Source organism: Crinia signifera, chromosome 3, assembly GCF_055691185.1.
Source record: "Crinia signifera chromosome 3, ASM5569118v1, whole genome shotgun sequence".
NCBI classification, from domain to species: domain Eukaryota; kingdom Metazoa; phylum Chordata; class Amphibia; order Anura; family Myobatrachidae; genus Crinia; species Crinia signifera.
Window position 1 is genome coordinate 168123606 of NC_139219.1, and position 144179 is coordinate 168267784.

General features: G+C 42.7%; 1 protein-coding gene across 1 annotated transcript; it reads left to right on the forward strand.

Annotated features, from left to right (window-relative positions):
- The first annotated feature begins 20906 nt into the window (after positions 1 to 20906).
- WASF1 (WASP family member 1) lies at positions 20907 to 104355 on the forward strand. The gene is made up of 9 exons (XM_083176908.1): positions 20907 to 21834; positions 50771 to 50931; positions 52331 to 52465; positions 91779 to 91932; positions 94723 to 94840; positions 98590 to 98759; positions 100320 to 100496; positions 100942 to 101567; positions 103347 to 104355. Exons 2-9 carry the CDS (start codon positions 50799 to 50801, stop codon positions 103499 to 103501), a joined length of 1668 nt encoding a protein of 555 aa, XP_083033034.1. The 5' UTR covers positions 20907 to 21834; positions 50771 to 50798; the 3' UTR covers positions 103502 to 104355.
- Positions 104356 to 144179: the final 39824 nt, after the last annotated feature.

Consider the following 144179-nt stretch of genomic DNA (forward strand, 5'->3'; position numbering starts at 1 on the left):
AGGAAATTTGACTAGCCATTTTGCAAATCCCTGTTTGTCTTTAGAATAGTCTAAGATTGGTCTGAAATGTTGGTAAAAGCATGATATGGCTTTCTTTTCCGTTGCAGGTCGTAAGAGCAGGGTGTCTAATACATTGGACCAGTCTTTTTCTGAGAAGCATCGCGTCACAGAATTGACATAATGTTTTGCCTGGAGGAGGGCCATGGGGTGTGCCGACATAAAGTTATATTTATCCAATAACTCTGAATTAGTCAGAGGTCTGCGCAAGGTTCTGTCCACCATCGCCCCAACGGTGTTTACTCCGGCTGCCCTCCATACAGTAAATGGATAAGAGGCGTGGCCTTCCTGAAACTCTGGGTTGTTTAGGAACGGTAAGTGTATAGTTTTGTGTGAGTTAAGGTCCGCCTGGTGCCTCACCCAATGCCAGGTTTTTTTGGTGCTCCACAGCAGTGGGTTTTCTTTTATGTGTTGGGGGATCTCTTGGTCATGTAAGTGGAGTAGTGTAAGGAGACAGCCTCCATCCCATAGCTCTCTCTCGAGGGTCGTACATGCGTACAAATCCCGCCCTGCTATCCAATCTGATAAGTACCGAAACATTGCGGCCTTGCCATATTGGCGTATATCTGGTAAGCCTACCCCTCCGTTCCACTTCGGTTGCTGCAGCCTTATCCGGCTTAACTTGGGTCTCCCTCCCCCCAAATGAATTGTCGTGCGGCTTTGTAAAATCTTTGGATGTCTTTGGGAGTTATTAATAGGGGAAGTGCCTGTATCAGGTACATTAGCCTAGGAAATGTTATCATTTTGATAAGGCTTATACGACCTAGGAATGAGATGGGCAGGTGTTTCCACCCAAGAAGTTCTGCTTCAGTTTGTTGGAATATTGGGTTATAATTCAACTTATAAAGATTAGACATATGTCTGGGTATTACAGTTCCCAAGTACGTGAAGGAAGAAGTTGCCCATTTAAAGGGGGTATTCGCTGTGAAGTCTCTTGGTAGCGGTTGAGGAGCTAATGACAAAGCTACTGATTTCTGCTCGTTTATAGCGAACCCCGAGATATCCCTAAAGGTGTGGAATAGCCCCAGTATGTGGTGCAGGGAGTCCACTGGATTTGAGATGTAAAGTAGAACGTCGTCTGCAAAAGCAGTCAGTTTTATCTTTTTTGCGCCTATTGAGATTCCCTGAAAGGATTGGTCAGCCTCCAACTGTTGTAAAAGAGAGTCAATTGCTAGGTTAAAAAGTAAAGGCGACAGGGGGCAGCCCTGACGTGTTCCTCTGTGAAGTTCAATGGGAGCGGTAAAGAGCCCATTAACTAAAAGTCGTGTTGTTGGCGAGGTGTATAGGTATTTAATAAAGTTAATGAAGGTTGTGTTGAAGCCCCTCCCCTCCAATGTTTTGAAGAGATAAGGCCACAACACTGAGTCAAAAGCCTTTACTGTGTCCAAACTCAATAGAATATTTGTGTGAGATGTAGTTTGAGATGACGCTGCTACCGCTGCTAAAGCAGTTCTAATACCCCGCACGGAGTGTCTGTTACGCAAAAATCCTAGTTGGTTGGTAGAGAGAAGATTAGGGAGGATAAGCTGCAGTCTATCCGCGATTATTTTCGCCATCAGCTTTATGTCTGTATTAATAAGGCTTATGGGTCTGTATGACTCTATCAACTGTGTGTCTTTCTGTGGTTTCGGTATCAAAATGGTGGTGGTGTTGGTCAGATGGGGGAAGGGAGTGCCATTTGTAAGGAGCTCATTGTAGAGGTCAAGCAGTGCGGGTGCTACTTGATGTTTTAACAGTTTATAATATTCGTTAGTGAGGCCATCCGGGCCCGGCGATTTGCCTAATTTTGTGGAAGAGATTGCCCCTAAGACCTCATCTAGGGTAATGGGTGCAGTCAGTGTATCACTTTGTGTTTGTGACAATTGGGGGAGATTAAGTTTGTTGAGGAAGGTGTCTACCTCTGTCAGATCAAGCGAATGGTCCGCATACAGGGTTCTAAAGTAGTGTTCGAATTCCTGTACAATACCTACAGGGTTGGTAGTTAGGGCATTCGTGCGGGGATGACGAATCGCTGTTATATATGTCGATTTAAATTTGGGCCTGGACATGTTTGCTAGTAGCTTTCCTGTTTTATTTCCCCATCTGAAGAACCTTTGTTTTGTATAAAGTGTGTCTTTTTTTGCTTGTTCTAAGAGGTGTGTGTCCAGAAGTTGTTTAGCCTCAATATATTTATCATGTGCAGTCGGGGTGGGGCAGTCTATGTACGCCTGTAATGCTATGGTTAAGGAGTGTGATAACTCTTTATAGGTTTCGGTGGCTAATTTTTTTTGGCGAGATGTGTATTCAATTATTTGGCCGCGTAGGACTGTTTTAGAAGCGCCCCAAAATATTGTGGGTGTGTCCCAGGCCTCTAAGTTGTCGTCTTGGTAGTTCATCCACCCATTTAGCAGGAAGCTTTTAAATTTGTCCGAGTTGTAGAGGTATGAGGGGAAACGCCACTGTCTTGTTCCCTGAAATACCCGGGATAGAGCTAGGGATAGTGTAACAGGGGCGTGGTCTGAGACCAGAATTGAGTGTATATCAGCATTTTTAACTCGAGGCACCAGGCGGTCCGCCACATAGATGTTATCTATTCGCGACCACGATTTGTGGGGGGCCGAAAAAAAAGAGTATGCTTTGCCCGTTGCGTTGAGGAGTCTCCAAATATCTGTAATCTGTAGGGTCGACTTGAGAGACTGATAGTGAGTCCACGTAGAGTGGTGAAATTGTTGTGGGGGTTGCCTGTCTAGCTGTGGGTTTTCCACCGAGTTAAAATCCCCTCCCAGTATTATAGGGAAATTCGTCCGTTGACTCAGTATCCCTGTAAGTCTGCTAATAAATTCCTGCGGGTTGTCATTGGGGGCATATATATTAACTAGGGTAAACTTCTCACCCCACAGGTCGACATCTAGGATGAGGTAACGACCTTCCGGGTCAGCGATGGTCGACAGAATAGCGTATTGTACTGTTTTATGGAATATGATGGCCACACCCCTAGTCTTCCTCCTATAATTAGCAGTTATGCAACTCCCAATCCACGGGGCCCTCAAAGTCGTCCCCTCGCCCTCCTGCCAGTGCGTCTCCTGTAGATACGCAATGTCAGGTTTAAAACGTTTCATATGGGTGGTGACCCTTTTCCTCTTAATCGTTGAGTTGAGCCCACTTACATTCCAAGACAATATTTTTAAGGCCCGGCCCTGCAAGTCTCCAGCGTTCGTGGGGGTTGAGGTCGTTAGATTATCCAATGCCTGTCTGGTTCTGCGGTATTAAAGGGGTGCAATAACTAATTCTTGCACCGCCCTCCGTCCCAGCGAGCGGGGGCAATGCTTTTTTGTCTAGTCGGGACCCCCCCAGGGGAGCGAAGGGGGAGGGGGGGAGAGAGAGAGAGACCAAAGCCAAAACACAGCATGCAATTACACTAAGTATTCCGTGATGCTTCCACCATTTTTTCTCCATTTTCCTTAACCATACATTTGTTGTGGTATACATCCTTACGTAGTGATGCATATCCACAGAGTGAATCTCAGAACAAACAATGAAATTTGAACAGTAAATAGTTAAATTTAAACTTCAACAGAAACCTGATGGGGATTTCCCCATCCCAGAGAGGAGTTAGGTGATCTCCACTAGCAACATTATACAACATACGATAAAGTCTAGTCTAAAGATCTAGCGAAAATTTTGCACTTAGGGCAAGAGGTGTATCTAAACCTGCGAAATGGGACAAATGGTTATTCATATTGTAAGGTTGTCAGGGTTGCCTTTATCTGTTAGGTGACCTATCAGCCTCGACTCGTATTCCAAAGTGACCTCTCGCCATCTGTGGGTCTATGAAGTAGCGCGTTTCACCGTCTACCTCTACCCGGAGTCTTGCTGGGTAAAGAAGCGCGAATTTGATATTATGGTTATGTAGCCAGCTACAAACCTCTGAAAATTCTCGCCTCTTTTGGGTCACAGATGCCGAGAAGTCCTGAAAGATCAACACTTTAAAACCATCAACTTCCAGGCCATGCGTTTTCCTGTAGGCTACTAGGATTTTCTCTTTCATCCTATAATCCAAAAACTTGGCTATGACTGGCCGCGATCTAGCATTTTGTGCCCCTCTCTCTGGTCCCATCCTGTGGGCACGTTCCACGTGTGGTATCAGGGTGGGGTCTACAATTTGGAGCTTTTGTGGGATTGTTACCGAGATCAGTTGCACCAGGTCATGGCCCATGACACGCTCCGGTACACCTATAAACCTCAGATTGCAACGTCTGTTGCGATTTTCCAGGTCGTCAATTTTGGTAAGTAACGACTGGATGGTGTCAGTATTGGAGGTCATGTTATTTTGTAGGTCACGGGCCTGATCCTCGATGTCACTCACTCTGGTCTCTAGTGTGCCTATCCTTGAAGTGTTAGTATCTATTTTGGACAGCGCAGCATCAAGTGAGGACTGCAGGACGTCCAATTTTTTTTCTAGTTGTGGCATTAGAATTTTAGAAATCTCATGTGCCATTTCCATGGCTGAGTGGGTGGATTGCGTGCTGGTAAATGTTGCCATTGATGTTTCACCGTCTTCCCCCGTGTGGTCACTGTGTGAGGGGGATGGCAGTGTATTTTTGCCTGTGGCAGTGTTACTGGTTTTTTTCCCCATTTTCTGGGATTGAGGAGTGCTACCAGATCTAGTTGAAGCGGCCCTGTTAACAAATCTGTCCATGACCCAGGGGGCCGGACAGAGGGGAAAGAATTCCACCTGTTGGTGACTAGGATCTTCAGGCAGGTGTACAATTATTAGATAAGGCAGGCTATAGAAGTGTGCTTAATATTAAAGTTGTTAACCTCTGGGATGTGGGGTTCCCATCCTAAGTTATCTAGCAATCACATTTCGCTGGACAGGAGTTAAGTCTCCTTGTTCTGGTAACTTGAAACTGCTCGGTTAATGATATGCGTTCCTGACAGTTTGCCTGTACCTACCCCCCCGGTATTGTCTAGAAATAGCTGGATTAAGAACTACAAACGAAGCAATTATTACTGTATACAAGCAAATAGCAATATAACCGTTCTCTAAGGTTTGTTACATGGTACCGTATATGATTACCCTATCTTTTGAGAAAACCAAGTGGTTTAGTTACAGTTTGGTCTCACCAAGATACCGTCTAGTGTATGGGTACGCTTTTGATTGTAGGTCAGAAAGATCAGCAGGATGGGATCAGTTGGGTGAACAGTTGCAGTAACCAGGTATTGGTGTCTCTGAATGTCCGTGCAGTGTTTACATAGCGAGGTAGTTAACCATACTTTACAGAAAGACACAATTATTCAGGAATCAGTTCTGGGGTCAAAGTTCGTCGTAAAACGGTGATGTCTGGTTCCTTAAGCAAGTAGCTCCAATTAGTTACTTGAGCTTGGTACTTCTTTGTCTCTATCTTGGGTGTTGGGGACAAGATTTCCTGAGATTTATAAACGGGGCAGAGTGCTGGACTCTATGTCTCTTTGGCGGCAGCACCACCTTTCAGCAAGCCTTTGTCCTGTCAGCCAATGAGGGCTATGCCACACTATACGGGGGGCTGGAGGGCCCAAGGTGAGGTCTTATAAGTGGAGCTCAACTCCGGGCTGTAAGTTTTCAGTTTATGCACTGGCTGGGAGCTCTTAAGGGGGGGCCCCACTCAGATGTTCATTACCAGGGATTGCGATTTTGTCGTGTTAGGTGGGCTCAGTTGGCTCTATGTAGACAGGGAAATTGTGTCCAGGTGACCCTATCGGCTCTGGGATTAATGAACCCAAGGTCCAGTGGCCTGTAGGGCAAGCCGCAGCGCGTTAAAAGCCGTCCCGATGTAGCTGACAGGCAGGACGCTCCGTGGGCTCCCTATTGCCCGCGTCCCCCTATAGGGTAGGGCGGAGGGAGTATTCACTTCTATGCTGGGCTTATGGTGAGGCCTTGGTGGATAGGGTGCTGTGTGATTGCTCTCCCAAATTTTAAGTGTCACTTGCTCGATCAGTGTGGATGGTACAGTAGTGGGTGCAGGTCCGTGGCATATAGGGAGGGGGGGGGGTCTGGGCTATTTTCCTGGGCTAGGTTAGGGCACAGGTTTTACCGTATCGCTGGTGCCCAGGTCCCGTTGTCGTCTCTCCTCCCAGCCGGGTGGTGTGGTTCCGCGTCTGGGTGACGGGGTAGGACGGTGTTTCCCTCCCAGTGAGTGAGCCTTGTACGTCTTCCCCTCTGCGGCGTCACGCGGCCCTCTGCCGTATCGGCCTGTCTCTCTGCCGCGTCGCGAGGTCTGCGGCAGCTCCAGTCGTATCCCGGCAGGTGATTCGGGTGTCCGCGCCCACGTCTCGAACTCCTTCCCTGCTCAGGTTTCCTCTCCTCCTCGGCCGAGGTGCAGGGGCGTTTAAGCGACAGCAGGATTTCAGGTGCGGCTCGGCGGCCCCCCCACTGTCAGGGTAGTTTTCGCGCCCAGCGTCCGCGGTCACACAGGCCTCAGTTCATCGGGGCCAGACTCCGGCGGCAAAAGAATTTTCTGCCTCTCCGACGACGTCAATCAGCTCGGTGCAGCTTCTAGCCCTGATGGGAATAGTTTTGGGCTGTTATCTCAAGCTTAGAAAGGCCGATGAAGCTAGATAATTTCAGCCGTCGTGGAGGAGCTTGGTAAGATGCGGCCGCTCTCGGCGCCCCGCCCACCGGAAGTCCAGGTAAGTATTCTTACCCTGCAGCTTGCCCCTAGCCCTGCTGTCCACTAGTTTCTAACCCTAATCCCCGCCTCCTAACCCTAATACCACCCCCCCCCCTTTCAAAATCATTCTACGAGATACCAGAGCACCAGCATTCTCATTGATGTTAGGATCCTTGAACCAGTCTCCTGGGTAAGTCAGGATGCTGGTGTTGTATAGTAAACATAGGGCGGTATTCAATGAGAATACCTGCGAGGTGCAGCAAATCCTTTTTTGGATTCGCTGCACATTCGCCACGTTCCGGAGCCGGCGGGCTCCGGTATTCAACGAGTCAGGGGCAAAGAGCCCCTGACTGGCGAATATGAGCTCCTGCGGCGATTGCCGCAGGGAGCCTCAGGATGGTGCCAGGCAGAGAGATGGTAGTCTCTCTGCCTAGCCCAGACCTTTGTGGGGGGTTAGGTGTGCTCCCCGGGTGCCAGGCAGCACAGGCTGCCCCCCCGGGGATGCCAGCAGGCGAGCGTATATTCACTACACAGGATCGTAATGATCGTGCAGTGAATATATGAATATGTAATGAGCGGCTCCGCTCTGGCGCCACCTGCTGGATGCTGTGTAAAAAAAAAATAATAAAAAAAAATATTCTTTTTAAAATTAAATATATATTCATGTGCTTACAGCACATGAATAAAAATAGCATGCCCCTCCTCAGAATAAAATTCCTGATTTTTTTACACCAAATGTAAAAAACAAAACACTTTATTTTAAAAGTTCACATTCCACTTCACCATAAAAAGATAGCGATTGCTACTCGGTGAATCATGGCGAAAAAAACCTTCAAATGTATTCGCCATGTGGTCATTGAATAGGGTGATTCACCGTTTTTGACAGAAATTCGCCAAACAGCACAAATTCGCCATAAAAACCTGGCGAATCAGGCTCATTGAATACCGCCCATAGTGTTGAATTTATCCCTCAGTGCTGGTGGCCAGAGTGCACAACACTTGAATGTCCACCCATAGAAGTGGGATGTAGCATTGGTCTTTTATTATATAGGATGATAATAATGAAGCAATTCCCAAAAGTCCTTCTATTGAACAGGCATGAACCAGCTACCCCGTGAGACTAGTGCTTTCATCTATCTATTGGCAAACTGCAGTGTTCCCCATAGACACATGCTAAGGAATGCCACTGGTTGGGTGCAACACATCTTTCCCTGTACATATCAGCTATCAAGTGCCACAATTTGGATACAGAATAAAGACTACATTACCATGGTGCATCAGGGAGGTCTCAGGAGAGGGAACATGTGCAGTCCATGAGCTGGAAGCTTAAGTACCTATTGGGGGGAATCTTGTGTGCATGTCCAATCAGGTAGCTTGGAAGAGGAAGTCTAAGACCATGATAGCATGCGTAAACTAAAAAAGAACAAATGGGTAACTGGAGGGGGAAGAGGCATGAAAGGAGCCCATTGTCAGTAATGGTGAGGGTGCCTGAGACAAGAGGGAAGTTAGATTGGAACAAAGTAGTAAATTCTCTTTACAAAAAGTGAGTGTAGGTAACTCATGTATATGTTGGATAGAATGCACCAACAGAATTGGTTGATGGATTTTGTTGTATATTTCACTGAATAGGGTCACACTGAGGATGTCCACTCACATCTAATAGCATTGGATAATCTTACCTGAAAGTGTCCTTTGTTACCTACAGACAACTTAAAAAGACCACCAGTATTTTCAATTTTCTAGGCAGAGTCTCCAGGCAGGGTTTGCTTCCCCTATTTAAATCATTTTTAATAAGTCCATATTTAGTTACCGATAAATTTTTTTGGTTTTTACCATTACTCAAAAAATTATTCTATCCATATAATCCAATAATTACCATTCTTTTACTAATGTGTACTCATTTATATATTGCTTTTGATGTTCTGCCCCGGTATGCACAGTTTTCTTAATGAAACTAAGGCACACAGGGGGCCAGATTCTCTAAGCTTCAAAAGTGATAAAATGGAGAGTGATAAACAGCCAGGCAATCAGCTCCTACCTGCCATGTCACAGACTGTGTTTGAAAATGTCAGGCAGTAGCTGATTGCCTCGCTGTTTATCGCTCTCTTTTTTATCACTTTTGAAGCTTAGAGAATCTGGCCCGGGGCCTGATTCATGTTTGCAATCAGGATCCGGTTAGCTTACTGGTGCCCAGAATGCCAGCAGTCAGAATACCAATGCTGACATTGCCCACGATTGTCAGAATCGCGATAATAAGTATGCTGGGGAGAGTTAGGCTGTGTGTTTGTGTGTGTTTGTGTGATGGGGGTCAAAAGAGGTTTGGTTTACACACTATGGGGGTACAAATAGTTTGTGGGGGGACAGTTAGGACAAGACACTAATGGTGTGTACACACGGTAGATGTGCCTTAAGATCCTATCCACGATCTGATCAGATAGGATCGTGGATAGGATCTTAAGGCACATCCGATTTGCATCCTATCTTGACTATATAGTGCAGATCTGCACTATATAGACAAGGCAGCCAAGACTTTCTGGCTTCCGATACGTGAACGCGCATCGGTATCGGATCGGGATCGCAAGTGTTAAAACCCTTGCGATCTGCATCCGATTCAGATCCGATGGTGATCCGATGTTGACTATATCGTCAACATCGGAAAGGAAATCGGACCATGTGTACACAGCATAAGGGTGAGGGTTAGCATTCGTACCTAAAAGGTGTAGGAATCCTGACCATTGGGATGTCTCTTTTGATGTCCGGCATCCTAAGAGCCGTGATCCTGATATCCTATCCCAAATAAAGCACACAACTGTGTGGCACTACAGGTGGTGAAGGTGTAACGAGCAGAGAGATTTAGATTTGGGTGGATACATTTTTTTGTGCAGGGTAAATACTGCCTGCTTTTGTTTTTAGCCCACCAATGTGTTATGGTGGCTACCAGGTGGTACGAGGTGGTTCTTTTGCTCTTGCCCAGCAGTCCTTAAAGCCTCCTGCATGCTAAATCTTCAACTTTAATAGCCACAGTGGATTAGGTCCACCAGGTACTGGGGTACCGCCAGGACTTTCTAAGGGACAAGGCTGCTACAGGAGGCTGGGCAAGGCAAGTATGGAATTGGAGTCAGGCTGGGACACAAAGGAAGGACCAGACAGACAAACAATGAACAAGAATACACTAATACCCCTTTCACATTAACAAATATTTCCCGGGTTATTGCACATGAATGCACAACAACCCGGGAAACTGTTCAATTTGAAAGGGTTCTGGAAGAATGTTCCGGGTCCAAGAGCGACACAGACTGGTCAAACAGAAACAGGTTCCGGACTGAGGAGCAGTTCCGGTTTACATACAGGACACGGGTATAATCCCAGGATACAAACAGAAGCTCCTACGGTGCAACTATCAGCTGTGAAAAACGGGACCAAACACAACACAGGCACATGAAGGGTTAAGTAAACTCTGGGAAACAGAATCCAGGTAGGTGAACACAGGTCTGGACAGGATCAGGGTATACAGGCAAGTACTGAGTCAGGATATAGGATAACACATGCTTGGTCAATTTGCACCCAGACAGGATCAAGGTTTGCCAGCATTGAGTCTACGGCAGGTTGAGTAAAAAAGGAAACAATATCCGATCAGGAGAGTCAAGAATGGGCAAGCCTCCTGATACATGAACTCACTACAGCTGTGCAGCCAAAGACAAAGTAATGGCCTATTTATGTGACAGGTGAGACTGCACACATACATAAGGCAGGCTGCAGTTCCATAGAGGAGGCTCATTACACAATGTTAGACAGTTCTTTTTTTACAAATTTAGATTTCAGTTGCAACTCACCCCACTTAAATCTTAATCACTCTGCACAAGTTAAATCTGCCCCACCTACACTGCAATATGATTTTATGCAATTGTTTGCTTATTTCTCAAAATAATTTGTTTTCTTAGAATGAATTGGGGCCTTCTACAGTATGTACAAAAAGTAACTTGCAGGGACATCAATAGTGATTTCGCTGTCCCTTTGTGTTGCATCCCCAGCGCATTGGGGGAGTTTCAATACCTCTTTTATACCCCTTTCAATATAAACAGACAGAAAAGTCTGAAAATTCCAGCAAATAAACGGCATTTCAAATGCCGTGTCATTTTGCCAGGAGCAGCCTGACCCCCCCTCACACAGAAGAACAAATTACCGGGTTAAATTTCTACCGGGTAATTTGCTGAATAACATGGGTATTTCTTCTGTTTGAAAGGGTCAACCCGGGTCATAAATCCTGTGTCGGAGACACAGGATTTACGACACGGGTGTGCCCTTTCACACAGAAAAAGGACCGTGTTATTCACAAAATTAACGGGTGGAACTGCGTCACCCGGCAATTTTGTTTTCGGTCTGAAAGGGGTATGATACTGCTTTTACACTGCCCAAAATATCCTGGATTATTGCATAAGAATGTGCAGCAAACCGGGATATTAGCCCTTATTCAGATAGTAGTACAAATTTGTTCTCAAAATGGGCAAAACCATGTGCACTGCAGGTGGGGCAGATGTAACATGTGCAGAGAGAGTTAGATTTGGATGAGTTATTTTGTATATGTGAAGGGTAAATACTGGCTGCATTATTTTTACACTGCAATTTAGATTTTAGTTTCAACACATGCCACCCAAATGTAACTCTGCAGTGCACATGGTTTTGCCCATTTTGAGAACAAATTTGTACTGCGATCAGATCTGAATAAGGGCCTTTATGCAGTGAAAGCACACCCAGTTGAAATATGCCAAGTCGAGCGAGCATATATTGTATATGTTGAAAAATAATTGAGGAGATATAATAGGTCACTGTGTGACTGTGATTGAATTTAGTCAGGCAGACTTTGGTAAACAAGAGGGGGAGGGGATATGTGGTGTGTGGGGAGACCTCACACACTCACAATTTTCTGGCGCTTATATTTGGAATATATATAATTAACAATTTATAATAAATATATCCACTGCTGTGCAGGTGTATCAGTGAGTCAGCTGGACTCACAGAAATAGAAGGATTCAAAAGTTTTTTTTGAGACACCATGTGCTGCTAAATCAAAAGAAATACCACCGGACAGAATGAGCACTGAACGCACGTAATGGTATAAACTTTTGGTACTTATGTATTATCTGGGCTGCCGATTTTTTGATTGTATGCCTTAACTTAAGGCATACAATCAGATGCGATGCGATATCGCATCGCATCGCATGCAACCAAATCGCATGCGATGACCCGATTTTTCCATAGGATTCAATGTTAAAATGGACTGAGTCCATTTTAACATGGAATTCAATGGGAAAAAGGGGTCCTTTTCATACCCCTACTATCCAAGTGGGCATGGAGTTGGATATAAACCTGTGGAGAGCGTAGCGAGCCACCGAGCCCGAAGCGTGGCTCGGTGGCTCACTTGGATAGTAGGGGTATGAAAAGGACCCCTTTTCCCATTGAATTCCATGTTAAAATGGACTCAGTCCATTTTAACATTGAATCCTATGGAAAAATTGGGTCCATCGCATCGCATGCGATATAGTCGTATGCGATGCGATGCGATGGACCCGATTTCAAAATCGGCAGCCCAGATACTACATAAGTACCAAACTTTTTATATATAAAAAAGAATAATTAATACATGGTTAATCAACCAACAACATGATTTGCACATAAATTAATACACTAAAAAATATGAAAATAAAAAGTAATAGATATATATATTTGCAGTAAAAATCACGTTTGCAGTATGGTCTTCGTATGTCCAGTCAATTAAATTAGTATGGGGTTAATTGGGATTAGTTGTAATAATTCATTGAAAATAGCAGTAAGTTGTTAGAATCAAGCAGATTTGAAAAACACTATGGTTAATGTGCAGAGCCAATTAGTGTGTATAACTGACACGCATGAAGGGATTCAGTATTGAATCCCGGCGGTCGGGATCCCGGCGTTCAGAATCCCGACGCCGGAATCCCGACAGCCGAAATGCCGACAAGGGGGGGACGTGGATCGCCCCCCCTTGCGGGCTCGCTGCGCTCGCCACGCAGCGGGCCGGTGCCTCGCTACACTAATTTATTCTCCCTCCAGGGGTGTCGTGGACACCCCAGGTGGGAGAAAGTGTCGGCATTTCGGCGGTCGGGATTCCGGCATCGGGATTCTGAACGCCGGGATCCCGACCGCCGGGATTGTAACTGCATCCCGCATGAAGCAGTTGTTAGGCACTGTAGCACAGATAACGGAAAAGTTTTTTAGTTTTGTATCTCACCCTCCTTGATAGATGGTACTTTGTATGGGGGGGCGGGGGAGCGAGTCCAATTTTTGGCTCAACCCCTTTCAGAGGCCGGTAGATGTGGAGCCTTGTGTGTAGTTTAGGCTGCTAGATGATTAGCCCACGGAGGTGAGAAACGGTGGGAGATACTGCTCGACCGCTGGTTGGAGTTCTGTGGCTGCTGCCTTGTAGAAGCGGCTCGTGTGACAAGGATCGCGGTAGACCAGCTGAGAGACTGGGACGTGGAAACAGAGCTACTGCGGGCGTGATGCGGAAGTGACGTTGACGCGTTTCGTCTCTATGGTAACCGGAGACTTTTTCAAGATGGATGGTAACTTCCTGCTAGCAGCGTTTATTTAAGGGCTGCAATGCTCATGGTAATTAACCTATTAATTTGTTCAATCTAGTAAGAAATCACTTGTGAACTTATAAGGTGCGTCCAGTAGTATGACCTACATATATATACAATCAATAATCTATAACAAATATGTTACAGCACACTTCATTAGTAATGGGTTGTGCACTATTAAAGAGAAGTAAGGCGTAAAAGAGGGATATTCAGTTTAATAAGTGCATACATCACTTAAGGTAATACACCTTTATCCCAATCACATATATATGGGTTTATTTTAGGGATTAAGAGACTTTCAAAGAGATAAATTTGTAGCAAGGGATAGAGTTGAGAAAGATAAAGTACAATTTTGTAAGAGTTGGAAAATATATATTCAGAGTAATTTTCATCCAAATGGATACAGATATAAATACAGATAAAGATATAATAGAAATAATAAAAATAAAGGTACATAGTAAAAAACTAAATATGGGATATACAAAAATAATATAAATAATATAAAATATATATATATATATATATATATATATATATATAAAAGAAAATTCCATATATATATATATAGAAATATAATATTTATTGTAAATGACCATAAGTATATAAATCATTACATTTAGTGTAAACTGAAATGGAATAAAGTACAGTATAATAAATAAATACATATACAAAAATAAAAACTGTGTGGAAATAGATATACCAAATTATTCAGTAAATCTATATTTATTGTATACTGAAATATATCTTCATTGGAACCGACGGTTTCTCATTTTCTTTTTAAGTATTTATCCATATATATAAAAATATGAAAATATATATGTAAAATGATGTTATATATATTATAATGCAGCACAAAAACTCTTTCTTATCTGAACTAATGGCAAACAAAGGGCACACTAGATTACTACCAGTGCTATATTAGGATATCGTATAGACTGTGTTGTATTCAAATGAAGGCTGTAGGGGGTGGGGGAAGCAACAACTGCAAACTCGCAATGTCGCGGGGAGGGGGGGAACCTTCTCCACCACGCACGAGTAGATGTCAGTTTCCTCAGCTCGTGCAGGATGAAGATACATTTAAAATGAGGTTCAACCGAAGGAAATAAGTTATAAAAGTTTGGAAGAAATATGTACCAGTTAAGATAAGGGTCAGGATATGGAGTCTATAGTATTCTTGTACCCTGAAGAACCCCGGATCTAAGATGTAAAAGTATATTTAGTTGATTTAGTCCATACAGGTTAGGTCAAGGGCTTCATTTAGACTTTGTGGGTTGAGAGTGTCTAGCTTGAAAATCCATGAGATTTCAGCCAAGCATAATTTTCTAAAATGGTCACCTCCTCTCTTGGTATTGGACATGTGTTCAATTGCTGTGACAGTGAGTCCATTGGGATCACTGTCATGGCATTGAAGAAAATGAAGAGGAATACTGTGATTAGTGACGTTTCTAAGGATGCTTGTTCAATGTTCTCTAAATCTCATTTTAATGCTGCGTATAGTTCTCCCCACATATTGTAATTTGCAGGGACACTCAAGCAAGTAAACACAATATATTGTGTCGCAGTTCGTAAATTGAGAGGAAAAGTTTTTTTATTTTGAAATGATGTGATGGTGTTAACCCTATTGACCATATGTTTACATGTTAAACAAATATTTTTATTACATCTAAAGTTCCCCAGTGGTTTATTTGAAAGCCAGGAGGGTTTGGATACTGATGGTAATGAAGGTAATAAACTGGGTGCTATCTGATCCCTTATGTTTCTATTTCTTCTAAAAATTATTTTAGTTTTTTCCAAAATGCCTTTTAGAATCTTATCATAATTGAGGATCTCAAAATTTTTAAGTATTATCTTTTTTATATTATGAGACTCTTTATTGAATTTGGAAATGAACGAAAGTGATTCATAGTTGTTTTTTGAGGTCTCGATAGACTGGTTTTTAGATTTTAATAGACTATTTATCTGTACTCCCTCTACAGAATCCAGAGCTTCAGTTAGAAGTTTGTCTGGGTATCCTTGTATTTTAAAGTCATCCAGCATGAGTTTGGATTGGGACTGAAAGTCACTGTCTCTTGTACAATTGCGGCGGAGTCTTAGTAGTTGGTTTTTGCGAATATTATGGATCCATGGTTTGTGGTGACTGCTATTAAAGTGGAGATAGTTATTAGTGCCCACTGGTTTAATGTAATTGGTGGAAATAAGGAAACCATTTTGAACTGAAAACGCAATATCCAGGAAATTAACGGAAGTGAACCTAAATGTGTGGATGAAGGTGAGGTTATAAGTATAAGATTAAGACATTTAACAAAATCAAGTGATGTTTCGTGACCGCCTCTCCAAATGATGAAGAGGTCGTCAATGAAAAAGCCATAGAGGACCAGATTCTCTCTATATGGGCCACCCCATATAAGTTGTTCTTCGAGGCGGCCCATATAGAGGTTGGCATAGCTAGGTGCAAATCTGGTCCCCATGGCCGTTCCTAGTTGTTGAAGATAGTGAGTGTCTTCAAAAATAAAGTGATTGTGAGTGAGAATAAACAAAATGGAATCAAGAATAAATTCCGTTCTGGGTAAGGAAACAGTCTCATCCAGATCTAGATAATGGTTAATAGCTTTAATTCCTTTGTTGTGCGGAATATTAGTATAGAGTGCCTGGACGTCTAGCGTGAGAAACGCCCACCCTTCTGTCCAGGACAACTCGTGGGTCACATTAAAAATGTGTGTTGTGTCTTTAATGTGAGAGGGAAGTGCCGTGACAAATTTCTGAAGATGAGAATCAACAAAATGTGATAAATTAGAAGTGAGGGATCCCATAGCCGAAATTATTGGTCTACCAGGAGGTGCTGTGAGTTGCTTTGTGGATTTTGGGTAAAAAGTAAAAGGTGATGGGGTGATAGGGAATTAAAAAGTGAGATTCTTCCCTGGATATTGCATTTTGTGTTACAGCGCTGTTTCGTAAATACCTAAATTGAGACTGGTAGAGGGAGGTGGGGTTGGAAGGCAGTGGTAAATAGTAGCGGGTATCATTAAGTTGTCTGAGGGCTTCAAGAAGATATGCCTCTCTGTCCATTACTACCACCCCACCTCCCTTGTCGGCCTGTTTCACCACCAATAGATCTTTTTATGGACTAAAGAGCTTGGCGTTCACGCCACTTTGGAGCAAACTACCACTAACTGTCACTGGAAGAATCAATCTGGTAAAAATGGTCTTCCAACCGAAACTTCTCTACATTCTTCAGCAAGCTCCAATATATATTCCCCAGAAACACTTTAAAAAAATCGAAAGTCTACTCTCCTCCTTAATATGGGCAGGAAAACGCCCTAGGGTTAGCATTCAAACCCTCACTAGACCCAAAAACCTAGGTGGCCTGGCCTTACCTGATTTCAGGTACTATTACTATGCAGCTCAGCTGTGCTTTACATGGGAATGGTTGAATGTAAAAGATACTAATACTCTACACATACAATTGTTTGCTCAGCATTCCTCAGCAGGCTCTCCCCTACAAACTCTGTTAGGCGGTTCCACAAAAAATATTAGAATCCCCTTGATCAGGCAAGCAATTATTATATGGCGACTGGTTCATGGAATTATGGGGGGCCAAGGATGGGACCCAGAGATATCCCTACTTAATACCCGCGCCCTGCCCGAATTGGCTTCTCTAGAGGTGGACAGCACATGGAATAGGTGGAGTGTATCCAGTCTAGGCGACCTGTACCAAAATAACACCTTTAAAACTTTCCAGGAATTACAGGTGGATTTCCCCATTCCCAACTCGCAATTCTATAGATACCTCCAAATACGACATGCTCTCAACAAACAAGTGGGACCCGCATCATGTTCCCTTATTAATAACTCCCCTCTTAAAACATTGATCATGGGGATCTCGGGAGGGCACCTGGTGTCTACCCTATACTCGGCTATACAACAAAAATCGCACTCAGACCTTCTCCCCATCATTAGGTCAAAATGGGAAGCTGACCTGGGAACCATGACAGATGAAATATGGTCAAGCGCATTGGAGGCCCACAAACTGTCCACATCTAGTATCAGATTCCAACAGATACAGTATTATATCTTACACCGGGTATACATGACCCCGACATTACTGCATCGTATAGGGGGAACCACTTCCTCGGTATGCCCCAGGTGCAATGCAGCAGAGGGTACCTTTTTCCACTTATTATGGTCATGTCCTAGCATAACTACATACTGGAAAGCTGTCACTGACTTTCTGAGGGATGCGGGCATCCCCGGGAATGCGATCACCCCTGGCTCTTGTCTGCTCTCAGCTTTTGAGGAAGAGGTCCTCACTGCTACGGATAGGAGGTTTATGATCAACATATGTGCTCTAGCCAAGGTGATCATAGCTAGACTGTGGATGAGGAGTGAGCCCCCGAGTATAACAGCTTGGACCTCCCTGGTAAATGAAACAGTGAGTCATGAAAAATTTGTTTACCTGTCCAGAAATAGTGAGAAAAAGTTTCACTCCATATGGCATAAATGGTTGGATTCTACTTATGCAACAAGAAATACCCCCTAATACCAGCGCCCTGGGGTTAATACTCTAATACTCTAATAAGCAGCAAATCTTCTAATGTGAGTTGAGACCAACAATAATACTTTGTAGTTAATTAATATGTGAATGTACCCTGTCTAATGATTATTGATGCCTTGTACCTATACAACTACAAATGCTCCATATCGCAATATGGCACGATGGCCTGCCACGGGTAGAGCCCAACACATTCCTTGCACCTTTCTCTTGAAATACTTCCTATAGATTCCTGCACGCGATGCGCCCAAACCACACCTGAAGCTAATCCACTCACTAGGGATGTTGATCGTTCTTTAACACCATGAACCGTATATTGACTGAATACCAATATATATACTGTACCACTGTATGTATAAATAACCATCACCCATTATATTTCTGTATAATGTAACCCTCAAATGGATGAGGGATTTCGCAACTGTGTACTAAGTCTTGCTTGTATGTGTACGTTTGTTCTTGTTTTTTTTTTTTTGTACTAATGCATATAAAAAAAAAAAACAATAAAAATGTATTGAATTAAAAAAAAAAAGAGCTTGGCGTTCAGCCTTGCTCTGATTTTCCCCGCAAATTGTTTGTGGCTTCTTCTTAGTGGACCGTCGGTTCTAATGAAGATATATTCCAGTATACATTACATATAGATTTACTGAATAATTTGGACTATCTATTTCCACACATTTTTTATTTTTGTATATGTATTTATTTTATTATACTGTACTTGATTCCATTTCAGTTTACACTAAATTTAATTTGATTTATATACTTATGGTCATTTACACTAAATATAATATATATTGAAGTAATTTGTGTGCACTATATAAGAAACTGTTAATAAATAAATAAATAATATTAGGGCATGCACAGTATTAGGGTATGTACAGTATTCAGGTGTGTATTAGGCCATTTAAAGTATTGTAGCATGTACAGTATAAAGGTCACGTATAGTATTATGGCATGTACAGCAGAGGTGGGATTCAACCAGTTTGCACTGGTTCTGAAAAACTGATACCTAATATACTATCAGAGCACCACGATGTCCACTCCTTGTAATTTAGATAGATGCGGCCGCTCACTGTAAAGCTGTGACAGCCGGACCGAGATATGCGTGCAGCCCTATTTTGAATGCTACTGCTGGACAGCGAGCCAATAGGAGCACGCAGTCTGGCAGCAAATAAGGAGCAGCAGTGGTGGCTCCTTATTGGCTGCTGGGCCGCGAGCTCCTACTGGCTCGCGGTCCAGCGGGACAGTTCAAAATAGTCATGGACCTGCTTTCAGTATACAACCGGGTAACACGCAGCTCCCTGCCCAGTTGTCACAGCTTTACATTGTGTGCGGCTGGCAGCGGTGTTACTTATACAATGCGGCAGCATTTCACTCCCCCTTGGCAACAAGCAATTCACTCCCCCTTGGCAACCAGCATGTATTTCCCCTTGGCAACGAGCACAAAGCCCCCCTGGCCAAGGCCGGCAACAGAAATCTTGGGGCCCCATAAATTGATATTTCTGGGGCCCCCTCCAGTCAGCCGCCAGGCACTCGATTGCAGTGGGTGGCTGACACATAACACCCACCCCCCTAACAAGAATACTTGCGCTGCAGACTCGGGAGGGGAAGCTTCCTGGGGATGCCTGTTTAAACACGCAGCTCCCGGCCGCCGCGTGCTTACACACACTGACATGAGCCCGTGCTGCTGCGGCGCTCATGTCAGTGTGTGTAAGCAGCGGCTGGAAGCTGCATGTTCTGACAGGCATCCCCATGAAGCTTCCCCTCCCGAGACTGCAGCGCCGCAGTCGCATATATTCTTGTTAGGGGTGGTTATGTGTCAGCCGCCCACAGCAATCGGAAACCGGGCGGCTGTCTGCACGGATGTGTGGCTGATTCTTGCCCCCCCACCAATGAGCATGTAGATAAGTGGCACTTATGTTTCAAATATGCAATGGGCATCATGGTGTGCAGCATAATGTGTAACGGGCATCACGGTGTGTAGCACAATGTGTAATGAACTTTACGGTGTGTGGCCTTATGCGTAATTGGCATTATGGCGTGCGGCTTTATGTGCAATGGGCATTAGGACATAGAACCTGTTAATTTATTTGAATCCCACCACTGATGTACAGTATCATGGCTTGTATTATGTTATGCACAGTATTAGGGCATATATTAGGGTGTGTAATAAATAGAGACAGGATTATTTGCATTTGCATATTTTGCCCATTCTCACTGGTTATTGCATATTTTACCTAAAATCTAGTATTGGTGCATATTTTAGACCCCGTCCTCTTCCCACCTGTGATTTACAGCACTGCTTTGCCCTGTTGCTGCTGGCCAGGTAGTGGTAGAGTGTGCAGGCTGGGGCAATATGTGTCCAGTGTGGGGAACCTTGGATGTACAATATGTCTGACACTGCTCTAGGCTGCCAATCCATGTTGATAAAAGTCAGTCGGGGCAGATGCCATTACGAAGCTCCTGAACCTTTGCCTGCCCCTGGCCTGGGACTCTACACCAAGAGACAGACTTCTGCATCAGAGGAGGTGGGCGGAAGAGTTGTGACATCACGCGGTGCGGAGGAAATGCCTTGTCACAGTGAGTATGCGGCGAGGAATCCTTCCACTGCGCCGCCTTCCACACGCTATGCTGACATTTGATCCATCGGCGCTGGAGATGAGAGTCTGTGAAGTTGATGCAAGAAGAGCTTTGGACGCTGCAGCAGCCAGTAAGAAAAAAAATCCTGTGTATAGCGCTAGACATCTGCAGATGCTGTGGGCCTATTTTTGAGAATTATTTGCAACTAATTGTATGCTGATTTTTAAATAAATAAGTGAAAAACTACTTATTTTATTATTTAATGTAGCATATTTTAACACTTTTTATGCATATTAAGTATTTTTCATGCATATTTGCATGCATAGTTGAAGATTTTTATGTTGCATATAATACTGTCTCTAGTAATAAGGCATGTACAGTATTTGACCATGTACAGTATTAGGCATGTACTGTGTCATGTATTAGGGCATGTACTGCTGACTGAGTCTGCTCAGTGACGTCCTGATAGTCATGAGACTCTTCTCTGCAGAACTGTACCAGCACCCCAGAAGAACGCAATTAACTAATTATGCCTTCCTTCTTTATAAGCCGCGCTGTCTGACAGCCGAATGAATGACACCTACCTACCACTATCGTTATATAATTAATTCCATCGTCAGTAATCATCAATAGCCATACGCTGCTAGAGAAGAGACCCCCAGAGCATTTGCTGCTGCCATCCATGCAGTAGTGACGCAGCCAGCAGCCTCCACGCCCGCACTGCTCTGCACACCGAACATATCGCGATTTCTGGCGACCTGTGTAGGTCGATAGGTGCGGGCCGGCGGTGACGCTCCCAGCACGTTTATTCCAATTTTCAACCTGTGCCCTGCACACAGACACACACAGCAGCAGCAGCAGCAGCAGGAGAGGAGAGGAGAGAGAGGATGTAACGAAGTTAACTGCGGATTGATGGACTGCACCACCCTGAGGCAGGAGGGGGGGGACATCTCACCGCACAGAACCCTCCGCCTCGCTCTGCCTCCATTCCCACAGCGGCAGTACAGCGCGCCGCCATCTCCCCGGCACTGTAGCCCGTGCTTGCACCGCACCGGGGCATGTGAGCGGCACAGGAGCCGGGCCGCTGCCATTCCCGTGTCCTGCCTCCCTCTTTTCCGCTGCCGACCGGTCCCCGCCCTCTCTTTCCCATAACAAGCCGCTGTCCCTACTGCAGCCGGGCAGGCGAGCACCTCCGCTGTCCCCCACCGTTGTTTGTTGTCCTTGTGCTGTAGGCTGCGAGCCGTGACACCGGGGACGGCAGAGATGGGGGGCAGCTGCTGACCGCACACACATCACCCCACCCCCTGGAGGAGCCCCGGAGCCCGGCATGAAGATGAGCGACGGGCACTGAGCACCGTACAGCAACCCGCAGAGACTGCTTCATTCATCCTGCTGCCTATAGGTACAGTGTGTGCACAGATATTACATGCATGGCACTCATGTACATACATACCAGTGCTCGGACAGTGGCCTCACCGTCACCACATTGTGCAGGCTTATGTGTGTCATTAAATGCCCCTATTTCCCATACATATGTTATCACCAGAAGCCCCTTTCTAGTAAGGATCTGGGAACTGCAATGGAATTCTTAAAATAGAGCAATACAAATGTTAGTAGGCCTTATTCCATATTTGTTATAATACATTTATGAACATGTCTCCCTGGTAATACCATGCCATATGTATGACCCTATATATCTATATCTGATTCATGCAGGAGTCATGCATTCCTATATCATGTTGCCAATCCATTAATGGCAGCTCTCCTATGACTGTCTACTTTATCCAGTATGTGCTGCTAGCTGTGGTGGTGTTAGATATAGAAATGCAGCAACATTGTCATTAAAGGAATGTCTTTTAGTAGGATTTTTGGCGTTGAGGCTTTAGAAGACCTTACATCATTTATTGGTATTTTCAATCATTTGTAATTTGTTCACCTATGTATTCCTGTACCATATGATGAATGCATAAGGCTAGACAACAGGTAATCTTAATCCTGTGTCCCATGGATTTCTTAACCACTTTAATTTGCCAGGGATGGACCTTTACAAAAAAATCACTATTTTATGAATAAACATGTGCTGTTTTTTTTTTTTGTATGTAAAAATTCAACAGATACAGTATAGATGCATTACATGTCATGATTATTATTTATACCATTGTTAACACTATGATTAAAATGGTCGATTCATAGTTGTAGATAGTGTGGCCCTTAGGTGCCATATGGAATGGTGTTTCATTCACAGCAATAATGTGGAGTATGTTTCTGTTTCCTGCCAATGCTGGAAATCACTGTTATTCCAGTGCCACTTAAGGGCCTCGCTGGACCAATATAGTAACAGTCACAAACCTATATCATCACACTAGGATTCGAGGATTTTCAAAACCATTCTGCACTTTTCCTAAAGGATGTATATGCATGATTGACATTTCTGACCACAAATATTTCTGAATTATCTCTTTTTTTTTTTTTTTTTACATTATTTGATTAAAATAAGCTTTTCAGAAAAGTCATCAGAAGCTGTGAAAAATTGATAATGAAGTAGTCATTTGGTTGTTTCCAGAATTTTACAGTAAGGAACAATTAGCATTGTACATACAACTGTATAAACATCTACAGCAAACCAGCATTTCCCTGTGTTCATGCAAGGTGTGTGCCCAGCATATAAATATCGCTGTGTCATAGACTTGCACTGGTATCTGATTAAAGCAATCCGATCGTTCTCTCACCCACCCCCCACCTGCCCATTCTTCCTGGAAGGAGGAGGGGGGTAGCTCTCACTGGTATCCTGTCTCCGTGTTGGTGGATTCCACAGGGTTTTACGAAGGATGCCAATGAGAAGATAGAAGACCTCAGTTACAATACTTGCAGAAGAGTCCTACATATTTAAAATGGTCCAAAAAGCCTTGATCAATATTAATGAATGCAATGAGTATATAATTTAGTAACAATAAATAACAGTACATCATTACATTGCTTATTTGGTTCTGGAATGGAAAATAGTATAAAAAAGGGCTAATTCTTTTGCGTAAATTTCATTTATGCACTATTCTGGTATATATGTTCTGTTTTTATTATATACCCTTGATTCCTCTACTCAAAATGCATATTTAAATGTTACTGTTAGGTGATTGCATTCATTAGAATGAGTTTATTGGGAGGAGCAATCTTGGGAGAGCAATCAGTAATATGAATGCTGATGTTTCCTCAGGACCATTGTGGCTGCCTCTAGTGCTGGGTACAGACCAGAACATTTTGGCCTCAATTCCCCCAATTCCGATGTAATCTCGATCGATTCTATGTAAATTGGGCATGCTTTAGGTTCGATTTCTGATGCGCGTCCCCGCTGGTTGTTTGGTCATTTTGGAGATCCTACCTGCTGCAGTCAGGATTTGTAAGAGATCTATTCAACAGTTGTTTCTACAGAAGGTCGAAACAACCTTAGCTTGTTTCGACCTTCTGTCAATACCATCCTATGGTATGCCAACCATTTCAAGGTATCGACCTAGACATTGTTGACCACATACCACCATGACAGCCCCCAAAAAAGTAAAAACATCCGATACATATATGCTATGGCATATGCCACTCATTCATCACAGATCATTATTATTATTAGCATACTACTGTGACTATCAGCGATATATAGAGCATTAACCTATTGCAGTTCCATAACTGTAGAGCATCTAGAAAGCAAATAAATCCACAGAATAAACATTGCACAGTGTGTGTGTGTGTGTGTGTGTGTGTGTGTATATATATATATATATATATATATATATATATATATATATATATATATATATATATATATATATATATATATATATATATATGTATATGTATATGTGTGTGTGTGTGTGTGTGTGTGTGTATATATATATATATATATATCACAATGGGGGTGACGGCGGCACTCTGAAAAAACAACAGGACTGCAGCAATGTATACCCACGTTTCAAGGCTATAAGCCCTTTTTTATCAAGGTGCTGGATAGTTCTCTATCCAGCACCTTGATAAAAAGGCTTATAGCCTTGAAACGTCAGTATACACCGCTGCAGTCCTGTTGTTTTTTTAAGAGTGCCGCCATCACCCCCATCGCTACACATAGGGTGGTCGACATCGGCCACTTCTCAGGAAGGCACCTGAAATAGATTGTCTCTGGACATACTGCACCACTCCTGGAGTGCCACCCTACGTACCTCTCTCTCTAAGCAAGCACAGAATTGGAGCATTTCCGTATTAAAATGAAAAATTAGGGAACCTTAAGGTGCATATGCTGTACAAACATTGCACTGTTCTTATGCTAGGTACACACCAGAAAAATGTGTAAGGTGCCACAAAGTGTCCGCAGCGCCGTGCATAGCAACCAAAAACAAATTACAAGGAAACGTACAGGGTGTGTTGTACTGCGACGGCTCAGCTGTCCAATCGCGACTGACATGGCAGCCTGCGGCTCAGTGACTGGCTGAGCAAGCAGGCTGCAGGGAGAAGGAGGGTGGACCCTTAGACATGCTGCAGACCAACATGAAAATTAATTCCCATATCTGCTTTAGCAAGTGTATATCACGCTACAGTAGAGGCGCAGCATTTTGGGCATTGGTTTCCAACACTCACAAGGGGCACCGGGCAGGGTAGGCTTACCTTCTTACCGACACATAGAGTTACGGTGCCCACACACTAGAACGATTTTTTTGCAAATCGGCCGATATATCGTCTGATGTTTACCGATTATCGGTCAGATGCGGACTCCCGTGGATCTTTTTGCTAAATCTTCTGATCTTACATGCTGCATGAAAGATCAGAAGATCCATAGGAACGCACATGGTATCTTAAGAAAAATCTTTGGTAAAGTTGTGCGCTTGCCTGAAATCTTTTCTCCAGGATGGACAAAAGTTTTCAAGGCTAATTTATATTTACAGTATGTGCACATCTTAAGATCACAGATCTTTCTAGTGTGGGCACCTTTTTTAAGGTCTATACACACTGGGTGACTATGCCCAGTGTGTATGGACAGTGATGATCGCATTCATTGCTGGGTGGAAAGCCACTCGGTGCATACACACTGAGCGTCTTTCTCCCGGCCTGGCGCCGACCGAGGGGGGGAGGACGGCGTTGCATAGCAGAGCACTATGCAAAGCCGTCCTTGGGGGAGTAGATTTTATAGTTATGCCACTGGATTTGTAGTTTCAAAACAGCAGGAGGGCCATAGTTTGGCCATGTCTGTCTTATACCATAATGCTGCTTTCACACCTCAAAAACGGAATTGACCCAGTAATTTTAAACGTTTTTAAAAATGGGTCAGACAGCCTTAACCCCTTTCACACTGCATATCTTAAACGGTATATTAAACGGGTAGTTTAAGTGCGGTCTGATAGGACAAAACGGCATTGAAATGTTAATACCCCTATTACATTACACAGGGACACTAAAACCGGTAGGACCCTACTTTTTAACCGTTTTCTTGAACCGGTAAATTCAAAACGGACCTTTCACACCACACATATTACCATTTTGAAACTGTAAAAAAACAGCATTTTACAAGTGTAGTCTGATAGGGATATTACTATCATGGTTTTGGTATATTGTACTTTTGTTTGCTAGCAGGTAGTGAGTGCTATTAATGTGAGCTCACGTGTCATGTCATTTAGATCTAAAATGTAGAAGCTCGGAATTTGTCATGGCATATAAAAATGTACCAGATTTCAATGTGTTGAGGTTTTCCTAAAATATTTCTTATTTATGTATAGTACTGATACTTTGCCATTTGCCCACAGGATTTAGGATTTTTTTATCTTTGAATTCTTCTTTATGTTCCATGCAGTACCTTTTTGTGCCGACAAATGGCAAGTGAATTCTTCTATGGTTATAAAACTTTTATTAAATGAATGAACTTCCTCACTAGCCATAATTCTGACACAAATCTATATAAATATTGTAAAATGTGGTCTCAGCTGCTGAATCTGTTACTCTATGTTCTGTGTAGTACCTGGCCCTGAATGCACCTGTGCCTGCTGTGAGCACCTGTGCCTTTTGTGTGACAACATGTTATTTTATTTACACAAGGAAAATGTAAGCAAAAAAATCTCAATGTTTGCATTTATATACAAAATAATGGAAACACCTGTGGCTTAAATAGAAACGTCTTATTAATATGGTGTTTGGTTGCCATTATTACAACCTATATAATAGACTGAAATAAACCCTTATCTTTATGTATGGGGATGTTGTTCCATTTTTTTTAACATAGCCGCTTCAGGCACTTAGGCCGATATCCTATTACGCCCGATTGTGGTTAATAGGCTCACCTGGGTCTACCTAATTAACTCCGATAATCTGGCACATTCTGCGGTTTATCTGGGATTTTTTTCACTGCCTCAGGCAGGGGAAGCAAAATCCCTGAAAGCAGCCCTGTTTTCAGTTAAAACGGGGGTACAGCATAGGTTTCATCAAACATTGTGTTTTTGCATAGCCCGCTAAATTACATTGGTGAAACATCAGCAAAAATAGCCAAAACAGAAGTTTTCTGCTGCTGATGTATTAACAGGGGTAATATGATACCCCCCCCCCCCCCCTATGAAGGCATCTACAACTTCCAATTCATTAGCAAAGGATTGTAGTGATCCCACTGGGATCAGGGCAGGGCGCATGGGTACAGGGCAGTGTAAGTGCTGAATGGTGTTGCTAATGTGGGCGTGCCTAATGTGAATAGATGCAGTGTGCATGAGCACTGCATCTACACGGCGGAGGTGATAGCAGGGGCAGGCTGTTTTTAGCAGGGTGCTGCTAAAGATACAGGGTGCACTTTAAATAAAAATTTTTTTTGCACTGTGCGGCACCCTGGTTAAAACAGCCTAGCGTGAACAGATTGGAGCATTTTGACAATTTTGTGATGATTGCCCTAAACTATTGCTGATTGTATGGGCTTCCCCCCAATAAATAATTGGTGATCACAATTGCAGATTGACCAACATGTCGATCAATCTGCAATGGATTAGACTGGAAATTAGTAATATATGGTGGCGATCATGTGACCATTTTGTCAATTCTACAACTCTGAATGATCAAAATTAATCTGAAAATCACTAGTAAGTGAGCAGTTGATCCTTATTTTGATGTACTTAAACCCTCCCTGAGTAGGGGATGCATCTAGTCACATATGATGTTAATTACTTGTTTTAACCCCTTCACGGATAATCCTGAGAATTTTCTAGGCTATGCCTTAATGCCCAGACTGGCAAGCTTGTAAAATTCTCGGGATTGCCAGTGTTTAGCACTGGACAGCACTGCTGAACTCAGCTGGCTTCAGCGCTGCCCATCTCCCTCTCCTCCGCCTCACCCCACTTCCCCGGATGTTGTATTGCAACCTGCGGCATCGGCTTAAGGGAGCGCTACCCAGAAAAAATTCACCCAGTGGGAAGTGCTCCCTAAACAAAAACCCCACCACTGAAGGGGTTAGTAGGGTTTTAATGGGAGATAAGGAATACCAGGATATTGTTGATAAGACCATCACATCTTCATGTTCATCTGTTAGAAGTAGGCTCTCCAAAATCTGTACCACTTGGCATTATGTGCTGTAATGAGTGGACAGCTCTATCAAAGATTTTGTCTTTCGCACTTCTCATTAAACTGATATGCTGGGAATTTTTTTTGCCAGTGCCCAAAGCAGTTGAATTTCTGCCTCATAAATTCTGGAGGCCTCTAACCCCTAGGTGGGCTCACCCTAAATTATCCAAACCTTGCCTTTCAATCCCAGATCCTGCTCTGCCCTGCACAGAGATGCCTCCATGATGATGTGAATCAAAAGTGTAACTTTTGTGATACTAGCTGAGGTACCGTTTCGTTGTGCAATTAGCATTACTTGAACTTTCTCCTCGTCTTGTTTTAAGCTTCACAGATCTTCAAACAGACCCAGTAAGCCTAGTGTCATGTTTGTTAATGAGGTTTTTGCCTGTAAACATAATCCCCAGCCTTTCTCTGAGCAGCAATCTTTTTGTATCAATGTTTTTTTGGAAGGAGAGTGCCTTTTGCCTTTTTTTCTGTATCCTTTTGTAAAAATTTTTGGGGTATGTTTTTACGAGTCTCAGCTGCTTGTAATGCTGCCTTTCTTTTAGCATCAGAGGACACTCTGCCCGGAGATTGATTTTGTTTAGGAGGCATTGTAGCTCCTCTGTACTTACAACCCTCCCATATTTGCTTCCCGAACCAATTGCCACCCTCTCTGAAGTTTTCTTCTGAAAGTCCCAGATCAGGCTCCCCTGGTTAATTTTGTCCATGGCTTCCACCAACAGGAAGTCACACCAGGAACCCACGCACTCAGTTAGGCATCCCAGACCATTTGTCATCCATCTGTGATATTTTCATTGAAATCCATCAAGTGGAAGGCCCAGAACATAGTAAAAGGTCTGCCCGCAGTACACCAACTTGACATGGGGCAGAGGTCCTGGCCATTCCAATAGGGATCCATTACATTACCCCCTCTGTGTTATGCAATTTTGCCATATCTCGCTTCCCTGACACAGTTTTTGTAGTGGTTGGACCCCCAAGGGGTAAGGATTGAGAGGTAATGTTGTCCTGAAGTAGTACTGCAGCTTAGAAAGTCCTGCATTTTGTCAAGGGCACTCAGACTGCTAGGCACTGTGGGCCTGATTTAGAGTTGATCACAGAGAGTTCGCAGATTATCGATTGACTGCACATGCGTATCGTATACGTAATGCATGCACGAGCCTAAATAGTGTAAAATCATAAATGCAATGTGTCCATAGATTTGACTTAAAGGAAGCAGGCGTTTGGCAGGGGAAACCTGCAGTTTTCTGGGAGTGTCAGAACTGTAGCAGACACACCCATGGTTTTAATGGAGGGTGTGACATCAGCGATGGCCATCGATCAGCCTATCTAAATTTAATTTGGTGGTCTGTGAATTGCATATGGATTTGGGAGTCCATAGTGAATTATTTGCAATTCTCTACGGGCTATCTTTTTTTTTTTTTCTTTCTGAGTGACGGCTATCTTCTCGCATTTGGAACTTTGAAGATCAGTGATCACTTCTGAATCAGGCCCTGTATACATTATGAGTGCATTTTTAAAGGGGAATAATCTGCTGATCTGCCTCTTGCAGAAATGGGAAATTAGAGAAATGGAAAATTTGTTTGAGTATATTCGTTTTGTTCAGTTTTTATATGTTATGGCTTTGACACAAATTTGTAGATACAATCACTATTCTAGACTCACATTTCAAGGTCTGCAGGTCGGCCTATTACTAATTTCTAAAAACAATACTGTTTCAGAATTTATTTTATTTTTATGACTACACTTTGCTGATCGATTGTAATGGTTTATTTTTAACCTAAACCCAGTAGAGATAACTATATAAACATTTACACAATACATTTCTTTCACCTTGATTGAACCATTTATTTGAACAGTTAACTGTGTAAATAAATTGAATTGTAAATGTGATGGGACAAATTAAATTCAAACTGCAATTCCAAGTAAACTTTTTTTAAACGGAATGTATTTAGGATTTCTTTATTTTTATGTGTTTTTAAGGGTGGCTTCCTGTAACTCCGTTTTCTTTTCCAAAGTTTCAGTGTAGGAGTATTATGGAGATGTTATCTGCTTGAACCTAAAATTGTTTATAGGTGTTAAGTACACAGCAGGGGGAGGAGCTCCAAGCGTATTAAGTTCTATGTTGGCATCCATAACTACTTTCACAGCCGTAGATCTCCTCCGTCAGCTCAATTACATGCTATTGGATGTGGACAATGCAGGTGCAGTGCTCATCTATAATGTAGTGTTGGTACGACAACACAGAATTATTGTAACAAACAATGGGGCAGATGTATTAAGCCTGGTGAAGAGATAAACTGGAGATAAAGTGGAGAAAAAGTGGAAGGAGATAACGCACCAGCCAATCAACTTCCAACTGTCATATTTCAAATACAGCTGATTGGCTGGTGCATTATCTCCTTCCACTTTTTCTCCACTTTATCTCCAGTTTATCTCTTCGCCAGGCTTAATACATCTGCCCCATTGTTGCTTGTCCATAAAATGAAAATACGATCTTACATATGCAGTATGTTGGCAGAAAACCCCCAAAACTTAGGTACAGTATAAATATATGTCTTTCTTGCACGCATCCCAAACCATAAGCAGCAGTCTGAGCCAGGTGTGAAGCAGCCGACAGATTGGGGCAGGGTGTGGGCGTGTCAGACTGAGATGAGACATGATATGCCAAGTGGTTTACTAGTTCAAAATAAGTATACCAAGACTCACTATTCCTGTACTGTGGTCTGCTCCTATCAGACATGTGGTTGTCTCCAAAATAGAGACTGGGTTGTGAGTATGCTGTAATAAAGAGTTAAGAAAATTAAAATACAGCTTTTTGTAAAATGAGTTTTCAACTTCAGTTGATGACCAATGCGGAAATATAGTTTTTTTTTTTTTTTTGCTCACTGGTGTTACAGACCACTTTTTAGGACCATTTTTCAAACAACCTGGTGGTAATTCTGATGAGCTGAATATAAATGTATACATATAAGCACAAAAAAAACTATTGCACATCACTTCCTCATGAAGACCTATTATAGCAATATAGAGTAATTTATTAGATATGTGATTATAAACCTCAACGCTCACATTTTTACCAACAGCTTTTGAGTATACTATCTGGTGGGATACTGACCCAGCAAAAAGTACATAATTGGTGCATAATTAAAAAATATATCCATTAAACATGACCTATTGTGGATACTTGAGGACTGGCTTAAAGTACCCTTGATATGAAATAATTAGAGCTTGTACATTTCGCTTAGGGGGGGAATTTATTAAAGATTGAGATAAAGTACTAACTAGGCAGTCAGTTTCTGCCATACAATTTTTTTTAAAGGTTGTGTTTTTTTAAAAATGACAGTAGCTGATCCACTGGCCCGGACACACTGGGCGGCATAGGAGCTGTATGCAGCTGAAATTACAAAATGGAGCTGCTTTCTGGGAGGTCAGAGAAATATTTGTGACCTTTTGTAATGCAGTTGTATGGTCAACTGTCATTAAGTTGGCAGGCCAAAGGTCGACATTGAAAAGGTCAACATTTTTTTTTCACTTAAGGATTTGTTCATCCTTTTACTATCCCAGTGGACATGGATAGGGAATATAATATAATAGTGTGCCAGAAGAATGGCAAGTTAGCCATGCGAGGGGACACAGTACACTTATACGGTGTCCATGTCGACATTTGTTGACACACACCAAAAATTAATGTTGACCTTTTTGCTTGTGTCAACCTTTAGCTGGTCGACAAATAGTGGTCGTTCTAATGACTGTCAACACTTTTACTGTTGACATGACGACCGATACACAACATATTTGGCCCTAATAATCAAGTCATTCTTGTTCATGGAAGCTATGAGACAGGATAAAACAATAGAAGAAAAAAAATACAAAGCGATCATGTATTTACCCTGGATGGTTTACTTTTATCACCCCCCCCCCCCCCCCCCCCATATCAAAACTCTAGAAAATGAAACTTATACCCCTTTCTTACCAGCCCAAATTCCCAGGTCAGCTCCGGGAACAACCCGGGACTAGCGCTGGTGTGAAAGACTCCCGGGCCAAAATCCCAGGACCGATGTTCTGGGATTTCAACCCTTCTACTGAGCAAGTTGTTTGCTGCCAGGACCCTCCGAGATAAAGGCAAGTGTAAAATGTACTTACCCAGCTTGCTGGCCGTGGTGCTGGAAGAGAGCGCCGCACGCTCTCCGCCGCTGGGGAAGCCTCCGGTCTCCTCCCAGGAGATGTACATGATGGACTCCATCCGCTTGAATGGCGGCGGGTGACCCATGGCCAATGTCGAAGTAGAAGTGTCCACCCATCATTCAGGAGGCTGGGCCAGGGCTGACACTGCCGGTGCAGGTGACTCTCTGAGCGGGGCAGCAGCTCCTGTGTGCCGGTGGCGGCATGCACTATTTTCCTGTGTCCAGGTGTGACAATCACCACCCCCCCCCCACCCCCCCGCATTTCACTCGTGGCTCTGAGCACTCAGCCGATACCAGGCCTGTTACGCCACCATTCTCATCCCGCCTCCCGCCGCCCTCACTAACTCTCCTTCCTTACGCCTGAAAAAGCAGGGACTAGACAGGTGTAAATTGGGCCTACCCGGGAATGTCCCTGCATGATCCCTGTACTGTATTTCCGGGTAAGTCCCTGCTTTTTCTTGTGTAAAAGGGGTTTAATAACCAAATTGAAATGGGTTCCTGTAACTGGGTTAACCTATTTCTGCATTTAAATAAACTTAGGTGTGTATTGAAGAAACTATAGATCATATGGATATCTTGTTTTTTTTCCCTCGAAATATTATGCTAATCATGTGTTCTTTCAACAAGCACTGATTAGTTCTTAAATAAATCTGTTTGTACTGGCAGACATAGCTTCCATGGTGCACCCCAGTACCAGAGTATGCCTAGTGGGGTACATGTTAAAGACTCGCTAGTTTTTGTGGTGATATTACCAGGTGACTGAAAGGTGCTGACCACAGTGGGTGCCCATTACATGATGGTAATTATCTCTTGGCATCTCTGCACAATACTCTAAATAAATCACGATGATAACTGAAAATTTATTCTAATTTCAAAAAGTATTTGTATCCAGTTATTTTGTGGAAGAAATCCACATTTATTATCTTCTGAGCAGTAGTATTGAAAGTGAATTCAAAGGTAGTATCTACAAGGTCATAAACTCATTTATCAGGATTGTAAGTTGTTGAAGGGTAAAGGTGGGTATACATTATATAGTATGCGTTAACTCTATGCATGGTAACCATTTAGTATCTATGTCATCGTGCATATTGTGCAGTGTGCATCTAAAGCGTATATGGTCCGTTTCACGGTGCCACATAACGTATAGCGTGTACGGGGCATAAGGGCTTGAGATGCTTTTTTAAGTCTCTGTGCAAGTGATAAATGTACTTTCCGCAATGTACTGTTATACAGTGTTGTTGTGCTATTTATAATCAAGATGAGTGGCAAGTTTTATATGAAGACTGAAAGTCTGTCATAGGATATAGGTGTGTCTGATTGTGTGTTGGTAGCCTTTGGTATTCACTTCTAGGAGTGGTCATATGAACACTTTATTTTAGTATTGTGTGTCTCACACATGACTTGCTTGTGAAAACTTGCCTTAATAATAGTTTTTTCTTGTTGTTCAGAGGATCAGAATAATACGAATGTTTTCAAATTATACAGCCCATTTTCTGCATTTCAGATGCAGAGCTTTGCAAGTTTATAATGTGCTGTACAGAGGTTCCCAGACTCTACCATTACAGTTCAGGTTTTTCGGTTATCCATGTTTGAGCGCAGATGGTTTTAATCAAATTTATTATAACCATGTGATTCCTATCCATAAACCGTTCACATCATATAGTGTGGGGCTGCCCTATCTGTTCTGCCCTGCGCATGTGCATATTCTAATATGCGCATGAGTGGGGCTTCTGTGCCGGTGCCTTTGCTGACCTGCACAGTTGGTGTGGCACTCGCACAGGGGTGGCACCGGCGGGTCATGGGAAAGCTCCTGCTGTGAGACGTGCGAGAGGATTTGTTTTCAAAGACCAGAATGAGGACTTCATCGAGTTGTAATCCTTATGTACATGCAGCTCAATTTGTAGTTGAATCATTAATATACATTTGGAAAAATACTACTATATTATCAAAAATGGAGGAATAAACCAACATTAGGAATACCTTCATTTTTCTCCATATTATCCAGCCTAAAATGCAGTTTGAGAAATGAGTGTTGTGTATAATACTGTACTGTAATATGTAAGTAAGTTTTATTTATATAGCGCACTTTCTCCAACAGGACTCAAGGCGCTTTACAGACATTAAAAATAACAATGCACATACTGTAATACAAAGGGTTATCAGTAGGAGGATTAAATAACAATGGCAGTACAGATATACATCACACATATACATCACATGTACAGATATGCACTAGATGCATTCTAATAAGGGACACGGACATGGCGAACATATTTACCGAGCCGTGCAGTGCCCAGGCAGCCATTCAGCGGCGCCACATGTTATTGCACAGCCAGCTAGGTAGCCAGTAACAGTACTGATATATATACTAGATGTACTCTAATGTGCTGTCTGCCTTTTCTCACTGTCCATGATCTGTATGTATATTGTAGCGGAAATCTTAATTCCCTGAATCTTGTTTCTGAGCCTCCTGGCATAGATGTCTGACTCAGCTGTCGGAGGCCTTTAGGCTTTTCTTGTGGTGGAAAAAAGTTGAATCTCTTGGTGAAAGGCGTTTTGTAAGATTTGCAATACTAGTGTGTTTCTTCCACTGTGAGTTCCCTGCAGCAGTAGTTTACTCATCGCATGTTTGCAGTGGATTTTAGCTGAGCTCACACCGCAGGGGTGTGGTATATTAGGGTGACAATGTGTAAGTCTACCCCAAAAGGGTTGTGAATTTTTTTTTTTGTGTTCACACCTGTTAACCCAGGGCTCGACTAAACCCAGGGCACCAGGTCGCCATGGCGACCAGATTTTCCTGCCTGGGGACTAGATTCTGTGAGAGATGTGGCCTGCCACCTGGCGCCTGCTGAGGAAATAGGAGGCAGTGTGTCCCAGCTCCTGCCTAAGCCACAAAGCTGCAGATATCAGTGTGTTTCACACCTCCTCTCAGCATATAGAGGCCCCCTGCGTCTCCGTCCTCAGCAGAGTGGATGTCAATGTGGCTCCTTCCACTCTCCTGCATACTCTTCTGGCCGGCTAATTTCAATCCACTCCCCTGCCGCGGATATCAGCATGACCCCCCCCCCCCTACAGAATATCTCGGAGATCCGGACCCCCTCTGCGCCTACCCCCGTTCTGCTCTGTCCTCAGTAGCCGGAAGCAGCAGCGTGGCTCCAGCCCAGCCTTCCTCCGGCAGCTGTGTTCCTGGTAAATGTAAGTCACAGTAACTGTCTGCGGTGGCCGGCTATTTGAAACCCGCTCCCCTGCCCTATAGCTCTGCGATATCAGTAGCAGGAAGCAGCAGCGCGGCTCCAGCCTCCCTCCTGCTGTTTTCTTGCCCATTGTCCCCGGCAGTTGGTGAGAGGCACCTGCTAAATGTAAGTGCGGCGGCAAGCTATTTTAGATTCACCCTGCCTTATAGCTCTATACCCCCTGCCCTTGTCTACCCCCCTCAGTGCAGCAGTTTGCTAGGGAACCCTGCACCTCATGTATCATGGTAACCCCATAGCAACAAACATTTACTCCTGGAAGAGCATGTTAACCCCTGGCAGACCATGGTAACCCCATATTGGCAGAACAAATTAACCCCATATTGGCAATGAGCATGTTAACCCCTGGCATCAAGCATGAAACGCATAGCAGCGATCATGTAGGTAAGTGGCATAATATGTAATTATGGCATGATGTTTGGTATAATGTGTAATGAACATTACGGCGTGTGGTATATGTAATGGGCATTACGGTATGTGTACATTTATTGGTTTGTCTGGCTCCTAAATTTTAAAGAAATTTGCAGAGCCCTGTGTTAACCTTTTCTTATTGTGACCATAGCGAAATTGACCTTTTTGCCAATGTCGACCTATTCTAGTGTATTCAATGCTGCGGCGAGGGGGGGTTTGTACGGCCAGGATGGCTTATTTTCAGTGAGGAACAGCCATCTTCGCTGTCCAACCCCCCTCACTGTATTCAATGTTTGACCGGAATCCTCACTGCCATCCCCTTAAACTGCGAGGTTCGCCGCAAATACAGGGAGTCCACTGCATTTTGTGGTGAGCCCCGCCGTGTTAATGGCCACACTTCAGAGCATTGACTATCAGCCATCCGGATACCGCAGCACAGTTGTGGTTCTACTGTATCTTCCATATTTAGTTTGTTTCTGATATTCTCTGCAATGCTCCTAAATTGTGTTCATTGGTACGTATTATTGACATATGCTTTGCAATATATAATATTCTTTGTAACATATAAAACCTATGTTAAACTTCTTTGGTATGTGAAATGCAAAGCGCATTGCCGACAAATGCAGTGTGCCTTTCTGGGAGGGAATATCGCATCCACCATGCAGAAATACATTTTTCCTTTTAATATGGTGGTAATGAACCTTCTGTAAAGCACCACAGTATTAAATAAAAAAATTCTATCTTAAATCTTCTTGCGACAAATAGAATATAACACATTTTAAAGCCCAAAGAAACTGAAGTGCACCTTTTGGTTAAATATGTCATTCTCCTTTTATGCAAGATTTAACTCTGATATAGTTAAAGCTATTTTAAACTAATGTGCTTTGTTTTACCTCTGAAGATATAGCTTAAATAAACAAAGCATCTGTGTTGCAGACCTGTGATTTCTTTGTACAAGGTAGCCATAGTCATTTATTTGTAAAGCAATTGTTAATTTGCATAGTAAGTTTAGGCATTAAACATATTGGCACACAGCAAGCAGTCAGAGCTAGCACAAGTTACATTACTTTTACTTAAAGCAAAACCTGCTACAAAAATGAATATCAATGTTCTGTACCTTTTGCCATAATGAAAATGAATGTCTAATGCTATGTGGATACATAGTGAAATGAGCAGCAATGTGTGTTGTCCCTCCCTCATTAAATGTTTTTAATGATCACATATCTAAAGCTGGATACACACTTAAAGATTTATCTGTCTGGTGGGGACAAAAACCTGGTAATATATGCATACCTCCCAAAATCACCCATTCCAGGAGGGACACATTGCTCTGCTCCTGGACTTCCCAGTTAATGTAGGACTGCCATCACCACAGGTGATGACCATCATAAATGAATACCCCTTTCACACAGAAAATGATTTTCATGAAATGCACGTGTCCTTTTTCTGTGGTAAATTGTTTCATGCGCCAGCAGCCATTAGATGGCGCCTGACGATTGTTGCACCATATGGGCACAAACAGCTGCCAGCCCTGGCAGTTCAGCTATGTAGCGCCTCGTGCTGGCGAGCTGAATATCCGTGGCACTTTTTCATCTCGCTCAACACTTTGGTCAGTGATGGCATTGGATTACAGGAGAGAGTGATTGAGGAAAGCAGTGGGTGAATAGTGCAGGTGTTGGAGAAGGCAGTGGATAATGCGGGGGAGGGAGTGGTGGAGAGGCAATGGGTGACAAAGAGAAGCAGTGTAATGTCCAATGCCAGGGATGGACATGGGCTGTCTCACGTCTAAGAGAGCGTATGCGAATATATGGAGCTATAGCAGCTGAGCATCACCTTGTACTCTGTCGCCATAGTATTTCTTTTTCATATTATACACATGCTGCTGATGCGCATGGAAACAGCTACAATTCTGTTCCTCCTCCTTCTTGGCACCATGAACGGTCAACAGATCATGATGTCAGATCTCAGACAGCTAATGGCTGCTGGCGCATGAAACAATTTTACACAGAAAAAGGACCTGTGCATTTCCTGAAAATCTTTTTCTGTGTGAAAGGGATATCAAAGGCAGCCAGTAAGGGACAGAAAGGGAATAGTAGGAGCTCTCCCTCCAGCTGGGCCTGGGCTGCAGACAGCAATGATTAACTTTTCCTGAGTTGGGGGGACTGGCTCTGGGTGGTGCAGCAGCAAGCGGTGGCATATGAGTCTCACTGGCTGCACCTCTGCAAGTGTGGCATGTAATATACGCAAGCCTAATATTTCTTCATTGTCAGGATTGATTAATTAATATTAAACAATATTATAAATAAGGCTAAATCCAGCAGTGGGAACATTTCTTGAAAGGTGGTGTTCTGAGGTGGGGCAACTTTCCAGAAAGACACTGACTGTGGGAAACTTCTTGAAATCTAAACAGAGGCACGGTACAGGGATTTTCCAGTGACTGGCATCCTGGTTGCCATCATATTAGCCAGGGTGGGCTGGTTTAAACTAATTTTTATTTTTTTTTAAATGTGACTACAGGCCTCTTTAAGGGAGATGATTTAGATCAGGCTTGTCCAACCTGCGGCCCTCCAGATGTGCTAAAACTACACATCCCAGCATGCTTTGCCACAATTTGGCTATTAGGGAATGCTAGAATAATGGCAATGCATGCTGGGATGTGTAGTTTTAGTACATCTGGAGGGCCGCAGGTTGGACATGATTTAGATGATGAGGTGCTAAGTCTGCCTATAGCATCAAGCTTCTCACCCAACATTTGTTAACTTCTGACTGATTCATCTTCAGCTAGTGTAGAGAGAATTTTTACTACTTTTGGTGTATTTAATTTGAATCTTCTAAACAGGCGGGGAACTGAAAAGGCATCTAAGCTAGTGTTTTTATACTAAATATGGTACTTGTGTATTATCATGGCGCCCATCGCATCGCATACCATAAGGCATACGATGGTATGCGATGCGATACAATGTTAGCAGATGTTCTACAATTTCAAATTGTATACCATCGAATTGTATGGCATATACAATGATATAAGATAAATAATTGTATAAGCACCGTAATAGGTGCTTACAATGTTAAATGTGCCCCCACGCCACCTGTGCTATCAACGCCAACCCGAAGCATGGCGAGCGGCGGCGGTACGCGTCCTCCGACCTTTTCATAATCCCACTATCCACGTCGGCGTGGAGCTGACTTTATATAGTGTGGCGAGCGGACGCGGAATACATGTGAAGTAATGCGCGGCCCCTCGCGGGGCTTGCTGCGATCCCCACGATTCGGGCTTGGTGGCTCGCTGCGCTCGCCACACTATATAAAATCAACTCCACGCCGACGTGGATATTGGGGGTATGAAAAGGTCGGAGGACGCATACCGCCGCCCCTCGCGGGCTCGCAGCGCTCGCCACGCTTCGGGTTGGCGTTGATAGTGGCAGTGGCGTGGGGGTGCATTTTTAACATTGTAAGCACCTATTAATTAATTAATAGGTGCTTATACAATTAAAGATTGTATATACAATTTAAAATCGCATCTCATTGCATTGTATGCCATATACAATGGTATACAATTTTAAATGGAATACAATGCCATAGGACTGAATATCGTGGGCGCCGTGATAATACACAAGTACCCTAAATATTTAATGCCAGTGACATATCCAGTACTAATCCATAACTTTTTTTGGTACTTATGTAGTATCTGGGCTGCCGATTTCTAAATCGGGTACATCGCATCGCATCGCATGCGACCATCGGATGCGATGACCCGATTTTTCCATAGGAATCAATGTTAAAATGGACTGAGTCCATTTTAACATGGAATTCAATGGGAAAAAGGGGTCCTTTTCATACCCCTACTATCCAAGTGGGCATGGAGTTGGATATAAACCTGTGGCGAGCGTAGCGAGGCGAGCGGCCACAGAATACCGTCCCCTCGCGGGGCTCGCTTCGCTCGCCACGCTTCAGGCTCGGTGGCTCGCTACGCTCGCCACAGGTTTATATCCAACTCCATGCCCACTTGGATAGTAGGGGTATGAAAAGGACCCCTTTTTCCCATTGAATTCCATGTTAAAATGGACTCAGTCCATTTTAACATTGATTTCTATGGAAAAATCGGGTCGTCGCATGCGATGCGATATCGCATCGCATCTGATTGTATGCCTTAACTTAAGGCATACAATCAAAAAATCGGCAGCCCAGATACTACATAAGTACCCTTTTTTTTGGGGGGGGGGGCTTTTATGCATTTCTCTGAAAATGTATTTAGAATTTTTTTATTATTTTTAGTCTTATATTGATTTTATTGAAACATCTTAACTATCCCGCAGACAAAAAGCTGAAGCTCTTCAGTGGGATTCAGTATGAAATCCCGGCGGTCGGGATCCCGGCGTTCAAAATCCCGACCGCCGAAATCCCGACAAGGGGGGGACGTAGATCGCCCCCCCTTGCGGGCTCGCTGCGCTCGCCACGCAGCGGGCCCGGTGCCTTGCTACGCTCGGCACGCTAATTTATTCTCCCTCCAGGGGTGTCGTGGACACCCCTGGAGGGAGAAAGTGTCGGGATTTCGGCGGTCGGGATTCCAGCGTCTGGATTCTGAACGCCGGGATCCCGACCGCCGGGATTTTAACTGCATCCCCTTCAGTGTTTTTAATACCTGCCACCAAGTAAATCTGTCATTGTTATCTACAACTTGGTGTTTTCACTGACCTTCTCAGGCATTATACGTGTGTGTGTGTGTGTGTATGTATGTATGTATATATGTATGTGTGTGTGTGTGTTTTCCGTTCACCACCAGGAGAAAAGCACATTGTATGCAAATTGATATTTGCATAGCCTTGTAATATTTTCCTATTCATGTCTGTACAGCTGGCAGCTCTCTACCTGTGCTGTCTGCATCAAAAACATTGTCTCAGAGCTGCTTTGTGGTTGTTTGATGTTTAAAAAAAGCTGTGTTTTATTTAGATTGCAAACTGCAATATATAATGCCAAGCTTTTCATACAAAAATGGCAGACTGGATGCTAATGAGTCTTCCTTGCAAATAGCAGAAAGCAATCTAGTGTACCTTGTAACAGAGTAATCTCTGTGGGTTAGGATGAACCCAAAGTCCCTTTTATAAACTGAATTCCAGACTGTTACTACTGTACCTGAGCCTTGAAAGATCAGCATTGAACACATACTTTGTTCCTTGCTCCTTCCTTTATTCATTAATTTTTAGTACGATGAAACCCATTCTTTTTCAAGCCGTAAACCTTTATCATTTTTCTTGCAATAAAGTGTTGTGCATGCTTATTTGATTGTGTTTTATTATATATGTATTTTATATTGGTTTATGATCGCTTGAAGACATTATTTTAGAAGTAATTGCTGCTTTAAAGATAAAGTTTATGTGTGTTAGGAAGTTTAAATCTATTTTTTATTTATGGGTTTAATAATTTTATCTCTGTGTTCCTTTTATGGTCAGTAGCCTCCCCATCAGATATTAAGGGATATATTTAATAAAGTGTAGGTTTTTAGAAGTGAAGATGTTGTCCATAGCAACCAGCCTCTACCTATTATCTACTAGAACAGGCATTCCCATCTCCAGTCCTCAAGTCACACAAACAATGCAGGTTTTCGTGATAACCACGCTTTTCAGCACAAATGGTTAAATTAAAATTACTGCGTTATTAGGTCACCTGTGCTCAAGCATGGGTATTACTGCTACCTGGACTGTTGGTGTGCCTTGAGGACTGAGGTTGGGAAAGCCTGTTCTAGAAGGTGGTAAATAAATCACTGCCTGTTGTAGACGGTTATAATTAAATTAGAAGTAGATTATTATTGGTTGTAATAGGCAACATTTCCACTTCTAAAAACCTGCACTTTAATTAATATTTCTTTATTAACAGTTATTTATATAGCGCACACATATTCCGCAGCGCTTTACAGAGAATATTTGAACAGTCACATCAGTTCCTGCCCCAGGGGAGCTTACATTCTATATTCCCTACCACATGTACATGCACACACAGACATTCTAGGGTTCTTTTGTTGGGAGCCAATTAGCCTACCAGTAATTTTTTGGGATGTGGGAGGAAACCCACGCAAGTACAGGGACAATCTACAAACTCCGCACAGTTAGAGCCATGTTGGAAATCGAACCCATGACCTCAGTGCTGTGAGGCAGTAATGCTAACCATTATACCATCCGTACTGCGCAGTGTATGTATGTATGTATGTGTATGTATATATCTATGTGTTTGTGTGTGTGTGTGTATATATCTATATCTCTATCTATTTATTTTAGGTTACTTTATGTGCACCTCAAATCCCATTAGCTGCCAATAGATTCAGCCAGAGCTGTCCTATTAGCCTCAATACTGGTGTCTTGAGGCTAATATTATTAAGATAGGATATATGACCTAATGACAATTTGATTGGGGTTTCGAAAAAAAAAAAGTGTTTCTACAGTTCTGGGCCCCACACTATAAAAAGGACATCATAGAATTAGAAAAAGTCCAAAGGCGAGCAACAAAGCTTATTAGGGGAATGGAGAATTTAAGCTACGGGGAGAGATTAAGCAATTTGGGACTATTTACATTAGAAAAGAGACGTTTAAGGGGGGACATGCTCAACATGTACAAGTATATCAAGGGCCAATATAAGTAACTGTCACGCACCCTCTTTTCTACTAGAAAGGAATCTAGGACGCGAGGGCATGAGTATAGATTAGAACAAAAAAGATTTCATTCAGCTAGTAGAAAGAATTTCTTTACGGTCAGAACAGTCAAACTCTCTGGAACTCTCTTCCCAGAGAGGTGGTAACAGCTGGCTCATTAAATGCGTTAAAGGCAAAGTTGGACAAACATTTACTGGAGAAAAACATCCATGGGTACAAATAAGAAATATAATTTGTCTGTAAAATACCAGAACCTACCAAATCAGCAATGGATATCTATACCAGGTTGAACTAGATGGACGCAAGTCTTTTTTCAGCCTTACCTACTATGTAACTATGTAACTATGTGTCTATTTACAAAGCAAATGGGCAGTGAATAGATTTTTTGGGAATTGGGTGTCATGTAAAATCCACAAAGAATATATATTTCTTTCTTTCTTTCTCTCGCTCCTTTCTTTCTCTCGCTCCTTTCTTTCTTTCTCTCGCTCCTTTCTTTCTTTCTTTCTCTCGCTCCTTTCTTTCTTTCTCTCGCTCCTTTCTTTCTTTCTTTCTCTCGCTCCTTTCTTTTTTTCTTTCTCTTGCTCTTTCTTTCTTTCTCTCGCTCCTTTCTTATTTTCTTTCTCTTGCTCTTTCTTTCTCTTGCTCTTTCTTTCTTTCTCTTGCTCTTTCTTTCTCTTGCTCTTTCTTTCTTTCTCTTGCTCGCTCTTTCTCTTGCTCTTTCTTTCTTTCTCTTGCTCTTGCTCGCTCTTTCTCTTGCTCTTTCGCTCTCTCTTGCTCTTTCGCTCTTTCTCTTGCTCTTTCGCTCTTTCTCTTTCTTTCGCTCTCTCTTGCTCTTTCGCTCTTTCTTTTGCTCTTTCGCTCTTTCTCTTTCTTTCTTGCTCTTTCTTGCTCTTTCTTTCTTGCTCTTTCTTTCTTGCTCTTTCTTTCTTGCTCTTTCTTTCTTGCTCTTTCTTTCTTGCGCTTTCTTTCTTGCTCTTTCTTTCTTGCTCTTTCTTTCTTGCTCTTTCTTTCTTTCTTTCTTGCTCTTTCTTTCTTTCTTGCTTTCTTTCTTTCTTGCTTTCTTTCTTTCTTGCGCTTTCTTTCTTTCTTGCGCTTTCTTTCTTTCTTGCGCTTTCTTTCTTTCTTGCGCTTTCTTTCTTTCTTGCTCTTTCTTTCTTTCTTGCTCTTTCTTTCTTTCTTGCTCTTTCTTTCTTTCTTGCTCTTTCTTTCTTGCTCTTTCTTTCTTGCGCTTTCTTTCTTGCTTTCTTTCTTTCTTGCTTTCTTTCTTTCTTGCGCTTTCTTTCTTTCTTGCGCTTTCTTTCTTTCTTTCTTGCTCTTTCTTTCTTTCTTTCTTGCTCTTTCTTGCTCTTTCTTTCTTTTTCTTTCTTTCTTGCTCTTTCTTTCTTTTTCTTTCTTTCTTGCTCTTTCTTTCTTTTTCTTTCTTTCTTGCTCTTTCTGGTACTTATGTAGTATCTGGGCTGCCGATTTTTTGATTGTATGCCTTAAGTTAAGGCATACAATCAGATGCGATGCGATGCGGCATCGCATCGCATGCGACCATCGGATGCGATGACCCGATTTTTCCATAGGAATCAATGTTAAAATGGACTGAGTCCATTTTAACATGGAATTCAATGGGAAAAAGGGGTCCTTTTCATACCCCTACTATCCAAGTGGGCATGGAGTTGGATATAAACCTGTGGCGAGCGCAGCGAGCCACCGAGCCCGAAGCGTGGCGAGCGAAGCGAGCCCCGCGAGGGGACGGTATTCTGTGTCCCCTCGCGGGGCTCGCTACGCTCGCCACGCTTCGGGCTCGGTGGCTCGCTACGCTCGCCACAGGTTTATATCCAACTCCATGCCCACTTGGATAGTAGGGGTATGAAAAGGACCCCTTTTTCCCATTGAATTCCATGTTAAAATGGACTCAGTCCATTTTAACATTGATTCCTATGGAAAAATCGGGTCATCGCATCGCATCGCATCCGATGGTCGCATGCGATGCGATGCGATGTACCCGATTTAGAAATCGGCAGCCCAGATACTACATAAGTACCCTCTTTCTTTCTTTTTCTTTCTTTCTTGCTCTTTCTTTCTTTTTCTTTCTTTTTCTTTCTTTCTTGCTCTTTCTTTCTTGCTCTTTCTTTCTAGCTCTTTCTTGCTCTTTCTAGCTCTTTCTAGCTCTTTCTAGCTCTTTCTAGCTCTTTCTAGCTCTTTCTAGCTCTTTCTTTCTTTCTCTTGCTCGCTCTTTCTTTCTTTCTCTTGCTCGCTCTTTCTTTCTTGCTCTTTCGCTCTCTCTTGCTCGCTCTTTCTTTCTTTCTCTTGCTCGCTCTTTCTTTCTTTCTCTTGCTCGCTCTTTCTTTCTTTCTCTTGCTCGCTCTTTCTTTCTTTCTCTTGCTCGCTCTTTCTTTCTTTCTTTCTCTTGCTCGCTCTTTCTTTCTTTCTCTTGCTCGCTCTCTCTTGCTCTTTCGCTCTCTCTTGCTCTTTCGCTCTCTCTTGCTCTTTCGCTCTCTCTTGCTCTTTCGCTCTCTCTTGCTCTTTCGCTCTCTCTTGCTCTTTCGCTCTCTCTTGCTCTTTCTCGCTCTCTCTTGCTCTTTCTCGCTCTCTCTTGCTCTTTCTCGCTCTCTTGCTCTTTCTTTCTTTCTTTCTCTCTCTTGCTCTCTTTCTTTCTCTCTTGCTCTTTCTCTTGCTCTTTCACTCTCTCTTGCTCTTTCGCTCTCTCTTGCTCTTTCTTGCTCTCTTTCTTTCTCTCTCTTGCTCTCTTTCGCTCTCTCTTGCTCTTTCGCTCTCTCTTGCTCTCTCTTGCTCTCTTTCTTTCTCTCTCTTGCTCTCTTTCTTTCTCTCTCTTGCTCTCTTTCTTTCTCTCTTGCTCTTTCTTTCTTTCCTTCTCTTGCTCTTTCTTTCTCTTGCTCTTTCTTTCTCTTTCTTTCTTTCTTTCTCTCGCTCTTTCTTTCGTTCTCTCGCTCTTTCTTTCGTTCTCTCGCTCTTTCTTTCTCCCCCCCCCCTCTTTCTTTCTCCCCCCCCCACATACCCTTTGCATTTTCTTTTACCCCCCCCCCTCCTCCACACACATGCTCGTAATACCTCAGCATATGCCCTATTTGAAACTGACACACATGATCCTGTTATGCCAGACACTTTTCCTTTTTATGCCCATTTTTTTCCTATGCTACATTTATGACATTAGACTCATGATGTTCAGTTTCATTCCACATTGCTTCACATGCTCCCTTTAAGTCTTCAGGCTACTCCCCCATATGCCTGGTTTTTGCCCGTTTAGTAAGAATGAACCCATTAGCAGAGTCCCCTTTTTTGACTGCACTCATGGGACTTTATTGGTAGAGTGATGCAAGATAAACTACAAAGCCCAGACACACAGGACTGGAGGTTTTTCTACAGCTGTAATGCTTATAGTCATCCAAATAAGCAAATAGAGGGAGTACTGTTGTAAAACAATGAATTTTACTACAAATAATTATACAATATAATACAGTAAGGATCCAGAAAGATCCAATAAAATATGAACAATTCTATTGATTTAAATTGTTCTAGTAGAAATGTAATTAGTATGCACCTATAAAGTAAGTACTTTTTTAAAACTGGAACAAAACCACTCCAATCATTTAGCAGAGCAGTCAGTGTGTGTATAGAAGCTCTTTTAAGCAGATCAGGGCACGAGCATCCAAAAGGCACTGAAAGTTAGCAGACAGCAAAAAGCAGCGATCACTTTAGCACAATCAGGGAGCCAAATTGCATAGTGTCCAGGAAGCAACCTGCTCACAAGGACAACAAGCACAACATTAGTGTAGCCACACACTAAATGAATCATCCAACATGCCTCCATTTGTGGGAAGGCTGCCAATGCTTGCCCTCTCCACTGTCAACTATGCTGTAGCTCAGTGGACACTGCATGCAACCACACAGAACCTGTTCTGCACTTATACATTATAGGTTCTACCAAGGCTGAAAATAGAGGGGTGCATGCTCCAGGTCCTGCATGTGGTACCCATATGTGCATGCAGAAGGAGGGGGAAGATGACTACTAACGAGTTGAGTCAAATTACAGCCTTGCCCTGGGTGATGAAAATCCTAGCTTCAGGCTTGGTTACGCACATGTAACCCATCATCAGAGATGCATGAAAACCATTGGGTTAACATGCATCTTTGAAACTGCCCAGCTCACAGTGTTGTCAGATTTAGTGCTTGTCTTTTCCATATAAGTCTCACCTTATGTAGATGCAGGTATATTCATTTACTTTTTTTTTCCAGCGACGCTTGGCTGCATTAAAAAAAAAAAAAAAATCACCACATTACATTCTATATAACTCCATTATGGGGGAATTGCAGTTTGAGTGTGTGTGCATCAGGTGGAATTATTGATTGGTGTCTATTGTTTCTGCATGAGGAAGCGAGCAGAATTGTGCAAAATATGCTTTTGGATGTCCAAACTGCAATTTAGATAACCAAACGCAGTGCATTTAGCAAGACAGTCACAGCTTTATACAAAACTGTTAAATATCTTTCAGACCCCATTACCTATTGGTGCACAATAAATACTTGAATTCCCTTCCTATTGTCTCAACCTCACCCTAGGCCAGGGGTGTCCAAACTTTTTGAGACGATGGCCAGATTTGGTGAAGTGTAAATGTGTGGGGGCCGACCATTCAGCCTGACATTCTTTGAATCATTAATCACTTCAGAATGGTCCCCCACTCTGCCCCCATTCACTGTATATCCCCCAGCCTGTCCCTTCACTGTATATCCCCCAGCCTGTCCCTTCACTGTATATCCCCCAGCCTGTCCCTTCACTGTATATCCCCCAGCCTGTCCCTTCACTGTATATCCCCCAGCCTGTCCCTTCACTGTATTTCCCCCAGCCTGCCCCTCCTTCACTGTATGTCCCCTATTCACTGTATGTTCCCCACTCTGCACCTATTCAATCTGTCCCCCAGCCTGCCCTTCTCCGCCATTCATTGTATGTCCCCAAGCCTGACCCTCTTTCACTGTATGACCCCCATTCACTATGTACCCCACTCTGCCCCCATTCATTGTATATCCCCCAGCCTGCCCCTGCTCCCCCTTCTCTGAATGGCCATTACTGCCTCCATTCACTGTGTGTTCCCCAGCCTGACCCTCCTTCACTGTATGTCCCCCACTCTGCCCCCTCCCTTCTCTGTATGTTTCCCAGCCCCTTGTGTGAGTCAAGAGGAAGGAGAGGCAAAGCAGGCACTGCAAGGACAGGAGATGCTTCTGCTGCCGCCCTCCTCTGCTCTGCATGTTACGGGAGCAAGCTTCCCCCTTGCTGCCGCCCTCCACAAACACTGCTGTCACTGTGATTGTGGACTAGGGTGATATACAATTGCAGTGGCAGGGATAGGACACCAAACACATCTGACTGTGGCGGCCGGCACCTCCTCACTGCAGCAGACAGCAAGGTAAAGGCGCTTTCCGGGGCCCCACCTTTAGTGTCTGGTGCTGTGCTTCCCACATCTGATTCTCTGCCCGCTTCCAACTGGAGGCTGCGGGCAGCTTGAAATGACAGAACGGGCCACAATTGGCCCCCGGGCCTGACTTTGGACATGCCTGCCCTAGGCCAACTATCTAGTGTTGCTTAATAGAAGTGTCGGCCTTGTGTAAGATAAGATGGTAAGACTACTTTCCTATGGTCTATTATGTTACATATCATTTAATTGATTTTGATTTCATCTCACTTTCATAATATAAAGATGATGACCTGATTTTAATAAATTGGACCAATATCAGAATGTTTCTCATCCCACAATGAGCCAAAATTAGCGTTGGTGCTTTTCACTGAAATGCATGTGAAATTACACAATCTGTCAACGTTGTGTCACCTGCCTGCCACACTCCCATACTGCATTGTGATCTGGCTAATTGCCGCAAACATTCAAATATGTGTGATTGCAAATACTGTATGTCAGATTGCAAAAATGATACTCATGCTGCGCTTGGTAAAATGTGTCAGGATCAGACTGTGTGGCTGACTAATTGAAATTGAATGCATTTTAAATGTAGCTTTTTATTCTTGCATCTATGCTATTCTTGTCTGTAATATTCTTATTTTACAGTATTATTAAGGATTCCAATGTTAGGATTTTAGCCTCACATGTTTGCACACTAAAGCTTTGTCTTATTGTAAGTGTTCCTGACATGATGTATTATTTAATTAGCATCAAGTTTCCACTGGACAGAAAAGCAGGCAGAGTAAACCTCATGTGAAAGAAAGAATTGCCTTGTACTTTCCCACTGCTCCAGTGTACAAGAGAAAAGTACTGGCAAATTGTGCTCCTGCCATTCAGCTAATGCTACAGGATTGACTTTTGAACTGAATGTGTTTAAATAAAAAGCAAGTTTATTCCCTTCAAAGCAATATACTCTCTTTTGCCAAGTAGATGTACTTCTAGTGACATACATGCTTAGTAACAATGAAAATATATACCCATCTATCAAGTTTGTGCTTAATACATTTTTAAACTTTGTTGTCCCATATAAAGGTAACAAAACCCCTGGGTAACAGCTGACAATTTTTTCTCAAAAAAAGAAACAATTACTGACCTCAGAATTGTTAATCTGGTACATTTTTGGGATTGTTTCCCAATAGGTATTATTTGTTATACCTAGTGCAATGTAGTATTCTATTGCACAAAAGGACACTGGGGCAGATGTATTAAGCCTTTTAAAGTGGAAGGTGAAAACGCACAAGCCAATCAGCTTTTTTTGTGACAGGGGCTAATTGGCTGGTGCATTATCACCTTCCACTTTATCACCGCTTTACCAAGCTTAATACATCTGCCCCATTGAAAATATAATTTTTTAGGGACCTCTCACAGCACTGGACCCTTGGATTCAGAGCAAATCAGATGTTCACATGTAATGCTTTCTAGTGCCCAAAAAGCAGAACAGTCCACTCTTCTTAAAAAGATCCACATACATTTTATTAAAAAAAACATGAAAAACTTTGACATACAATCAGGATAAAAAATTGTTCCTCGTCACAAACAAATGTCACTGCACCATAGAAAAGCAGAAAAAAGGCTTTAGATGTAACAAACCAGCGCCCAAGGTTTTTGCTCTGTCCATTTGTTTACAACATCTGCCCCATTGTTCATTAAAAAAATAACATACAAATCATTTTTTAAATAATTAGTGAGTTATGCTGGGTACACACACACACACACACACACACACACACACACACACACACACACACACACTGCTTCAGATGTGCAGCACAACTGATGGCCAATAGGGCAGGGTGTATGGATGGTCCACTATTTCTGCCTATTAAGGTTCTTAAAATGTAATTGGTTGGAACCTATCAGAGCAACAATTGATTTTCTGTGTACTTTGTGCACCCCACCCCAAAACCAATTGATTTGCCAATCTATAAAAATCAATAGCATTTTTTACTTTTATTTCCTCAATATCATTTCTGTCTAGTTAATTTTCGCAATGGACAGTGCTACAAGCTTTGGTATATCACACAAAGGGCGAGATGTACTAAGCCTTGAAAAGTGATAAGTGAGTGATAATCTACCAACCAATGTGCTCCTGACTCATATTTTTAAAATCCAGCCTGTAGCCTGACAGGTGCTGATTGGCTGGTGGCTTATTATACCCCTTTTCCACTAGCCTAAATATCCTGGGTTTTTGCACGGCAGCGCGCAAAACCCGGGATTTTAGGCAGGTGTAAACGCTCTCTGTAGAAATAACCCAGGTCGTGAGACCCGGCATTTCTACCCAGGTAGCGACCAGGGTTGAACACTGGTTCAACCTGGGTCACTGTGTAGTGTAAACTGGTAACCAGGGTCGATGCGACCCGGGTCCCGTTCACTACAGTGCCGGCGCTGGGACGCCTCCCCAACCCCACATCCCGGTGACGTCACCCGCCCGGCATTATGCCAGGTGGGGACTCTAGTGTGAATGGGTTTGCAAATGCCGGGTCGCATCCAGGTTGTAGCCGAATACAAAATCCCAGGTGTGACTCGGCTTGCAGATGGAAAAGGGGTATTAGTCTCCATTTTTTCACTTTCCAAGTTTAGTACATCTGACTCTGTGACTAATGTGCAGTTATTGATTATGCATCCTTCTCTTCCATTGAAGAATATAGCATGATACTACACATACCTATAGTTTGTTTAATCCTATTAAAGTCATAAAAAACAACTAGTTTTAGATATTTATCATGTTAATTTTATACACGTATGCAACATTTTACAATTGTATTTTTTTATCTTGTACTTTTTGAACTGAACTGAGTCTGTATAAATCTATTTTCCTAGGTGAGAAAGCATTGTACTTTGTTCAAGGATGCCACTTGTTAAACGGAACATCGATCCAAGGCACCTGTGCCACACTGCACTGCCAAGGGGGATCAAGAATGAACTAGAATGTGTGACAAATATTTCTTTAGCAAATATTATTAGACAACTGAGTAGCCTGAGTAAGTATATTTTCTTTTTTGAGCCATGCCAGTTTTGTTCTGTAGATGTCGTCCATTCCTTAACTGTGTGCCTTAGCATGTATTTGTAACACTGCCTATATATATATATATATATATATATATATATATATATATATATATATATATATACACACACACACACACATTAGCAGGGACATAAATATACGTGCATTCTTTCTACACACTGACGCATAAGAGAGAGACACCCACACACACAACATAAAATGAACAGTATGCTGCAAAGTATATCCTATGGGCTACTGAAGCAGCAGAAAGCCTGTCTATAAGCCATCGCTATCTGAAACGCTTCCAGAAACCCAGGATTTAGATTGTAAATGAAGTTCTAATTTTGATAATACTTGTAACGCTTTTGTAAGCACGAATAATCATTCCACATTCAAAGTCTGGCAAATCACATTGTTTCATTATTAATTATTACTTTTCTTTATAATTGTCCATTTATTTCATGCATACTGTATACCTTCGCCTTTCCAATCTTGTAAAGATTTAAACATATTATGGCAAGTAGACTGAAGTGTATCCTAGAGTTGGAAAGAGAAAGCAAGATTTTCTGGTAGTTGCAAATCAAATCTGTCTGGGCACACTCCAGTCCTTCCTGTATTTGTAGTGTATGCGAAGGGTGCTAGTAGCTGTTTATTAAACATATCCTTTGTGCTTTTTAAGTTCAAGCTGAGGAAGGAGTTGGAGTAGAGGAGCTTATATACTGCTAAAGAGTAAGCTTATTAAGTTCTAGCACCTTATTCCCTCACTAACCCCATAGTAAGTAGTGTCCCCCCAGATGAAGTCATAGAAAGAGATTTAAGTTCCACAAAATCTATTATTTTTTTGCATCTCTTAACCCTTTTGAGGGGCCAACATCTGTGAGAAGTGCAAAATATCTGCAAAAAAATGGCAGCATTCCTTAACTTGTTATATAAATTCAAATAAACATTATATGACGGAAACATTACAGGTCATTATGATGAATACATATCTTTGCTTGCCAATTTTCACACTTTGAAATTCACTTAGTACTCAACGGGTTAATGGAAGTTGCGGGAGACGTCAGATTTGTCGGAGGGAAAAATATAATTGCACAAATATGTACAAAGTCTTTATTGCAAGAATATATAGTTTTTTTTTTTCTTTTGGTCTGTCCAGTTTATTACCATTGAAAATAAATAATATCAGAGACCAGACGCCCGACCACTGTGTTACAGGTAGCATGGTTACTGAATTCTGTATATTGTACAACAACCCCTGGAGACATTCTTTACAATAAAGCAGAAATCCTATATATTGCCAGTGTAATTTTTCCTTTCTAATAGTGGAGAACTTTTTGTTACTGTAATGTAATCGGTGTTTTTCTGTGTTTAAGGTAAATATGCAGAAGATATATTTGGGGAGCTCTTTAATGAAGCGCACAGTTTCTCCTTCAGAGTGAACTCCTTACAAGAACGTGTAGATCGGTTATCTGTCAGTGTAACACAGCTTGACCCTAAAGAGGAAGAACGTAAGTCTTATAACGAAGTCATGTTTTGTTTTTATTCTTGCCCTGACAAATACAAATCCTGGCATCTTTTTGCCACAGAGAATATTAACACATTTTGAGCCCACACTGGAAAGCAGAGAGAATTCTCTTGACAAGCCAACACAACTGTACAGCTCGTTGCCATTGTCTAATGTTAGCACATGAAATAGGTCATCTGGAGTTCCACATTCCGCAGCAGTTAATTAAACAATGGAGAAAAGTATTAAAGTGGCATTCCGTGCCTACTGGGTAAAAATTACTGTCCTGAATATATAAATGCTTTTTGTTTTGTGGTTTTCCAATCCCCCGAAGCACTTGCTAAAATCAGTAACACTGTAATATTCCCTCTGTCAAATGTTTTATATTGCTCTTGGTATTTTCATTATAATTAAGAAAAAAGCATGCATTGTAACTGACATTTTGTGGAAAAGTCAACACAAAAGGATTTACTAATTTTGAAAAACCAATTTAACTAAATTACTTAAAGAGCATGTTAGCTGGATTCTTTCAGTTTGCTGTATTTAGCAGGGTCCTGGCACTTGCGTATAGTCGCAATGCCTTAAAAACACCTTTTTAGGGTTTATTTACTCTCTCCTTAGCTGAATAAATGTGACAGGCAGCTCTGATTGAGCCTTACAGCTCCTGTGTTTCTCCTCTGCAATGATAGAGCGAATCTGAGGTCCCATCTAATAACTCTGGCACTGGTATTGTGTATCTCTTTTTTTGTCTTTAGCTGTAGCATACAAGTTAAATATGCATCAGCATAGATGTGCCATCCATTTATTAATCAGTTAAAACTATAAAAAATGTAACAAATCATTTGTGTTCGCCAGGTAAGTTAGTTTCCGTTATTTATCATTTTTAATGGTTATTCTTATGGTGCTAGACAGACGAATTTTCATGAAAGCGACTTGGCTATTTATTTACAGTTTTTTTTTTTTTTTTTTTTTATGTAGTGCAGCATATTCCGTTGCACTTTACAATTGGAAACAGTGATAAAACAAACTGGTTAGTAACCAACTGACATAAAAGTAGGAGGGCCGGCTCGCAAGCTGGCTATGTACAGAACACAAGTATTACATTCTTATTAGTGCGACCAGCTTAGCAATGGCAGTCTTTTCCCATACAGTAATTTATAGTTTCCTTTTTTTTTTGTTTTTTTTTAAACATTACATTTTTATTGACATTTTATAAAAACAAATATAAACTGGGGTAGAAAGTAATATAGACAAGGGAGGCGACAGACATATTTAAGGTATATGATAATACACATACATAATTGGAATATAGTAATAAACAACCATATGGACTATCTCAACCCTCAAGAATCAGACTTCGTGTACAACCCAGGAGATCTGATGACAGATAGGTCTACAGGGGTATTATAAATACAGGGTTGACCTGATTTCTGCCTGTACAAGGTCCACCTATACCAGGAAGCAGAAGAAGAATATTTACTATCTGCCTTCTCGAAAATCAAATGTTTATGAACCTTATTTTCAATTGTCAATATATTAGGAACTGCTGCAGACTTCCACAGTTGAGTAATACAAGCTTTACCAGCTGTTAGAATATTGCCCAGAAGGTATTTGTCACCACATGACATCTCTCCAGGGAAGTAGTGGAAAAGAGCTAAAAGGGGGCTATCGCTATATCTAATCTCCGTATGTTATATATTATATATGTGTGTGTATCAAATGGCACTCCCAATCCACTTTGCAGCTACTGCTGGGGTGTCTCTCCCAAGCTCCAGGTCCACATATCCTTGTCCAGGGCCATCAATATACTGAAAAGAAAGGAGCACTGGTACTTATGTAGTATCTGGGCGCCTGATTTTCTGATTGTATGCCTTACCTTAAGGCATACAATCAGATGCGATTCGATACGATTTTACATAGGATTCAATGTTAACAAGGTCCTGTTCATTTCCCCACTATTCAAGTGGGCATAGAGTTGATTTTATAAAGCATGGCGAGCCACCAAGCCCGAAGCGTGGCGAGCGGACGCGGAAAACATTTTAAGTAATCCGCGTCCCCATGCGGGGCTCGCTGCGCTCGCCACGCTTTATAAAATCAACTCTGTGCCCATAGTGGGGAAATGAACAGGACTATGTTAACATTGAATCCTATGGAAAATTGCATCAGATCGGATGCGATATCGGATGCGATTTTTCCGACCCGATTGTAAAATTGGGCGCCCAGATACTACATAAGTAGTGGAGCACTCACCAGGCTTTTCTTGACAAGCATGTAAAACGTTTTTATAATCTTACGTCATCATTTCAGTAGTACATTGTGTGGACATTTCGGGCATCTATGTGCCCTTCTTCAAGACGCCACCAGAGGCACAGGAAGAGACAGCTATATATAGAAAGACAGAAAGAAAGGTTCAGAGGGCACTATGAAGTAGTTAATGGATAAACAACTGTAGTAAAGTATTTAATAAAAAAATTGTGTATACAACGTTCAATACAATCAAAGGTACAGTAATGATCATCAAGTTGGTGTAGGCAGCCTGTTTTATCAATAGCATGACTTCATCAGGGTCAGAAATAAATCAGTTTGAATGAGAGATAACACTGAAAACTATAATGCATAACTAAATATTACAATCTTAAGAACATATGTATAAAGAATAATTCCTAACAAATTATTTTACGGGGAGCAAATCATGAAGAGAAGAAGGTGACGGAGGGAGGAGAAAGGGAAAAACACGCAGTTTATACAGATGAGAAGAGATGGAAATTGACTCATCAATTGATTTGACATACCCAATTTGCTGTCCGAGATGTAGATTATCAAAAAAGATAAGATGGTCCAATGAGAACAATCTTCTTATATAAAGGAAGCCTAAAAACGGGTTTTATACAGTTCTTTAGCAGTCATTTACCATAGATATTAGGTTTTATGCCATTTCAAATTTTTACATACTGCCAAATACTGGTTTCTCAAAGGCTCACAAATTAGCTCAGGTCATTCTGTGACTAAAATCTCTGTCAATTATCTATGGAAATTTACTGACTATATTAATCCAGTGTAAAGTCAATTTCTGTATACATGTACATATAAATGTATAAAAAATCCATCCAAAGGTAGACTATAGTTTCAAGTATGATCAAACAAGTGGTTTGATATTAAAGCCCAGTTAGACTAGTAAAAAAAAATAGTTAAATAGGAGAAAAGTACTTACATAGGCTCAGAGGAGAGTGTCTGCACTGCTGGATTCCAAAAACTGGAGTGAGTGCATGAGAACCTGAGGGCTTAATATAGTGCTGTGAACATTACATCACTTCCTTTTAGTGAAATCAATCACATTGTGAAATGAGAGTTTAAAAGTGTGTTTAAACTCCATGTGAAAAGTGCTGGATGTGTAAATCTTTACAATGGGGTGAAGAGTCAATAAAATTCGGGAAGGGTAAGAAATTTACATGTGGAACGCATGGAGGTTATGCCATGCGTTCCAAAGAAGGCCGCTTTTCCATCTGGTGGAACGCATATTGCATTTCATTAAACTGGGCGGCTAAGCATATCAAATCGCCTTCATTGTATAGGGCTTGGTGGAAATCTCATCATGGGTGGATGTGGCGTCCTGGAAATAGGCGCATAAACCGACTGTTACTAACAGGTGGAACGCATCTTGCGTTCCATTTATGGCGGATATGACGTGACGGCTCACTAATCTAGGTGGAGGAACTTCTAGCTAATAGTGGAATGCACATTGCGTTCCAACTGGCCTAATCTGATCCGGACTTGACAGCTAACGCTATTCCTAGTGGAGGAGCTTGAGCTGACCTAGGTGAACTTAAAAGGGTGGAACACATCCTGCGTTCCAACTGTCCTAATGGAAGTGCTAATGAGCAAAAGTGATTTACTATATAAAGTGCATCTAGTGTTACAATCAAATATTAAGAATGGTGTTGCCTAATAATAATAAAAATTAATTGAACATTAATATGTTCAAATAATTGAACATTAATATGTTCAAAAAAAGAGGAGGTTCATTAGGGTATTAAAGTATGCAAATGACTAAAAAAAAAAACACATTTAACAATCACATTTACAATAAAAAGTCATGACTTTTATGTATACCACACTTCGCATATTCAGGTTTCTCAATAAACTCTTTGTCCATTTTGAAGTTGCAATGATGTAGTAATTTTTTTTTTTTTGACAACCTGCCACATGGCATTGATTTTAGTATTCAATGGTTCCCAACCTGGGCTACGTGTACCTTTTGGGGCTATGCTGCAGACCAGTTGTGGGTAATATTGGCAATGGTGGAAGAAGTCTCTTTGCCACGAACCACGCTGCAGCACTTCTGGTTACATCATCTGCGTCTCCTCGTGCTTTTGCCTATACAGCAATCCACTGGTTGCTACTTCTACTGCCCACAGCGCTCATCACCTCATCACTTTTTCCACATTTTCTTATGATACAGCCTTAATCCAAAATGGAATATAATAAGTTTTCCCCTCAAAATTCTACACCCTATACCCATAAAGACAACGCAACACGTTTTTTGGGAGATTTTTTTGCAAATGTATTAAAAACTAAAGAAACACAATCAGATTTACATAAGTATTCACATCCTTTGCTCAATACTTTGATGCATCTTTGGCAGCAATTACAGCCACAAATCTTTTGAATATCGTGCCACAAGCTATACTCTGGCTGGGCCACTCAAGGACATTCACAGAGTTGTCCTGAAGCCACTCCTTTGATATCTTGGTTGTGTGCTGCTGAAATAGTCTGAGGTCAAGTGCATTCTGGAGGAGGTTTTCATCGAGGATGTCTCTGTACATTGCTGCATTCATCTTTCCCTCTATCCATCCTGACTAGTCTTCCAGTTCCTGCTAATGAAAAACATCCCCACAGCATGATGCTGCCATACCATGCTTCACTGTAGGGACGGTATTTTCCTGGTGATGAGCGGTGCCTGGTTTCCTCCAAACATGACACCTGGCATTCACACCAAAGAGTTTGATCTTTGTATACTCAGAACAGATAATTTAGTTTCTCATGGTCTGAGAGTGCTTCAGGTGCATTTGGCAAACTCCAGGCATGCTGCCATGTGCATTTAAGTAAGGAGTGGCTTCAGTCTGGCCACTATACCATGCAGGCCTGATTTGTTGAAGTTCTGCAGAGTTGGTTGTCCTTTTGGATGATTCTCCTTTTGCCACAGGAGCTCCCTGCTATAGCTCTGACAGAGTGACCATCGGTTTCTTGGTCACCTCCCTGACCTAGAGCCCTTCTCCCCCAATCACTCAGTTTAGATGGCCGGCCAGCTCTAGGAAGACTCCTGGTGGTTTCGAACTTCTTCCATTTATGGATTATGGAGGACATTGTGTTCATTGGGACCTTCAAAGCAGCAGATATTTTTCTGTTCCCTTCCTCAGTTTTGTGCCTCGAGACAATCCTGTCTCTGAGGTCTACAAACCATTCGTTTTGACTTCATGCTTGGTTTGTGCTCTGACATGCACTTTCAAGTGTGGGACCTTTTATATAGGCAAGTGTTTGCCTTTCCAAATCATGTCTAATAAACTGAGTTTTCCACAGGTGGACTCCAATTAAGCTGTAATTCATTATATGAGCAAACTCCTCATATTTTACTCTTAGCCACTACCATTTGATTAAAATATTTACATTTCCTTTTTAAATATAAATTTCTAATATCCCCCATTTGGGTACAGAGCTGATCTTTATACTGAAACATGATCTTGGATTACTATGGGTCATACGGTCGACACATGAAACAGGTCGACCTGTATTAGTTCGACATGGTTATTAGATCGACACAAGCATTAGGTCAACATGAGGTTTTTATGTTGTTTTTTGGTGTCTACGTCAACTTCAGTATAGTATAAGTGTATTGAGTCTCCTCGCATAGCTCTCTACATTCGCAATACTTTGGGCACACTAGTACCCAAGTGAGAATATAGTAAAGCATAAAAACCATCTTTAACCCCTTCCTGACAGAGCCAGTTTTTGCGTTCCTGACAGAGCCCTTTTTTTCAAATCTGACATGTCTCACTTAAGTGGGGATAACTTTTTTTTGCTTTTACTTATCCCAGTGATTTTGAGATTGTTTTTTCGTGACACATTGTACTTCAAGTTAGTGGTAAATTTTCGTCGATACGGTCTGTGTTTTTTTGTGAAAAATACCAAAATATCGTGAAAAAATGGAAAATTTAGCGATTTGCAAAATGTTAAATTTTCTGCTTGTGAGACAAATAATCTTACCACTCAAAATAGTGAATAACTAACATAGACCATATGTCTACTTTATGTTGACATCATTATTTCAACTTCCTTTTAATTTTTTTGGACACTAGGAGGCTTACAATATGAATAGCAAATTCTCAATTTTTCAAGAAAATTTCAAACACTGATTTTTTTAGGGACCAGTTCAGTTCTGATGTGACTTTGAGGGACTTGTATGTGAGACACCCCCATAAATGATGCCATTTCAAAAACTGCACCCCTCACAGTATTCAAAACAGCATTTTGGAAGTTTGTTAACCCTTTAGGTGTTTCACAGGAATTAAAACAAAGTGTAGGTGAAATTTCAAAATTTCTTTTTTTTTGCAGATTTGCAATTTTAATACATTTTTCTAAGGAACACAGTACATTTTACTAGAGAAATGTGACTAAAAATTGATTCCCCCAATTCTTTTGTTTTCATAAATATCCTATATGTGGCCCTAGTGTGCACGGTGACCAAACCACAGGCTTCATAATAGAAGGAGCACCTACTTGATTTTGGAGCCTCCTTTTTATGAGATTATTTTTTAGGCACCATGTAGGTTTCTAGGCACCATAACATGCTAAAAGTTAGGAACCCCCCCACAAGTGACCCCATTTTGCAAACTACACCCCTCAGGGAATTCATCTAGGGGTATAGTGTACATTTCAAACCCGCAGGGGTTTCACCAATTGTGGTACAACTGGGCAGTGAAAATGAAAAATTATTTTTTTTACACAAAAATGCAGTTCTGGCTCCAAATTTGTCATTTTCAGAAGGTATGAAGGAGACAAAGCACCCCAAAATCTGTGCCCCAATTTCTCCCGAGTACGGCAATGCCTCACATGTGACCAAAAAATACCAGTTGGGTGCATGGCAGGACTCAAAAGGGAAGGAGTGATTTTTGGATTTTGCAGCTCAGATTCTGGTGGAATTTTGGTGGGTGCTATGTCGCATTAGCAAGACCCCCCAAGCACCAATACAGTGGAACCCCCCCACAAGTCACCCCATTTTGAAAACTACACCCCTCAGGGAATTCATCTAGGGGTATAGTGTACATTTCAAACCCCCAGGGGTTTCACCAATTTTGATACAAGTGGGCAGTGAAAATGAAAAATTACATTTTTTTACACAAAAATGCAGTTCTGGCTCAAAATTTTTCATTTTCAGAAGGTATGAAGGAGAAAAAGCACCCCAAAATCTGTGCCCCAATTTCTCCCGAGTACGGCAATGCCTCACATGTGACCAAAAAATACCAGTTGGGTGCATGGCAGGACTCAGAAGGGAAGGAGTGATTTTTGGATTTTGCAGCACAGATTCTGGTGGAATGAATGGTGGGTGCTATGTTGCACCAATACAGTGGAACCCCCCCACAAGTCACCCCATTTTGCAAACTACACCCCTCAGGGAATTCATCTAGGGGTATAGTGTACATTTCAAACCCCCAGGGGTTTCACCAATTTTGATACAAGTGGGCAGTGAAAATGAAAAATTACATTTTTTTACACAAAAATGCAGTTCTGGCTCACAATTTTTCATTTTCAGAAGGTATGAAGGAGAAAAAGCACCCCAAAATATGTGCCCCAATTTCTTCCGAGTACGGCAATGCCTCACATGTGACCAAAAAATACCAGTTGGGTGCATGGCAGGACTCAGAACGGAAGGAGTGATTTTTGGATTTTGCGGCTCAGATTCTGGTGGAATTTTGGTGGGTGCTATGTCGCATTAGCAAGACCCCCCAAGCACCAATACAGTGGAACCCCCCCACAAGTCACCCCATTTTGCAAACTACACCCCTCAGGGAATTCATCTAGGGGTATAGTGTACATTTAAAACCCCCAGGGGTTTCACCAATTTTGATACAAGTGGGCAGTGAAAAAGAAAAATTACATTTTTTACACAAAAATGCAGTTCTGGCTCAAAATTTTTCATTTTCAGAAGGTATGAAGGAGAAAAAGCACCCCAAAATCTGTGCCCCAATTTCTCCCGAGTACGGCAATGCCTCACATGTGACCAAAAAATACCAGTTGGGTGCATGGCAGGACTCAGAAGGGAAGGAGTGATTTTTGGATTTTGCAGCTCAGATTCTGGTGGAATTTTGGTGGGTGCTATGTCGCATTAGCAAGACCCCCCAAGCACCAATACAGTGGAACCCCCCCACAAGTCACCCCATTTTGCAAACTACACCCCTCAGGGAATTCATCTAGGGGTATAGTGTACATTTCAAACCCCCAGGGGTTTCACCAATTTTGATACAAGTGGGCAGTGAAAATGAAAAATTACATTTTTTTACACAAAAATGCAGTTCTGGCTCACAATTTTTCATTTTCAGAAGGTATGAAGGAGAAAAAGCACCCCAAAATATGTGCCCCAATTTCTTCCGAGTACGGCAATGCCTCACATGTGACCAAAAAATACCAGTTGGGTGCATGGCAGGACTCAGAACGGAAGGAGTGATTTTTGGATTTTGCGGCTCAGATTCTGGTGGAATTTTGGTGGGTGCTATGTCGCATTAGCAAGACCCCCCAAGCACCAATACAGTGGAACCCCCCCACAAGTCACCCCATTTTGCAAACTACACCCCTCAGGGAATTCATCTAGGGGTATAGTGTACATTTAAAACCCCCAGGGGTTTCACCAATTTTGATACAAGTGGGCAGTGAACATGAAAAATTACATTTTTTACACAAAAATGCAGTTCTGGCTCAAAATTTTTCATTTTCAGAAGATATGAAGGAGAAAAAGCACCCCAAAATCTGTGCCCCAATTTCTCCCGAGTACGGCAATGCCTCACATGTGACCAAAAAATACCAGTTGGGTGCATGGCAGGACTCAAAAGGGAAGGAGTGATTTTTGGATTTTGCAGCTCAGATTCTGGTGGAATTTTGGTGGGTGCTATGTCGCATTAGCAAGACCCCCCAAGCACCAATACAGTAGAACCCCCCCACAAGTGACCCCATTTTGCAAACTACACCCCTCAGGGAATTCATCTAGGGGTATAGTGTACATTTCAAACCCCCAGGGGTTTCACCAATTTTGATACAAGTGGGCAGTGAAAAAGAAAAATTACATTTTTTACACAAAAATGCAGTTCTGGCTCAAAATTTTTCATTTTCAGAAGGTATGAAGGAGAAAAAGCACCCCAAAATCTGTGCCCCAATTTCTCCCGAGTACGGCAATGCCTCACATGTGACCAAAAAATACCAGTTGGGTGCATGGCAGGACTCAGAAGGGAAGGAGTGATTTTTGGATTTTGCAGCACAGATTCTGGTGGAATGAATGGTGGGTGCTATGTTGCACCAATACAGTGGAACCCCCCCACAAGTCACCCCATTTTGCAAACTACACCCCTCAGGGAATTCATCTAGGGGTATAGTGTACATTTCAAACCCCCAGGGGTTTCACCAATTTTGATACAAGTGGGCAGTGAAAATGAAAAATTACATTTTTTTACACAAAAATGCAGTTCTGGCTCAAAATATTTCATTTTCAGAAGGTATGAAGGAGAAAAAGCACCCCAAAATCTGTGCCCCAATTTCTCCCGAGTACGGCAATGCCTCATGTGTGACCAAAAAGTGGCAGGACTCAGAAGGGAAGGAGTGATATTTGGAGTTTGCAGCACAAATTCTGGTGGAATGATGGTGGGTGCTATGTCGCATTAGCAAGACCCCCCAAGCACCAATACAGTGGACCCCCCCCACAAGTGACCCCATTTTGCAAACTACACCCCTCAGGGAATTCATCTAGGGGTATAGTGTACATTTCAAACCCCCAGGGGTTTCACCAATTTTGATAAAACTGGGCAGTGAACATGAAAAATTACATTTTTTTACACAAAAATGCAGTTCTGGCTCAAAATTTTTCATTTTCACAAGGAATGAAGGAGAAAAAGCACCCCAAAATCTGTGCCCCAATATCTCCCGAGTACGGCAATGCCTCACATGTGACCAAAAAATACCAGTTGGGTGCATGGCAGGACTCAGAAGGGAAGGAGTGATTTTTGGATTTTGCGGCTCAGATTCTGGTGGAATGAATGGTGGGTGCTATGTGGCATTAGCAAGACCCCCGAAGCACGGTGAAATGATGAACCTAATATTCCATAGATGTGTGGTATATTTTAAAACACTCCTTTATACATAGGCCGGGTTTGTCGGGGCAAGTGTCACACTGGAAAATAGTTTGCTTTCTTATTCCCTTTTTATAGCAAACTTTGCACCTTTTTTGTGTCCTGCCCTTTTTTCCAGTGGAGGGGATTTCATCAGGAAAATGCTGCCCTGGTACAATACGGGGGCCAGTACTAGAAGTACTGGGGCCCTCTGCCTGCTGGTTCCCAAATATTAGGCCCTTTATGACTTCCTCTTGAAAGTGCATAAATGTCCCCCTCTGGCCGGTAGAACGGAATAGCACGTAAGCGTTATACAGTGCCATCTGGATGATATACACGGCCACCTTCTTGTACCAGATTTTTGTTTTCCGCAGGGCACTGTACGGCTTCAGTACCTGATCAGAAAGATCCACTCCGCCCATGTACCTATTGTAATCCAGGATACAATTAGGTTTGGAGGTGTGGGTACTGGTACCTCGTACAGGGACGGAGGTGGTACTGTCTCCGTGAATTGTTGTCAGTATAAGGACATCCCTCTTGTCCTTATATTTGACCAACAACATATTTTCGGTGCATATTCCCCTGCTTTCACCCCTTCTCATTATTTGGGCAATGTGCGTTTTTGGGAGGCCTCTTTGGTTCTTGCGCACAGTACCGCAAGCTGCTGTACCTCTTGAACCAAGGGCCTTAAACAGGGGGATGCTAGTGTAAAAGTTATCCACATAGAGGTGATAACCTTTATCCAGGAAGGGGTGCACTAAATCCCAGACAATTTTCCCACTAACACCTACGAGGGAGGGGGGGCATTCTGGCGGTTGAATTCTTGAATCCTTCCCTTCATAAACCCTAAACCTGTGGGTGTACCCTGAGGTGCTTTCACACAGCTTATACATTTTTATGCCATACCTTGCCCTCTTACTGGGAAGGTACTGGCGGAATTTAACCCTTCCTTTAAAATGTATAAGGGACTCGTCGATACAAATAAATTTTTCAGGGATGTACACCTCTTCAAATTTGGCACTGAAATGATCAATGACCGGCCTGACTTTGAATAGCCGGTCAAAGGTGGGATCATCTCTGGGTGGGCACTGTGCATTATCGGTGTAATGTATAAATTTAAGAATTGTCTCAAATCGAGTCCGGGGCATGGCCATACGGTAAAATGGAGTACTGTACAGAACATCTGTACTCCAATATTGCCTAATTTCTGGCTTTTTTACTATGCCCATATGAAACACCAGACCCCAAAACGTCATCATCTCTACTGCATCTACAGGGGTCCACCTAGCAAATGATGACGTGGGGTTTTGAGCAATAAACTGCTGGGCATATAAATTAGTTTGGTCCACCATTAAATTTATAAAATCATCAGAGAAAAATAATTTGAAAAAGTCAATTTCTCTGAGACCTGTGGAATCAAATTGGATTCCTGGCATGGCCAAAAACTCAGGAACCTGGGGCTCAAAATTGTCTGGTGGTGGGGTCCATACTAGATCAATTATTGGGGGGGGAATCTCAGCTGATCTACGGGGGCGTCTTTGAGGGGGTCCCTCATCAGCAGAGGAGGAAGAGGAGCTTAAGGCAAATCCTTCAAATTCCCCGCTTGCATCACTGCCTGTGTCAGAGTCAGAAGCAAGCATGGCATATGCCTCCTCCACTGAATACATTCTCCTGGATGATTGGGAGGACATTTGGGAGGACATTTGGGAGGACATTTGGGATGCCATTTTTATTTTTGTGTTACCGGTAGTGAAATGTTTCAACACGTGTATAGTGTAGGGGGGGGCACAAACTTTATTTCAATCCGGGGGGTATGTAGTGTGTAGTGTGTATGTGGTGCAGAAAAAAAAAAAAATGCTTTATACCAATAAAAAAAAAAAAAATGAAGGGGTTAAAAAAAAAAAAAAAATGAAGGGGTTAAAAAAAAAAAAAAAGGAAGGGGTTAAAAAAAAAAAAGGTCCTGCGCCAAAAATTGAGCACAGATGTTGGTCAGTAACGTCTGTCACTGAACAGCGCTCAAAGGCAACAGGAATTTGATCAAAAAAAAAAAAAAATAGATCAACCCTGTGCCGAAAAAGATGATCAGTGATGTACGTCACTGATCAGCGCACAGCGGCCACAGGACACCCACAAAATCACAGTGTGTGTAAAAAAAAAAATTAAAAAAATACCCCACAGCACACACACAAAAAAAAAAGGTGATCAGTGATGCGACACTGATTACCAGTGAGGTGCAGCAGGTGCACAACCTTTGGTGCAACTGACAGGTATATATAAAAAAAAAAAAACCTCTGTACCCCCAAAAAAGTTGCTGATCACCTCAGATATAGTGATCAGCACAAAAGGCGGGGACAGCAGACACAAAATTTAGCACTCTCTATCACTATCTCTCTCTATCTCTCTATCTCTCACTATCTAACACTATCTAACACTCTATGACACTGCAGCAGCAGCACTCACAGGTATATCTATATATAAAAAAAAACCTGCGCCCCCAAAAAGTTACTGATCAGTTAATTTATACTGATCAGCACAAAAGGAGGGGGCAGCAGTCAGTTATATAAAAAATATATAGCACAATCTGTCACTATCTCTCTCTATCTCTCTCTCTCTCTCTATCTCTCTATAACTATCACACTGCAGCAGCACAAAATATAGCACTCTGTCAGTAGGCCTCTCTCTCTATCTCTCTCTCTCTATCTCTCTCTCTCTATCTATAACTATATCACACTGCAGCAGCACAAAATATAGCACTCTCTGACACTATCTCTCTCTCTATCTCTCTCTATCTCTCTCTATCTCTCTCTATCTCTCTCTATCTCTCTCTATCTCTCTCTTTCTATCTCTCTCTATCTCTCTCTATCTATCTCTATCTATCTCTCTATCTATCTAGCTAATACTAATACAGTGCAGCAGCAGCACAATATCACAGTATGGCACAATTATTGCACAGGATCCAGGAAGCAATCAGCAGCGATCAGGTAAGTATTGCAGCAAGTATTTCTGGTCAGTATGGCGGCAGGGGGGTACGGTGACCGCACTGCACGCTTTCCAGACCGGAATGGCGTCTGCAGTGCAGTCACCGTTAGTTTAAATCTCCCTCCTTGGCTGTGATTGGTCCGTCGGTCCGACGGACCAATCACGGCCTTTGGGGGCGGGCGGGGTGAGGTGGGGTGACACCAGTGTCACCCTTACACCCCGCGGTGATTGGTGCTGTACTTTACAGCACCAATCACCTCTGATCCCGTGTCACCGGCGAACGTTATTCGCCGGTGACACAGGAAAACGCTGTGAATGGCTGTTCACACTGAACAGCCAATCACAGCGATCGCCGACGGGGGGGCGGCATCGCAGCCCCCCCGGGGCATGCACGGACATGTCTGCTGTCAGGGACAGCAGACATGTTGAAACTGTCACCGCGTCTATAGACGCGGTGACAGTTTAAATCCATGACGTACATTTACGCCATGTGTCGGGAAGTGCTTCCCGACCATGACGTAAATGTACGTCAAATGTCGGGAAGGGGTTAAAAAACAAAAAAAACTGAAAATCTCCTCTTTGTGATGTTTTATTTCAACATAACGCTTGTTGATCTTGTTGATCTATTCACTATGTCTGCACATTTTGTATGTTGAACTAATGACTGTCAACCTAATGCTTGTAGACCTAGAGACCTCATCCCAAGCACTATTGATTTAAATTCAGATGGTATTGTAGGCTGTGTGGCTAAGAAATTGTTTTAAGGAATAACCTCTATAGGGAACCTGTTGCCCTCCTAGGTTACACCATTACTTTCCATTCTTCTCAGCAATCAAATTTACTTTTTAAAAAGTATAGTTTTCATTCTAGCTCACCAGCCCTTCTAATTCTGCAGCCTCCTCTTCTTTCTGTCCTCTCAATTATTTTTCACCCCTCTCCTCTCTGTGTGTGTGTGTGTATATATATGTGTGTGTGTGTGTGTGTGTGTGTGTGTGTGTGTGTGTGTGTATATATGTATATATATATATGTATATATATATATATATATGTATATATGTATATATGTATATATATATATATATATATATATATATATATATATATATATATATATATATATATGTGTGTGTGTGTATATACTTCTTTTCCCCAGTCTGCAAAGAGAAGCATCAGGCAATATAGGGGAATAAGAACCTCTTCCTAGAGGGGACAGCCTATATTGCCTGATGCTTCTCTTTGACTTCACATTAAGCTCCTTGAAAAAGGTCCTTTTTATACGGACCGAAACGTCGGGGCATGTGAATGGATTAGAACAGTGGTTCCCAAACTGTGTGCCGTGGCTCCCTGGGGTGCCTCAGGCACTTGCAGGGGTGCCATGGATTGGTGGTCCAGGACCAATTCAAATTATTTATGATCACTTATTTATGGATAAAACCAGTGCTGGTGACTGCCAATCATAAAATATGTGTACAATCAAAAGCAAATCCTGCCCTTACCACATAACTGAACCTAAGAAGCACATATAAACACAATCTACTTAATTAAAAAAAAAAATTTTGGGATCTAGGGGTGCCGTGGACAAATTCTGATACTGTAGGGTGCCGTGATTCAAAAAAGATTGGGAACCCCTGGATTATAATAAATAAATTTATTACCTGCTGACTTGACTTGAACCTTTTGGATTATTACAACTTTTGATTGACAACCCACATCATAAGCAGTGTTGTGTTGTGGAGAGTGCCCCACATCCCCAATCTGCGGACTGGGGAAAAGAAGTATACTGTGGGTACACATTCCCTTTGTAGGGCACCCCACCGTTGTGACATTATTGTGCGAGTGCGGTCTCTTCCCCATATATATATATATATATATATATTATATATATATATATATATATATATATATATATATATATATAATCGATGAAACACACACTGCGCACAATAAAGTGGATAGAAGAGCTATATATAATAAACATACATACATACAAATGGGGGTTATCGGAGTGCGCTTAAGTGAGTACCACTTTTGAAATAAGGAGACTCCTATTAAGATAAGTGATCCTTTATTCATAAAAAAAATTGGGTTTTTAGGAGTCTCCTTATTTCAAAAGCGGATTAAAGAACTGCTCTGTAGAAATTCTGATAAGAATACCAGCTGATTGGACTAATTGTGAATTGGCTAAGTGGTACTCACTTGAGCGCACTCCGATAACCCCCATTTGTATCTTTGTAAACCCCTGGCTCTCGCTAACCGGAGAGCCTTATCGGAGGAGCTGCTGTCTTTCTAGTATTAGCGCACTACGGAGGTTAACCCACTTTTATATATTGCTTTTTCTTGGACCGACTTGTATTTATGTACCAAGAGGCCACCGGGACAGCTGTTTACCCACTGGGAGAGGGCCGGGCTGAACACCACAAATATATATATATTCATATTCTATATATGAATTTTATCCATACGGTATGTATTTATTTACCCTAGGGTTGACCTAACTCCTGTAATTCGTCAACTTCTCCAAACTACTAACACTAATTATTTACTAACTATTGGTGTTTCCTTCTTTCTGGACCTCTTAGGTTCTTATTGACCTATTGCACTTAAGTAAGGTGGTCCTTTTTTATCTTAGGTCTTCCACTTCAGTTCACTGACAATGGTGTGTTAATTCAGCTACAATATTCTTCTTTCCTCTTTTTTGCATTATTTCTGGTGCACCGCAATATTAAGTCATTCCTGTGTATTATGATCTTTAGGGTGATTCCCTTATTCCGCTGGGACTATCATTCTTAAGTGGACATATAATAGGGTGGTTCCACTTATAAACGTGAACCATATCAATACGGTATGTACTTTCAAGAACTTAATACCTTCCATAACACTCATTTTGGTGATTTGGGAATACATTCTAAAATATCATTGTCATTTATGACCTTTAGGCCCTTTTTTACTCGTCCGGAGTGAGTTTGTCCTCACCACCATTTAGTGGTAGGTGTGAAGTTGTAGAATTGCTTGCTCTCCTTCTCTTGAATTTCCCTTTGTTGGTAAATCTGGTGGAATATGTTCACATTTTTTACTGTATGTATATATTGTTTCAGAACTCGAATTTATACTTTTACTTGGCATAAGGAATGCCCCATTGTTGTAAAACCTGATATCTGAAACTTATACTTCGGTATGTATTTTATCATGTATTATTTACACCCAGGTGAAAACATTTTTTATGTGAATGTTTCTAGTTCCCCCTCCTCTCTTTTTTATTTCTGTACCACTTTTTAGCGTGGCCCCTGATGAAGTTGTGTTGACGAAATGCGTTGGGCTTCTTTTAATAAAGAGAATACCATTTGAACGTAGAGTACGTCTTATTATCGAACATCTCTAACCGACTACGTCAAATCAATGATTGTGGGATCATGTTGTATATTGATTAATGCTAGGTGGTACAGTTGGTAGAGCACTCTGATCTTCCCTTTTCCCCCCTATCTATCTATCTATCTATCTATCTATCTATCTATCTATCTATCTATCTATCTATCTCTAAGTTACCATGCTGTTCTATGCGCTGTATCTCCATCCTCATTAATGTCCCCTGCAACAATCACAGATGAAGGAGTTTAAAGACATAAGAATATTTGTACCCAATCAAAGCAGAAGTTGGGTACACACTAGACAATATGCAGCATGAACGATATCTGCTTATTATTTCCCTTGATAGTCCCAGGCAAACCCTATAGGGTCTAATTCTAGCTTGATCGCAAAGCAATTATTTTTATACTTTAGTTGCATGGCAGGTTCCGTCAAATGTAACATGCAAAGAGTTAGGTTTGAGTGAGTTATTTTGTTTCTGTGCAGGGCTGCTTTATGTTTACACTGCAATATTAATTTCAGTTTCAAAACACCCCATCCCAATTCGAACGCAATCTGCACCTTACATCTGACCCATCTGCAGTGCAGCATGGTTTTGGTTATGAAATAATGTGCTTTGCGATAACGCCCATAGTTCGTACACACTGAGCAATTTTACAAACAACCAAACTATATACCGTTGTCCTATATTTACCAAATTGTTGGGTTTCTACCTGATTTAAATACTGTGTTGTGGCGACGTATATGTCCTTCATCGTTGGTAGCTTACACACTGAAATATATGCACCTAGTGGTCAACGACATTGCAGAAATAAAGCTGCATGTACAGACAAATGACTTTAATAATGACATGTGGGATCATGCATCATTAATGATATAGTGCATACACACTGGACCATATACACTAAATTGTTGCTCCTCATTGGTATCGTGCATATCAATCAAATTCTTCCATTGTGTTTTCAGCTTTACGAATCTGTTTTGTTTTTGTTGGTGCATGTAATCCCTTTTAGATTACAGCTAATGATTTTCAATGATTTCACTGTAATCTAACACCATTATATCCTCTCTAATAGCTGTGTGGGAATACATTATTATCTTGAGACAAACACCCTGATGATTCACCCTCCAGCTCTCTGCAACAGATTGATGTAATATTTCAACCTCTAATAAACTTTTACTTTGTAACACAGCCTTTGGCAAAAAAACAATTATATGACTTCATTCTTGCTTCAATGCGAAGAAAGACCATTATCTCAATCCAGATATCCATTTTTAATCATTAATATAAAGCCCAGAGAAGTAATTCCAAAGCAAGAAAACAAAACCCCCCAATTATTTTTTTTTACAAATCTTGTTCTGCTGGATGTCTTTTTTTTTTTTTCCCCCTTTTCTTCCACATTCTGCTCTTGTATCGGATAATCTGTTCTTGCGAGTGCCATATAGTGCTTTCAGCTATGAATTGGGAAACACCAATTTCCTCTTATTGCCGTTTGTCTCTTAAAGCATGAAAACAGTTCAGATATCACCTTGGCCATAATCAAAGACCTACAATACAAAGGCTTACAAATACTGCATTGTGAAGCTGGACTAGCTTAAAAGCAGGGGTTGTCCAAGGGTTTTGTCCCATGCCATTTGTTTAAAGTCCTTGCTGTTTTTTCCTTCTGATGGCATCTAACGCATTTTAGGAATACATTCTCTTTTTCATTGCAACAGTATTGATATTTCTATTTATGCCAATTTTATTTAATTTATGATTTCCATACAGAAATATTGGGTAGCTTTTCTTAAAACTTTAAAAAATTAAAAAATGATATCAAACAATGAAATTCTGATTACCATTTTCTAGGATGCAATATAAAAATGATACCTGTAATCTGGTTGCTATGAACAAACCACCACAATTTTAGACTCCCTTAGTGCTCACATTTTTTGGTGTAAAATTACTCTAAGGGGGGTATTCAATGTCAGGGGCACGGCTGTCGAGCTAGCTTGACAGCCATGCCCCTGTCCCGTTCTCGCTTTGCTCGACTGGAGCTCGGCAGTCGGGATTCAATGTCCCAGCCGCCGAGCGTCGATGAGGGGGAGTGGTCGCGAGTTGAGGCCGGAAATAGTCGAGCTCCAGTCGGGAGCTCGACTATTTACGGCTTTTCTCGGCAGAACGAGCCCGACAGCTTCTGAAGTCTGGCTCGTTCTGCCGAGAACCCCTGTTCAATGCTGCTGGGGAAGACCACATTGAATTGGGCCCCGCAGCCATCTCCCCCGTTGGGAGATGGCTGCGGGAGCACGACAGACATTGAAAACCCCCCTAAATATTTCCTGAATTTAATTTCTGTTCAATTTTAAGTCTTCTGTCTGGTGTCCTGAGAAAACTCTGTTGCTGCACTGAAAGATTTTCTGGAAATAATTGATTTTTCTAAGCAACTTCTGTAACTATAAATACTGGGCTGCTCGGTTTCAATGGCTTATAAGTAAAAGTTACAAGTACCTGATCCCACTTTACTAATTCCATTTATTTGTGTCATTTTGGAGTTTAACTCCTTTTGAAAAGTATTTTAAGATTATGATTTTGTTTAAAGAGGTTTCCATGTGTTCTGCTTTATGATGGACAGAAATAGTTTTAAAGTATTAAACTTTAAACTAAAGTTTAAACTTTAAACTAAACTTTAAAACTTTAATACTTTAGTTTAAGTTTTTAAAGTATTAGTATTGCACACATAATGAAGTGGCTTTAGTTTGTCTTACAAATGGATACATTGCTTCCCCGTATTCTGGATTATTCTTTATATGTTGTGTACTAAGGGTTCAATGTACTAAATTTCTCTTTCAATGGTCCTGGTGACACAGCTCAACACTGGGATGTAGGAGGGTCCGAAGGAGCCAGGCACCTATCCTAAAGCTTTAGAGGGTAGGCTCCTCCCCTACTGCATCCCTGGACTCTTCAGTTCTCATAGTAAATCCTCACACTGCTAGCGCAGCAGGAGCTGACAGAATCGCGTCCTGTCAGCTCACTGTGCACAGGGGAGACGCTGTCTGGTCTCCCTAAAAAATCCCTTTTTTGAAGATAGATAAAGTACAACCAACCAGCTCCTACCTGTCACAGGGATAAAAGTGTGAGTGCTTCTTATGGGGGAGTAGCAGAATCAGCGCAGTTATCTTTCTTCCATGTATGAAGGAGGAGAAGCATGTCGATAGTGGGGGTAATGTAGGCACAGTTAGCATAGGCGAATCTAGAATTATGGTAATGGGTGGTCCCAGATCTAGACATAACAGCAGGAGGACCTTTGCGCTGCAAAAAGGGGGCGTGGCATCACAAAAAGGGGTGTGGTATTACACTTTAGACCATACATAGTAATGCCCATTACACATGTTAGCAAACTCCACACGCCGTAATGCCACTTACACATAAGGCCACACACCATAATGCCCATTACACATTGTGCCACACATCATGATGCCCATTACATACTATATAACAAACCGAAATGCCCATTACATATTTGCCACATAAGTGCTGCTTACCTACGTGCTCATTGCTAGGGGGTTCTTGCTTGATGGCACCATAGTACCCATTACACATGATGCCGCACACCATAGTACCCATTACACATGATGCTGCACACCATAGTACCCATTACACATGATGCCGCGCACCATAGTACCCATTACACATTATGCTGCGCACCATAGTACCCATTACACATGATGCTGCACACATAATGTCCCTTACACATGATGCAGCACACATGCCGCTTACACATGATGCTGCACACCATAATGCCCCTTACACATTAAGCCACACATTATGCATAATGCCCCCACTTAAACTTGTAGCGTCCCTTAAGCAATGCCCCCAAAAGTGCCACTTACTGTAAATTTTTATATGAGCCTTCGCTGCTGCTACAGGGAGAGCGGTGCTTCTATGGGGAGAGGAGCAGAGCGCTGCGCAGAGCACGCTCCCACTCCCCTCCTGGTTTCCCCTTTATCTGAGTGGACATTTGAAATAATGTGCGCGCTGTTGTTGTGCGTGACATCGGGGGAGCACGCCGGGCGCCGGCACCACATGATTAAAGGGGGGGGGGGGGAGGCTGAGGTGAAAGCGGGAAGAAGAATTGGAGTGGAAGCTGCAGGGGTGACAGTCATTGACAGCTGGGCAGAGAGCAGGGGGCTGCCCGGCTGTATTCAGAGAACTGCAGGTCACGGCTGTTTGAAATAATACCCCTTTCACAACAGAAAATGCAGGGATTTACCCGGGAATATGGTCCCAGGATCATGCAGGGACATTCCCAGGCTGACCGATTATACACCAGCCTAGTCCCTGCATTTTCTGGTGTGAGGGGGAGAGACAACCACTCCCCTCTCCCTACCCCCCTCTAACCAACCAGCTATATCTTCGGAACCAACTGACCTATTTACATGAGACCAGTATCCTATTGAAGAACTTTTGAGTTGGCTTCGAATGATTTTGGTCTCGTGAAACTGGGCTGTTTGGTTCCAGAGAAATCTGCCCTTAAAGAACATAAACAGTCATGAAATTACATTTAAGAAATGAAAAAAAAAACGGTTTAACCTCAATATCCCTGGAACCAATTAACCCATATGGATCCATCCTGGTATCAGATTGAAGGCCCAGCGATTTGGGTTCGACTGAAATTGACCTCGAGCTTCAGTGATGCCGAAGGGGGAACTGGCAGCCTTTGAACTGGGTGGGGGTCGGAATTAGCGGGTCCCATGTTTACTATAGGGAAAACGTTCCAGCTTTGCCTTGTCGTATCTCCGGTTCCCAGGGGGCTAGAAACACGGGGCTGGGCTCGTTGGAAAGCCCCATCCCTCAGCTTCAAAATGGCTAATGTGCACCCCCGGACCACCCCCTAGATTCGCCTATGACAGTTAGTAGCCCTGACCTTTCCGTCATCTGCCGCTATTGATATCAACAGCTGCAAGTGTTGGTGCCACTGCAGTGGCTCCAGGCTGCAGATGAGATCTTGCGATTAATAGTCGGGGTTCACTTCCCCAAAAGATGTTAATACTTGTCAATGTGGCTTTGCCTCAGGTAAAGATGTGAAGCAGAAAGCTAAAGCGGCACAATCCATGCCGCTTTTGTTAATTTACCGCACAACCTGTAACATGACAGTTGGTAGGTAGTACTAGTATTTAGCCCCCCTACTAAGACATTAATGCACCAATATACCCAATAATATTAATCAAATATGTTATTCAATTATATAAGCCAACTCTGTTTAAACAATAATAAACCTTACCAACCCTGATTTTAATATTTCTGAAATTTAACACCATTTCAGTATTTAAGATTACACAATAGATTATAAAAACCCACATTTTAAGCATATGTAAAGTATTGTTTGTTATCAGTTGCTGACAATTTCCACTTTCTTATACTAATATCTTTGGTCACTGGGTAGAATATGTCCACTTTCAGAAGTCATGAGCTCTGTACACACTGGGAGATAAAATGAGCGATATAATTTATCACCCAGTCTCTATGCACCCAGCAACGGTCGATGCATGCTCCTGTGGGTCGTTAATGACCCCTTCAGTCGTCTGTGCATGTACATACGAGGGAGCACGCCCCCCGCCATAGTTTGTCATGGGAACCCGTGGTATTTGCTAGTTGTGTATGCACCTTTATACTAATAGAAGAAGTGCCCAAGTAAAAAGGAGACTTTTGCTGTAGTGGTGGTTCTTTGCACAGAAGGCGAGCATTCTTCAGAAATTTGACCTTAAGCAGCCCAGCCGTCTTCAACATTTGCTGTAAGACCAGTTATTACTGTTCCTTTGGAAGCTATCTTTCCTTATTGCCAAAAAGCGCAATGCAAATTGTGTGGTTACCAGTGTTGCCATTGTTTGAATTCACCATAAGATACTGTATACTCATTTCATTGTGCTGTAAGTTGTTAGCTATGTAATGTGATAACAATGCAAGGATGTTTCATCACTATCAAAATAATCCTGAGTTAATAACTTTTTTGGAACACAGCAGCTGCTGTATGTGAGAAACAACTGCTGGGAAAGCTATAGAGAAGCAGCTGTTTTAGTTAACACTAAAATGCCTAATCTGCTATTAGATCCCTTGTCATACACACCAGTGTAAAGGACAAGCACCGTTCTATATTGGATCAATTCTGCACACTCTTCTTTGCCCACAAAAAGTCTATCACATTGCCTAATTACAGAGGAAACTGTTATTACTAACCGCTGGGCTTAGAGTAGAATGATAGTTACAATTATTGAAATATAACCACTTGTCGCTGCACTGATTTTGTACCCAAAGTATAACAACCATTGAATAACCACAATACAATCTTTATATGAATAAATAAGTCGTAAAGCAAACTAATATACACATAGTACAACTATATTTTTAAACATAAATTCAAGCAAAATGGCCACATTGGTGGCAGAAAGATATTGTGAAGCTCCTCTAATTCATGACCACCAGTAAAACATTGCAAAGTACTACGTTTGGAACAGGGTTATATACCTGTCTGTAAAAATGGAATGCTTAGGGTGTATTCAATTTGGATTCTTACTGTCGGAATGTACCGGATAACTGGAGGCAGGAATGAGGAATTACCTGGGTAACTGGACCGGAGAACAGGGCTGGAGCAGGGAATTTGCTTGTGGACTGTACTAGAAATTACCAGACAGACGCAATGCACAAGGAAAGGAGCTCAGGACACTGTCTCAACTAAACTTTGAGAAGCATTGCTGTTGTCTCAGGCACTATAGGAATATGAACCCTCAAACATTTTCTGATTGGCTGCAAGGGTTCAGCTAGGCATAGTTTTGGTGTTCCCCCTGATCAGCTGAGATATAGAAACATGGCAGTGCCAGTTCCTGGCTGCCGTGGGACACAATGCCACCAACTACTTTCCAAGACCAAAATGCTCCCCTGTCGGACGGAGAAACACCAGACTCTTCCATGTCGTCTGGAAGGGTAAGCGCATATTCAATACGGCCGGCAAGGGGGTTAAATGGCAGGGATTGCAGAAAACCTGTTTAACCCCCTCGCCAGCCGTTCACCCTATTCTATGTTTCGGGGAAATCCTCGCTGTCAGATGACGGTGAGGATTCCCCTAAACAGCGAGGCTCGTGGCTAATGCAGGGAGCCCTCTGCATTTAGCTGCGCGTCTTGCTGCTTCTGCTGCCACATACGACAATTCCCCCTCACTCAAAAAAACGGAGCGAGGGGGAGTCGGCGTATGCGGAGGGCGAGCTGAGACAGCGAGCCCCCGGCATTGAATATACCCCATGGAGTCAAGAGTTTCAGGTCTGTCACAAATAACAATATTTCATACTCAAACAGACCTATTTTGTGCACAAAATGAGTTACAGATACCCCTTTCACATCGCAAATGGGGGGGGGTTGGATGAGGAGGCAGCACTTGGAGCGGACACTGCTTTCTCACTATAGTGTGAACGGGCCCGGGTCATGGACCTTGGTTACCCATTTACACTGCCCTTTTAACCCTTTGAGTGCCAATGTTGCTGTGAGAGATGTGCAAAATATCTGCTAAAAATTCCAGCGTCGCTCACAGCAACTGTTCTTTTTTTTTTTTGCAATTTTTAACAAAACTGAAATGAATTGACTTAAGATCTTTTGCTGCCAATAACTAAAGTGATTTCATATTCCTAGACCCTGGAAGTTTTAGAGGATATTTTGCACATCTTACAGCATCGTTTGCACTCAAAGGGTTTAACACGGGTCAGACTGCTGGGTTGCTGGACAATGTTTTTTTTTTTTTTTAAATGGCCCTTTCACACCGCACAGTGACCCGGGTTATTTGTTTTGGTATGAAAGGGGTATTAAACGCCTGGAAATTCAATGCAAAAGATTCTGTTGCTAGTACATAAATCAGTGGTAAAGGTTGCATCTCTGTATAGTGCCATTTTGATATAGAGAAGGCATCCAATCTAAATCCAGTACTGTACACCTAGACTATTGAGTTTGTGTATAAAGCAAGAATTAATTTCAGTGTGTTCCCAATAAAGCCGAGTTTGTTTGAAGGTACAACTAATGAAGGCAGCAAGGCACCTATGCGGCATCGAAAGATAAAAGGAAAAAGCTCTATTTACTTCTCTGTATGTAATCAATCATGTTTAAACCACTTCGGGTGTTTTCTGCAGAACAAATTCTGCTTGAAATGAATGGAGAAGATGAGGAATAAGGGGGTATAGCATGTTGGCAACTAATTTATTGAGCAACACTATTGGTCTATATTTTTCTACATTATTCATGTTTTCCTGGTTTAGGAAGTGCAATAGTTAAGGCTTCCAGCAACTCCATAGTAAAGGGAGCACCAGAAGAAACCTTATTAAATAGGGTCAGTGTAGGCAAAATATAATTGGAAAAAACAGTGAATTATCTGCTTGATTTGAATGGTATCTTTCAGGTGTTTTGCAGCTTAATCTGTAGCCAGGAAGTACTCAGGGAACCTACATACTCTGTGAATGTCAGTTACAGTTTTAATTACCATGTCCATGTAACTGTAGTGTTTTGTGTGTCTCTATCCTTTTTGATTTTTGCTTGCTCACCCCGAGTCGTGTGACTGGTTGTCATTGCAGTCACATGCCACTTGGCAAACTATAAATAATAAATTTAGCTTGTATCAAAGCCCTAAGGAAAAATGAACAACTTCTTGTGTTTGCTTACAGTAATACAGACACCTCCCCTGTTTTACAGTTGTTTACAACATTTAACTACTTTTCTCTTTACATGTTACATACTGTTGTATGTGTTTATATTGGTCTCTATGTATGTATGTATGTATGTATGTGTGCAGGGCCGTTTCTAGAGGTGAACAAGCCGTGCAGCAGCCTGGGGCGTTGCACGGCTTGTCCGTCTCTGTTAAACAGCCGGGGCGCCCGGCAGCTCTCCCCAACGCCGCCGCCTCCTCCCTTCCTCCTCCGATGCCCCTTGCTCATTGTGCCACTGGGCTCTCAGCCAATCAGAGCTTGCGGCCCGGCAGTTAATCAGGAGCCAGCCCGCGAGGTATGAATGGCTGACTGCTCAGGTACAACGTGAAGGGGAAGGAGAGACACCCAATGCGCTCCCCTCCCCAAGGAAGCAGCAGCGGGGGTACACCCAGAGACAGTGAGTTGTGCTGCTTCTGGCACTGTGGGGGCATATCTGTGGGGCCATATCTGGCACTGTGGAGGCATATGTGTGGCACTGTAGGGGGTATATGTGTGGCACTGTGGGGGGCATAGCTATCACTGTGGGGGCATATCTGTGGGGGAATGTCTGGCACTGTGGAGGCATATATGTGTGGCGCTGTGGCGGCATATGTGTGGCACTGTGGGGCCATATATGTGTGGCACTGGGGGCATAGCTGTCTCTGTGGGGGCATATGTGTGGCACTGTGGGGGCATATTAGTAAATTGCATCAGTTGTGCGGCAGCGGCACGTGGGGCATAATGTGTAATGGGCATTACGGTGTAGAGAGTATTGTGTAATTGCCATCACAATGTGGGGTGTAATGGTCATCACAGTGTTGGGTCTAATGAGCATCATGGTGTGCGACATAATGTGTAATTGTCATCACGGATAAACAGTGTATAATGATTTAAGTAGCCTGTCATTGTTTGGCCTTGATCTGTGAGGCGTACTAGGTCACTGTGTGGCCTTTAGCCTGCCAACTTAAGTGCGGGAGGACTATGACCATTCCTGTGGTAACCAATGTCTGGTCATGCAGGTTGCAAAAGTGTGATGTAAGGTAATCGTTTTCTTGCTAGACCACACCGTTATATTAAGGCACACCCCTTTCTAAAATAAAGCCACACCCCCTATTTCGGCGCGCGCCTCTGGTACGCGCAATTTCTTCGCCACCATGTTGTGTATGGGGGGGGGGGGGTGCATTTTCTTTTCTTCGCCTTGGGAGCTGAGTTGTCTAGAAACTGCCCTGTGTGTGTGTGTGTGTGTGTGTGTGTGTGTGTGTATAGCTATATATTTATAGGTAGAGAAATAGATAGCCAGAGAAAGAGAGAGATGACCGTGGACTAGCCAGTTGGGCAGCGTTTTTGTCCAGCTGATAAGGTCCACAAATAGGCAGCAGGTAAGGTAGATAACTGTCTCCTTCTGGAACTTTAAAGGCATAAGAGCAACATTTTTGTTTAGGCGTCCTGTGGCTCCACATCACCTACGGTATATATTTCAATCAAAGCACATAAGTTTATGAAACTTACGTTACCGTGTTTAGGGCCCATAGCGCTGCACATTGCTTTTGCCGGGAGATGTACCAGATGCATGTAGTATAAATGTACTAGATGTACCAGGTGCATGTAGTATAAATCTACATTCATCAACCAGATGTACTATAAATTTAGTCAGATCGCTTAGCAAGAGACTGCACAACATGTGTGTTTTTGAAACCAGCATATTGATCAGTGATCTATGTCACCAGAACACTCTGCCTTTCCCCCTTTCTTAACTTGAAATTGCCTATGCTTAATCGCTTAGCACAATCGCTGGCACATCCCTGACCCTTTGAGTGATCTAAATTCTGGGATGTGCAAGAGAAATCGCCCATACTAAATTGGTGGCCAAATCGCTACGTGTGTAGGTGCTCTGGTGTGCCTAGTGTTGTGGAGCACTGCAAAAATGGAGATTTCAACTTGTGGAATGCAAATATTGAAGTAATAGCGAGGGTATGAATAGGGTTTACACTTTAAGTGTTTTTGTTGTTGAGGGATGCACTGCCAATAAAGGAGCTCATTTTCGCACCAGGCACTGGCTGCTGAAGGTTGAGGTTACTTTTATTAAAGCTTCTAAAATAGAAAAGATGTGATATTGCCCAGAGCAACCAATGAGATTTTGTCTATCCTTTTTCTAGGATGCAATTGAGAGATGATAGACATAATCTGATTGCTCTGGGCAACATCACCTCTTTTTTTTCTAATTTGCATTTAGGCATTAAAAGGCCTTGTAATTCACACATTTCAGTTGAACTTATAAAGTTATATCCCTGTTCATCTTGTAGATAATTGCCTGGAGCAATGCGAATGAATGCGGCAGCGAATACCCATGATAAGCTGCATATATATTCATATGTTCTATTTCATTGCCGACACGGTTTCCATGATTGCTTTGCTGTAATGCTTAAACTTACATCTGTAAGTTTGAGGTGGTCTGCATAGCTAGTTGTGTACAAGTTTTTTTTTTTATAAAAATTTGTGATTTCTGTAAAATACCATGACCACCATAGACTGGACGCCCCAACTGCTGTAAAAGTTACCCATGTTAATTCCTTTTTTGATTGGGCCAACACTACCTAGATACCACACCTTGATGGAAAGCAATCAAATCTATAACCAATATGTATTATCTGTCTCTGTATATGAGAAGTGTAGTAATCACACATCACTGCCACTTGTTATGACATAACTAGCCCCCGCCCCCCAGGTTTCCCTTATTCACACATCCTTTTTTTCTAGTTTTCATTAAATATTTTTCAAATTGTTTCAAAACCGCACATAAATATCTTTGCATAAAGTTATGTAGAGCGTTTCAGCATATGAAAGAATTTATTTTTTATACAAAACGTCCATTTGTCTCCCCATTATGAACACCTGTTAGTTACTTTGCAAAGATTTGAGACCTGGCCTGCGGTGGCATCCTGGTGTTCACTCACTTAGATATTGTTTCTTTCCCATTCTGGTGTTTGGTTTGAACCTTTAGGCTATATCTGATAGCTCTGTGTGTTGAGTTTCTGTATAGATATTTGCATTGACAAACAGGTGTACCTAATAAAGTGGGCAGTGTATTCTTTAATTACAAAACTTCCAGTCATTAACACACATGACGTTTTATACTCTTAAGCTCTACACACTGGAGCTACCCCGGCATTCGATCCAACGTCTGAGCAAATTCCCCGTCATCCCGGATTGCCCATATACACAGGTTCGATAATACAGAATGGTAGAACGGTCATTGTTATTTTTATTAGCATGCATGGTGTTGCTCGCGAAATTTGTCAAAATTGATATGCGGCACACTTAATGTTGTCGCATGTGACCGTGGGAGTGCACAGATTACCAGCACACACTGAGCATTGTAGGCGATATGCTAGTCCAATCAGAAAGCATATCCCTGTGTTTGTTCCCAGCATTATGTTACTTTGGGGCAGATTTATTAAGCTTGGAGAAGAGATAAACTGGAGATAAAGCGGAGAAAAGGTAAAAGGAGATAAAGCACCAGCCAATCAGCTGTGTTTGAAAAAGACAGTTGGGAGTTGATTGGCTGGTGCTTTATCTCCTTTTACCTTTTCTCTGCTTTATCTCCAGTTTATCTCTACTCCAAGCTTAATAAATCTACCCCTTTATTTCTTATCCGTATATGCTACCCCACAAACATAATTCTCCATATGGTAATTTTTAATATGTATATAATATGTTAGTGCAATAATTTTCACGCAGTATCATCAATCGCAGCCCAATTTATTGTAACTTGCTTGCACGTATTTCTTTCTTACTGTGCTGGGCCAAGCTTATAAAATTAACGAACAACCTCTCATGTTTAATTTGCTATTTTTATGCTCTGGTGCTGTGGGAGTACGTCAGGTACAATCAATAACTCCACAATTGTTTTCCAAGAAGAGGCCGTGTTCTTGCATCTCCTCCTAGCATGGCAACCTGCAGCCAATGTCTGACAGAAATATTTTTGGTTTTGTATGACTACTGTATTACATCTTTGGTATAATTCAGCTCACTAAACATGTTTACAGATGGATTTACTTGATCACCTGCCCAAGAAGGGGCGAGGAGATGGACTACGGGCGCCGCTGGCTAAGCTGACAGGTAGCAGTGAACGCTGAGCTGATCCCAGGACTCGCTTATTGCATATGCACGGGCGTGGACCCGCTCCTTCAATAAGCACTGCACTTGGTCCCCACTCATTAGATATGTACAGGGCGGGACCAGCTCAGTGCTCACTGCTGCCTGGGTCGCCTATCAGTTCAGGCAACGGCGGCCACCACAGACCCCGCTGGCTCCGCTCGCCAAGCCGCCGCGGCATCTGCCACATATGTAGCTACACCACTGACCCCTATAGATTGTAGGCTTGCTAGCAGGGCCCTCCTACCTCCATGTCGGTTTGTATCTACCCAGTTTGTTTAATCACTGTTGTTTCCAATTGTAAAGAGCAACGGAATATGCTGCGCTGTATAAGAAACTGTAAATAAATATGAAAATTATGGCTACTGTAATGTAGAACCTTGATCACCCTTTAACATTAAAGCAGCCATTGGTGATTGGCATTTTGATATGACTGTGGTGTTGTAATGAGAGATAGTGGATGTTGGAGAAGAAACCAATTAACTAGCCATTTTAGAAATCTTATGACCACTGTTGGTAACCATCGCCATCCTTTGTGATTTACACTACGTAAATCTTCTTTACGTCCTGGAACTGCAGGCCCTCTTATGGTTGTTGGCCAGCTCAGGGTATGTGCTGTTTGTTTCAGCCCGGCATTCAAATGACTACATCTGTGGCCTATTTATACACAGATGTGATGGGTCAAATTGTAAATTGAACTACTTTTGCCCTTGGTCTGCAGGTTGAGAATGCCAAGATGAACTACAGATGTGTCCTTTTCTTACTGTTGCTTCAGCAGCACCAAATAGCTCCACTCAGCGAGCTAGATCCAATGTATCTTGGCAGTGCCGAGCATATTTATAACTTATGATGTTCTAATTATTTGCATAAATAAAACTGGGAGTGACAAAACTACATTGCCAGCTTATCAATTTGATGTCCATAAATTGTATATCAGTGAGACTAAAAATGTTTGAGAAGTGCTCTGAGTGGTGTCAACTTTTCCTCATGCCAAGTTCTGTTGTGTATTTGATGTGACTGAAGCCACAGTGTATGAGGACACATCTGTACATGTTTAAAACCATTTTGATTGCCATTAAAGTCACAGCCTATCATTTCTTGTACACAAAGAGTACATTTGCACTGTGTGTATAATGTGACTAAGCCACAGAAATGTGTGGCATGCTGCTCCTCTCAAAGTGTCTGTAGTGCCAGGTGTCTTACACCACGTGGCATATGTACAAACCATAATGAGGACCAATCTGTATATTCTTACAGACATTGGGCCAGATGCACCAAGCTTCAAAAATGATAGTGATAAACAACCAGTGAGTCGGCTCCTAAGTGTCAAACTACATGCGTTGTTTCAGAAATTACAGTTGGGGGCTGCTTGGTTGGTTGTTTATTACTCTGCACTTTATAACTTTTTGAAGCTTGGTGCATCTGGCCCAATATGGAGGCAAGATGGAGGCTGGGTCGCACACTTGCGGGGATCTCAGCTTATATCACCCGGAGCCCCCATCCCCGGCCACCCAGAGATCCGGAGAATGCAGAGAGGGATAAGCGAGCGGCAGGAGGGGAGGCCTCCAACCACGGCTCAAGAAGATCAAGAGAGGGGACCGCAGATAGAGCAGAGATCGGAGGAGATCTCCAGCCACAGCTCAAGATCCGGAGAAGGCCCTCGGCAAGGATGCTGCTGTGCCCCCCCGACATGAACGTGGCTGGGTGCAGGACGAGGAAGCTCCCCCCCCCCCATTGGCAACGGCAGGATGCTGCCCCCACTGCATCGGACCAGAGGACTGCAGCCAGAGGTGGGGTGAGACGGAGGAGGCAGGAGGATGCCCCCTCCCTGGCACAGGCCGCAGCGTGTCCCCTGTGTGATAACTGTACTGTCTCTGCTTTAACTGCAATGTCTTTGCTCATACTGTTACCTACCTGGCTGCTGCAGCGACCAGTGGCGCCGCTGATGGCTGCCTAGACGCTGTGCAGCTCGGCAGGTATGTGTACCCTGTGTGATAACTGTACTGTCCCTGCTTATATTGTTACCTACCTGGCTGCTGCTATGACCAGTGGTGCCGCTGATGGCTGCCTAGGTGCTATGCAACTCAGCGGGTATGTGTTCCCTGTGTGATAACTGTACTGCTGAAAGCCGCTCAAACCTGCTGTTTTGAGCGACTTTCAGCTCAGTCACCCAGTGTGTATGGGCCTTTCGTTGTGTGTGTGTTTGTGTTTCTGCAGAGTGCTCTTGCATTTTCCATTTTGTATTACTATTGCGACTGAAATTCCATTATAATAAGTAGGACTAAAGCTTAACATCCGCTTGTTCTAATCCCAATTTTATCTATCCCTGAGTGTACATTTTTAGTATGTTTTGTCTATCTACATGTGTTGAGATTTAATACGATGTAATAGAAATGATGAGCTGCAATGGTTTTATTGAAAGATGTCAAATCGTAAGAAAGCTTATTAACTTTGTATTGTTAATGAAAGTATTAACCCTTTGATTGCCAAGTGAATTTGTCAAAATTGGTGTAAAAATTGGTAAGCAAACCTTTTTATTCATCATAATGACCTGTAATGTTAACCTTTTTATATAGGAAATCTTTTTTTTTTTCACAACATTATTTATTTGAATTTATATAAAAAATGTGAGTGATGCTGGCATTTTCAGCTGAAATTTTGCATATCTCACAGAGATGTTGGCACTGAAGGGTTTAAAACATGGTTGGTCAAGGATTCTAATACATAATATTTCACAATACCGATAAAATAAAACTAAAGATTAACAGGCAAAAATACCAGTCACAAGAATACTAGATAACTAAAAGTAACCATGCAAAAAACTAGATGAAATTCTGTGTCAAAAGCAGCTGAATTACACAATCTGTGAAAACTTGTCCTCCGGCAGCTCCTCTGGAGTCATTCCATCCGATTTGGTGTGTTATTTTTACATGCAATTTATCATATATAACAATAGCACGGAAGGTCTCCCGGGGAGCTGCAGGGTGGAGTTCAAGGGAAATCGGATGCAATATATCGCAGCTGTTAAAAAGCAGCTGTGATGTGCACAGATGCCTTATTCGATTTATCCAATTTATTATGGGCATCAGGTCCAATCTTCTCATTCAATGTAATGAGCATGGGGACGTATATCGGATCGGATGTCGAACACACATGGGATTTGCTCACTTTTTACAAGATATTTCATCTCGATACATCCCACTCGGGTGATAAGTGGACTAATTGCACTCCTCAGCTTTAGTGTATAAAGAGCATTGCTTTTAAATCTTAAAGGCAAAGGCTTGCACGCCTGAAATTGTCCACAAGAAATATTGGACACAAAGATTGAAAAAATATTTCATGGTTTGACAAATCTTGAATGCAGGTAGTGGAGTCAATATTTCATTAAGACAACAGAAACCCATGGACCAGAGAATGGTAAATCATATTTTGTTGTCGACCATGTGCATCTTATAATGGCTATTTTCAGAAGGATATAATGCCTTATCTCAGGCTGGTTCCACAAACAAAGTGTTCTGTGTACTCCTGTGAGCTCTATCTCAGTGATGAATGTGATGCTGCCATGTCGACACTAATCAAAAACTTTAAGAAATGTTTTTTGTTTAACTCATGCTGCACTTTTGTCTCTAGTACAAGAAATGTGTACCTAATAAAGTGGCCACTTTAGGGCTGATGCAAGTTACGGATAATTGATCCTATATCGCATGGATGGAACTAAAAGTGTACAGTTTATTCCCCTGTATAGAAAATTATACTCCGATCCCCACTCCAGTTCTCACAATTGGCATTTTTAAACTTCTGTTCAACCATGCATAGCTTGTTGAATATTGTTTATGAAGGTCAGCCCTGTTAAGCATTTTCAGTCGTAAGTTGATGTACAGTAGTACTGAAATGCGTTCAAGTCTGCATTGCCTACATGTGTATGTGCTCTGTCCCAGACCATATGCAGTGATCAAACACACAATATATGCTCCCCAAACAGACTTTCGTTGAACTGTGAATTCCCAGTATCCTGTTATAAATCAATGAAAAATGTTCTTTACTTATGGTGCACGTACACTTGTGCGATGGTATGCAATATCGCCCTGCGATTTCCATTGAAGCTCCCAAATGAGATCAATTGCATCTCAAGTTCTTTTTTTGCATTTGATTTGCATACAATCATGCAATAAAATGCATGTCCCTTGCGACCTGAAATCAGGTGATGGAATGAGGGCTGGTCTATCTGGGGATATAGAAATGACAGTTCGCACATCCCATTATGATACATCGCATGTGTTTAAAAACCACATTCGGTGCAATAAATATGTGCAGCACATAATATTTTGAGATTCGACCAATGTGCCCGGGTATAGCATCAGGGGACACATGCGATTGGCGTGCGATCCATGCAAGTTGTCGCTGTGGTTTATTGAAACCGCATGATTGTACCCTATATCTCACAAGTGTATGGGCTGCATTATGTTTTCAAATATGCTGAGCTATTCACAATTACACACACACACACACACACACACACACACAGACAGATGTGTCTTCGTACATCATTGCTGCTGTCACGCCAAACAGCCTCTTGCCAATCTTCCAGCATCATGCATCTTTTTTGCTGAAATTGCATTTTAGTTGCACATAAGGACACACAAGGATACATTGCTGATTGATTTAATATGCGCCATGTATATCTTTGTGTGACTGAGTCTCTGAATCTGTATAGGAACTGCTATAATGTAGCAGCTTATTTACAATACATGTTCTGCACTGTACACAGGCTATCACACACAATATACAAGTGTTTCATATTAACTTAATACACACATTCTCCTTGTGCATCATAGTTTCATTAAGTTGTGAGTATGAGTTGTATGGGACATGGCAACTAACTAATTCCAGGCATCTCATAGCTTATTGAGGCTAGATGTATGTATGTATGTATGTATGTATGTATATGTGTATATACAGTATGTCTATATTGATGGAGTTAAAGTCCCTCAGCAGTGACTGTTTGCTAAGCATGTCTCCTTGCATAGAATGTGTGCATAGTATTATGACAACGTATATATTTTTTTACTATATATATATATATATATATATATATATATATATATATATATATATATATATATATATATATATATATATATATATATATATATATATATATATAGTTGGTGGGGTTGCGGCCTGGCACTCTCCACAACGTGACAGCTGCCCCGGTGCCTTCACACAATATAGATATCTGAACAAAGTACAGGCGGCACTCGGAGGTCTTTGGCAAAAAAGTGTATTTGGAAAAATAAAGCTGACGTTTCGGAGCAGCGCTCCTTCTTCAAAAGCTGGTAGGTGAGACCTACCAGCTTTTGAAGAAGGAGCGCTGCTCCGAAACGTCAGCTTTATTTTTCCAAATACACTTTTTTGCCAAAGACCTCCGAGTGCCGCCTGTACTTTGTTCAGATATATATATATATATATATATATATATATATATATATATATATATATATATATATATATATACACTGTAGATATAGATAGAGATAAAACGAGAAGGAGAAATATATACATTTTAGAGAGTGAGACTCAAGAGTGTCAGTCTGTGTTCTCTCACTCTACATACGTTATATACATACACACACGCATACAACGTGCATCCAGTTCGTATGGTCTCTAGATGCATTTCATGTAGCTGTGTACAAAACAAATTTGGTCTAATTTCATGAAATAAAAGATATATTACATACACACACATTTGAAGTCCAGACACACTACACTCTGCTAGACAGTGAGGGAAATATGCCTTAAATTACATACAATGAATATAGTGACATGAAGGAACAGGTGAAAATATCCCTGCCAAAATGAGTTGAATAAATATGGTTTATGCTGGGGGAGGTGTTCATCAGTGCTTGATCGTACTTACTCATGTCTTTGGAGTTACTAAGATCTAAGGGAGCCCAACCCTTTGAAGGTTTGATTTTATTGGAGGATTCAGCGCTCACCTCTGTTGTATGATGACTCAAGCATGATTGTTGTTCTGTGGGAGATTGCTATTTGTGAATTTGCACAGTGTACATTTGCAATACAGTTAAGGACGTATTTACCTGCTGTAAGGATAAAAAGAAGCAGAATATATTATTTTCTGGTTTATTACAAATTATGTTGCTAGTACTTCCAAATAGAACATAAAAAATTATCTGTCCAGATTATCATTCTGTTAAAAGCAATCCACATTTTGATTGCTGTAGACCAGGCATGTCCAAAGTCCGGCCCGGGGGCAAATTGCGTCCCGTTCTGTCATTTCAATTGGCCTCCAGCCAGAAGCGGGTGGAGCATCAGATGCGGGACACACTGCACTAAAGGTGGGGTCCAGGCGAGCGTGCCTTTACCTTGCTGTCTACAGGAGGGAGGAGGTACCGCCTGCCACAGTGAGATGTGTTTGCCGTCTTTCGGGTGAGGATGCATCCAACCCCTGCAGCTGCAATTGTATATCACCCTCCTCCGCAATCACAGTGACAGCAATGTGCGCGGAGGGGGTGCAGCAAGGGGGAAGCTTGCTCCCGTAACATGCAGAGAGGAGGAGGGTGGCAGCGGGGGCCCAAGCATCTCCTGTCCTTGCAGTTCTTGCTTTGCCTCTCCGTCCTCTGGCTCACACAAGGGGCTGGAAAACATATATAGAAGGGAGGGGGCAGGCAAGGGGACATACAGTCAATGGGGGCAGAGTGGGGGACATACAGTGAAGGAGGGTCAGGTTGGGGGACATACAGTAAATGGAGGCAGTGATGGAGATAAAGAGAAGCTGTGGGACATAGTGAATGGGGGCAGATTGGGGGACATACAGTGAAGGAGGATCAGGCTTTGTGACATACAATGAATGGAGTGTCAGGCTTTGGGACATACAGTGAATGGAGGCAGTGATGGACATTCAGAGAAGGGGGGACAGGCTGGGGGACAGTGAATGGGTGCAGAGTGGGGAACATACAGTGAAGGAGGAGCAGGCTGGGGGACATACAGAGAAAGATGGTCAGGCAGGGGAATATACAGTGGAGGGGGCAGAGTGTGGGACATACAGTGAATGGGGGCAGGCTGGAGGAAATGCAGAGAAGGGGTGGCAGTCTAGGGAATATACAGTGAAGGGGCAGGCTGGGGGACATGAAGTTAATGGGGGCAGAGTGGGGGACCATTCTGGTGTGATTAATGATTCAAAGAATGTCAGGCTGAATTTTACCTCACCAAAACTGGCCCTCATTGCGAAAAGTTTGGACACCCCTGCTGTAGACTGTTGTCAAACTCCCACTATAAATGGTTTCCTATCTTGTACTTCAAATACAATTATCATACAGTACTGTAGTGAAAATGGGGCAGATGTATGAACTAGCGTTAAGTGCAGAAATGCATTATTAATTATGTTATGCAGGAGAAGCGGGATCCATTATTTTAAAAATGAAAACTGCATTTTAATACATCTCCCCCAATGTTCCAAATAGCCATTTTGTATTGTATCCAAGTTCCCATCCCAGGATAGTGCTAAAACCACTGACAGTCTTTCCACACTCAGATGACCTAACAAATTACTTTTTTCTTGTTTCTAACCCTGTGTTCTCAGGTGATAGGGAGACCACTATGCCCATGAAGTGTTATGTATTTTTGCTGACCGCTGAGGCAGACCCCACTGTGGCTTGGAGGAGCCAGAACCAGCAGGGTCTGCCTGGGCACAGAGAATAATTGAGCCACTGCTGCTGCCACACTGGGCAAGCAGTGCTGCGCCTCTCGGGAACAGGCACTGACAGCCACCGGCGCCGAATAGAAGGACCTCCTCCCTCCCTCCGTAGCGTGACGCCCACCCATCCTACCCCCATAGTGTGCCGCCCACCCTCCCTCCCTCTGTAGTGTGCCCCTCGTCCATCCTCCCTTCCTCTGTAGACTGCTGCCCGGCAATCCCTCCCTTCTAGTCTGCCCCCTGCCTATCCCTCCCTCCATAGTCTGCCACCAGCCCATCCACCCTTTCAATGGGTAGTGCTGGCTGCGTCAACAAAAGGTAAAAGGAAGCCTGAATCTGATGGGACAGATAGAGAAGGGAGGGGGGCACCATAAAGTATTTAGGCAGGGGGTAGCAAACTTTAAGGTTACGCCACTTTAAACCATGTTATGCTGCCTGGAAAGCTGTGTTTTCCTAAACTCACAATGTGCTCTGATTTTGTTTAATACTAAATATAGGCCACTTTTGTTTGGAAGGTATAAAAATTTAATATTCTCTTCATACAGAAAAACATTTCATTTTCATATCATTACAGCCATGATACCAAAATTAAATCATGATTTTCTATACGCTTATTCAAGACTCTCAAATATGTGAAATCATATCCTGTAGTGTTTTTTTTTACAGTTATTAAAGAATATAATTCTCAATAATTGCTATACTGTATGATGTTAATTTAGGTCAGGTGGTGCTGAATATTCATGAATTATCTGGCTTCCTCAACAGTCAGTAGCTTCTCACTTTCAGTGCTTTATTCAACAAACCAGTTAAATGATTCACTTAAAGGGGGTTCTGAGCTATTCAAAGGACTTGGTTCATTCACATTTACAACGGAAGAAATACATTCAAATGTGGCCTGTCCTTTTTCAATGAAGGGAGTAATTCAGTCAAATACATTAGGCCTTTGAGTTGTGTTTCTTTACTAATGTATCATCTGTCCGTTAAATGTCCGTATCCTACTCTCAGCTGGAAGCTAGAGCCAAAATTTGTAGCCAGCACTATTATACTGAAAACTTTCAATGCATAGACAAAGAAAGCAAAGGATGTATAAGGTTTTATAACTGAGAATGTTTCCATGTTTTCCTTGGTACTAAATGGTACTGCTAATGAACATTAGTGCCAAACCTCCTCTGCTTTTGTCAAACTTTATTTTGACCCAGGAAGCATCTTGCACGTGAAGCAAAGTAAATAGCATGGCATGTGGTACAGTGTGGTACTATGGGAAATCTATACAGTACAGCTATTTCCTAAGTTTCTTTGATTATATATTATTGAGTAATAAAATAAGAATGAAAATTATATCTTAAGTCAACTATGTAATTTATTTTTTTGCTTTGAGAAATTGGATTCCTCCCAGCTTCCCCGGCGGTGTGGTCGTCACTCGACTCCGAAACCTTCTATGAAGTCCTATCACTGACTCGACTTCAAAGTCCTATCATTACAATGGACGTCTCTTACCGCAAGAGCCGTCCATTGCGATGATAGGACTTTGCAGTCAAGTCGACTATGTCAAGTCATTGATAGGAGTTGAGGTACGCCCACGCCGCCGGAGATGCTGGGAGGGATCCGGTTGGAACACCCACCACAGAACACTGCGATAGAAGCCTATAGGCTTCTATTGGCAGTGCTGCCCATGGGGTTCTATGTGCAGTGCTGAATTGAAAATCGCATTGCCCAATGTGGTACATTCCGGGCTTGGTGCATATGGGAGCTGCGGACAAACCTTCAAAAACTGCATTTTCAAAGGGACAGATGCACCTAGCTTCACAGAGTAATAAACAACCAACCAATCCGATCCGGTCTTTTTTTTTTTTTTAAACCCAGCCTGTAACATGACAGTTAGGATCTGATTGGTTATTTATCACTGTCCATTGTATCACTTTTTGAACCTTGGTGCATCTGATGCCCATTACCTTTTTTTGTTTTAATTGTTTTTTTTTTTTTATATTCGGGTAATGCAGAACATCTCTGTTCCATAACTATAACTGCTTTTTATTCTTCAGTTTCATTACAGGACATCACAATGAGGAAAGCTTTCAGAAGTTCCACTATTCAAGATCAGCAATTGTTTGACCGCAAAACTTTGCCAATTCCTCTTCATGAAACCTATGATTTGTGTGAACATCCACCGCCTCTTAACATACTAACACCCTACAGGTATTTATGTGTTTACATTAGTTACCATATACCTGTGGCCAGGTGGCAATGTAAGTTTGCAGTTTGTCTGTTGTTGGGATACTTTGGTAAAATAATATGAATATAACCGGTTCCAGCTAGGGTAGTGAATAAACCAGGTGGTCATAGTTTTTAATTTTCCGATGGAAGTATTTTACACATGATGAGGACTGCTTTGTTAGAAGTCCAGCTGGAGATATCGGGGAACCAAATGCTTGCAGGCATTCTAACCCAGAGGAATGCAACAGGGAACAGAAATGTAGTACTGCAGGTTTCTACTGGTGGCACATGTATTTTTAAGTTGAATATATATACTTGAATAGTATGACTTTGAGCATATTATTCTAAAATATCAATAAAAAGAAAATAAATCTGATTATGTAGAATTCGATGAATGCTTTGCATTGTAGTTGGTAGATTTGCACTAGCCTAAACTGTACCCAACTACTATGATTTATAGATGACAATGCTTTATCACTTTGATAAAGTAGATTTGTATAGTGCGAGAAGCAAAAGACTAATATTTGAGAGAGAAGGGGGTTGTGAATATTTTCTCAGCATTGGTGAAGTGAGAATCTGTGTATCAGAGATTATGGAAAGAGTAGATTGGGTAAAGAGGTGAGCATGTAGTGGCGGGAGTGGGACAAGAAGTTGTAAGGCATATGGTTTAAGTAGTATTGTGAAATTAGTCCAAATGCCTTGGTTACTGGAGAAGATGAGCTAAGGATGTATTGGAGAGTGTAGGTCAGGGGTAGCCAACTCCAGTCCTCGAGAGCTACCAACAGTTAATGTTTTCCATGTCTCCTCACAGAATCACAAGTGAAATATTTAGCTCCATCTGTGGATCTTTTAAGATGTGTCAGTCAGTAATGAGTGCAGCTGCGCACCTGCCGGGTGGCCTGGAAAACGTGCACTGTTGGTAGCTCTCGAGGACTGGAGTTGGCTACCCCTGGTGTAGGAGAAGGCGGGAGATGTGTTTGAAGTTTGGCATCAGTAAAGGCCATGTAAAATGGTGGCAGTTTTGACTTTTAACGTACTGTAGGTGCAAAAAGTTACAGCCTGTAAGAGAGGCATGGCGGTAGCCTTGTAGATGGCAAAGAAGGGATTTAAAGGACACAGATGATGGAGATTCGAACATTGGCATGACAATAAAGAAGCTAAAGGACAGTGTTGTAAAATGAAAGGTTCCATTTCAATTGGTGCATAATTTGCTTCCATGTCTCAACATTGTGGAAGCACTTCTGCAGGTTGTGGGTGTGTTTGGAGTGCCATAGTTCTGTGATGCCTGGTGCTGTATGGTTTATCGGTACAATTAGGGTTTTGTTGTAGAAAAAGCAGAGCAGTATATAGTAGCCATAGGACAAATTAGCTGTTTAGTGAAAATGAGAAGGCTATGTTGGAGAATCCAGAGATGGAGTAATTGTTCGGTTAGACCAGCCCGAAAGTGTTCATCTCCATAGAAGCAAATGAGATAAATGTTGTGGTTGCAGAAACAGTGTGGTTGTCAGTGGAAACATAACATAATGAAAGAAGGCTGCACTATGGAGAAATACAGCTTACCCCACCATAATATCCTTTATTGCAGGTATTTGCAGTGGGATACGGTCACTAGGTTGACCACTGAAGGACGACAGGGTCATTAGGATGACACAAGTCTTAGGCTGACAGGTGCACTCATTATTCAGGCACATTTGAAAAGATCACAGGTGGAGCTAATTATAGCACTTGTGATTCTGTGTGGAGACCTGCAAAACATGCACCTTTGGGGGTACTTGAGGACCAGGGTTGGGAACCACTGGTGTAGAGGGAGAATAAAATAGTGTGCCGAGCGAAGCGAGACACCGCGCCCGAAGCATGGCAAGCGCATAAAGCCCTGCGAGGGGACATGGTGCGCTTTTTAGTGTCCATGTCGACTATCGACATTCATGACAAAAAAACAAAACAAAAAAAACCATGACTACCTTTTGACCTTCCCCATGTTGACCTAATGGTTGCATCAACCTACTGACCATGTCGACCTTCATGCATGTCGACCTTCAGTGGCCGACCTAATGCTTGTAGACCTAATTGCTGTCTATCCAATGATCCATACCCTTTATAGCAGCTTTTGACATAAAAGTTTATTTCCCACTGTAATGTGTAATTTGTGTCTGAACTGGTCCTGTATAATGGTAATTAATTTTGCAGTAACTGAATACACTGTATCTGTGTTACTCTCCTTGCTATACTAGATTGTTTGTCTTGGAACATAGAGACCAGCTACTGCTTTCAGCACAAGCTGTGCAAAAGATGTCACACCATTATGCCCATTACGTTAGCATACCAATTAAAATAATACTTAAAACATTCTGATCAATTATAAACTGCTATCCAAGGAACTCTCCTTCATTTATATCACAGATTCACTTGCAGTTCCACTAGTATGAAATGTGGCATTATTGTATACATTTTGTTTTTAGATTTGTATACAAAATGAGGTAATGATGGTGAAATTGCATTGTTGTAGATCTGTTAGAAATAAAAATTACAAGCACTACAATCTGAAGACCTTTGTATTACTTTGATTGGCATATTAGGAAAGACAACACACCCCTATACGTCTTGGGTCTGGACCCACAAGTTACAGACCCCATTTTCAAAAAATGTTGTTTTATTTTCATATAGTCAATTACTGTTTGAAATGTTAACTTTAGATTTTTACTTACTTCAGTTGTACATTACCATGGATGAGAGCCTCTGATTTTATCTTAACATTTTATTTTGTTATGACAGAGATGATGGTAAAGAAGGCTTAAAGTTTTACACTAATCCATCCTACTTCTTTGACTTATGGAAAGAGAAGATGTTACAGGACACGGAGGATAAACGGAAAGAAAAGCGAAAGCAGAAGGTATGACCTTGCAGCATGAAATACCTATTACTGGGGTTTGATGCTTACAGTCAGGGCAGCCGAGAGGAATGCCGGGCCCCGGTAAAAATGTGGGGGCGTGGCCTAAGTGTGGGGGTGTGATCACCTCCGTACTTAGGCCACGCCCCAAAATGTTTACAGAGGGGTGAAAACAGCACACACCTACAGCATGTGCTGTGCTGACAGTAAGCTCAGCATGAGCTCACCCTCTGTCAGTGAGATGCTCATGCTGAGCCTGCTATCAGCACAGCACATGCTGTAGAAGTGTGTGCTGATGTTGCTACCCCCGGAGGGGGAAGGGAGGGGTCGGACCAGGGCCCCTCCAGGAAGCCTGGGCCCGGGTAATTAGTACCCCCCCCTCTCGGCTGCCCCGCTTACAGTACTTCCCACCGCTTTATTCAAGGGTACATTTTTGTTTACTTTTAGAAGTGATATGGTACCGCTGTTGTGTACTGTGTTTTGTGGTACACACTTTAACATCTTTAGTAACTTGTGTTGTATATGTGAAATCTGGTTAATATTTTAAAACCCTCAGCTAATTCCTCATAAACAAGTAATAGTACAGATGTGTCCTCATACATTTAGTCTCAATACACCACACAGCGGGATATGTCTGCTAGCATTGGGAGAATCTTTTTATGTAAAATGTCTAACTGGCGACAAGATGTGACTAGGATGCACCAGGAGACTAAGTATGACTGAAGGTCCCCATACATGCTGCGATGCGACGCGATGTGCACTCCTGCGGGCATCACACAGTACAAAAAGTATGTGCTGCACATACTTTTTTTTACTGCCCGCGGATCGCATCGCATTGCACACAAAACGCATACGTTGCAATGCGATCCATCCGATAACGTGTCGCATTGCACGCTACTAATGCAGCGTGTATGGGGACCTTAAGACATATTTTTAACAACAACAAATAGGAAGCCTAGCACTAGCAGAGACTCGTAGGACCCTGGTGTGCCAAGAGGAACTGTTTGGCGTGACTGTATCATGTATGAGGCCACCTCTGTATCGGTGACACGTTACACAATAAAATTATATTTTAGTGAAGCTTGCCCTCTAGATTTTTTATTTTTGTTGTAGAGCTGTGTCCTCATGCATTGTTGCTGTGTTGCATACACACCAACTGCGGCAATGCTATGCTGCGTGCATTCACACCTGCAGGTTTACCATTCACTGCTAATAGGTCACAAGTACAAGTGTACACAAGCACCTGCATATCTCAAATCTGTTACCCACATGCACATATAAATGTTGTAGATGTATTTTATCTTCAACTTTTTTACATGATAATCTCAAAACATTCTGTATTGGTCAGATCTAGACCACTTTTTAATTAGTCCGACCCTGCTAGTAAACCTACAATATGGAAAACATCCAAGGCTATGGTGACACATGGAATGGATTTCGGAAACTGCTCTAGAGCGTTAATATCATAATTATGCTGCTAAGCTTGCACTTTTAGGCATAGGAAGGCAGTAATAAGCACTGATGGAATTAAGCTGGCTGGCTTTTATCTGCATAAAGTTAATTTACAAGCCCCAGAAATTGAAAAGTGCAAAGCATATGCCTTTCCTGGTGTGCTGTGCCTGCTTTTACAGATTTTTGTTGGGTTTTACTGCGAAACACATGGATGGATGGATTTGCATTTAAACTGGTGCAGAAATTCGCACCAGTTGATAGGGTTTATAGTTGGAATTCTATATTTGCACATATGCTGAAACTACATATTTTTTAAACCATATTTTTATACAAGACAGAACAAAAATAACAGTACAGGGATTGTAAAATGTCCAAAAGTGCAGTTTAAGGAAAAATGGAAAATAAAAAAAATACATCTGGTCTGTCACGATAATTGTGGTACATAGATCAAACCATATCCAATAAAGCATGCATAAGAATGCAATAGGTCGGTCATGTTTTATTACCTCAGCGTTTCGGGGACTGAGAACCCCGTCAGGAGGAAGACATACAACATTGTTCGCACACCTTGATAAAGGGGGCCCGTTGTCCCCGAAACGTCGGACACTGTATTTTATGCCACAATAGAATTTTTATACCAGTCTCCTAGTGCCGCTTTATTCTTCGCCCATATTCATCTCTCCATTGAGGGCACAGGAGTAGCTGTAAACAAAGCAGGAGTGCCGGACCGTTTAGGTAATCAAAATACTGAAGAAGACAGGGGCACTCTGGAGGCTTTGTGAAACATTAATATATATTGACCAGCATCATTGCAAACATGACTCTGATGTTTGCTCCCGAAACGTCGGACATCAGAGTCATGTTTGGAGGCTTTGTGAAACATTAATATATATTAACAAGCATTATAGCAAACATGACTCTGATGTCCAACGTTTTGGGACCAAACATCAGAGTCATGTTTGCAATGATGCTGGTTAATATATATTAATGTTTCACAAAGCCTCCAGAGTGCCCCTGTCTTCTTCAGTATGCCAGCAACGAAACGTATGTGCAGGTAAAATAATTGGTTAATCTCCCAGTAGCAACCTGTGTCTCATACCATTAAGTTGTATGGAAACATTTGTGTAACTGATCTTTTAAGACCCCTGATAATGAATCCGTAAACCCTACCTAGATATCATTCCAAACAATCTATGTGGAATACATGGAACAAATTAGCATGAAATAAATGCATAGTGGGATGTTACTTGTGAATCCATTGGTGTAGAAGTCTGAGCTACCGCTATTATTATTGGCATTCATTGTTTTCTACTTTGCTGTATGGTGATGATAGGAAACCCCAAAACTATATTATAGGATGAAATGGCATAAGGGCCCACACGGCACATGTTTGGAATCCTGTAATTCCAGAAAACCGGTGACGCTGCACAGGTGCACAAAAATAGCCTTTAAACATGTACTTTCTTTTCCCTTTTCTGTTTTTGCTTATGGTATTGCAACAATATTCACATATGCCATTTACACACACCGCTTTGTTTTTACCAATACTTAACATGGATCAAATTTAAGCATTCATTAAATAGAATTATTTTAATTGGGCTTATAACAACAAAGTATTTAAGAGTAGGGCATGAACCAGGTTAACCAGGTGGTGTTGCTGCTGGAGTAAAAACACAGTCCATAAGTTAGGGCACACATGCAGTGGTTCCGGGTGATAGATCTACAGTGTCTAGATAGACATGGAAAAAGTGGATAGGGTCAAAAGTTACACGTGCAATAGGTTGACATGGTCAAAAGGTGGACACATGAAAGGGTCGACATGAATTTTACACAATTTTTTCCAAACGTTATCATCCACTTAGACTACAGTTTAGAATGGTAACATTTGCTGAGAGAGGCACCGGGCCGAAGCATGCCAAGCAAAGCGTTACAGTAATTGGGGGTCCATGGCGACATTGACATTAAAAAATGGGGAAAAAAAATAATTTTAATGTATTTACCTTTTATAAGTCGACCTTTTGACCATGTTGACCTTTTGATGATGACCATCTAGACCTTTGTCTATCTAAAAATCTACACCCCACATACAGTATGCCTGCTATTAAGAGGCATTGAAGGTGTATGTCCATAGCAACAAGCAAGAGAGGAATCTCTTGCTTGTTGCTATGGACATACTGTAGCTTTTGAATTGGATAAATGGATCTCTCTGTTTTTTAGTTTTACAGTTACAGAATATTCTTCTGTGATCTGCTGTAATTTGCTATATTTGTGACTTGATTACTGTGTTCCATTCTTTCCAGCAAAAGAATATTGATCGCCCACATGAGCCAGAAAAAGTGCCACGTGCTCCACATGATCGGCGACGTGAATGGCAAAAGTTAGCTCTCGGGCAGGAACTGGCTGAAGATGATTTAGAGCTACATAATCATATGGAAATGGCTAATGGACCCGCCTCACACTTTGAAACTAGGTTAATATGCATTTGTTTCTCATACATGTTTTCACCACAACTGTTTAGTATTTATAGCTTTAATGTTACTCACCAGTTGTATGTTGAAATTTTTTTTGCTAGTTCTATGCACTTTTACATAATGAAGTCAGTACTGTAGCAGAGCACCTTTTTACCCTGGTCTATGACCACTGCCCTTGAGCACTAGGTGTCATGAATACCAGTAAAGGCAGCTGCTGGTCACATTTTAAGAACATGCCCTATGGCTTTCCTTGCTGCCAGCCTTGCAAGGGAGAACATTAGCAAAGTGCTATCAGAGTCGGGCCAGCTCTTGTTTGTGTCCCTGGATATAGGTAAACATAACAACTGCGTGTTTGTGTATATTATCACACACACACACACATTCACATTTGGACACTGACACAATTTCTAGACACCAGATGGACGACATCCATTAGGTCAAACAATACATTGTCGATCTGCCATCTGGGTACCATTGGAAGCCATTCATGCCCATGCTGTCACACTGCCCTGTTTCATTAGATCAAAATCACTTCTTGACCTTTTGACTAAAATCAAGTGTTTGTATCAGTCTATAGAGAATGCTGGTGTAGTATCTGTTCTCTCCGGAGGGCTTGGTCAGGGGCCATGGTGTAGAACAGTGTTTCTCAACCCTGGTCCTCAAGTACCCCCAACAGTGCATGTTTTCCAGGTCTCCACACAGAATCACAGGCTAAATAATTAGCTCCACCTGTGGATCGTTTAAAATATGCCTGAATTATCTGTGCACCTGCTGGGTGACCTGGAAAACGTGTACTGTTGGGGGTACTTGAGGACAAGGGTTGGGAATCACTGGAGTAGAACTAGGAATCACTGGGAGTAGTAGTCTTATTCCAGGGGAAGTCAGGACCCCTGACAGAGAAAAGAGAACCTCCTGTTGTGCTACCTGTTCGTGAGCTGAGCCTTCGATGGAGAACTGATTGGTTCTCTGACTGAATGCCAGTAGCCTGAAGCCCGAGGTGCTATGTGCCGCCTGTACCAGGAGTGCCTGAAAATAATCATTGGTCATCACCTCCTCACTAGTATGTCACTTTGCACTGTGAAACTAACCTTTTTCAGGGTTAACGTTTTTTCCTTTACCCTGGCCTTTTGGCTAGGACAAGGACAATTTGTTTGTTTTTTCTCGGCTGGGGCTTTTATTTATTTTGACACTGGTGTCTGCACTTTTTTGCACTTAATCACACTTTTTTATGTTTTTCATGTTTGTGTATGTTGACATTTGTGGGGGTTTTGGCTTCACCCTTATGGGCGGCTTTCACCTCTCGTTGCTGAAGCTCTCTCTTTTTGGGGCAAGCTGAATTTTTGTTCCCCAGGGCAACCCTGAGACTTTTGGAAAGGGTCTAAAGTTCCATGCCCCCATGGTTTTTGCACTGACCACTTGTTTAATCCACATCCGTAGCCTTCAAAAAATTATGTAAATATGGATATTTTAGAATATACCAATAAAATTGCAATGTGTTACATAGTGCATAAACTGCTTTAACGCTGTTACTAATTACTTGACTTAACTTATTTCCCTAGGCCCCAAGCTTATGGCGAGAATACAGATGGGCCCTTCTCACTTGCAGCACTACCTTATAGTCAGATGAATGATCTCCTGAACAGGGTTGAAGATAGAGTGTTGGTGAGACCTCATGAACCGCCACCACCTCCACCAATGCAAGCAGCTGGACATGGAAAAGCTTTGCCTGTTGTCAGGTACTGAACGTTTGAATCACATTCTTAGTATTATGCCATCTAAAGAATACGTTCTGCAGGGGTTTCCTGTTGTCAGTGTGATAGATTGCAGTTTTGGTTTTCCAGGCACAGACTCTTTGTAAAAATGACTGACCTCTAGGAATACATTTCTATTACCATAAATATCATTATTTATGATCTAATGGTAATTGCATCACTTCTCCATTGATTAGGAACACCAGTTACACTCTGGCTCGAAAAAAAAGTTTACAGAAAAAAGGGCAGAGTGCTTGCTTCCAATAATCTTTTAAAGTTACGTGACAGCCCAAATCAATTTACATTAAAGGCTGTGTGTGATGGTCCTTTTAAATGCTGTTTTTTAATATGTGCTAGATTTTTCTGTTTATATTCATGTCTGTACTTGTTTTAATATGTCCCATTTTTTTTTTTTTTTTCACTTTTCTAGTGCCACACCAGGTTTGTCCGAAAACCGTCCCCAGTCTCCAGCCTTGGGTAGAACACCGGTATTTGTGAGCCCATCTCCTCCACCACCACCACCTCTCCCCCCACCTCCTCCTCCCCTCCCATCTGCTCTTTCTGCTTCTTCACTACGATCATCCATATCATATACTCCTCCTCCTCCTATTCCTCCACCTCCCCCACCACCTACAGCTAACTTGCAGACTACTGTTGTGCCGCCAGCGCCAGCTCCACTCCAGATAGCACCTGGAGTACTCCACCCAGCTGCACCTCCCATAGCTCCTCCCCTTGTACAGCCTTCCCCACCAGTATCGCGTACTGCTCAAGTAGGTGAAACTGTGCCAGTTCACCCACTTCCACAAACCGAAGCACAGGGGCTTCCGCCACCACCACCTCCACCACCTTTACCTCCTCCTGGAATGCGACCATCTTCCCCTGTGGCACATGCCCCTTCAGGTCTGCATCCTCTTGCTTCCATTGTGCCCGGTTCTCATGCTCCTCTTCTACCCCCATCCCCATCATCTCAAGTTGCTCTGGAGCCTAAGAGAAACCCATCAAATCTCCCGGTTATCAGTGATGCTAGAAGCGTTCTACTGGAAGCAATACGAAAAGGTAAACATTAGTTTGTAATAAGTCCATTATTATACATTTTAGAATTATTTATATTGTCTTAAATTATTTAAACAGAGGGGTTTTTGTTGATTGTGCTGAAAGCTAAAAAGGAAACCAATCTCCAACCGAAGTACACATTTTATATAAGAAAGTATGTGCAAGAACTGATAATTATTCCAGTAGACAATTGTCAGAATATTTGTTTCCCCAAATGCCATTTTCAATTAAAACTAATGAAATGTTGTTGGAAATTAAAAAAGGCAATGATTTTACTAGCCGTTTTCTAGTAAAATCATTGCCTTTTTACATTTCAATCAACATCAGAATCGCTAGGTCTTAAAACCCTGTGCTTTGTAAATATAACCAAAAGGATCTGATGATAAACAATTGTAGCATAAGTACATAGTTATTTTGTGCTGTGAAAAATTGTTTAATACAGGTTGAGTATCCCTTATCCAAAATGCTCGGGACCAGGAGAATTTTGGATAACGGATTATTCCGTATTTTAGAATATTTTAATATTTCAATGATGTATTTTGAAGTATCTTGCATTTATGCTGTATAAACACATAATATACACACAAATATATTTTATGACCACATAAAATACACACAAATATATTTTAATTGTTCAAAAAACAAGGTTTAAAAACGGGAAACAAAATGTGTGTACTATCTCAGCACTGAATTTGAATGCCAAGCAACCATTTTCTTGTACATATATAGTGCCAGTTACATATCATGTCCCCAGTGATGCTGTTACAAATGTCCCCAGTGAGTTTTTAGCAAAAAAAAATTTTTTTTTCACTTTCTGGAATGTCCGTATTTCGGAATAATTCGGATAACGGATATTCGGATACGGGATACTCGACCTGTACTATAATTGGAAAAAACATATATAGGTTGTGCTGTATGCAGGGCCAGTACACTGACGTCGTCCCCCCACCACCACCCGCTTTTATTTTTATTAAATTGCATATTTAATGTATTTTTTAGTATTACAAAAAAAACACATAAATAATTTTCACTATGTAATGTAATTAAAATCTGCTGAGCACAGTGGGCCATAATAGCATCTGCCCTTTGATATTACGATTACATTGTGTTTTTTTTTTATAATTAATAACTGGCTGATACTGAGTGACAGCACTTCCACACTGTCACTTTTATCAATGCACCACCGGTGCCACTATCCAGGCTTCAGGTTCCATTCCACACTGCCTGTGTTTCTGCTGCAGTCCTTCTCCTAGGTGGATAGACTGTCACCACTACAGGGACAGAATAGAGAAAATTAAGAGTGGTAGGATGCAGTGTTGTGCATCCTGTGAGGTCAATAAACTCAGGTGTACGGGGAGCCATACATGTGTCCAGGCTAGAGGGGGTCACTGGAAGTGGGGGACTGGCGCCTTTAAAAATCATTATTAGGTGCTGCACTGTCATTACCATGTTTACAGCCCCTGAATCCCTCAGAACATGGACAGTGAGACTTTTCAGATATTTCATGGACCCTGATTTTTCTTTCTTTATTCTCACACAGTCAAATCTACCTCCTGTAGTAATACCCAGTTTCTTATAGTGATTTATTTATAAGATCTGCAGTTCTCTTTGCAATGTCTAACCTGCTCATTTCTGCCTCTTACTTGCATTACCTCATTTTGAAGTGCCATTAAAAAAATAAGATCACTATGCACTAAAATGCTGAAAAACATTGTTTGAAATTGATATAGACATCATATATAGGTTATTTTAAATTGTATAATACTCCTCCCACTATTTTAGGCATTCAGCTTCGTAAAGTGGAAGAACAACGCGAGCAAGAAGCCAAGCATGAGCGGATTGAGAATGATGTGGCCACTATCCTGTCCCGGCGTATTGCTGTGGAGTACAGCGACTCTGAAGATGATTCCGAGTTTGATGAGGTGGAGTGGGAGTGAAAGATACATACTACAAACTGGAATGCTGATGTCAATTGTGGTGCTTGTTCTTTGAAAAAGTATGGTCATTTCTAGTGTTTTGTACCTCTTTTCATTTACATCTCCAGAATAAACCTTTTTTTTTTTCTTCTTCTACTTTTAGTTTACAGTAAAATTACCAACTTTGATATATTACATTTTGACTTACCATTCTCTTACAGGAAGACTGTAAATATGTTTCAATAGGCCACTAAGTATTAAGACTGGGCAGCTGTCAAGTTGTAGAATAGAAAACCAGTTTTTTTCTTTTGTTTTTAATGTATAATATTTGTGCACTTTGTGAATTTTAAGTTAATGAAGGCGATGGGAAATTGAAATTCCAAGGGCAGCTGTATCTAATGTAGGACTTATTTTATTTGGTGATGTTTTAATTTCATTAAGCCTAGCTTAACAAATTCTACTGCTTGAAGTTTGGTATATACACTGAGGCAAACCATGTGAAGTGGATCAATCATCTATATGTAGTGAAGCAGCTATTTTAGCTCTGATATCACTGTGTATTACTAAATAAGTACCCCAAAATATGACTTGCTCTACTGTGTGTAGATGACTGGTCCACATGGTTTGGAAATCTGACCTATGAAAAATATTTGTTTTATTTTTTTATGATTGCCTTATTTGAATGCTGAGGTTTTTTTTTTCTTTTTTAAATGTACATGTTGTTCGGTACTATTTTGCCTGTATTCTAAAGTAAAGAAAATTCATGTGAGAACTGACTTTAAACATTCGATGTAACTTATGTAATTGTTAAGAAAAAAAACCATATTGCTTTGATTTAATAAATTCTTCATTTGAAGTGGAGTATTCTAAATTAATTCCTTGTAAAGTTTTTGTCTATGATTAAATTGTGACACCTAGTGGCCAATGTATGTACTTCTATTCCAGTTTGAGGACCATTTTATTATTATTTTTTTGGGTCAGATTGTTGCAAGTATGCATGTGTGCCACCATTTTCTGGTCCTGAACAAAGAAAGATAGCAAAAATAAGCAATCGAACTATGCTCAAGAGAACCGAGGCACAGATAATTCAAGGAAATATGAGTATTAATGGAGTTAAATGAAAGAAGAAACTATAAGCGAGGAACAGGATGAATATACAGTAACTCTTTATTTCTAACTAAATTATAATAGTTCTGTTATGGCTACTAATTATATAAAACCAATATACAATGCTCAAGAACATCATTCCAGAAAAAAACAAAAATCATTTTAGATAAAAATATATCACATAAAGACAGAAGACTAATAAGTACTCATCTGTGAACTGGACTCCTCCAACACCAGGGCTTGCTGTTTTTTAAGGTATTAAATGTACAGTAGAATTGAGGTCTTAAAAAATCTACAATTTTATTAACTGTGATTATTAAATGTGATATATTTATTGAGCTGTCTCTGCAACTAGAGATATGTATATAGTCGATAGAGTAAATTCCTGTAACATTGAAGGTATAGTCTAAACCAGCAGTTCTCAAACTGTGGGTCCCAACCTGCTCAGCATGGGGTCGCGGCTACACATTGCTGATCATCAGGCTGATGACTTTTCTAATCTCAGTCAGTGATTCAAGGAGTCTGAACAATCTGTTGAGTTGTCAGTTATGTTGGACTCCTCCACAATGCTGCCATGTATGTGCTGTGTGCTGACTACACATGTGACATGATGAACTTATGCAGTAACTTGCTGGGGTCCTGTCATATTTTTATTGTCTAATGGGGTCCCAGAGCAAAATAGTTTGAGGACCCCTGGTCTAAACCATAAAATCATAGGACAGCTCATAATTTTGTGGAAGTCCATGATTGCAAAATAGATGGGCTTAGATTGGTGGGTTTAGAACAGGGCTGTCAAACTCAAATTCATTGGGGGCCGCATCAGCAGTTTGGTCACCCTCAAAGGGCCGCTGTATAATAATAATGCAATGACACCACAGGCTGCTCCCGCTGTATAATAATAATGCAATGACACCACAGGCTGCTCCCGCTGTATAATATAACATTAGTAATGCCATGACACAAATTATTGTACAGGGGGAGCAGCCTGTGGTGTCATGGCATTATTATTATACAGGGGGAGCAGCCTGTGGTGTCATGGCATAATGCCATGACACCACAGGCTGCACCCCCTGTACAATAATAATGACACCACAGGCTGCTCCCCCTGTATAATATAAAAGTAATGCCATGACACCACCACCAGATATATTGTTTTTTTATGTGACTTACTGTATTTTATCCCTCAGGCTCCTTTACTGCTGCGGCTCCAGTACTTTCAATTCCACTCTCTGCGCCGCGGCCCCCCAACTCGTCCTGCCTTCCTTCCTCTCTGCAGACGCGTGGGTGGGAGGCGTCATCGTCATGACGTCCCCACCCAGCGTCTGCCACTGCCTCGATAAGAGGGAACAGGCTGCCGGGCCCTCCTCCACATAGCCGTGGAGGCCGGCGGCCATGTTCCTGTGGCCGCAGACATCTTAAAAGACCACAGGAACATGGCCGCCGGCAGTGCAAAAAAAATATCTCTCAAAAAGGTGAAGGCTGGCAGCGGCTGCGCGGGCCACATGACGAGGTCTATCGGGCCAGATTTGCCCGGCGGGCCTTGTGTTTGACACCCGTGGTTTAGAATATACAACAACAGCAAAGAGGGGAGGCTAGAAATACATAATGCTTTAATGCCAGGAAGTAGTTGGGACCTTATAAATTCGCAGTCTTTAATCAGAAGGGCTCAACTATGCATTACAACTGAATTCTATAATGGTTAGCCTCTCAAGTTTTTAGTTTATCATTTATATAATCTATATATTGATAATGCCACTTCCACTATTTCCCTCTCAACCTTTATTTTTTTTTCATGAATTTCATAGAGTAGATATTTATAGAAAATGTATCCATGCTACTAAGATTGTTTGGCTATCTGCTAAAATTGACAATCTATACAAATCACTATAATAATCAAACTCCCATGAACCCGATACGTACTGTGTCATAACATATATACAAATGCAGAACTACTTTCCCTGAAGGGTGGTAAATCTAATAAATTTATGATTCTCTTAATACGAATCAAGAAAAATCCTTGCTAGTCATCAATAGTCCATTATTGATTCCATTATTATATAGAGAAAGCTGTATTTAATTAAATTAACCAAAGATTTTCTGAGAGACACAGTCGACATGGACACAGTTGGAAGTCAACCGTAGCCCCTTGCTTCGCTTGCGATGCTTCGGGCACGTTGCCTCGCTGCGCTTGGCACACTATTTTATTCTCCCACCCCGCCCTAGTGGATGGTAGGGCATGAAATACCACCTGTTGGCACATGTCGGCTTAAAAAACTGTGAAAAAACCCATGTCAACCTTGTCCCATGTCAACCTAGACACCTGTCGACCTTCAACCATGTTGAAGAAGGTCATCACATCACATGTGTAGTCAGCAGACAACACATACATGGCAGTATTGTGGAGGCACACCATTATGTGAGGAGTCTACAATAACAGACAATTAAACCGATTTATAAGACTCCTTGAATCACTGACTGCGAGTAGAACATTCATCAGCCTGATGGTCAGCAACATGGAGTCACGACCCCATGCTGAGAAGGTCAGGACCCACAGTTTGAGAACCTCTGATCTAAATAAATTTGTGAATTGAGGAAACCTGACAAAATTTACATACAGTGGCCTAAAACCGAAGGTGCAGAATTAAGCTGCCTAAATGAGTTTAAAATTAGAAAGAAGGGTGGGGGGAGCATTCGATAAGTACAATAACAGAATAATAAGCACAGCTGTTTGCATGAAAATTGTGTGTACTGTAGCTGTTGCAAGGCAGTAGCTGCTAATAATAAAGCAGTCATTGTTAGTAGGCATTTTGGGTAGCTACTGGTTGTGTGGGATGGTTGGGAGGAGAGACTATGCAAGGAAATCTGAAACCTTGACCAATTACTGTAGAAATCTTAAAATAGCAACTGGTAACTATAGCTGCTTTTGTCACCATTTATCTTCAAATATTTCCTCAACTAAACCAACCTGGATAGAGAATAGATAAACTGCACACAGTCTGAGGGTCCTCCAAATGTAGGTCGACCACATGACCATATCGACCAATTGAGGTCGCGTGAAAGTCTTGCTACCCTTTGAAAAATGATTATTCCATCAAATGTCAGCTCTTTTGTATGGTGACAAAGTTCTTCAGTCAAATGTAATTACATTTTCACATAATGTGTCTAATTCAGTTGGTCCTCATTATGCTATAGCCTCACATTTATTGAGTTAATACAATTGGCAGAAATAGTAAAAAAAAAAAAGGTGGAATTACACATCCCAGCATGCTCTGCAATCATTTTAGCATATACTGTAGCAATTGCAAAACTGTGGCAGAGCTTGATTTAGATGTGTAGTTTCATATCAGCAGGAGGGCTGCATGTTGAATACCCTTGCCATACACGTTGGGTCCAATATGTGTGTAGATACATAGATGGCTATATTTCTGTATATGAGGGATGAGCAATAAGATTATGGATTCAGAAAAAAGTATTCTATATAAAAGCAAAGTGAACATTACATTTAATAAGTATTTGCCAGTAGAGTCTATGCAAAGTTTCATGCGCTCAAACCTCTTCTGAAACCGGTATGTCACAAAGCTGTGGATGTGATGAATTTTAACTGGATATTTTAGGATTTGTGCCTGTAATTTTAATGTTGTATTAAACGGTACTTCTTTACTTTCACGGCGCCAGCATGGCGCCGCGCGTCAGAGTCCCCTTGCGGGGCTCGCTTCGCTCGCCCACGCTGCGGGCTCGGTGGCTCGCTACGCTAATTAAAATCAACTCCATGCCAACATGGATAGTGAAGGTATGAACTATCCATGTTGGCATGGCGTTAACTCCGTTTATTTAACTTAATTAGTGGCGAGCGTAACCCGGAAGTACGCGCGGCGCCATGCTGGCGCCGTGAAAGTAAAGAAGTACCTATTAAACTGTACTTCACTATATAGTCTTTTCTTTGTATTTTGGATTACCACGGAACACTGGAAACATTTTCCATCACCCATGAATAAATTCAGCGCTAGCTAAGTGAAAGTTTGGATTTCTTTTCTTGTATTTGTGTTTTTTTTGGTGAAGGTTTGGGGAAGCTTCACATTCTAATCATTCACTAGCATAGCTGCTTTGAGTGCATTCCAAGTCTAATACACAAATCTCTTGAGTACGGATCCCGATAAGAAGCTGAACTCCACTACATGGACCACCATCAGCCTGGAATCCACCTCAGCTATGGCCCATAGCAACAATGTCTTCTGCAATGGATCAGCCGCATCTTCCAGCATTGGCTACCATGCAGAAATTCTGCAAATGGTGCTTCCTTCCCATAAGCAACTTGCAGTCAGTCAAAATTCTCCTGTCGTGGACCAATCTTGTAGTTGTAGAAGATTATAGCTCTCCAGTGACCACCTGTTAAACTAACGAGTTTGAGAAGGAATTGAAAATGCTGACGTCCTCAGTGTGCAGTGCTGCTTATATATGGTTCTTTAGATAGATGACTTGTCACAACCAGAAAGTCAGATTGAGTCTGCTCTACATATGTAGTGCACATCTGTACATTAGGACCTGATTCAGGTTTGAAAGTAAAGCAAAAAATCAAGCAACTGGGAAATGTTGCACATTGCTATGCAGAGGGGACATGTGTCATGTGCATGTGTGTATGCAAACAGAAGAAATGTAGGTTCTTGTTTAGTTTCACGGCGGCAGTATGGCTGTTCCACCTATTGTAAACCACCCTCTTGTTCTTCAAAGGCAGTACTGACCAAGGGCGTAACTACCATAGGTGCCAGGGGTGCAGTTGCTATGGGCCCAGAGCTGAAGGGGGCCCATCTCTACTGTCTAATTAATATGTCTTACATACATTTATCACCATCAGTTACTAAATAGGGGCCCTTTCAAAATTTTGCTATGGGACCTACGAATACCTTGTTACGCCCCTGGTACTGACACAAACTGAAGGTATGTTTTGAGCCTTATCTTTCTGTAGGGGTGAATCCTTGTCGTACAAGGTGTAGACCAGTGGGTATCACATGATGCTCATTAAAGAGTGATCTTCACAATATGAAACTTAGTGATGTAATTCTATATATAAACTTTGATTCTAAAATGTCATAATAAAATGCCCATACATGGTAATATATATATATATATATATCTATATATATATATATATATATATATATATATATAGATATATATATATAGATATAGATATATATATATATATATATATATATACTCTGCTTATTCAAAATTGTGAAATAATATATGTGCCACATTCCTAGGACACAGAAAAGTTATTGGGAGATTCTTTCCACAAAGTATCCTGTGGTTAATCCCAGCACTAGGTAGTCCTATGCATTTTGCCTGCATCGTAGGTGAACAGATGCAGTGTTCACAATTTATATTTATTTGGTTAATACAACACTTTAAAGTTTAACATACATCTAGCAAACTGACAGCCACATTCATTTATCCTGCATGAGTTAAAATTATGAGGTGTAATGTTATTAGGAAAACATTGTAATGTTAATCTTGGTGCGTTTCAAATGTAAGTGTAGAACCAGGATTCATTGCCACTGAGGATCACCCAGAGTTTGATTGACAGCCATCAAACCTCCTGCTCTTGAGTGAGTGGATGGGTTAACCAATGTGTAGAAATATTGCTCAGGCCAAGTGTCAAATGGGAACCCGATGTTCAGAGATATAACCAAAAGTGGTAGCCACATGACTTCTGCAGCAGCTGTTGTGAGCTGGTAAGTCATTTCTGGGCCACCAGGGGTGATTTGTCAACATAATCAAGGGGTATATTCAATGCCAAACAGGCGAGCTATGATGGCGTGCAGTGCCTATTCCTCGCCGTCATAGCCCACCATTCAACACACCCCCTGCACTCGCCGTTTCCACCTTTCAGCTTCTAAAAAGTGAGGTGGAAATGGCGAGGCTCGGGCTATATGCAGCAGGCTCACCGCATTAGTGGCGAACCTCGCTGCAGGGCCGTAACTGGGGGGGGGGAAGGCTAGGGGGTCACTGGCACTGGGCGCTGTCAGGTCCGGGAGACAGCCTGCGGGGTAGCGAGGTTCCGGGGACGGGATGCAGTTAAAATCCCGGCGGTCGGGATCCCGGCGTTCAGAATCCCGACACATTCTCCGTCCGTGGGTGTCCACGACACCCCTGGAGGGAGAATAAATTAGTGTGCCGAGCGTAGCGAGGCACCTTGCCCGCTGCGTGGCGAGTGCAGCGATCCACGCCCCCCCCCCCTTGTCGGGATTCCGGCGTCGGGATTCAGTACTGAATCCGGGACTGATGTATCCCGTGTCCCGCTGCTGTTCCCGACGTATTGTAGCAGGAGGTCAAATAGTGACCTCCTGCCGCCAAGCGATGAAGCGCTTCCCGACGGCGGAGCGGCAGGAGGTCACTATCTGTGACCTCCTGCCGCCAAGTGAGGAACAGCACACAGCAGCACTTGCCTTCCCATCCCCAGTGCTAGAAATCGCGCTTTATTCCTCCCTCCTTCCCTCATGCCTCATGACATGCCATCAACGCCGCTGCTCCTCCAAATCATCTCCCTGCATCTGGTAATCAATGTTTCATTTTAAAACTGTGTCTGACTCCAGCCTGCATAGTACCTACTGATGTGTAATGGGCATCATGTGTGTGGCATATGTTTAATGACTCATTAAAGTTTAATGAGTCATTAAACATATGCCACACACATGATGCCCATTATACATATGCCCCACACCTTGATGCTCATTAATAAGGAGCATCAAGGTGTGGGGCATATGTATAATGGGCATCATGTGTGTGACATATATGTTTAATGGAGCATCACGCTGTGGGGCATATGTATAATGGGCATCATGTGTGTGGCATAAGTTTAATGGAGCATCACGGTGTGTGTCATATGTATAATGGGCATCACAGTGTGCGTCATATGTATAATGGGCATCACGTTGTGTGGCATATGTATAATGAGCATCCAGGTGTGGGGCATATGTATAATGGAGCATCACGGTGCGGATCATATTTATAATGGGCATCACAGTATGCGGCATAGGTATAATGGGCATCACAGTATGTGGCATAGGTATAATGGGCATCATGGACTGCACTTTTGGGGTCATGTGTATCTGGCACTGCACTATTGGGGGCATATGTGTATCACACCTCCATTTTCCATGGCCGCACCCCATGTGGCTACAGCTCTTAGGGAGCTGACCATGCCCTCATAGCGGAAAAGATGGGGGATGTAGCCTCGCAGGAGTACCATGGTAGTAGGTGAACCCTAATTTTGGGCGCCTCTCCTCTGCCTCTAGTGTTGGGAGGTATGTTTGTGACATATTGGACATTGCAGTGTGTGGCATATTGTGTATCATTCAGGGACAGTGTTCTATCCAGTGGCAGCAGCAATTAACCATTGCTTATAATGTGTACTGGGGGGGCATAACAGTGTGTGCTATAATGTGTACTGGGCATTACGGTTTGTGGTGTAATGTGCTCTGGGCATTACGGTGTGCGCTGGAATGTGTACTGGGCATAACGGTGTGTGCTGGAATGTGTACTGGGCATTACGGTGTGTGCTATAATGTGAATTGATACTACTATGTGACCACACCACTTCTCTCATCCCCCCGCCAAAAAAATGCCCTAAATTAGGATTCAATGTTAAAATGGTCCTGTTCATTTCCCAACTATCCAAGTGGGCATAGAGTTGATTTTATATAGCGTGGCAAGCGCAGCGAGCCACCGAGCCCGAAGCGTGGCGAGCAGACGCAGATTACTTAAAATGTATTCCGCGTCCCCTCGTGGGGTTCGCTGCGCTCGACGGGCACCGTGGTTCGCTGAGCTCGCCACGCTAGATAAAATCAACTCTATGGCCACTTGGATAGTGGGGAAATGAACAGGACCATTTTAACATTGAATCCTATGGAAAATCGCATGCGATGCAATTGTTTTCGACCCGATCTCAAAATCGGGTGTCCAGTTATTACACAAGTACCATTGTAAGGTTTGGATTCCCTAGTCCCAAGAGGCCATAGCTGTGGACCCCTTCGCCCAAATTCTTATATTTTGTGGACTCCAACTTGGGTCCCCAAAGTCCTTCCTAGTTGCATCTACAAATGTGAGATCCCTAACTCAAATGCATGACCAAGGGAACATTGCAGATGTATTAAGCTTTAATAAGAGATAAATACAAGGGTGATAAGACGAGATAAACGTCCAGCCAATCACCTGCTAACTGCCATGTTACAGGCGGTGTTTGAAAAAAGTCAGTAAGGAGCTGATTGGCTGGACGTTTATCTCTCCTTATCACCCTTGCATTTATCTTTTGTTAAGGCTTTATACATCTGCCCCATTGTCAATCAACTCCTGATTGAATTGACATGCAGTTCCAATGATATATTTTCAGAAAGTAGGCAATATTGTAGATTATACTGTACATGCAAAGTATGGAATCCCTAACTCCCTATGGTTTGTAGCTGGCCCCACAGAATGACTACAAAATGATAAATTTGGCAGGCTCAATCTCATTTTGAATATTGATTCTACAAATTAACATAAAGGTGTAGAAAATTTGAGGTCCTGATTCCTAAAGGTTGGATCCCAAGAACATCCATTTTGTAAATTTATCTGAGTGAACCATGAAAATTTAGCATCCCTAGACCCAAAGGCTTGCACAGTGTATAGTTAACCCCCTTATTAAATTGACTGGTTGCTAGCCTAGATAGAGCCCAGGATCCATAGATGTGGTCTCTCAAAGTAGGCAAAAGTTTATTTAGCATAGTCCATATCTGTCCCAAAAGACCCAGGGCCCTCCCATTTGGCATGTTACATGTCATAATTAATCTGAGTGAACTCTGGAAATTTCCAGAGTCCAAGGTCAAAGAATCCCTGATTGAATTGTTCATATTATACATATTTACAAACTATCATGTTAACTTTGGTGCCATACTTGGGTTCTATGTTATAAATGTATCACCAATGGTGCCATTCTTAAATTCTCAATTACGCTCTTTTGTAAATCTGTATGAACATATGACCAATTATGCTATTTTGGAGTTTCATCTATGCTGGTTTTTAAACTTGGGTTAAATTATCACCAGTGGTGCCATTATTATCACCTGTGGAGTTGTCCTTGGGTTAGCACGTATGTTGTTTTATAAACCGCAGTGAAGTTTCACTGATGATGTAATTCTCATGTTTGCAATTTACATTATTGTGGCCCCACCATCCTATTCTGAGTCTATGTATTTGGCTGGCTCCAGCTCAGGCCCCCTACGCCCCAGGGCCTTCCATTTTGCAGGTTGCATCTACAGACTAATCTGAATGTTTGGGGTCCCTAGCTGCAAAGGATGGACCAGGAACACCGCAAAACAACCCGTTAAATTTACATGAATGGCTAATTCTAGATTACACATTATAATGTGGTGCACTGGACAGGTCTTTCATGAATGGGACCCCATGTTTTTATTGAGGTCATATTACAGATGAAAACTACAATTCGCCTGGATGGACCCCGCTTCCTCCCCATCATGGACCCCGCTTCCTCCCCAGCATGGACCCCGCTGCCTACACAGCATGGACCCCACTGCCCAGATCTCCGCACGCTGGCAAGTACCAGGAGTGGGAGGAGTGCTGGCAAGGGGGGACACCGGTGTGGGATCCAATATACTGGTTCAGACCCATTCACTCTGCACAAATATCCGTCTGAACTGTGTAGGATACTTCTTTTTACCCATTTTGAATTAATTTGAATTTTCTTGAACCGGTAATTTAAAACTGGGGCTTTCACTCTGCAGTGTGAAAGGGATATAAAGGTGGCCATACAATACTGCAGTGTGAAAGGGGTATAAAGGTGGCCATACACTGCTGCAATGTCTCGCAGCAGTATTTGTCCATCCAATCCCCCTTGAGCCAACCGGTTTATGTGAGAAATGGAAGGATTAAATATTATGGCAGTCACAAATGGACAAGGATTACTCTTGCCCTAGCTTTCCACACTTCTAACCTTATCCACGTCCCATCAACCGAGCATCAACCCTTGTTACTGTAGTATAAGCATGGTAAATAGAATCAAACCAGGATGAGTTTGAAGCCAGGGAAGTGGTATGGAATCAAGAGACTCAGTTAGAGGATTATCTAGACAAGTTACAGTACCCATGGTTTGAATGGCACAGTTTGAGGAAGAATCTGTCTACAAGAAGAGGTAGAAATGTGAAATACCATCATTGTCAGCAATTTACAGGTAAATGAATCCACCCCTAATAGAGTTAAAACAAAGCTAAATCTTTCATGGAATTGGGCATATGATGAAAAGTCATTACAGAACTCACGTATTTATGAGACAAATAATAGTAATAAAAAATAAAAGCTGTCACCACTAGATGTCACCAGATAATCATTTGTTTCAGACTAGCTATTCAGAATGAATGCATTTATTTTAATATTAGATGCAGGTGTGGACTGAGTCTTGATCATTGCTGTGTAAATTTGCAGTGGCTTGCGATCAGCTAGTCGTCACCCAGATAGAGTGAAATCCTGTCCTGTGCAACTTTGCGGATGACTTGCAAAAATATCATCGATCATCAGTCAGCTGCAAATCCATACACAACTCACCATCAAAAGATTTTCACAGTATGTGCAAGTGTGCATAAAGCCCCGAAGCCCACACGGAGCAACGGGTACAGAGAGCAGTTGTGGTTTTAACCTATGGGTTGCAGCCCCCCCAGATAAAATCCGCCACTGTCTTTGCCTAAAGTGAAGCCAGATGCAGTCTGTGAGACTGCTCTGGCTTCAATGTGACTAACAGTAACTTCCTATTGGAAGTCCGACCTGCCAGTCACTCAAGGCAGTCCCATTGGGAGGTGTTCCCTCCCTCCGGGATGCCTCTCTCTGCGCAAACGGGCGGCATCCCCCAAATCGGGTTCGGCGCATGCGCCATACCCGGGAACCAGATTGACCCTGAAAGCTGCTGAGAAAACGCCCATGGAGGCTTGGGCCAGCGCATGCGCAGCATGTATGAAGTTACTGCACATGCGCTGGCGTTGCGGGCAGCCCCCCTCCTCCTAAATGGTAAGAGCCGCTACTGGCAGAGAGGCTGAGCGACGTGCTTAAGAGATTGCTAAACTTTGCAATTGCATAGCAGGGAGGGACCCAGGATTTGTGGCAGCCTTGCTCTGTACTGGGCAGCCCCCCACATGCTTGTGACAGCAGTTATAGTTTTGTGATTATTTGACCCTATGACCAGGGGCTGGCTGGCAACTTTTAGCCTGGGGGGCAAATGCAATCAAGTGGCCCAGCTCTTTTACCAGTGCAAGGGCAAAATGGATAAGGCAAAGAAAAATGCTAAGTCCGATTACAGCCTCCATTGCGTCTCATAACTTTCTGATTGACCATTGGCACACACATACATATTGTATAGGGACCATGGGCACACTGACACTCACACACATTGTATAGGGACCAGGGGCACACTGACACACACATTGTATAGGGACCATGGTTACACTGATGTGCACATACACATTGTATAGGGACCATGTGCACACTGACACACACATTGTATAGGGACCATGTGCACACTGACAAACACATATTGTATAGGGACCGGGGCACTGCGAAATACATATTGTATAGGGACCGGGGCACACTGACAAATACATATTGTATGGTGACCGGGGCACACTGACAAACACATATTGTATAGGGACCGGGGCACACTGACAAATACATATTGTATGGTGACCGGGGCACACTGACAAACACATATTGTATGGTGACCGGGGCACACTGACAAATACATATTGTATGGGGACCGGGGCACACTGACAAACACATATTGTATAGGGACCGGGGCACACTGACAAACACATATTGTATGGGGACCGGGGCACACTGACAAACACATATTGTATGGGGACCGGGGCACACTGACAAACACATATTGTATGGTGACCGGGGCACACTGACAAACACATATTGTATAGGGACCGGGGCACACTGACAAATACAAATTGTATGGGGACCGGGGCACACTGACAAATACATATTGTATGGTGACCGGGGCACACTGACAAACACATATTGTATGGGGACCGGGGCACACTGACAAATACATATTGTATGGGGACCGGGGCACACTGACAAACACATATTGTATGGGGACCGGGGCACACTGACAAACACATATTGTATGGGGACCGGGGCACACTGACAAACACATATTGTATGGTGACCGGGGCACACTGACAAACACATATTGTATGGGGACCGGGGCACACTGCGAAATACATATTGTATAGGGACCGGGGCACACTGACAAACACATATTGTATGGTGACCGGGGCACACTGACAAATACATATTGTATGGTGACCGGGGCACACTGACAAACACATATTGTATGGGGACCGGGGCATACTGACAAACACATATTGTATGGGGACCGGGGCACACTGACAAACACATATTGTATGGTGACCGGGGCACACTGACAAACACATATTGTATAGGGACCGGGGCACACTGCGAAATACATATTGTATAGGGACCGGGGCACACTGACAAATACATATTGTATAGGGACCGGGGCACACTGACAAATACATATTGTATGGGGACCGGGGCACACTGACAAATACATATTGTATAGGGACCGGGGCACACTGACAAATACATATTGTATAGGGACCGGGGCACACTGACAAATACATATTGTATAGGGACCGGGGCACACTGACAAATACATATTGTATGGGGACCGGGGCACACTGACAAATACATATTGTATAGGGACCGGGGCACACTGACAAATACATATTGTATGGGGACCGGGGCACACTGACAAATACATATTGTATAGGGACCGGGGCACACTGACAAATACATATTGTATAGGGACCGGGGCACACTGACAAATACATATTGTATAGGGACCGGGGCACACTGACAAATACATATTGTATGGGGACCGGGGCACACTGACAAATACATATTGTATAGGGACCGGGGCACACTGACAAATACATATTGTATAGGGACCGGGGCACACTGACAAATACATATTGTATGGTGACCGGGGCACACTGACAAACACATATTGTATGGGGACCGGGGCACACTGCGAAATACATATTGTATAGGGACCGGGGCACACTGCGAAATACATATTGTATAGGGACCGGGGCACACTGCGAAATACATATTGTATAGGGACCGGGGCACACTGACAAATACATATTGTATGGTGACCGGGGCACACTGACAAATACATATTGTATGGTGACCGGGGCACACTGACAAACACATATTGTATGGTGACCGGGGCACACTGACAAACACATATTGTATGGTGACCGGGGCACACTGACAAACACATATTGTATGGTGACCGGGGCACACTGACAAACACATATTGTATGGTGACCGGGGCACACTGACAAACACATATTGTATAGGGACCGGGGCACACTGCGAAATACATATTGTATAGGGACCGGGGCACACCGACAAATACATATTGTATGGTGACCGGGGCACACTGACAAATACATATTGTATAGGGACCGGGGCACACTGACAAATACATATTGTATAGGGACCGGGGCACACTGACAAATACATATTGTATAGGGACCGGGGCACACTGACAAATACATATTGTATGGGGACCGGGGCACACTGACAAATACATATTGTATAGGGACCGGGGCACACTGACAAATACATATTGTATAGGGACCGGGGCACACTGACAAATACATATTGTATGGTGACCGGGGCACATTGACAAACACATATTGTATGGGGACCGGGGCACACTGAGACATACACATTATATAGGGACCAGGGGCACAAAAACACCCCCACATATTGTATAGACACACACACACACACACACATATATTTTATAGGGACCAGTCCAGGGGAACACCGACACACACTGTAGTGTACACATATACTTTAATACTTTAGTACAGCATACAGTGGTATGCAATCCCTCCCCCTCCTACACAATGAATACCTCTGTGCTGCCAGGCCTGTGTCTCCAGTCCTGATGAGGAGCGGAAGTGAGGAGCAGTGACAGGGGCCCAGGAGTGCTGAATTGAATCCCATCTGGCAGCAGGACATGGAAATATCGTCCTTGCAGCTTGGAGTGGGCGGGATGCAGCACAGGTACTGGGCAGGAGGAGGACGCTAATCAGCAAGCGCCAGCTCTCTCCACGGCAGCCGCAGGAGTGAAGGGGAAGCAGACGGGGTCAGCTTTGGGAGCTCTGTGTGCGCGGCAATACAATTGGAGGCTGCCGCTTGTAGCTCCGCCTCCGGAGCTTCTTCCTCGCAGACTTCTCTTCCGCAGCGATGCTGCCGCCGGCCAGTCAGCCGCATGTCCTGAGCATAAATTCATCTGTGAGGGAGGCAGAACTACAAGCTGCAGCCTCCGATTGTATTGCAGCACAGCCTGAGTGGCCGGCGCTCTATATTTCATTACCATTTGCCAGTTATATGTGCGGCCCTGGAGAGCCAAATATGTAGTGGCCTGGGGGGCAGGTGGCACTCTGCCCCCCGGCCCAGTCCGCCCCTGCCTATGACAAAGTGATAGTCAGTCATATTGATGGAAGGCTGTGCACATTCAGCCTCAAACCTCTGGTCCTTTTTTAGGACATTCCATCGGAAATAGAACTCCCATCTTAGTAAATATACCACAAAGGTTTTGCATGAAAAAAAAACCCACATGGGTCTCCACAGGAAAATAATAAAAAGCATAAGCTTCACATGTAAGAAACCCCACACACGGGCATTAATATGAAACACACAAAGGAGGCAAGATAAAACACACAAACAGGCACCAATAGGAAAAAAAAACAGATATGCCCACATAGAAAATAAAATGCAAAGGCTATTCATGAAAATAAAACACATGCGCCCCCACAGGAAAATAATAAAACACATAGGCATTATATGATAAAAACAAACTTTACATGAAAATACTTTACATAGTTTTAGATGCAATTTCCTGTTACCACACCTGCCAAGTGTGGTAACCAAGCACAGCAGAGAAGCCCTTCTGAAATGGAGCTCGCCCCTGGAGCAGACCACCCGTATGAGCCTGACGGAGCGGGACATGGGCAGATTGGCAGCCCTCACAGTCCACGCTGCCCTTGCTGCCCTGTGCAGAAAGGATGCAGCAAAGTTGAATGGCAGTTGTTGGAGAATGGACCGGCGACCATGGAGAACCATTCACAGAGTTAGCAGAAAAGTAAACCCCCAGGGCTTACTTATGGGGGCCCAAAAAGTGACGCAGTGCCCACCTGAGAAGATAGCCGGAACTGAGCCCCCGACAACAATGAGGGCAATCCCAGCCAGGCAGCTGGCTCCCTCCAGTAGGAACAGACATGCCCCTACCACCGCCAAGTGGCCTGGAGGGGCCTCCCACCTAACAGCTAGGCTGACAGGAAGATATGTGAGGCTCAGGATTCGCAAGAGGGGCCGCCGTGCTGGGGCCCTTTTTAAGTGGAGATGCAGAGGTCACAGATCTGCACTCCCAGCTATCCTACTCTCAAACACCCGATCCCTTGTAAACAAGATGGATGAGCTGTCCCTGCTCATAAATGATGCAAGATCAGGCACTGCTGGCTCATCTATCCTATGCTTTACTGAGACATGGCTAGATGAACTCATTGCCGACTCCTCAGTGATGCTGCCGGGCTACAGTCTCCTCAGGGCTGACCGCGACAAGGAGCTCACCGGAAAAACCAAGGGAGGAGGTATCTGCTTCTTTATAAATGAAGGGTGGTGCACCGACGTAAAAACTCTGAGTAAATCAAGCAGCCTTCAACTGGAGACACTCATCATTAAATGCAAACCATTCTACTCCCCCCGGGAATTTGCCTCAATAGTCCTGGTGGGGGTGTATATACCTCCCCAAGTAAATGCGAAAGAAGCCCAACTCCAACTGGTCACCAGGATAACAGACACAGAACTCAAACATCCGGAAGCACTGCTTATAGTGATGGGCGACTTCAACAGTGCCAACCTGTCCCAAGAGCTACCGAAGTACAGACAGCAAGTCAGATGCCACACCAGGGAAGGACGTACCTTAGACCACTGCTACACCACTATCAAGTCTACTTACCGGGCTATCCCCCGGGCAGCTCTGGGCCTCTCTGACCATTGAATAGTTCACCTACTACCAACTTATACCCAGAAACTAAGGTCAGCTAAAGCAGTGGTCAGATCAGTCAAAAGCTGGACAAACGGGGCAAAAATGAAGCTTCAGGCCTGTCTCGAATGCACAGACTGTGGAGTCTTTAAATCCTCTGCTACAAACCTAGACGATCTGACCGACACAGTGACAGCCTACATCAGCTTCTGCGAGGACCTGTGCATGCCAATCAAAACAGCACGCACCTTCAACAACAACAAGCCATGGTTCAGCGGTCAACTCACAAAGCTCCGTCGGGCAAAGGAAAAAGCCTATTGCAGTGGTGATATTGTCCTGTACAAACAGGCCAGGAACTCCCTAACATGGGAAATCAAGCTGGCAAAAAAAAGATTCTCCGACAAGCTGGCGAACAACCTGTCAACCAACGACCCAGCGTCAGCTTGGAGAGGCATGCAAGCTATAACCAACTACAAGATCTCTCGAACCCCCTCCACCATGCACTAGAAACTAGTGAACGAGCTGAACGATTTTTACTGTAGGTTCGAGAAGGAAGCTACCTGCATCATTCCTACCCCTGACCGGGGCAAAACGGCTTGCCCACCCACCTTCCAAAGCTGCCACCCCCAGATTTTCCGTGTGAACCAAACAGAGGTAGAAGGAATGTTCAAAAGGGTCAACCCTAGAAAAGCTCAAGGCCCAGACGGAGTGTCTCCATCCGCTCTCAAGACCTGTGCAACACAGCTCGCCCCTATCTTTACCAGGATTTTCAACACTTCACTAGAAATGTGCAAGGTTCCCACCTGCTTCAAAGGCTCAATTATCGTCCCGGTTCCCAAGAGCTCAACTGCGAAAGACCTCAATGACTATAGGCCGATTGCACTAACATCGGTGGTCATGAAAGTGGTTGAACGTATGGTGCTGAACCACCTGAGAGTTGTGACAAATGATCACCTCGAACCCCTGCAGTTTGCCTACCGAGCAAACAGAAGTGTCGAGGATGCAGTCAACCTAGGGCTGCACCACATTCTACAGCACCTGGACGGTCCAGGCACCTATGCAAGGATACTATTTGGTGATTTCAGCTCGGCATTCAACACTATCATCCCTCACATCCTGGAGCCAAAACTCTGTTCACTAGGAGTCCCAGAACCTACATGCTCCTGGATCACTGACTTCCTGACTGAAAGGAAACAGGCGGTGAAAGCAGGCGCATTCATGTCAAATACATGCACAATTAGCACCTCAAGGATGTGTCCTCTCCCCCCTGCTCTTCTCCCTCTACACAAACGACTGCATCTCAGCAGAACAGTCAGTAAAAATTATAAAATTTGCAGACGACACAACAGTTATCAGCCTAATCATGGATGGAAACGAGTCGACAGACAGACGGGAGGTGGATCAGCTAACTGGTGTAGCGGAAACAACCTTGACCTCAACCCCCTCAAAACGGTGGAGATGGTGGTAGACTTCAGAAGGAAACCAAATGCCATGCACCCACTCATAATATCTAACATAGTAGTGTCGAGGGTCGACTCCTTCAAATTCCTAGGAACAGAGATTTCCTGCGACCTCAAATGGGGTCCCAACATCATTACAACTGTCAAGAAGGCTCAGCAGCGGTTGTTCTTCCTGAGGCAACTCAAGAAATTCAACATCCTGCAGGAGCTGCTGCTCATCTTCTACACTACCATAGTAGAGTCTGTCCTTTGCTCCTCGATCACAATCTGGTTCGGAGGAGCAAACGAGAATGACAGACGAAGGTTGCAAAGAGTGGTGAGGATGGCAGAAAAGATCATTGGGGTGGAGCTCCCCACTGTCCAAGAACTATATCTAGCCAGGGTCAATAAGCGTGCAGGAAAGATCTTGGCAGACAAGCTACACTCTGGCCACAACCTGTTTGAACCCCTTCCGTCAGGCAGACGTTTTAGGTCCATCCCAGCAAAGACGACAAGAACTACAAAAGGCTTCTTCCCAATAGCTGTCCACCAACTAAACAGTATTGAACGTACCAAATACTAAATACTAACTCGAACTGTTCTAGATATATGTGAAATGTATGTGATGTATGTTTATGCCTCTCTTCCCACCCCCCTTGTGTTCCCTGCTTGATGCTGCACTGTTACCACAAAAAATTCCAAGCATACGCAAGTATACCTGGCCAATAAAGATGATTCTGATTTAGTAGGTAGGGTGGTTTTGTTTAGCAAAAAAATTAGCTAAGTTGCCTGTTTAGTGGATGTTTCTCCACTTACCACTGAAAGTAATTGAATAGTAAACTAGAGACAGAAGGACAATCCCTTATTTAATAAGCTCTATTCTGTCATGGATGTTGTTATTTGTAAACCCATGCTACGGGCGGGATGTATTAATATATATCGCCACCCAGCCACCGCAATGCTAGCGCATATGTATTAACATATGCAGCTAGCATCGCACGGCATATGCTACCCCCGCGATACCTGTAATGTGGTGTGCAGGGCTCTCTGTCACCTCCCTGGGCGCCTCCTCCTCCCCTCACGCCTCACAGCTAAGCAGGCTGTCCCTGGCGCATCCCCCTCCCCCTACAGCCGGAAGGACGTCCAGCTGCGTTGCTAGGGGGAGTAGGGTTTTACCTTCCGGGTCCAGGAGGACCTGCAGGAAGGTAAGCCAGTGGGAATGGGGAGTCGGCGGAGGTGGCGGGTTTGTGGCGGAAGCGGCGATAAGAAGCCCATAGGCTTCTATAGGCTATTGCCACCCAAAGGTGGCGATACCCTGCTATAGAGTGACACGGCAGCTGGTTATACATACATTCAAAAATGCGGTAAAACAGGGTTTTTACCGCAAATTTAACAGTACATCCTGCCCTAGGTCTTGATGCTGAGCTGTGACTTGAGGGTTTTGGACAGAATGTGGCTGGCTTGAAAAAGACTTGATGCTGTTCCGGTTATTTGGGAAGTCTGGGATTTGAGCTGTACCATAAATAGAGGAGTAGAAGTGAAACTGGGAAGAGCACAGTACCAGGTGAGCAGGATCGCTGAGACAGCTGCAATACTGAGAAGCAGGTTTGCCAGAGTGACTGCAGTACCAGCTGTTCAGGATGTCTGGGAAATGCAATGTACCACTGAGAGGGTTTTTAGGGTGAAACTGGAGTGAGCACAGTGCCAGGTGAGAAAAGTCGCTAGATGAAAGAATGACCTGACAAGAATCCTGCTGCCAATTGGATCTCGAGCAGTCAGCTGACAGAGACTGTCACAGCAAAGTCCATAGGAGGGAACTCCAGCATGATTTGTGCAATATGTAAACTGTAATAGCCGCAGGCTCTGAGGGAGCGAGACCACAGCAAGAAAGCAGATAGCGCTGTATGCTAAACAGGAGGAGTTAGATCAGGGTTGCCGACTTTTAAATGCTCCTCTCCGGGAGAAGCCCGGAGAGGAGACTTTCCTTACCCAATCGGGGGCGGGGCTTGATGGTGACGTCATTAAGCCCCACCCCCATTACGGGAAATAGGTGAAATTACTGATCTCCATGGAGGGGGCGGGGCTAAAATGTCACGATTGTGCCATTTTAGCTCCGCCCCCTCCTCTGAGACCCATGGATTGTGGCATTTACATGCCGCGATTCGGGGGGCACAGGGGGGTCCCCCAGATTCCGGGAGGGTTGCCCACCCTTCCGGAGGGCCGATTTTCGGGAGACTCCCGGGAATTCCGGGAGGGTCGGCAACCCTGAGTTAGATGCAGGAGAGATGGAAGGTGGGAGTGAGGTAGAGATGTGGAAGATGGAAGGTGAGAGTGAGATAAAGGTGTGGGAGTGAGGTGCAAGAGTGGACATGGACGGTGAGAGAAAGGTGCAGGGGAGATGAAAGGAGGGAGTGAGGTACAGGTGTGGATGATGAAAGATTGGAGTAAGGTGCAGGTTTGGCAGATTGACGGTGGGAGCAAAGTACAGGTATGGGAGATGGAAGGTGGGAGTGAGGTGAGGGAAAGATTTAGGTGCAGGGGAGATGGAAAGTGAGTGAGGTGCAGGGGTGATACATGGAAGATGGGAGTAAGGTACAGGGGAGGTGGAAGCAAGTTACAGGTGTGAGACATGGAAGATGGGTGCAATTGACAGTCTAAATACATCAGTATAGCTTAGTAGCCCTGGGGCTTTGTTGCATTTTTATTGTAACCCACACTGGTGTTGAAGTCTCTTGGTTTAGACTATATGTTGTTTTACACTGTCACCGCTTTCAGACCGCAAATGCAGGGTTGCATCGGGACTTTGAATCGGGTCAGTCCTGTTGCGAACTGGTAACCCCTTTCACATCGCACCAATTATCGGGTCGAACTGGCAAGAAACCAACATGAACCTGGTAATTTTGTACAATGTGAAAGGGGTATTATTTGGGTAATTTACGAGGATTGGTGTTCTATTAAAGATGGGATGTTGCCAATAGCAACCAATCAGATTTTACTTTATTTAGCACCTTCTAGATGACAATAGATCTAGGGGGAGATTCTCTAAACTAAAAATGCAGTAAAAACCCCGTTATCGGGCTTTTACCACATTTTGGGATGCTCTAAGCATCATTCGCCGGGTTGCCGCGGCGGGGGGAATCGCCAGAAAAATCTGGCGATGCCCCATAGAAGCCTATGGGCTTCTAACGCGACCCCTCACCACCCTGCACCGACCCACCGCCACCCTGCACCAAACCACGCCAACCCGCACCGACCCCCCCTCACCTGTGTCCGGGCAGCACAGAGCTGTGCTGCCCAGACCTGTGACCTCCACCTCCCTGAACTATGATCCTCTTCCGGGTGCAGGGAGTAGCAGAGCCCGGCTCAGCAGGAGCAGCACCAGGTAAGGGAGGGAGGGGAGAGCCGCCGTGTCCCCATGGGACCCGCTGACTCTCACCGCAAAGGACAGCTCTTAACGCAGGAGCTGTCCTTTGCCATAATTATCGCATATGTTAGTGCATATGCGATAATTATGAATGCGGTAGCCGGCGATAGGGGGCGGTAAGGGGGCAGTAAGGGGGCGCGGATGTTAGAACATCCCCCCTAATCTGATTGGTTGCTATGGGCAATATCCCATTTTAATAGAACTCCCATCTTAGTAAATTTATCCCAATGGGTTTCTGTGGCTAGTCCTGCGGCCCTCAAAACCATGGTGCCTCCGGAGTGATTCCTGTTTCCAGCCTTGATGGCTAGTGACAAGATCCAACCTGGGCAGGGCTTAAAGTGGTCCTGGACAGATGGTAGAACTAATTTTCCTCTGCCACCTAATTCTCCCCCCATTAGGCAGAGCCAGGGCCAAAGTTAGGCAGTTTGTTATGCCCCTGCAAACTGTAATGCATTTTTGCTAGAGTTAGGGGGTATTCAATATCCTGCCACCCTAATGGGGGAAATGGCGGCGGAGTCCTATTCAATGTTGTCTTCCCTAACAGCATTGAACAGGGATCTGTTTGTGAAGTTGGGCACGTTCTGCTGAGAACACTCGGGAATTGTTAAGCTTCTGGCCAGAGCTCGCCAATTTCCGGCCGCTTCTCGCGGCCTCGCCCACTTTTTGGCGCTTGGCAGGCGGGACATTGAATCCTGCCTGCAAAATCGCAGTCGAGCTGACCAATATCGGTCATCATTACTAGCAGAAGGGACGCGTTTGAGGACTGAATCCGGACCACCTTTCTTTCTCATCTCTCCTTCCACTGCCCACTTGTGTTTTTTTATGTATATGGTTGTATGAGTCACATGTAAATAAAAAGGATTATTGCACTATGTGCATTTCCTTTGCACATTTCTTTCATATACACTGGATGGAATATCCTAAGAACAGGACAGCATCCCAGGAGACAGTTTAACATCGCTTGTCATTTCGGTTAAATCCCTGATTGACATACACGGAGAAGAGGAACGGTATTTATTCACAAGGGATGCAGATTTCCTTTAATATTACCTCTCCTCATCTGTGGCGCCGATAGTGGACATATCCCAAACCTTTGTCTTTTTGCACCAGTTTGTACAGGTGGGAGGGCACCTGAAGGGATATACCGTATTGGCAGCCTAGTGCGCACTAGCAGAGACTCATACACCTCTTTCGCTTTCTCAATTTATAATGCAATATGTCGACATTTCGGGCACCATCATGCCCTTTGTCAAGACCAGGCAAATATGGCAAGAAGTCAGCAGATCTATCACATCAAACTACCAGCCCTTAAGTACCAGGGGACCCAGTTGCCACAATTAGCACCTGTGAATACAGGAAGTATCTCAACAACATGCTTAAAATTACCTTATAAACCTGGAAGTCCAGAGATATGTTCCCCATTTAGTACTGAGAACCTGTCAGGCAGATGTCTGGTAATTACCATGGCTATATTTATTTGTGGGTATTAAACATCTGCCTGAGGGGTTCTCAGTATTAATGGGGAACATGTCCCTGGAATTCCAATAGTGCCCTAAAGGTCGACATATTGCATTAAATTGATCTACTATTAAAAGGATTTGTGTCTACACGCTGAGTGAAAGCCTGGTGAGTGCTCTTTGGAAAAAATAATTCTGCATTTTTTTTGCAACTTTTTCATATTTATGGCCCTTGCCAGACTATTGGACTATCAAGTCATGGAGCCGTGTGTTCAGCTGTTTTGAATGTTCAATTGTGAGGGGTATAAGAAGGCGCCGTCCGATGGTGTACACTACGCTTCTGAGGGAGGGCTCCATTTGCCCGAAAGCGCGCTTAAGCTGAGTGAACACTGTCCTGAGGCCGCGAAGAGGAGCTGCATCTCCACTGAGTATCGCTGGCCGGCTGTTTTAAAGGGGTTTTGCAAGTCCACAGGCACAGTACATGGATCCAATCACCCTTAGGGGTATTCTGCTTGTTTTTATCTACCACATGTGAGTGTCACTAAATGTCACTTTTTACCTTGTAAGACGTCTCTGCACTATATAATTCTTATCGAGTCCATAAGGATAATTCATGTGGAAGATCTTGCTGGATTGAACAGAAAGACCTATTGATATGCTCACTAATTCTAATGGAATGTGAGTGAACTGAATAATAACAAACCAATCTCTTATTCAGACATTGCTGCACTATGGTCTCCCTGTTTTTGAGTTTCTTTTAGATCTAAGAGACTCCAAAAGAGAATGTATTGATCTAGATTCACTGTGTAAGTTATATATACATTCTTTGCAGTGGCAAACGCAGGATTTTCAGAAGGGGGTTTCCAGAGGGGCGGAGCAAAGCACAGAGATGGACACTTAGGTGACCCAGTATATGCCGGGTCAATTAAAGTATTATAGATAGACCAATATATATATATATATATACATACATACAGGGGCGTCAACAGCAGTGTAGACCCCTGGGCATAGCAATGTATTGGGGCCACTACTGATCCTCCAGCGGTAGGGGTGGGGGAAGCTTTGATGTCCCCCGGGTGGTAGGGGGTATTATATCACCCGCTCAGCATGTAGAGCCTGGATCAGTAATTTCCATTAATTACCCCTTTACTGTACAGATGGTGGGAGATGGGGTGGGAGAAGGGGGCATTGGGCTGAATGAAGGGGCCCTGACACATAACTTCCAGGGTGGTAGAGGATGTTTAATATGCAGAGGAGGGGTGTATAGTGGAGTGGGCATATTATCCATAATTTTCTGGTGGGAGGACAGCTTGCTTGACTGCAGATATCTCCAGTTCCCAGAAATACATTTATTAGATTTTAATGGATTTAAAAACTAGAGAATCCCACCTACCAAATGGTATTGGGGTCTAGGGGATCAGAGTTCAGGAGGCAGAGCAATCTGCCAACGAGAATATAAAACTACATACCAGGTGTGTGGAGCTGGAGCAGTAACCAGCTGCTGGAAGGCTGATATCTCTGGTTCTGGGAACAGTAGAGACAAGCTACTAGTGTCCACCAATGGGGGAGAGTCCCAGCTTTTGGAATATACCCTCAGTGAAACTCTGAGTCAGACAGAACCTGAAATATCTGACTTAAAAGAGCAATTAACAGGCTTGGATGGGAACCACTGCTTTGAAGTCAGATATCTCCGGTTCCCAAGGGCCGATTTTAAAAATTCTTGTACCCATGGAAAGAGGGGACCCTCAGCTTTCAGCCTAGGGCCCTTAGACTCCTGGGGGGTTTCTGGATACCCAGAAACCCCCCCTGCGTGCGCTACTGATTCTTTGGTACTTGTTTCCTAGCACGGCGCTCACGATTTTCATCTTATGCCATCGTTTCGATCAGACCTGATTTTTTAATTGTACAGGCACCCTGATGGGTGCACCCCCATTGTTAACGCCACCCCCACTATCAACGCCAACCCGAAGCGTGGTGAGCGCAGCAGTACGCGTCCTCAGACCTTTTCATACCTCCACTATCCACGTCGGCGTGGAGTTGATTTTATATAGTGTGGCGAGCGCAGCGAGCCACCGAGCCTGAAGCGTGGCGAGCGGACGCAGAATACATGTGAAGTAATCCGCGTCCACTCGCCACGCTTTGGGCTTGGTGGCTCGCTGCGCTCGCCACACTATATAAAATCAACTCCACGCCGACGTGGATAGTGGGGGTATGAAAAGGTCGGAGGTCGTACCGCCGCCCCTTGCGGGCTCGCTGCACTCGCCACGCTTCGGGTTGGCATTGATAGTGGGGGTGACGTTAACAATGGGGGTGCATTTAACATAGTAATCACCCATCAGGGTGCCTGTACAATTTAAAATCGCATTGCATCGCATGCCAATGTAATGTGTAATGTGTAATGCGAAAATCGGGTCCCATCGCATCCCATCGCATACCTTAATTAGTGAAATGCGATGGCATACGATGGGCGCCGTGCTAGGAAACAAGTACCCATTCTTTTTGTGTTTAACATCGCCAGTGGATTTACAAAAAAAAATCTGTGTTTGTATCCTATGTCTTAAAGTTTTGGTGAAGGCTTTCTTTGTATTTCCTGGGCTGAGTGTCACTAGCTGCGCTGTGGGTTGTTTAGTATTTCCATTTGCTGGACTATTGGACTAGCTGGTTGCCTAGGAATTGCACCCCAGCAAATGCCAAGTGGGAATATTGAGCGTACCATCCGTTATTCATCCGTTTTATATATACATTTATATAAATAAACTTTTAAAATATGTATTTTATTAAACATTTGTTATCAGTGATCAGCATAATTCATGTTGGAAAAGTCAGTAAATGAGAAATGTAGCAACATGTTTCCGCTGTTTGTACCAAATAATCCTTTTAGAGTGTTCTACTCTATCTGCGAAACCTAGTGTTACTAGACAATATATTATCCCCAAACAAAATCAAAGCTAATATGTAATGTACATTTTCAGTAACATTTTCTGGGAAAGCAATTGCTATGCTTCATTTTTGTTCTCAGGTTTAATAACTTTTGTAAGTAATCTAAATCCGTTCTAATTAGCGTGCATGTGGATGAATGAAGGCTTTTCATCACCACAAATAATGGGTATTTCAAAACAATATACTGCTAATGTTAAGTATAGAAATATATTATCCAATGTCCTATTGTTTTTTATATTTATAACCTATAGTGTGTATTACATTATACATGTGCTCAAAGAAGCCAATTCAATAATTTAATACATTGTATTTCCGCTATATAATTGTCCTCATTCTAATAACTCCCTGCTCCACATCACATTTCTTATCAGCAATAATTATGTTTGCTATCTAAAAATAATTAGTTAATACTGTCAAAAAACATCTTGTCTCAGCAAGAGGAGACTGTTGTACCCGTGGCCTACGTGACTGCTTTGGTTCATCCACTAACTACAAAGTTGTTATAAACTGCACTAAATAATTAATCCCATTGGATAGAAGCCATTATGAGGAGTAAACATATTCCACATTTAACTGAAATAATTATATATTTTTTTTTCAGTGATGTCTGGGACTGCACACTCCATCTGTGTACATGTAGATAATTTTCTAGGAAATAGATCTTGATTGTTCTGCCTTTATTTTCCTCTGCCAATACGAAAACTAAGAACATGCCGATGGCAGCAGTGTATATAATTAAATTTTTTTATTTTGTTTACTTTAAATTATTCTACATTATCCTTTCAGTCCTTCAACTTTACATGAAGAAATGGTGTTGCATTGAAAATGCATATTTCTCTCGCAAATCCCCCATGGCAACAAGCATGTAAGGACCCCATGGCAACAAGCATGTGATCACCCCATGGTAACAAGCATGCAATGACCACATTGAAAACAAAGAGGAAATTCGCTGTGGCAACGAGCATGTAAGGACCCATGGCAACAAGCATGTACAGTAATCACCACATTAAAAACAAATAGGAAATCCCCCATGGTAACAACTAGGAAATACAGTACCCTGTGGTACAGTATTGAACAATACTGTACTTACTTCTCCTCGGGGGTCCCGCCAGACAAGGTTGCTCCAGCACCTCTGGAGGGACCTCACTGTCCTCGTCCTCCTTCACTTACTGAATTTCAACAAAGCAAATAAATGCGTATATTGGTATCCCACTGGATGCCAAACTGGATCCCAAACTTTTTAGAATCATGGCAGTCTAGAGTATCAGAATTGGGGGGAAATTTAAAAGGATTAGAGATTCAGAAAGTGAGAGTTTTAGTAAGAAATCTCCAGGTTTTTTTAAAGCGGCAATCATTTACACTGCTAAACTAGTTTGATTTTGAAGTGTAAATGATTGCCGCTTTAAATTAACTTTCTCATTTCTTACCAAATCTCTCACTTTCTGATTCTCTCTTCCTATTAAATTTCACCCTTGATGTTTGCGGCACTCCAAGGCCAAAAGTTATTTAGCAATTTAGAAATAAATATTAAATCAGTAAATTGTGTTTATACTGTATGTCATCTTTAAGTTTAACTATGGGGCGAGAAACAAGATTTGCTCCTGTTTGTCCACTTATATTATAATTGGCAACCACTAGCACTGGTTTTGCCTATTGCATTGACCATACATAATTTAATAATTTGAATTGGTCCTGGGTCACTAACCCCCCCTTCCCCCCCAAGGTGCACCCCCATCCCCCCCCCCCTGCAAGTGTCCCAATATAGATATTTTCAAGATAAACTGTAGAAAAATGCAAAGTTTTAAATCACCTTTTCTACTACACATGAATAATAATAATAATAATAATAATATATATATATATATATATATATATATATATATATATACACACAAAAAGCCTGCACTCGCACTTTTAAGATACAGTAGAGACATGGGTGGGGTGTCTTTAAGGACAACAGGTATGACCTGTGTCCAATGCATACAAAAGCAATGATCCCACATTGGGTGGGAAAAAGACGATCGCCACAGAAAAAATGATTTCATCCAAAATAAAACTCTGCCATATATAATCTGTACAAAGTCCTTTTATCCTCAAACGTTTTGATCACCCTCAGTGATCTTTGTCAAGGAGTCAATGATGTTGTTTGTAACTAAGCTGAGATAGTGCCGCAACCTCTGGGTGAACCGGAAGTGCGTCACATGCGTTCCACAGGCCGGAAGTCGTGTCAGCGGGCGTTCCATGGCCCGGAACGCGATACCACGTATATATATATATATATATATATATATATATACATAAACGTGGTAATGATCAGGCAGCACACAAAGATTTTTTCAGCATAACAAAAGGTGTATTAAAAAAGCAGACACATCAACGTTTCGGGGAGTGTTTCCCCTTCATCAGGATATATATATTTATATTCAGAGGCATAGGGTGGGTGCAGCCAGTGAAGCATACGCTCCAGGCGCCGAAGGAGCGCATGGCGCCGCACCCCCTCCTCAAATTAACTGGGAGTCCGCTGTCATGCTGCTGTCTCTCTCAGACAGCCCAGCAGCATACGCTTGTGGCTGCCCTGCTCGGCACCCGCGGCCCGCCTGCTCTGCTCACCCAGACCCTGGAAAAAGGTGAAGTCATGGGTCACGCACCCGCCGCACATCACTCTTCTCCCTGGCCTCTTCTGCTGCTGCTGCTTGGGCTGGCACCCGGGCAGCACTGTGCAGCATAAATCAGGAGAGGACTCCTCCCCTGTCTGCTACACACAGACAGTCACTCCCTCCTCCCTGGCTGCAGCAGCGTCATCAACATCACTCCTTCCCAAGCGCTGGCTGTAGCCTGGAGGAGAAGGCTGACTTTCTGCTGCCGCCTGCTGGTGTGCACTGTCTCAAGGACCAGGTGGATTTTATTTTTTAAATAAAGATATTAAATAATCATGATGGGAATAATCATGGGGTTTGGGGGGGGGCGTTCTGCAGTCCCCCTTGGCAACAAGCTATTTAGTCCCCCTTGGCAACAAGCTATATAGTCCCTCTTGTCAACGAGCTATTTTAGTCCCCCATGGCAATGAGCACTTTTAGCCCCCCTTGGTAACATGCAATTTTAGTCCCCCTTGGCAATGAGCTATTTCAGTTCCCCTTGGCAACAAGCTATTTCAATCGCCCTTCGTTCCTAACAATGAGCATGTAGGTAAGTGGCACTTATGTGTCAAATATGTAATGGGCATTACGGTTTGTTATATATTATGTAATGGGCATCATGTGTGGCCTTTTGTGTAATGGGTATTACAAAGTTTGCTAAAATGTGCTTCGGGCATTACAGTGTTTGGTATAATGTTAGGCCGCGCCCCTTTTTCGACGCACAAGAGCCCCGCCTAATACAAATCAGTGGAGGGGGGCGTGAAACATGCCCCTGCTTCGGGCACCATGGCACCTAGCTACACCACTATATATTTATATATAGTGTCTGAGGATAATGCTGTTGCATTGAAACGTTGCTGTTCACTCAATAAAGAAAACTTGTTCACGAAAGCCTGGAGTGCAGCGTCCATCCCTACAGAAGTCTGCATCTACTTTGATGAGGGCACCCGACTGAGCAATTGATTCCGGAGGTTGTGCTCTTGCCCTGCTATACGTATATATATATATATATATATATATATATATATATATAGGTACTTGAAATCCTTGAACTGTGCAGTTGTGAGTATTCGTGCTGTCTTGAAAAAGGCCCTCTAGCGGCCAAAACGTCGACCTACAGGATCTTTGGATCCATGAAGTAAGATTTCTATGTTGTAACAAGTACGAAATTAAAAGTTTGATGTTTTTACTGGTGAGTGCTTATCGTGGACTAATTATCCCACATACAGATTATATATATATATATATATCTGGGCAAAAACAAAGAGGAAGGTGCGTTTCATGGTGCATTAAAAGGGTTTTTAATGAATAACAAATGTTGGACAAAGGGGAGCAGGGCATTTGCTCGTACCAGAATTAAAACAGGGTGGACTGGATACCACGTGACATATATCAACCAGGCTAGGCAGCTGGGCAATCCTGGTCCCAAAGAACCGAGTACCTCAAAGCGCCCCCCGCTGGGTTGCGGGCAGACGCCTGAAGGAGAGCGGGATTGGGCGGAGAGTCCACAGGAGCAGCAAGCCAGTGAATGCGGATAGCCAGGCCCTGACTAGTTTCATCACTGGGACTTCATCAGATGAAGTCCCAGTGATGAAAGATCACTAGTCACTGTTTTGGCAGTTTACGTTCACTCAAAGAGGTTTGTTGGCACTTGAGATCTCCTTTAATTGTTAACTGATGTTGGTATATAACAGCAAAGTTCATTGATTGCTTGTTTATAGGAGTTAGTCGGTTGAGGTGTAAGGCCCAATGCGTTTCGTCCAAAAAAGTCTTCCTCAGGGGCAAGAACAAACCGATAAACTTCTTGCTCAATGGAGTGTATATCATACATAAACAAACCGAAATCCCACTACTGTCAAGGGTATGCAACCGTTGGTGAAATCTTCTAAGGAGTGAATCAGCTCTAATGAGCTTAGAATCTATGGCCTTATACCCAGCCAACTACCGTATATGGAAGGTGGGTACCGCTTGGATCCCAAAACAGGAGTCATGTATATTTTAGTTTATTAAAAATAGTATAATAAAAGTGTAAAACATTTTCACAGCGCCCTCTAAGACTCCTTTTTTCTTTTCATATACAGATGGGGCAGGTCCCATCTTGGCAGGGGATGGCGATGGCGACGCCAGCCGCCATCCCCCGCCAGCACCATCTGCATAGCGAGAAGGGGACGCACACGTCCCCTTCCAACGGCGCTTCCAGCCGCTCCCCCTGGTCACCGCTGGCTTGTCGGCGGTAACCCGTGGTCCCCGCCGCCTGCCCGCAGCCCCACCCCCCTAACCCTGTCCGTCTCCCTGAGGTGGAGACGGACAGGGTTCCCGTCACCCCGCCGATGGAGATTGAGACGCGCGTGCGCGTGAGATGCACGCTCGTCTCAGTCAGATGGTTAGCGAGGCTGCTGGCGGTATATATATATATATATATATATATATATATAGGGGTATATAGCAGGCGGCACTCTCGGTTTTCGTGATAAAGCAAATATCCTTTATTGGTCCGACATGTTTCGGGCGTCTGCCCGTCCTCAGGGATCAATATCAAGTCACACAGTGATACATTTTATACACACACATCTAAGAACCCGCCCCCAACACCTTTACATTACCTGGCGTCCGTCTCACCTGTGATTTCCCGCGCAGGTCTCCGTCTCCCCGAGTCCTTCCCAACGTTGCCATAGCCGTGACGTCATGAGGGTGTCCGCCTCTCAGCGTCCACTACCTTTCCCGTCATACGGCGTTGTTCTCCGCTGGTCAGGACTTCCGGGATCCAAGCCTCGCTTTGGTCCTCGCAGTGTACGGTTGCCTAGGCAATTGTGCTATCTGAAAATCACAACAAATACATATTAAAAGTTTATATTAAAAAGTGCAACTTTAAGAGGCCCTTTACTTGGCCATATGAAGAGGCTCCAAGGAGCCATTAAAATGTGAACATATATAAAAAATAAAAAAATATAAAAATACGATACATTGCAATTTCATTACAATACATTGTATGTGATTAGACGCTGGGTGAGCTGTAATGCATGTACTATATTTTACATTTAATTATTATCAAATCTTTTTTTTTTTTTTTTATCTTGTATAATATTTTTTTTAAAAATACTATATTATTATTAATATCATGCATTGTTTTACGTCCATCTTTTTTGTCAGTTACAGCCTCCTAAGGGTGTATTTTTATATGAAATTTTGCATCCCATGCTGTTCATTAAGGCCTCTCGGAGCCAGAGTGTCCAGAATGTATATCCATCTGGCTTCTGCTTGCAACAATAATCTACCCCTATTGCCCCCTCTGATATTTTGGGGTATATGATCGATGATTTTAGATCTCATACTAGCAATGCTATGTTTTTTCTGTATGCAGTGCCTCGCCACTGGTTGATCGCTGGTACCTGTGTTTAATGCATGCCTAATAGAGGAGCGGTGATTGGCCATACGTTCTTTAAATTGGCATTCTGTCTTGCCCACGTAGTACATCCCACATGGACAAGACAGAATATATACCACATATTTTGTTGAACATGTCACAGAGTGCTTTATGGGAATTTTACGCCCCGTGTGCGGATGGCTCACAAAGTCACCTGTCATCATAGAGCTGCAGGTAGTACAGCCAATGCATCTATGACAGCCTTTGGGGCGTGACATAAAGTGCACTGGAGCAACTGTTTTGGTTAATTTGGTGATATCGGTTTTAACCAACATGTCCGCTAAATTGCGTCCCCTCCTATAAGCTGGCATAATTTTTTTGTTCTTTAAACTTTTCAAATCAGCGTCTGTTGACACAATCGGCCATAATGATTTAACACGTTTAGTGGTGCTTTCACTGTTGGCTGCATATTGTGTTACCCATGGTATTTTATCTTCTAATGAGCTGTTTTTAACTTTTGGTGTTAGCAAATCTGCTCTAGATTGTTTTATTACTTTATTTTTTATGGCAATTAACTCTTCCCTACTATACCCCCTTTCTTCAAATTTCAATTGCATCTAGTCCAGATCTTCTTTTGCCTTTTCCTCGTTACTGGTGATTCTTCTCACCCTTAACATCTGAGAATACGGGAGGCCATGCCGCAAGGCCCTGGGGTGACAACTCTCTTGTCTCAGCAGGGTGTTGCGATCTGTCTCTTTTACATAGATAGATGTTACAATTTGATTATTTTCAATCTTGATCTTTACATCCAAAAAATTTGCTTCTTTACTACTCATGTTGTATGTTAATTTAGCAGGGCTGGGACCTGCATTATGAGTTTCTAGTATGGTTTTAAGCTCTGATTCGCTGCCTGTCCAAAAGATGAGCAAATCGTCTATGTAGCGAAGGTATAATAATACCTTAGCTACATGTGGTGCTTGAAAAATCAGATTTTGATCTACTGTATTCATATACGCATTGGCGTAGGATGGGGCCACATTGGATCCCATCGCTACGCCAAGGCGCTGGCGGTACATTTTGCCATTAAAGAAAAAATAAAGTAATAAAACAATCTAGAGCAGATTTGCTAACACCAAAAGTTAAAAACAGCTCATTAGAAGATAAAATACCATGGGTAACACAATATGCAGCCAACAGTGAAAGCACCACTAAACGTGTTAAATCATTATGGCCGATTGTGTCAACAGACGCTGATTTGAAAAGTTTAAAGAACAAAAAAATTATGCCAGCTTATAGGAGGGGACGCAATTTAGCGGACATGTTGGTTAAAACCGATATCACCAAATTAACCAAAACAGTTGCTCCAGTGCACTTTATGTCACGCCCCAAAGGCTGTCATAGATGCATTGGCTGTACTACCTGCAGCTCTATGATGACAGGTGACTTTGTGAGCCATCCGCACACGGGGCGTAAAATTCCCATAAAGCACTCTGTGACATGTTCAACAAAATATGTGGTATATATTCTGTCTTGTCCATGTGGGATGTACTACGTGGGCAAGACAGAATGCCAATTTAAAGAACGTATGGCCAATCACCGCTCCTCTATTAGGCATGCATTAAACACAGGTACCAGCGATCAACCAGTGGCGAGGCACTGCATACAGAAAAAACATAGCATTGCTAGTATGAGATCTAAAATCATCGATCATATACCCCAAAATATCAGAGGGGGCAATAGGGGTAGATTATTGTTGCAAGCAGAAGCCAGATGGATATACATTCTGGACACTCTGGCTCCGAGAGGCCTTAATGAACAGCATGGGATGCAAAATTTCATATAAAAATACACCCTTAGGAGGCTGTAACTGACAAAAAAGATGGACGTAAAACAATGCATGATATTAATAATAATATAGTATTTTAAAAAAAAATATTATACAAGATTTGATAATAATTAAATGTAAAATATAGTACATGCATTACAGCTCACCCAGCGTCTAATCACATACAATGTACTGTAATGAAATTGCAATGTATCGTATTTTTATATTTTTTTATTTTTTATATATGTTCACATTTTAATGGCTCCTTGGAGCCTCTTCATATGGCCAAGTAAAGGGCCTCTTAAAGTTGCACTTTTTAATATAAACTTTTAATATGTATTTGTTGTGATTTTCAGATAGCACAATTGCCTAGGCAACCGTACACTGCGAGGACCAAAGCGAGGCTTGGATCCCGGAAGTCCTGACCAGCGGAGAACAACGCCGTATGACGGGAAAGGTAGTGGACGCTGAGAGGCGGACACCCTGATGACGTCACGGCTATGGCAACGTTGGGAAGGACTCGGGGAGACGGAGACCTGCGCGGGAAATCACAGGTGAGACGGACGCCAGGTAATGTAAAGGTGTTGGGGGCGGGTTCTTAGATGTGTGTGTATAAAATGTATCACTGTGTGACTTGATATTGATCCCTGAGGACGGGCAGACGCCCGAAACATGTCGGACCAATAAAGGATATTTGCTTTATCACGAAAACCGAGAGTGCCGCCTGCTATATACCCCTCTATACATCCAAAGCTGAAAGGCACATTTGGAAGGCACCGGGTACAGAACAAAGCACATTCGACAGTGGAGTGCCGGGCACCAACAATCTACATAAAAGGTACGGAGGACGGGGTAATCCCCACAAGCCACCTTACCGGCCAAGGCACCCCAAAGAATTTATTATTACACACTCAAGGGGAGAACACTGTGTCCCACTGGATAAGCAACTCCACCAGCTTGCCAGTTTACAGCCAAGGGAGTAACAGAACGGCATAATATTGCAGAAATGGAAGCCCAAATCCCGGGTGTCAACTTTTCGCAAGTCGACACCGGAGATCATTTTAGCTACTCGGACAGCGATGCAGACACCATATTACAAGCTGCAGTAGCACAAGCACAAGTACAAACGTCAAGCATAGAAGCTGACGATATTTACAAGGACTGGTATGCCCTAAAGAAGAGGGAAGTCGACTACACGTTGCATACGTCGACCCTGGCCGATTACTATAAAGACAAGCAAATTCCAAGAGGCTTCAGGGTGAGGAATGTGCCCACTATTGGCAGACAAAATATTGCATTCTGCAAAAAGTGGGTAAGCATACTCAATAAATGCTCCATGGACCTACTGCTGCTTGTAGTGGATGAGTCCACAAAAGAATTGATATCAGTAAGGAGCAAAATTCAAACATTCGAGCAAACACATGCAGCCACCCTCACAGGTGAAGAAAGTGAGGATTGGAATCAGAAATTGAAAAAACAGATTGATCAATACCAAAAAGAACTTTCCAGATTTAAAAGGGAGAAACGCAAAAAGGTGTCACTAGACTATGAGCAAAACCGGGTGTACCAGTGGCTTAGTACTACTGGACCCCAGGGTACCTCAATTCAATACAATAAACAAAGACGACAGAGGTATAGATATGTCGACCAAGATGCTACAAGTACATCGGCAAGTGACACAGAAGGCCAGCAGGCATCGACATCTAAAAAGGCCCTCCCTTTAGGTGTGACGACCCGGACGGGTCTAAAACCAACAAGAGGCAGAGGAGGCGGACGCGGCGAGGTGGACAAACAAAAAGGCAAAGGAAGCCAGAAAAGGGGCCGCAAATAACGCATAATCTGGTGTTCAATTTGTCCAAAACCCCGCTTGAAGAAAATGAGACCTCCATCCTCTCAAAAGGACTATCGTTCATTCCAAGTCACAATATGGATAACTTTAAATGGAAAGTAGACAGCTACAAATTTGGTAGATCCCTTCGCCTGAAAGAACATTTTTATGATAAACCTGTACAAGAAACAAACAAAAAGGACATACCTACCCAAGTAATGAGATTACAACCAAGGTCAAAATTTGATCCACCAAATGTGAACCCCTCAATAAAGACCTTTTCCCGGATGCTGGAATCCGTGGAGGAAGAAGAAGCTAAGAACACCAAGAAGCATAACAACTTATCTAAAGAAGAACGTACCGCTCTACAAAATTTACAGAAAAGAACAGATGTAATAATCCGCAGGGCGGATATGGGGGGATCAGTTGTGGTACAGGACCTTTCGGACTATATGGCTGAATGCTACAGACAGCTTAATGATATGGACATTTATGAACATTTGTTAACAGATCCAACTACCGCCTACAAGAAAGAACTGGATATGGTAATTATGAGAGCCATTAATAATGGTGTTATATCTGAAGAGCTCGGCAAAGCTCTAACTACAGACTTCCCTGTCATACCATTGTACTACACATTACCTAAGGTGCATAAACGCCTGGAGAGGCCCCCTGGCAGACCCATCATCTCTGCCAGGGGGTCTCTGTTCCAGGTGGTATCAACGTACTTAGATGCATATCTTAATCCATGTATACAGTCGATACAGTCATATTTAAAGGATACCAACATGCTGTTGACTAAACTGAAAGATCTAGGAAATGTACCTGATAATGTAATAATGTGTAGTGCAGATGTTGTGGGATTGTACACATGCATTCCACATGAGGAGGGGATGCATGCAGTGGAATCCCTCATAAGAGATAATGAGGCATTTAAGGGACCAGAATGCTCTTTTTTCCTTGAACTCATGTCACTTGTATTACATAGAAATTATTTTTTCTTTAATGGCAAAATGTACCGCCAGCGCCTTGGCGTAGCGATGGGATCCAATGTGGCCCCATCCTACGCCAATGCGTATATGAATACAGTAGATCAAAATCTGATTTTTCAAGCACCACATGTAGCGAAGGTATTATTATACCTTCGCTACATAGACGATTTGCTCATCTTTTGGACAGGCAGCGAATCAGAGCTTAAAACCATACTAGAAACTCATAATGCAGGTCCCAGCCCTGCTAAATTAACATACAACATGAGTAGTAAAGAAGCAAATTTTTTGGATGTAAAGATCAAGATTGAAAATAATCAAATTGTAACATCTATCTATGTAAAAGAGACAGATCGCAACACCCTGCTGAGACAAGAGAGTTGTCACCCCAGGGCCTTGCGGCATGGCCTCCCGTATTCTCAGATGTTAAGGGTGAGAAGAATCACCAGTAACGAGGAAAAGGCAAAAGAAGATCTGGACCAGATGCAATTGAAATTTGAAGAAAGGGGGTATAGTAGGGAAGAGTTAATTGCCATAAAAAATAAAGTAATAAAACAATCTAGAGCAGATTTGCTAACACCAAAAGTTAAAAACAGCTCATTAGAAGATAAAATACCATGGGTAACACAATATGCAGCCAACAGTGAAAGCACCACTAAACGTGTTAAATCATTATGGCCGATTGTGTCAACAGACGCTGATTTGAAAAGTTTAAAGAACAAAAAAATTATGCCAGCTTATAGGAGGGGACGCAATTTAGCGGACATGTTGGTTAAAACCGATATCACCAAATTAACCAAAACAGTTGCTCCAGTGCACTTTATGTCACGCCCCAAAGGCTGTCATAGATGCATTGGCTGTACTACCTGCAGCTCTATGATGACAGGTGACTTTGTGAGCCATCCGCACACGGGGCGTAAAATTCCCATAAAGCACTCTGTGACATGTTCAACAAAATATGTGGTATATATTCTGTCTTGTCCATGTGGGATGTACTACGTGGGCAAGACAGAATGCCAATTTAAAGAACGTATGGCCAATCACCGCTCCTCTATTAGGCATGCATTAAACACAGGTACCAGCGATCAACCAGTGGCGAGGCACTGCATACAGAAAAAACATAGCATTGCTAGTATGAGATCTAAAATCATCGATCATATACCCCAAAATATCAGAGGGGGCAATAGGGGTAGATTATTGTTGCAAGCAGAAGCCAGATGGATATACATTCTGGACACTCTGGCTCCGAGAGGCCTTAATGAACAGCATGGGATGCAAAATTTCATATAAAAATACACCCTTAGGAGGCTGTAACTGACAAAAAAGATGGACGTAAAACAATGCATGATATTAATAATAATATAGTATTTTTAAAAAAAATATTATACAAGATTTGATAATAATTAAATGTAAAATATAGTACATGCATTACAGCTCACCCAGCGTCTAATCACATACAATGTATTGTAATGAAATTGCAATGTATCGTATTTTTATATTTTTTTATTTTTTATATATGTTCACATTTTAATGGCTCCTTGGAGCCTCTTCATATGGCCAAGTAAAGGGCCTCTTAAAGTTGCACTTTTTAATATAAACTTTTAATATGTATTTGTTGTGATTTTCAGATAGCACAATTGCCTAGGCAACCGTACACTGCGAGGACCAAAGCGAGGCTTGGATCCCGGAAGTTCTGACCAGCGGAGAACAACGCCGTATGACGGGAAAGGTAGTGGACGCTGAGAGGCGGACACCCTGATGACGTCACGGCTATGGCAACGTTGGGAAGGACTCGGGGAGACGGAGACCTGCGCAGGAAATCACAGGTGAGACGGACGCCAGGTAATGTAAAGGTGTTGGGGGCGGGTTCTTAGATGTGTGTGTATAAAATGTATCACTGTGTGACTTGATATTGATCCCTGAGGACGGGCAGACGCCCGAAACATGTCGGACCAATAAAGGATATTTGCTTTATCACGAAAACCGAGAGTGCCACCTGCTATATACCCCTCTATACATCCAAAGCTGAAAGGCACATTTGGAAGGCACAGGGTACAGAACAAAGCACATTCGACAGTGGAGTGCCGGGCACCAACAATCTATATATATATATATATATATATATATACCAGGCCAACTGTGCAGAGGAATATGTGTAGTTCACCTGATGTCATTGGAATATAAAGGGAAAACACATTTCCTTATTATGCGACACACACAGGATTCAAATGCACAAACTTGCATTCCTTTCAAACGCCCTACTTTTTAAACTATTTGATTTTGCATAAAAACAATGGGATATCTAACTATATAAAGCTACTTGTACTTTGTAAAAAAAATAATCAACATTGCAGTTGAACAGATCTGTGTAGTGTGCAGCCAGACATCCAGTCCTGTGCAGAAACGCACTACATAGATCTGCACAGCTGCAATGCTGATCAGATAGCTCAATAAATAGTGTCTGAATGTGGGCTTGAATCCTGGGTATGTCAACTTCTTGGAATATAATAAAGGACAGTGTGACTGAATAACAAAGTTCTCTCAGTTTATGAATGTTGTATAAGTATTGGCAATTGAAGATATACAGTAGGTGAAGGTGACAGGGGCAGTGAGGAGATGCCGGGCCTCAAAGAGTAGGGAATCTGCAGGTGAAAGTAATTAAAACAGATAATTGGAATAAAGTTATGCTGAAAAGATCCACACGGGGATTTGTATTTGTATTTTGTAAGCTTAAATTTGTGTGTGTCATATTGATATTGCAACTATAGAGTCCAGCTGTTTCATTTTACATGCTGATTTCCTCAGGGTATAATTTAGGGATGTGCACCAGCCACTTTAAGTGTTTTGTGAAACGTGTTTTGGATCTGTATCCCCAGCAGTGTTTTGGATCTGGTGTTCCAAAACACTACCTTTCAGTGTTTCATGTTTTGGATCTGTATTTATAAAAATAAAATAAAAAAAAAATCACTAAAATCGCAGAACTTCGGTATTTATGTAATATCTGGGCTCCCGTTTTTCTTATGAGACCGGTTCCCCTCGCGGGGCTCGCTGCGCTCGCCACGCTTTGGGCACGGTGGCTCGCTGCGCTCGCCACACTATATAAAATCAACTCCATGCGTAGTTGGATAGTAGGGGTATGAAAAAATGGGGTGCATTTAACATGGGAGCCCAGATAATACATAAGTACTCTATCCTGAACACCTCACACCTCACAATGTTGTTTTTAGGCCAAAAGGTTGCACCAAGGTAGCTGGATGACTATGCTAAGCGACACAAGTGGGCCGCACAAATAGGTGGCCCATCTAGGAGTGGCACTGCAGCGGCAGACAGGACGGCAGTTTGAAAAACTAGGCCCCAAAGAGCACATAATGCCAAATAAGATGGAATTGTCCCACCCCACCCACCCTTATGTTGCGTCAATAGGACATGCACACTTTAACAAACCAATCATTTCAGCGACAGGGTCTGCCACACAACTGTATCTAAAATGATTGGATTCTTTTAACCCCCACAAAAAAGAAGCAATTCATCTCTCCCTGTAAAACCAGCTCT

Bases quoted from the DNA above. Each gene is read 5' to 3' on its own strand.
- WASF1 (XM_083176908.1), top strand. From the start codon at position 50,799: ATGCCACTTGTTAAACGGAACATCGATCCAAGGCACCTGTGCCACACT. The intron at 100,497-100,941 runs GTACTGAACGTT...TCACTTTTCTAG, and splicing joins AAAGCTTTGCCTGTTGTCAG to TGCCACACCAGGTTTGTCCG. The intron at 101,568-103,346 runs GTAAACATTAGT...CCACTATTTTAG, and splicing joins ACTGGAAGCAATACGAAAAG to GCATTCAGCTTCGTAAAGTG.